Below are 144,179 nucleotides of genomic sequence, written 5' to 3'. Positions count from 1 at the left end.
GAGGTGGTTCATTTTGGCAGGTCAAATAGGATGGTGGAATATAATATTAATGGTAGGACTCTTGGCAGAGTGGAAGATCAGAAGGATCTTGGGGTCCGAGTTCATAGGACACTCAAAGCAGCTATGCAGGTTGAGGCTGTGGTTAAGAAGGCGTATGGTGTACTGGCCTTCATCAATCAAGGAAATGAGTTTAGGAGTCGTGAGATAATGTTGCAGCTATATAAGACCCTGGTCAGACCACACTTGGAGTACTGTGCTCAGTTCTGGTCGCCTCATTACAGGAAGGATGTGGAAGCCATAGAAAGGGTGCAGAGGAGATTTACAAGGGTGTTGCCTGGGTTGAGGAGCATGCCTTATGAGGATAGGTTGAGTGAGCTCGACCTTTTCTCCTTGGAGAGACGAAGAGGGGTGACCTATAGAGGTGTGTAAGATGTTGAGAGGTATTGATCGAGTGCATAGTCAGAGGCTTTTTCCCAGGGCTGAAATGGTTGCCACAAGAGGACACAGGTTTAAGGTACTGGGGAGTAGGTACAGAGGAGATGTCAGGGGTAAGTTTTTCACTCAGAGGGTGGTGGGTGCGTGGAATGGGCTGCCAGCAACGGTGGTGGAGGTGGATTCGATAGGGTCTTTTAAGAGACTTTTAGATAAGTACATGGAACTGAGTAAGATAGAGGGCTATAGGTAAGCCTAGTAATCGCTAAGGTAGGGACATGTTCGGCACAACTTTGTGGGCTGAAGGGCCTGTATTGTGCTGTAGTTTTTCTATGTTTCTATATGCTAAACCTGGTGGCCATGTCCACAAAGTGCAATGGATAGGCGCCTTGGTCCTTATCCCATATCTTTAGATCCACCGCCATTACATATCGAAATCTCATGCTAGTGGTAGACTCATGACTGGCGGGGGCGGGGGGGGAGGGTGTTGGTGGTGTCCTTCTATATTTTATGCAGATTTCACACTGGGCTGATATTTGTTCTATGAGATCATTATATCCTTTGTCCAGCACACCTGCATCCTGCAGCAGTGCTCTCAGTCTCTGTGGTGCTGGATGACCAAACTGCTCATGGAGTTTCAGAATAATCTCCTTTTTGTCCACCAAGCTGTTGTTTGTAAGCAACACTACTGCGTCACGAATCCTTTGGTCCGATAATTTTGGTTCGCTTAAGGGAAGACAATAATGGCCAGATCTTGTAAAGTGTGGGTCCACAGATTTCCCCAAATACCACGGCTTTATCCTGTTTCAAATCGATGGTCATCTGAGCTTTCTTCAATCGCAGACCTGCTTAATGACAAAGGTATATCACTGGAAACGACATCTGTACTTATGAATAAACTGATTCCTGCAATCCTACAGGGAAGTACCACCCTTTTGGAAGACGCTAAAGTGTTGTCATCTCCAAATCTAAAGCAGGTAGAACTGTCATGTTCTTTTTCTTTCTTTCGGTCTTTATGATCAAGAGATCCCAAATAATAATTTAGCCAATCTTGGCAGCAGACAATGGATGTACATCCACTATCTAAAACAGCACAGTTGAAAGAGTCTATCATCAGGACACTCATTATCGGACTCAACTTTTCTGCCACCAAAACAATGCCTTTCTGGTCCTTATTCTGTGTCACATGGAATTTCAAAGATACAATATCTTTTTTTCGGGCAGTTTACTATGTAGTGGTATGGGGAATCGCATTGGAAACAGCGATTCCCCATACCTTTGGCATTCCTTCGATTTATACAGTCTTTTATCAGTTTCCCATGTGCTACTTCTTTCTCCATTATCAAATCAGTTATATCCGGTTTCAACACCAGGTCTATTATTAGCGTAACTCTCTCTGTTTAAGGACCTTCGGATACCATTACTCCTCGGTTCTGGGCGTTATGGCATTCCAGTCTGTATTGGGCAAGGTGGCGGGGAACGATTGTTTCCTGAAAAACGTTTTTAATGATGCTGTCATATGTTCAAAGAGGGGCTCTGTTCCCCTTAATTGTATTCCGGTCATTACTAGAAGGTTATCCATCTGCAACAGACTTACACAGTCCAACAACTTAAAGGCCAATACTGCATCTGGATTTCTGCAAATTAAGGCATGGTGACATGGTGGAGCACTGGGTCCAGTGAGAATGCTGGAAAATTGTGCTGATGCAATTTAAAATAGTGCAGGAGGCAAAGGGTGGGATTTTCCACCCCCACCTCCCCCACCCCCCCGCAACTCATCCTATGACATGTTTTGCGGCGGCGGAGGCAGCCCACTATTGGCCGCCAATGGAATCTTCCTGTCCCGCCAACGTCACTGGCTTTTTCTGCCGCTCGCGCCTTCCGCCACCAGGGAACCCTGGGTTGTGGGGATGGGGGTAAGGCGGGCGGGGGGGGGGGGGGTCCACCATCGTCAGGACTGGAAGTTCCGCTGGCGGGAAGGGCCGGAAAATTTTGATCAGTGGTTCTCACAATCTTTAGCAAAATCCAACCTGATGGCAGCCCATGGGAAGTGACAGGAGAATGGGGATGAGAAAAATATCAGCCATGATTGAATGGTGGAGCAGACTTGATGGGCTGAGTGGCCTAATTCTGCTCCTATGTCTGATGGTTTTATGGTCCCTCGGGAAATTCATGCTGGCGTAAAACCGATTTCTGGACTCCTCCACCTCCCCCGCCCCCCAACAACCTCCGGTGATTGACCACGCTGCTGGGGGTATATACCTCTGGTTTAGCCTGACCTGCTCTCCTCGTTTCTTCCCTTCCTTCTCCAAGGAGATGGAATTCCCATCAGGGGAGCCAATGGAGCTGGAGGGTAATAAAAGTGAAGAGTAGAATGATTGCCATAGAGAATCCTGGAAACATGAAGAGTCACTGGAGAAATATTCAAGAGAACTAATGAAGCAATGTGTCTTTTGACTAGGCCTCAAGTTTACACCTGCATATAGCTCATTCCCGAACAGCACTGGATGCACATTGTTTCTGAGTGTGACAATCATTTAACATCTTGTGTACGGGAATATCGGGAAATAGCGTGTGTCTGGACACCAGGTTCCTTTTACAGTTGTAATAAATCTGCTGCTTGTTTTAGATATTACTTTCCGTTGTTCTGGGACTGGGTGTGAGGCACAAAATGACTAACGTCAATGTTTTGCTTTCTGTGTTGTGTTACGTTGTATGTGAGATAATGGGGGAATTGTAAAGATATGAATAATCCCCTCCCTATCCATCATCTTTAGTGATGCGATATATTATTGTGGATATGAAGCATTATTTTTCAATATAAGATTTTGAGATACGATGTATTTGAATAAAGGATCCAAAGACTTGATAACATCATACATTTCTTGAATACAGAGCTTTTGAGGAGGACAGCCCCAGTGATGCAGTTGAGCAAACTGCTCACGGGAGACAGAGTGTGATAGCTCCCTCGCCAAAGCAGTCCTCAGTCAAAGCCATAACGGTGACAGCAGAGTTTGCTCTGGTCAGTCAGACTGAGAACCTCTTCTCCATCAGCGGAAACAACAACCGCCAGACTTCACACAAGGATTCTTCTAAAGTCGAGCATCAGGTCAGTTCTCTCTCCGATGAAGGTAGTGATCATTTGTGGAAGGAAGAAGGTGTTGGTAAATCTAATCAAAGTGGGGAATGTAAAACAGCCGGGGCCTGAGTTCCACTCAGTGCAACTGGGACCATGAATGAAGTTTTAAAAAGCAGCAGTTCATCTTATAACCGATTAGCCACCATGTTATACCCGATTAGTGATCATGTTATGACTGATTAATCACCATATTATAACCGATTAATCACCATGTTACAATCTATTAATCACCATGTTGTAACCGATTAGTCACCACATTATAACCGACTAGTGATCATGTTATAACCGATTAATCACCATATTATAACCGATTAGTCACCATATTATAACCGATTGATCACCATATTATAACCGATTAATCACCATGTTATAACCTATTAATCACCATGTTGTAACCGATTAGTCACCACATTATAACCGACTAGTGATCATGTTATAACCGATTAGTCACCATATTATAACCGATTAGTGATCATGTTATAACCGATTAATCACCATATTATCACTGATTAATCACCATATTATAACTGATTAATCACCATGTTATAACCTAGTAATCACCATGTTGTAACCGATTAGTCACCATGTTATAACCGATTAGTGATCATGTTATAACCGATTAATCACCATATTATAACCGATTGATCACCATATTATAACTGATTAATCACCATGTTATAACCTATTTACCACCATGTTACAACCGATTAGTCACCATGTTCTTTGCTCTGTAATATCTATCAGCTGGAAAACATGCCCTAGTTAACTCATTCTGTGGTTGTCTTCCTCACAAAGATGTGATTCCCTTTGTGAATTGACAAAGTAATTTAAAGTGCTTACTGCACCTTTTGCTGAGGCAGTGAAAGTGCAGTAAACACAAAGGCTGGTCCCGAGGGCAAGAGTGAGGTTACAGCTGTTCGTGGGGCTGGATTTCTTTAAATGAACAATATTTTTGTTTTCTAAAACACCTAATGTGCTTACACTGTTAAATGATTAATAACACACCGGAAACAGGTTTATCATTTCAATCTGGAAAACATCTGAGGGGGACCAATTAATTTTCCAACACCTCCTTCCTCCCAAAATGATATTTGATTCTGTGAACTCTATCACAACCCAAGCATGCCAAATATGACCCCGATGTGGAGTTGCCGGCATTGGACTGGTGTAGGCACGGTAAGTAGTCTCACAACACCAGGTTAAAGTCCAACACGTCTATTTGGTAGCACAAGCTTTCGGAGCATTGCCCCTTCATCAGGTGAGTCAGGGGCAGCGCTCCGAAAGTGCGTGCTACCAAATAAATCTGTTGGACTTTAACCTGGTGTTGTGAGACTACTAAAATATGACCCCAACCACCAATCATCCTGAGTCAAGGGCCCTCTCACCTATTATCCGAATCCCTGTAACCCCTCTGCACACGACGTCCGCTCCAACTAACTGCCAATTCTGTCAATAACCCCAAATGACAGCTTCCTGCTCTTTGTTGTGTCACATATACACATTACTGTTCCCAATATTCTCAAAGCCCAGCAGCTCCTGGTGCTTCCAGGAGCACCATTACCCATACTCCATTGTTACCAGACTCCTAGAATCATAGAAACCCTACAGTGCAGAAAGAGGCCATTCAGCCCATCGAGTCTGCACCGACCACAATCCCACTCCCCCATATGCCTACATATTTTACCTGCTAATCCCTCTAATCTACGCATCCCAGGACACTAAGGGGCAATTTCAGCATGGCCAATCAACCTAACCCGCACATCTTTGGACCGTGGGAGGAAACCGGAGCACCCGGAGGAAACACACGCAGACACGAGGAGAATGTGCAAACTCGACACAGACAGTGACCCAAGCCGGGAATCGAACCCAGGTCCCTGGAGCTGTGAAGCAGCAATGCTAACCACTGTGCTACCGTGCCGCCCATCTAATCTACTAGTTTGAGTCTTTCCGGATATTACAGACTCTTCCTAGTTTTCCAATGCTGGAATTTCTTTCTCACGACTCCCACACACGTCGACCCTTCTTAAATGCTCATCGACCTCCAAGAATAATATAACATGTATATATATTATAGATTTTTACGGAGAACTGCAGGCTTGCCAACAAAAGTTTTTTAAAAGCCTTTGTTCAGAAAAGGTGTGGACAGACAATATGTCATCTTTCCGTGTTGGTTTAAAGCCTTATCAGACTGCATATCTCAAGAATAATCGCAAAAAGGTTCACCCATTGTTCCACAAATGTTAATGAGCTCCTTTCACTTGCTGGCCTTCTTTCTGAACAAGGATCTTAACTAATAAAGACCTTAATGTGAAAAGCTAAGAATGACCCCAAGTGGGAGAAAGGCTCTTTGGATGGCAAATTCCTATGATGGAAGCATGATTCCACATTTTGGGATAGCAGCCATTTTAAGTTTCAGAACCGTCTATGTTCCAGTTGCATCATTTCCCACCACCACTACTTTGCTGTTCAGTATCTGGAATCCCTTCTCAAGATTCCCAAACCCATGAACCTTTGTGTCCAGTGCACCCAGACCCCAATCCCCATCACTCTTTGCCACTGCACTCAGATATCCAGAAACCTCATGGCCTCCTCCTACTTGACATCTTTCAGATAGTGATTTCTCAAATAGTGGCAACGATTCTCTTAAATGGTGGATAAATAAAGTGTTTTCTGTCCAACAACATTTTAGGGTAGGATTTCCTGGCCACGCTCACCCCAAGGCTGGAACTCCCGCCCGAGGTAAATGGACCTTTGCATGGTCTGTGCCCCCATCCACTATGATTCCCGTGGCGGGCGGGATGGGAAAATTCCACCCTTAATGTCCAATACTTAATGTGCAACAGTATTAAAAATGTATTTTTCTGTCTCTTTAATCATTCTTGTGTTCTCTTTACGTAAGGAGGTCAGAATCCCCATCCTCAGCCGGAGTAGATCATCTCTTTCACAATACGAAGACATGGTAAATAATCCAAACACTTGGAAGCAAAGTGCTTTTCTCCAAGAAAGGCCACTGACGTCTGTGCTGATAGTGGAACAGAACAGGAGTCCTTTCACTGAAGAACGTCAAAAAGTAGAGATGACCCGCTCAAACTCCATCCCCTGCTACGCCAAGAAGACCCCACGCAGAGAGGAACAAGCCCTTTTTAACATTAGCGTGCATCCTGACAGTAAAATACAAGGGGCTTCATATTTCAGTCTGCAGACCATTGAAAGGCAGCCTCGGAATTGTGGAGCGGTGCAGCTTCACACTGAGCCAACGTCAAGCAACTTGTTGAAGAGCCTTCCCAGCGCTGAGAGCCAAAGCATGGAGATCAGATCAGTGGCTGCAGATGTTCTTGTGTACTCCCAAATCCCAACTGTACCATCCCTTCCAACCCCAGCTGCCAACACTGCAGCAGTGCTGCTCACATCTGCTTCACACAAACAGGTATCATTTCCCGCAGGCGAGAGCAGAAACCCCTGTGCATGCCCTGGACAATCCGCAGGTCACAACACAGAACTAACATTCTAGTCTCTGCAGGCAATGCCGTTGCTTAAAGAGGTTTATATTCCAATTAGGCAGCGTAGGTTGGACTCGGGAATTGTGCCAATATCAATGACACGGCAGAAAAGAATAATTTCAAATGCTTTGATTACCTTTAGCCAGTACAAACATTTTATATCAGCCGGCACTGTTACTGATAACTCAGAGTGAAACGGCACAGTTCTGAGTGTGGATAAAGGAGGTTTCTGCTTTTCCTATCACATTGAAAGAGTAATGCGATACCACGCCTGATGGAGAATTAATGTGGAAGGCACAGCTTTAAAAATATAGGGTGGAATTTTCCGGCCACGCTCGTCCCGAATTGGAAAATCCCACCTGAGTTCAACAGACCTTTCTGTGGTCCAACCCTCACCCGCTCCGATTCCTGGAAAATGCCCCCCAAGCTGTGTGCACAGGCATAAATAATGACAACATACAAATACTATGCCATGGAAAGTACGATTCATTATGTGAAAAAGTAGGGCCTTCCCCATGCTTCTTCGCAGTCTTCTCTCACCATGCAGCATCCTGTGGGACCATTAGACACCGGGACTGGAAGATCCTGCTGGGGAATGGCTGGAAAATTCTGACCATCGATAAGCCAATATAAGGAGAGTGTGACGATACGCATCTCTCTTTTGTTCATCGCTCTGAATCTTTGCTATCCTGTTCGTTCTTTGCATCTTCCTCCTTCCCTCCTTTTCCCTTTCTTCCTCTGCAAGAGTTTTATTAAATATCCACATCGCTGGTGCAAAGTGCTGCTGAAACCTACTATCTGGTTTGAACAGCAAATCACCAACTGAAAGGGTGGCACGATGGCACAGTGGTTAGCGCTGCTGCCTCACAGCGCCAGGGATCCGGGTTCAATTCCAGTCTCGGGTGACTGTCTGTGTGGAGTTTGCACATTCTCCCCGTGTCTGCGTGCTTTTCCTCCCACAGTCCAAGTAGGTGGATTGACCATGCATGCTAAGTTGCCCCTTGGTGTCCCAAGATGGGTAGGTAAGGTGGACTAGCTATGATAAATGCGCAGGGTTATGGGGATAGACCTGGGGCTGGACCTGGGTAAGATACTCTTTCACAGTGTTGGTACAGACTCAATGGCCGAATGGCCTCCTTCTGCACTGTAGGGATTCTGGCCGGAATTTTGGCCCCACCTGCCATGGGAATCGGAGCGGGTGAGGAGGCGGACTATAGAAAGGTCTGTTGACCTCGGGCGGGATTTTACAGTTTTGAGAGAGCGAGATCGTAAACTCCCGCCCTCATTGTGAATAATAGCTGTCTCTAAAATACTGCTCCAATACCACAGTGAGCCGCTGCTGTTTGTGTCTGGCTCTAATCTAGAATAAATCACGGATTTGCATAGCGCTTCATTATATTGAAATGTCTCTAAGCTGTTCATGCAATGGAATTTTACAGCACTGTTTATACATAGGGATAGCTAATGTGACCCTATGGACCTTTTTCAGAGTACTGTGCTGGAACCTGATGTCTGGTTATCCACTCAGAGCCAAGAGCCAAATTTTACAATACATAGCTGAAGGTTACAGATCATTTCTAAAAATATACGCTGGCCAATTTTATTCTTTCCATCAGGGGAGAATGGAGAGTTACATCCTCAGAATAACAACACAGCAATTAGCAACTGATTCCAGCCGAGGTCCAAGTTAAAATGAGAAACTAAGTTAGAGCCTCATTAGCCCATGTTAATCATGGTCCAATAACGTCAAAAGGACCCCTGCTGCAATTCTGAAGCACTGTTTAATGAAGTTTGTGCCATACGCACACACCCATTGGTACTTAATGTTGAGGGATCAGCGGCCCTTAAAGGGATTGCTATCTGCAGCTCATCAAAGCAGAAGAAAATTGCCAAGAGGAGCATTAATGCATCCCTTCCCTTTAACTCAACAGCATGGGCTGGGTTCAATGGTGGAGCTATCAGAATTCCTGCCCTACTCTAATTGATCCCAAAGTGCAACAGTTTGCAGGAAGGGCATTAATAGGCGAGGCAGTGGTGTACTGGTGTTATCACTGGACCAGTAATTCAGAGACCCAAGTAATGCACTGGGGACCTGGGTTCAAATCCCACCAAAGAAAAAGGGTGGCACGGTGGCACAGTTGTTAGCACTGCTGCTTCACAGCGCCAGGGACCTGTGTTCAATTCCGGCTTCGGGTGATTGTCTGTGTGGAGTTTGCACATTCTCCCTGTGTCTGTGTGGGTTTCCTCTGGGCGCTCCGGTTTCTTCCCACAGTCCAAAGATGTGCAGGTTAGGTTGATTGGCCATGCTAAATTTCCCCTTAGTGTCAGGGGGATTTGCAGGGTAAATATGTGGGGATAGGGCCTGGGTGGGATTGTTTTCAGTGCAGGCTCGATGGACCGAATGCACTTGTAGGGATTCTATGATTCTATGAATGGTGGAGCAGGCTCAAAGGGCTGAATGTCCCCCTCCAGCTCCTATTCCTTATGTTCATATTATTGAAACCAGTGGTAGGTTCAGTGCATTTATTTGAGCGATATTGATGGTGGGGATTGGAGCACTGGAAACTGGAAAAGTGTGTATTAATATGTGCTGTCAAATACAGAGTAAAGCTCACAATCCTGTGTCCCAGTGCATCCTAATCCTGTCGTGCTGCTCATGTGCCAACTTTTACAGTTCCCTCATGTGGCCATTGTTCAATTGGTCTCATGTGGAGTAGAGATGCTTGCAGGTGCCCTGTGCCCTGCGTGTGGGGGCAGCTCAACACGTGATTTCTCTTCTGGCTTTCATAGATGTGCCCCAACTCAACAAAGATACCACAGCTGGACCTTACTGTGGACTGCACTCCAAGAAATGCTTGTCCTCATCAAATTAACAAAGCAATTGTTGGTCAGATGCACATCTTTAATCTCCCTTCCACCCAATAATTAAACTGCACTGTTGTGGAATTGAGCTCAAATATGTGTGTTCACGTCCCAGTGGTCAGTCTTATATAAGCTTCTGTCTAATTAGTAGATCACGCTCGTCTCTGCTTTTTTTCTTTTGGGGTGACACAGTGGTTAGCACCGCTGCCTCACAGCGCCAGGGACCTGGGTTCGATTCCCTGCTTGGGGTCACTGTCTGTGTGGAGTTTGCACGTTCTCTCCGTGGGTTTCCTCCGGGTGCTCCGGTTTCCTCCCACAGTCTGAAAGATGTGCTGGTTAGGTGCAATTGGCCATGCTAAATTCTCCCTCAGTGTACCTGAACAGGTGCCGAAGTGTGGCGACGAGGGGATTTTCACAGTACCTTCATTGCAGTGTTAATGTAAGCCTACTTGTGACTAATAAATAAATTGTAACTTTTAGAATCCTTATAGTGCAGATAGAGGGCATTCGGCCCATTGAGTCTGCACCGACAACAATCCCACCCAGACCCTATCCCCTTAATCCCGTGTATTTACCCTGCTAACCCACTGACACTAAGTGGTAATTTAGCATAGCTAAGCCACTCGAACCCAAACATCTTTGGAGTGTAGGAGGAAAGATGTGCGGGTTAGGTTGATTGGCCAGGTTAAAAATTGCCCCTTAGAGTCCTGGGATGTGTAGGTTAGAGGGATTAGCGGGTAAATATGTGGGGGTAGGGCCTGGGTGGGATTGTGGTCGGTGCAGACTCGATGGGCCGAATGGCCTCCTTCTGCACTGTAGGGTTTCTATGATCTATGAAACCCATTCAGACAGGGGGAGAATGCAAACTCCAGACAGTGAGCCGAGACCGGAATTGAACCCGGGTCCCTGACGCTGTGAGGCAGCAGAGCTAACCACTCTGCCACTGAACCACTACAGCAATGTTTCACTATCCCCCAAAACCTGTTGGTCCTGCTTGCATAACACACTCATCGTACATATACAAGGACCCAAACAATACTGCTTAAAGACTCAGATTTGGCCTGAGCCTGTATTATAGTTGAGATATTGATTGCTGATCATTCTGTGTTGCATTTTCTCAGGGGAAATTATTAGTTTGCTTAGTTCTTATCCCCTTTTCTTACCTTGATTTTGAATGCAGCTCGTTTTCTCTTTAATGCTTGGGCTCGGTCTCCAGTTTCCTGTTTTCTCTCTGACGGCCGGAAGTGAAATCAGTATTTTGGCTTTCTCTGAAACTCCTGGGATTGTGTGAATGTATTATTTTTGCCAGCAACTTTTTTGCTTGTGAATGGCCGGGAGCTTGCTAAATCCTGAAGCAAAGAATGAAACGCTGGCCTGCCCTGATACTGATAAAATGTTAGGCAGATGTTTAGGAGATTGGATAGTCCTCACTACAACCTCAGATCAGCGGACACGTGGAAGCCATCAAGAAACTTGGTACACTTCAGGCAGCTAATCGCTGTTCTCTATCTTGTCCCCAAACCACCCTGGTTTGGAGATAGGAGGATCCGGTTGACCTCAGCAGGATTTTATGGTTTCAGGATGAGCGAGGCTGTAGAATCCCACTCTCAATGTTTTCAAGGAGTTAGATATAGATCTTGGGGTGAAGGGGATCAAAGGGTACGGGGGGGTGGGTGTGGTGAACCACTGTGACTACATGTATATGCCTGGACACACCCATGCTGCACCTGGCCCGAGACTCCTCCCTTTCCACCTGAGACTTCTCCCTTTCCACCCAGAGTGGGGTATAAAGGAGATGGTCCCTCCTCCTCGCCTCAGTCTGGGCCAGGTCAGCTACAAGGGTGTGCTCCTGTTCTCTGTGAATAAAAGCCTGTTAGTTCCCCTCACTCGCTGGAGTCCTCATATCGTAATTGATAGGGCATCAGTGGGGAAGTGGGATCAGGCTTTTGAGTTGAATGATCAGCCATGATCATAATGAATGACGGAGCAGGCTTGGTGGACTGAATTGCCTCCTCATGTTCCTATTTTCAATGTTTCTAGGATCATTACAATAATGTTGCATTGTCTGTACAGTCTCCCTGAGGGGAGGTTTCAGGGGAGTGCTGCAATTGGAGAAGGCGCTGCACTGTTTTGAATCACAATGCCATTCAACGCAAGGACCAATTTCCCCATTCTACACGTGTTATCATGTGGAAGATCTCTAACTGAAGCAACCTCACCCACACCCAGAATACTGACCTACATTTGACTGAATGGTCAACATTTAAGAGATGAAAGACATCATTCAAAAAGACGTCATTTGTGTGCTAACAGACTTTCTATGGATTTTATATAAATTATATGTAAGTTCGCAATAAATCAACCATTTCTGTGATAACAATGATGAATGGTCTATGCTGGAAAAAAAGTGCCCATTATCTATTGTGACCTGGTGAGGTGGTGGGAATGGGGATACAGCGTCTATGTACTGAAATGTTCAACACAGTGACTGAAGCAATGCTGACACAAATACATGCTGGATATTAAATAGAGATGGCTTTGGTGTACCATAACCCTGCACACTGCATTCATAGCTATCCCACCTCACTTGCATCTGCAGTAATGAATGCTTTTTTTTGGGTTATATGCTAAATGTAAAATAACATGTACTGGTCTCTGCTGTGACTGTCTGTGATAAAGGTACAAGGATGGGGCATTTGGTATAAGACAATCCGAAATCTCCTTTTCAGGCAATGATTGAGACATCCAATGGACTGGTTATCGACACATTGCTACTGTCCTGCCATTAATGACGAGTAGGTGATTCACTTGTTTGTGTCGATTCTATAGAGGGAAGGATTTGCTAATCTGTTCACTTTAATTACTTTTTGTTCTCAATTACTCTGAAGCTGATGTTGAGCACCTGGGTACATTTGCTCACAGCTATTGTTTCGATTAGCTCAGCTGGCTGGATGGCTGGTTTAGTGATGCGGAGTGACTCCATTAGTGTAGGTTCAATTCCAGTACCGGCTGAGGTTAGTTCATGAAGGCCCTTCCCCACTTTGCCCCTTGCCTGAGGTGTGGTGATTGTCAGGTTAAATCACTATCACTCAATCCCCCCTTTGAAGGGGAGAGCAGCCTATGGTCATCTGGGACTATGACAACTTCTCCTTATTGCTTCGATTTGAATCAGTTAGCAAGATTGGTCGGAGAGAAACTGTCACCAGCCTATGTTAAATCCAAATCAAATGATAGGTTCTAATCTGTCAAAATGTAACACGTGCATAGACAGAACTATTGAAAAGGCAAGTTAAAAAAAACCCAGCCTACATGGGACCAAGATTAGTGAAATGAATCTTGGCTTTAAAATAAATATATTCATAAACCAAGCAGCTTCATGCAGTTCTGGTATAGAAGAAATGAAGAGTCCTATTCAATGTAAAATTGAATCTGTTGCTGTGGCACAAGGGGAGGCGATGGCAGTATTATCGCTAGACTATTAATCCAGAAACTCAGCTAATGTTCTGGGGACTCGGGTTGCGAAACCCGACACGGCAGATGGACGAATTTGAATTCAATTTTTAAAAATCTGGAATTAAGAATCTACTGATGACCACGAAACCATTGTCGGAGAAACCCATCTGGTTCACTAATGTCCTTTAGGGAAGGAAATCTGCCTTCCTTACCTAGTCTGGCCTACATGTGATTTCAGAGCCATAGCAATGTGGTTGACTCTCAACTGCCCTCCAAGGGCAACTAGGGATGGGCAATAAATGCTGACCCAGCCAGCGACGCCCACGTCCCATGAATAAAAAAGAACAGAAGACCATGATTCATGCAGCCCAGTTCCATTGATACAGATAATGTCAAAGGTTCACTTATTGCTAGCACAGGTATAAGTGCAGATCAATGCAGGAAATGGCTGGTATGGGCAATTATTCACAACATCTGCAGAGAATTGATCTTACTCCCTAAAGCTGCCATTGATTTTAATATAAGACTGTTATTTTGTACACTTTTTTATGTGTAGTGGAAAGATGCACTCTTGTCTGTAAACAAAATCTGATTTTACTTTGGTTGAACTCACTGTCTGTGGCTGATTTTTATGATCTCTTCCTTTTTCAGATGGTTTGAAAAATAAAATAAACTTAATTTCCACGACCAAGCAGTTTTTTTTTTGAGAAAGCCATGATTCATTTTTTTTAAAGTAGCAGATGAATAAAATGTAAAGAAGGATCCCTAGTCAAACATGCCAACTGAGATTTGACCTAATAGAGGTGTATAAAATTATGAAAGGCATAGATAGGGTGAACGGTGGGAAGCTTTTTCCCAGGTCGGTGCTGACGTTCACGAGGGGTCAGAGGTTCAAGGTGAGGGGGGAGGCGGGGGAGGTTTAACACGGATATCAGAAGGACGTATTTTACACAGAGAGTGGCGGGGGCCTGGAATGCGCTGCCGGGCAAGGTGGTGGAGGCGGACACACTGGGAACGTTTAAGACTTATCTAGATAGCCACATGAACGGAGTGGGAATGGAGGGATACAAAAGAATGGTCTAGTTTGGACCAGGGAGTGGCGCGGGCTTGGAGGGCCGAAGGGCCTGTTCCTGTGCTGTATTGTTCTTTGTTCTTTGTAGATATAAGCTTCAGTGGAAAATTTCCGTGAATAATGAAATGTTCATCTTTTGCTGAAGGAATGAAGGTCCAAGCATTAATTTGGTTGAAATATCGAACCAAAAGCAACAGATGCAGTGTTGTTAGCCCTTGATTTTCACGCTGTTGGCATGAATTCAATTCTTTTCAATTAAAAAAGTCACACTAATGTTAAAATTGCATAGAATTTACAGTATCGAAACAAGACTTGTCTATGCTCAACACAAGCTACTTCCTACCCCTATCAATATATCATTCTATTCCTTCCATTCTCAAGCTCATATAGCTTCTCTGCATCGATTTTATTCATTTCAGCCAATCCTTAAGGCAGTGCATTTACCGCAGAGGGCTAGAGAGGCTGGGTCATTAGGTCTGTTCAAGGCTGAGATAGACTGATTTTTATTCAGTAAGAGGATCAAGGGCTATGGGGATAAGGGGGGAAAGTGCAGTTGAGGATTATCACATCAGATCAGTCATGATCTCATTGAATGGTGGAGAAGGTTCGATGGGCCAAATGGCCGATTTCTGCTCCCACGTTATTAGTGCCACAAGTAGGCTTACATTAACACTGCAATGAAGTTACTGCGAAAATCTCCCAGTCCCCACACTACAGCGTCTATTCGGGTACACTGAGGGAGAATTTAGCGTGGCCAATGCACCTAACCAGCATGCCTTTCTGACTGTGGGAGGAAACTGGAGCACCCGGAGGAAACCCATGCAGACACGGGGAGAACATGCAGACTCTGCACAGACAGTGATCCAAGCTGGGAATTGAATCCGGGTCCCTGGCGCTGTCAGGTAGCAGTGTGCCACCATGCCGTCCCTATGGTCTAGTTCCACAATCCATTCTCTCTTGGTGACCAGGTTTCTCCCGATATCCCCTATTGTATGTTCATTTTAAACCCGTTGCCAGCCTATCACATCTAATGCTGAAGCCTGCCCTTAATTTAGGGTCATGAAGCTTGGCATGATGGATTAGACTGACTTTTTGCAAGAGAAACTCAACTCAGCCAGAACGTAGGCAGGGAGACAATTGAGTTTGCGCCTCAGGATCCCGTTTAGCCCAACAGGTCCTTTTGAAGTTTATTTATTATTCGTCCCAAGTAGGCTTTACATTAACACTGTAATGAAGTTACTGTGAAATTACCCCAGTCGCCACACTCTGGCGCCTGTTTGGGTACACTGAGGAAGAATTTAGCATGGCCAGTTATCATCTTTGGACTGTGGGAGGAAACCGGAGTACCCGGAGGAAACCCACGCAGACATGGGGAGAATGTGCAAACTCCACACAGACAGTGACCCAAGCCGGGGAATCGATCCCGGGTCCCTGGCGCTGTGAGGCAGCAGTGCTAACCACTGTGCCACCGTGCCGCCCCTGGTCCTGGTCACCACTTGGACATCCCAAGGTAACTTTCTGGTAGAGGCTTGACCAATCCCAGCCGGCTCCTCTACTGGTCATATCCTACGTGTGGGAGGATGACAGAGTGGAGGAAGTGGGCCCAGGTTGGCCATTGGCCACAACATTTCTGTGGAGCCAACTCCTGCATCTCCCGGATCCACATAACTGTAACTATGGGAAGATTTCTCACCTGCTAGTGAGCTGTCTTCACACCTCAAAAGCCAGGATATCTCCAGCTGCTTTTTCAATTGGGAATCCTACAATATAGACATATTAAAGAATGTGACAAGGTGTTGCCCCTGGCTGCGGTGTCTAAAACCAGGAGTCAGAGCCTCAGGATGAGTGGGTGGCATTTTAGGATTGAAAAGAAAATTCTTCCCTCTGAAGATGTGAATCTTTGGAAATCTCAACCCCGGAGGACTGCAGATTTTCAGTGGGTAAATATATTCAAGACTGAGATGTGGAGTTAGTGTAGAATTCAGCAATGTTATTATTGCACAGTGGAACAGACTCAAGGGGCCATGTTTTATTTTATTCATTCAAGGGATGTGGGATTCGCCGGTTAGGCCAGCATCCATTTCCCATCCCTAATTGCCCTGGAGAAGGTGGTGGAACAGCTGCAGTCCATGTGGCATAGGCACAGCCATAGTGCTGTTAGGGAGGGAGTTCCGAGATTTTGACCCAGTGACGTTGAAGGAACGGCGACATATTTCCAGGTCAGGATGATGTGTGGCTTAGAGGGGAGCATCCAGGTGCTGACGTATTCATGTATCTGCTGCCCTCGTCCTTCTAGATGACAGCAGTCATGAGTTTGGAAGGTGCCATCAGAGGGGTCCACTCCTGGCCCTATTTTGTATGTTCTTATATTAGAATCCATCTGCAGGATTCCAAATGCCTAATTCAGATGGACACATAGCACACTTAAATATCACATGTTTCCAGTGTGGGATTTGGCTTATCTCAGAGGGTATTTGGATGTGGGAGATTGCAGCCTGAAATTGGTCCTTCCACTGTTGATGGGTGCAATGTTGCTGCCTTAATTCCCCTTTGTGTCAATAATCACTTGTGTTTAATCCTATTCTGAATCACATTAGCTTCATAAATGTTGATACAGTGATTCCTAGAATCATTGCACAATGATTGTGGCATCACTCTGGATGGATGGTAAACCTGTCACACAGTTAAGTAATTATTCTTTAATTAAAGATTTGCACAAAATGCAATTGTGTGTCTCTGCGACGCAGCTTTTATTCTGTGAACGCGATCACAGAGTTTTCTTGAGATCCTCTCACCACAGAATCATTATAGCTACGTCTTCACTTTATGTGATGATAGTCGCGAGTCATTTGTGGGCCGTGTCATGCCATGGCCTAAGTGGCACAGGATGCTGCTCTGGCACTCAGTGCTGACACACCCAGTTCCTCGCCCCTGATGCTGAATCTCTGGGACAAATTGCATAAATCCAACCAGGAAAATGAAGTGAGTTGCCTTAATGAGAGTTCCAGCGCACACCGGGTCAAATTGCTAGTTCGCTTACAGGACTGTTGAACCTTACAGCATGGAAGGATGTCATTCCCAGAACATAGAACAGTACAGCACAGGAACAGACTCTTTGGCCCATAATTTTGTACAGAACACGGTAGCACAGTGGTTAGCACTGCTACTTCACAGCTCCAGGGACCTGGGTTCAATTCCTGGCTTGGGTCACTGTCTGTGTGGAGTTTGCACATTCTCCTCGTGCCTGCATGGGTTTCCTCCGGGTGCTCCGGTTTCCTCCCACAGTCCAAAGATGTGCGGGTTAGGTTGATTGGCCATGCTAAAATTGCCCCTTAGTGTCCTGGGATGCGTAGATTAGAGGGATTAGTGGGTAAAATATGTAGGGATATGGGGGTAGGGCCTGGGTGGGATTGTGGTCGGTGCAGACTCGATGGGCCGAATGGCCTCTTTCTGTACTGTAGGGTTTCTATGATTTCTATGAGAACATGAAGCCAAATTTAACCAATCCCTTCTGCCAGCCCTTGGTCCATATCCCCCTATTCTTTGCATATCTATGTGCTTATCTAAAAGCCCCTTAAGCATCCCTATCATATCTGTCTCCACCACCCCCGGCAGTGTGTTCTAGACACCTACCACACTCTGTGTAAATAAACTTGCCCCTCACACCTCCTTTGAACTTTCCCCCTCTCACCTTAAGTGTGCATGCCCCGAGTATTAGACATTTCAACTCTGGGAAAAAGATTCTGACTGGCACCCCTATCTATGCCTCTCATAATTTTATAGACTTCTATCAGGTCTCCCCTCAGCCTCCGCTGCTTCAGAGAAAACAACCCTAGTTTGTCCAGCCTCTCCTTATAGCTCATAACCTCCAATCCAGGCAGCATCCTAGTAAACCTCTTCTGCATTCTCTCCAAAGCCCCCACATCCTTCCCGTGTGTGTGAAAATAAGTCCAGGCCAGAAAGTTAAGTGGAGTATTTTGGTTTAGTGTGCCTTACTGAAAGATGTGGGAAAAGGGCCTCTTAATATTAACAAAGAATAAAACTGTTTAACTTACACATTGGTTCCAGTGCTTATGATAGTGCATTAGTAAATGTCTGTGTGAGCATCACTCTTATATTTTAACGATGGAATTTAACTGGCCCGCTACAAAACGTCCATCTTGTGTTCCCAACCCAACGCAATTAACCATGTTTCCCTGAAGGGTAATGCCTAATGTATTTCAGTACACTTGAACTTGTCCATTCATTCTAATAAAGTTACACTAATTATATCCAGGCACTCTGACCATAATATTAAAGCAAATATATAAATAATAGTGATTTTAAGTGTACATTTAAATTCTGACAAAGAACATCATCCATTCATACGCTTGAAATGCTTCACCATGCAGACAGCAAGGTCACCAAAACATTAAACCCCCAAGGAATTTGTTTGCTTACAACATTTCAACCCATTGAGTTGATCGCAATGCCAGGGACAGGGAGGTTGGAAATGTCTGCAAACAGCACAACCAGTATGTATCTAAGTCGGCCAGTCAATGATAATCTGATACTCATTCTACATTGTCAGTGCCTGCAGCAATCTACAGTTTGGTGTTTTGATACTGAACGGATTCAGGATACAGCACCGCCCATTCCAAGAGTCAGCAATACGCTGGAATAAAGAGGAACAAGAATCCGATTTCTCTCCAATCCTGCCACTGCCAAATCGAGAAGGACTTTGGATGCTGATGATTTTCTCAGCAAGAAGCCACTCATAAGGACAAAGGACAATACAGCACAGGAACGGGCCCGTCGGCTCACCAAGCCTGCACCGATACACAGATTCTATCCCTCTGTTCGCCTCCTGCTGATGTGTCTATCAAGATACATCTTGAACATTGCTAACGTGCCTACTTCCACCACCTCCACTGGCGTTCCAGGCACCCACCACCCTCTGTGTGAAAAACTTTCCCTGCACATCCCACCGAAACTCACCACCTCTCACCTGTTCCCTCTTGTAGTCGACCCCTCCACCCTGAGGAAAGAGCTTCTGATTATCCACCCTGTCTATGCCTTTATAATTTTGGAGACATCTATCAGGAATTCCAGGAGCCTCACTGATCACATCTTTCTCACTGAGAGAGCCACTCCGCAAACTCCGGACTTGTGGAGTTAGATTCTGCTGAGGGCGTGCAGCTAGGGCCACTGACAGAACGTGCAGGGACGGGGTAACACTAGGGGGCGACTTTTCCCATTCTGCCCGCCATGGGAATCGAAGCGGGCGAGGGGCGGGCCATGGAAAGGTCCGTTGACCTCGGACGGGATTTTCCAGTTTGGGGGTGAGCGCGGCTGGAAAATCCCGCCCTTTGTGAATTGTTCCTACAGAGGGCCAGCACAGACAGTGCAGGCTGAGAGGCCTCTTGCCATGCTGTAACCATGCTGGAAAGCTGAAATACGTTCAGAAAATGCTGGATTTCTCTCCCTGAGCCCCTTTGCCACTCTAGTTCCCCCTCTGACATCAAAAACCTCCACGGCGAAGCAACTGGGCACCTGAACTGCCACCTCCTTCTGCGGTTCACTGCCAAAAATGCGTTTCACCAACAGCACTCTTGTCAAATGCCAAACAGCACATTCTGCTGTGTTAAAGGTGCTATTTAAATGCAGGTTGCTATTGAAATACCCAGCAGGTCAGACCACATGTTCAGGACTTTCCATCCCCCCCCCCCCCCCCCCCCACCCCCCACCTCCCCACCCCTCGGCAGTGGATCTCCCCGTGGTGGAGGCGGCTCGCTATTGGCCGCCAGTAGGATCTTCCAGTCCTGCCGAAGACTACTGTGTTCTTCATGACTCCGCTCCCCACATACACACAAGTGAAACCCGCCACAATAGGGGACCCGCCACAATAGGGAACCCGCCACAATGGGATCACCTTTTGGCGGGACTGGAAGATTCTGCTGGTGGGAAGGGCTGAAAGACAGGAGTTTGTATTTACAGGGACACTATGTGGAATTTTCCACTCTAATTAACTATTTGATCATTTATTTAATCGACGTACTCAGAAGAGTAGAGGAGCGGGGTGAAAGCGCGTTTGTTAATTCGAGGTGGACAATGTGCAGTCAGTCGGACAAATTTTCCAGCCCTTCCCGCCGGCGGGATCTTCCAGTTCTGCCGATGGCGACCCCCTGCAATGGGTTCCCTGGACACAGCCGACAAATGATACAAAGTGCCATCGACATTGTCCACCGGCGAGCTGCCTCCGCCAGCGGAAAGCACGACATGGGCGGGGGGAGTGGAAAATTCCACATAGTGTCCCTGTAAATACAAACTCCTGTCTTTCATCCTTCACTGCCTGGCAAACTGAGTTTAAAAAATAGTAACCTTTTCTCAAATGAAGAAAGCAAAGACTTCGCGGCTATATTACTGTTGCTCTTTTCAGGCCTCAGACTTAAGAACCATTGGCCAACCACAATATTAACTGAAGTGGGCAAGATTAATGAAGGTTTGATTTGATTTATTATTGTCACATGTACTGAGATATAGTGAAAAGTATTGATTTGCGTGCCATCCATACCAATCATACCATACATAGCTTGCAAGAATTGCCACGTTCCAGCGCCATCTTGAAACATGGATGTGGTCAATCCTCATTGAGAGCAGCACCACGTCCCCATTCTCTCTCCACTCCCTGTGTCGGGGGGACTGGCCGCGAGTATTTTAGGGCCTTGTGTCCATTGACCTTGCACACAAAGCACTCTTTGCAAAATGGTTGGTGGAGGGGACAGGCCATACCAGTTGGTTGACAGAATATATAGGTGAGATTTAACCCATTAGAGACTGCCACCGGTCAACGTCCATCAGGGACAGGGTCTAATATAAGTGGTCCTAATTTAGAAAGGATTTGTCATGGTAAAGATATGGATGACTATTTCCAACTTGCCAGTGAAGCAGTAACTAGCAGCAAAACTTTAGGATTAGTCTGGGGGTTATTGCGTAACTCCTCCACCCCATGTGCACCCCTCCCCACCCCCCCCCCCCCCCCCACATACACACGCACACACAAGTAAAAATTAAGGTATGGGGAAGGCATGATCAGACAAGTAACTGTTGAAGCTGTGCCAATCGTAGAGGTGAAGAGTTGACAGCTCAAGAAGGAAACAGGAAGGGTACAGCACAAAAACAAACCCCAGGGAAAGGGAATTAGGTGGAAACATTTGAGTGTCAAGGGAGAAGTGGCTCGGAGACAACGGAGCCACATGTCCCTTTCTGTGCTGGGACTGCTATTGCTGAATGAATGAGTACAAATCATTGATTTAAGACTTTTCAATAACTTCTGAGGAAAGATCCCAGTAAGGCACAGGCCATTCATTCAGTCGGCAAACAAAGGTACAGAATTCAAAACCTGATTTGGGAAAATGCTTTCCTGTAACTTCAGAAATTAGGGAAGAGGAGCCCAACCCCAAAAGTACTTTTATAACCTGCCGTCAATTTTACAATTGATTCAGGATGTTTCTCTCACAACGGGGATAATACACCCACGTTCGCCGTGAGCACAACATCTCGCGAGAGCTGGAAAACGAGATTCTTACTGGTGGGATCTTGCTTTCCGATTTTCCCCTGCCCCCTCGCCGGTGACGTGACGAGGTTCTCACCCTCATTCAAATGCATTTAAAGGGCTTCTCCTCCATATGTTCCCCACCCCCCGCCCCCAGGTAAGGAACCCGCCATAATAGGGAACCCTTGCCAATGTTACAACAGCTATTGAAAAATGGGAAACTGTTGTGGGAAACCCACCGGGTTACAGTATAGCCCCTGGGGGGATGGAGTGCCAACATGGCATTTCCAGGGGGCTGTGTCAGAATGAGCCCTCTGGGTAGGCCCATTGGGGGAGTGGGTTCCCCTTGTGTGTGGGGAAAGGGTATTGGGGGGGGGAGGGGGGTTTGCCCTGGTTCTTTTGGGAGGGTGAGGGGTTGCCCCGGTGGCTTATGTGAAGTGGACAGGGAGGGATGAGTTGCCCAGTGCTCATGTGGGGGTTGCCCCATTACTCATGAGGGGGTCCCCCGTGTCCTTGGCGGGGAGATGGAGTGGGGGTGGAGTTCTTTTTAAAGCTCTTTATAAAGGGTAGCTCTATCAGTCCCCTGCTCCAACACCATGATGGCAGAAACCATGTCCCCAGATTCTGTGATGTGAAGATGCCGGCGTTGGACTGGGGTAAGCACAGTAAGAGTTTTAACAACACCAGGTTAAAGTCCAACAGGTTTATTTGGTAGCAAACACCAATATGGCATTTGCTACCAAATAAACCTGTTGGACTTTAACCTGGTGTTGTTAAAACTCTTACCCAGATTCTGTGCACAGAATACCAGCGAATACGGCGAGAAAACTCGGCTGTGCAGCTGGAAAGCTACATGCCGGGTTTCTCACCTCAGACTGCACAGAGTGCAAAATCCCATCCAGTATGTAGAACCATCGGAGTGGTATCCAAACAGCTTACACAAACTTTATTCAGTGTTAGATTGTGCTTGTGAAAGGGACTTTAACTTCAATGAGAGTTGTGCATCATGCAAAGAGGTGTGAAAACACTGGTAACTGCTTAGTCAGGGACGACAAAGTCCGCTTAAAAATTCTTGTAAATACCTCGATCAGTCTGGAACGGCACGGGGCAGATTAATGTTTCAGACGCTGACCGATCGGTTGGCTGCGTACTGCTAGCATTTTCTGTTCCTATGCCAGAAATGTCTGTCACAGTCAATGTTAAACATCCCACATCCATCTCCGCAATTAACCTGCTCCCCAAATCAGATTTCCCAGCAGATGGAAAGGCTTTCAAAAATTGAGTTACAAGCAAGCGTAAAAGACATAGGGTGGCATTTTCCAGCCGCGCTCACCCCAAAACCAGAAAATCCCACCCGAGATCAATGGACCTTTGCAAGGTGTCCTCACCTTCCCCCTCCCCACCCCACCGCCCTCCCCCCGCCCTTCCCCCCCCCCCCACCCCCCAACCGGCCCACTACGATTCCCATGGCGGGCAGGATGGGACAATTCGTCCCATAGAGCAAGACAAAGAGGCCCTTCAGCCCATCGTGTCTGCGCTGTCCTTGAACTCTAAACCTTTCAGCTTCATCAAGCTGGCTGTTCCTGAAGAGCATTTGCTCTTTATTTAACAGCAATGAACTAAAATAAGAAAAATACTGGTTGCGAGTTTAACTTAACACACCTGATTCACACTTTGCCTAATTTTAATACCTGTTGCATCCAGCGACAAATAAAACTGGGTGGTGGGGAGGGAATGTATTGTAAAACAGCAGCTTAGGATAAAATTAGCAACGTTCATTTAACATTTATAACACAACAGAACTTCCACAAAGCGTTAATTTATAATGTAGAAACATTAGCTTGCTGAGTTTAAAGCTTTGTTAAATCTCCTCATGTTAAGCATAGCATCATCTAAACACAACTTAGTTACCTCACTTACAGTCATATTCTCCATGGGGGGCATCCTTTACAAAAACTTTTTACCACGGCACCAAAATACTAATAATTATTCTTCTTCATCCCTCAGATGAATCAAAATCATCCCCAAAATGCAAGCAGCATGTAGGAGTTGGACGGAATCGAAACCAGGTCTCTGGCGCTGTATAGCCTATTGAGGACTTTGAAAGGCAGATGATTAGCTGGGGCATCAAACTTAGATTCATAGGGTGGAATTTTACCGGCCCGAGATCCGAACGATCCCACCCGAGGCCAACAGAGAATGCCGTTCTCCGAGCCTCGCCTGCCCGGAATCGGAGCGGGCGTGTCAGTAAAATTCTGGCCATAGTGTCCCTACAGTGCAGAAAAAGGCCATTTGGCCTATCGAGCCAGTTTTAAAGTTTATTTATCAGTGTCACAAGTAGGCTTACATTAATACTGCAATGAAGTTACTGTGAAAATCCCCTGGTCGCCACACTCCGGCGCCTGTTCGGGTACAACTGAGGGAGAATTTAGCATGGCCAATGCACCGACTCTCCCACAAAGCATCTTACCCAGGCCCACCCCATTCCCGTAACCCCACAAATTTACCCCGCTAACCCCCTGAACTACACATCTTGGATCACTAAGGGGCAATTTAGCATGGCCAATCCACCTAACCTGCACATCTTTAGACTGTGGGAGGAAACCGGAGCACCCGGAAGAAACTCAGGCAGACATGGAGAGAACATGCAAACTCCACATGGATAGTGACCCAAGGCCGGAATCAAACTCAGGTCCCTGGCGCTGTGAGGCGGCAGTGCTAACCACTGTGCCACCGTGCCATCCAGAATCCCGAGAATCCTAAGAACTAGGAGCAGGCAATTCAGCCCCTTTAGCTCCGCCATTTAATACGAATCACTTGCACCCAATAGAAAGGAGGAAATATAATAACCATTCCCTAAAGGAGTCACTTGGAATCAAAGCTGAGATCACCATCCGGGAACTGAACAAGCCAAAGGTGGCACAAACACATATTGGCCAAGAGGGACTGTGTGGGAGGAGCTCAGATGGCCAAATATAGAAACAACAAGGAGAAAAATAGGCGTGTGCAGGAGTAATCCAGGATGCTCCGTCGATTAACAAAGAACTTGGTCGGTGCTTTAAAATACAACTTAAAACTTAACGAAAGCCACTGCAGCGTGGCAGAGGCAAACCAAAAGAAATCTGCTCCTCTGAATCTCCGAACAGTCAGACATCATCTGATGAATCTTGATCCCATCTTAGACACGTATCAGCAGTGACGGACTAACTGTCTAAGTTATTGAAAAGTGGTTTAAAATTTTAGCCCAGATAAATAGCAGCACTAGGTATTCTTAAAGGCGAATATAAATTCTGCCTTGGTCACAGACTCCAACTCTGCACATTTTCCAATGTGGAAAATACCTAATTTATCGAATGGGCAATGTGATTTATTCCTGGCTCCAGGCTGTGTTTTATTTTCGTTGAAGAAACATTGAATTAATATCCTGTGCAACTTTCATCCACAAGGTCTCCTGACGCTTAAAACATTACTGTTAATCAAAATGGCATTTATTGGAGTGTTAACTGATAGGTTAGCAGTATGATTTCAAACGACGATCCTTTAAAAGGGCCCACGGGGAAGGGAAGGACAACGAACATGATTCCTGCAGCATTGCGGATACACCACTGCTGCTTCCTGGTTCCACAGGAAGGGGTGTTCTTGTCAAAAGGAACAACATTGAAAATCTCGATCTTTGAATGGTGATTGCAGGAGCCTCTGGAGAATCCTGAGGCAGCACAGGCCTAAGCCACTCAATGGGCATGATTTTCTCAAAGGGGTCCACACAACAGCTATTATGTCCCTAATTTGCTTAATTGAGGGACGTAATGTCTGCTTTAGGTGCTCATCCTGCACTCCTTAAAGAATCACGCTTATACATTTGGCAGTGGAACCAATACTAATGCAAAACTGGCAGAGATCATCCCACTGGAACACACAAATTTCTATTCCAATTAGTTTAACAAAAAAATGAAGCACAGTTCTGTATAAAATAAACTATCTGGAGGATAAAAATACATTCTTATCTGGGTAAAACATTCCAAGTGTATTTAGTATCACACCGTTTTTATATTATGCTTCCTAACGTTGGGTATTGTCTTCTTCGTAAGACCTAAAGCAGAATTGGGTATAAAGGATAATTTACTATTGTTACACAGTCAACATGCTCCTTAAAGCCAACTGAATGGGATAGTTCAGAGTTATCAGGAACGTAATTCCATGCAGCATTTTCTAATGTACCCAAAACTTCCACTGCTTTGGCCCAATAATTCCCCTGGCAGATTACAGCTCAGGAGATGGCTTTCTCTTTCCCTCCTCACTATCATTGTCTGCATCACTTGGAACATGGAAAGCCACGTACGGACACTTCTTAACGTTGAGGCAAACCAAATTCTTAAGCGTTGCTGTGTTGACGATATCAAAGCCTCTTTGCCCTCCAAACGTGCTTGGCTTCCAATAGTCTGGAGAACAGATTGGATTCCCCATGAGTCCTTTGAGGGAAAAGGGAGCACCCATTTCCACCATGCTCTCCCCAAAAATGGCATTCTCGTACGGTGCTTCCAGCAGCAGTGCAGGAAAGAATTCCAGAGCATCAATGTGTCCGTACAATTTCTCCAGTCTCGCTGCCACTTCCGTCTCACCTACGATGGAAGAAGATAATCAGATTGAGTTTATTGAGCAAGAAGCCTTAAGTGTTTTATGAATGATAAAAAAATAAACCCTGCGGGCACAATCTTACTGGCCCTTCACGCCACGCTCCTGCTGCAGCGAGGTCGGAGAATTTGGCGGCCGGCCAAATCTCCGTTCACCGCGGCAGGATGGGAAATCCCACCCGGTGTGAACGGTGGTAAGATTCCGGCCTGCATGCTTTGACTGTCAAATTATGCAAGAACAACCCGCATTTATACAGAACCTCTAACGTTGAAAAAAACATCCCGAGGTGTCTCACACAGGAGTGCAAGGAATAAAAATAGACACCACGCGGAAGAGGAGAGTTTGGGTTGAGTGAAAAAATGCTTAATCAAAGAGGTGGAGAAAGTTAACAAAGGATTACTGGAGAGTGGGGGAAAAAGTTTGCACATTCTCCTCGTGTCTGCGTGGGTTTCCTCCGGGTGCTCCGGTTTCCTCCCACAGTCCAAAGATGTGCGGGTTAGGTTGATTGGCCAGGTTAAAAATTGCCCCTTAGAGTCCTGAGATGCGTAGGTTAGAGGGATTAGTGGGTAAAATATGTGGGGGTAGGGCCTGGGTGGGATTGTGGTCGGTGCAGACTCGATGGGCCGAATGGCCTCCTTCTGCACTGTAGGGTTTCTATGATTTCTATGAAACAGAGTTAATGTTTCGAGTCCGTATGACTCTTCTTTGGAATTGAAGAGCAGCTTTTGGGTTTTATGCACAAAACCCGCTGAGGTTTTCCAGTATTTTCTGTTTTTAGGTCAGATCTTCGGCATCCGCAGCATTTTATTTTTATTCCAATAAAGAACGAAGAATTCATTAAGTGTTGGCCTCGTGCTATTATCACTGGACTATTAATCCAGAAACTCAGCTAATGTTCTGGGGACCCGGGTTCGAATCCCGCCATGGCAGTCGGTGGAATTCAAATTCAATAAAACAAAACTGGAATTAAGAATGTACTGATGACCATGAAACCATTGGCCGATTGTCGGAAAACCCCATCTGGTTCACTAATGCCCTTTAGGAAAGGAAATCTGCCATCCTCACCTGGTCTGGCCTACATGTGACTCCAGCAATGTGGTTGACTCTCAACTGCTCTTGGGCAACTAGCGATGGGCAATAAATGCTGGACAGCCAGTGACACCCATGTTCCACGAATGAATAAAAAAAAAATTATAGTGCACTTGTTCCAGTAATTACTTTCCTGTTGCTTTCCCTTTGTTCAGGCTTCAATCTCAATGGATTTTGATCATTTCTGTTCAAAGCAGGCTTATACAATGTGACCACAGAAACATACATGCGTAGAAACTGGAAGCAGGAGGAGGACATTTGTCCCTTTGAGCTTGCTCCGCCATTCATTTTGATCATGGCTGATCATCAAAATCAATATCCTGACCCCCCTTCCCCCCATATTCCTTGATCCCTTTAGTCCCTAGAGCTATATCTAATTTCTTCTTGAAATCAGAACGTTTTGGCTTCAACTACTTTCTGTGGTGGTGACTTCCTCACATTCACCACCCTCTGGGTGAAGAAATTTCTCCTCATCTCAATACCAATAGGTTTACCCCTTATCCTCAAACTATGACCTCTAGCTCTGGATTCCCCCACCATCGGGAACATTCTTTCTGAATCTACCCTGTTAGAATTTTATAAGTTTCTATGAGATCCCCTCTCACTCTTCTAAACTCCAGTGAATATAATCCTAACCGACATAGTCTCTCCTCATTTGACAGACCTGCCATCCCAGGAATCAACCTGGTGAACCTTCGGTGCATTCCCTCTATAGCAAGGACATCCTTCCTCAGATAGAGACACCAAAACTGCTCACAATACTCCAGATGTGGCCTCATCAGTTGTCATACTCTGAGTAAAAGCATCATTTGGTACCCATTCCGGTGCTCCAGTATCCTCCCACAGTCTGAAAGACGTGCTGGTTAGGTACATTGACCCGAACCGGCGCCGGAGTGCGGCGACTAGGGGAATTTCACAGTAACTTCATTGCAGTGTTAATGTAAGCCTTACTTGTGGCTAATAAATAAATAAACTTAAAGTGGGAAATTTGTAACCGTGGCAACAAATTTAACCCCAATTTAAATTACCATTGACTTCAAATCAGTACAACACAGGATTGGATGACTTGTCCGAAGGATAAATTGGAGAGTGTAGCCCAGGCTATTAGAGGGTCAGTGTGAATTTCATTGATACCTCATCACTTACTGAAGCAACAACCAATCAGCTCGATAAATATCAGGTCACTTCTCTAGTCACTGAAATAAAAACAATACAGATGAAAGCCCCAAGCCAAACGTTAAACGAAACTGGCTCCAAAAGTGGATGCGAAAAAAGGCCTGGATTTTCCACTTGAGTCATACTGGCTGTCATCTGTAACTAGGGTACAATTTGGCAGAAGGCTTCTTGGAGCTGTCGGAACGCTCCCTTCCTGTCCAATTCTGGGTGCTTTCCCCCACGGGCGATGGAAAACACGCCCTGCTGAACAAGAGCAGGCACGCTTCAACATTATGCAAATGATTGAAGCACATTACTCTGTGGGAAGGCAAGAATAGATCTGAATCCTGCAGCCAGATTTCCTTTTAGTGAAGCGCTGTCAACTTTCCAATTCTGAGGCATGCGTGATCCTACAAGTTATTTCACAGTGTTGACAGAAAAGTATGGATTTCAATATCCACCTCAGGTCACGTTAACTGTGTACTTGTTTTGATTAAAAAAAACTCACCAAGAGCAACTAATAACCGAATCTATTTACTATTTTAAAGAGAACTGCCGACCATATTGGTGCTAAGGGTGCAATCTCACCAGTTTAGCCTGGGGCCAATTTTAGACTGGGAATCCCAATCCCTGGTTTTCCTGAGCAAACCAATTAGCCGCCTGTCTCTGGGTTCCCCAACCAATCAGGGAGGATGCATGGGAAGACACCAGCAATGCAGGATCTCTATTTGAAGGGATTCCAGTTGAACTCGCAATGTAAGCGGTTCTTGGAGGGCAAAACCACTGTGAGAGAAGAGAGAGCTGCTACATGGATGCCAGAGAAAGCTTCCTCACAGGCACACACTCCTCCCTCATGATTCAACCAGTGAGGAAGTGGAGAGAAATACTCTACAGAGAACAGTCAAGCAGACGTGGTTTAGAAAACAGACGCAGGCACGGTGGCACAGTGGTTAGCACTGTTGCCTCATAGTGCCAGGGACCCGGGTTCAATTCCTGGCTTGGGTCACTGTCTGTGTGGGGTTTGTACATTTTCCCTGTGTCTGCGTGGGTTTCCTTCGGATGCTCTGGTTTCCTCCCACAGTCCAAAGATGTGCAGGTTAGGTGGTTTGGCTTGGGCGGAGAGATGGCAGATGGAGTTTAATCCGGACAAATGTGAGGTAATGCATTTTGGAAGGTCTAATACAGATGGAAAATGTACAGTAAATGGCAGAACCCTTAAGAGTATTGATAGGCAAAGGGATCTGGGTGTACAGGTACACAGGTCACTGAAATTGGCAATGCAGGTGGAGAAGGTAGTCAAGAAGGCATATGGCATGCTTGCCTTCATCGGCCGGGGCATTGAGTTTAAAAATTGGCAAGTCATGTTGCAACTTTATAGAACCCTAGTTAGGCCGCACTTGGAATATAGTGTTCAATTCTGGTCGCCACACTACCAGAAGGATGTGGAGGCTTTGGAGAGGGTACAGAAAAGATTTACCAGGATGTTGCCTGGTATGGAGGGCATTAGCTATGAGGAGAGGTTGGAGAAACTTGGTTTGTTCTCACTGGAGCGACGGAGGTTGAGGGATGACCTGATAGAAGTCTACAAGATTATGAGAGGCATGGACAGAGTGGATAGTCAGAAGCTATTTCCCAGGGTGGAAGAGTCAATTACTAGGGGGCACAGGATTAAGGTGCGAGGGGCAAGATTTAAAGGAGATGTACGAGGCAGATTTTTTACACAGAGAGTAGTGGGTGCCCGGAACTCGTTGCCGGGGGAGATAGTGGAAGCGGATATGGGAGTGACTTTTAAGGGGCGTCTTGACAAGTACATAAATAGGATGGGAATAGAGGGATATGGTCCCCGGAAGGGTGGGGTGTTTTAGTTGAGTCGGGCAGCATGGTCGGTGCAGGTTTGGAGGGCGGAAGGGCCTGTTCCTGTGCTGTAATTTTCTTTGTTCTTTGTTCAATTGCCCCTTAGTGACAGGGGGACTAGCAAGAATAAATACATGGGGTTATGGGAATAGGGCCTGGGTGGAATTGTGGTCGGTGCAGACTTGATGGGCCAAATGGCCTCCTTCTGCACTGTAGGGATTCTATGATTCTATGAGTAGGCCAATCAGCCCTTCAAGCCTGCTCCGCCATTCATTTCTTCAAATTCGATGTCCAGATCCCGCCTTCCTCCCGTATCCCTTGATCCGTTTAGCCCCAAGAGCCATATCTAATTTCTTCATGTTACTGGGGAGGTGGTGTCATGGTATTTATTTATTAGTCACAAGTCGGCTTACATTAACACTGCAATGAAGTTACTATAAAAATCCCCGAGTCGCCACACTCCGGGGCCTGTTCGGGTACACTGAGGGAGAATTTAGCATGGCCAATGCACTTAACCAGCACGTCTTTCAGACTATGGGAGGAAACCGGAGCAACCAGAGGAAACCCACGCAGACACGGGGAGAACGTGCAAACTCCGTGATGCACCATTGATTACGCAAAGACTCGTTGTTGCAAAACAACAGGCTTTTATGAAGAAAGAACTGGAGCACTCCCAAACCGATATCTAATCCGAACTGAGGCAAATGGGGTGGAGAGCAGCCACCTTTATACCCCGAGGAGGGTGGAGCCCCGGATTGAGGCAGCAGGGGCGTGTCCAGGCATATCACATAAACTATCACATAAACAGACAACTACAGTGGTTCACCACACTCCGCACAGACAGTGACCCAAGCCGCGAATTGAACCCGGGTCCCTGGCGCTGTGAGGCAGCAGTGCTAACCACTGTGTCACCGTGCCTGCCTCTGTTTTTTAAACCACGTCTGTTTGACTGCTCTCTGTGCCATCGTGCTGCCCCATTGTCACTGGACTAGCAATCCAGAGAACCAGGGCAATGCTCTGGGGACCTGGGTTTGAATCCCACCATGGTAGATGGTGAAATTTAAATTCAGTTTAAATCTGGTATTAAAAAAGCCTAACAATGACTGTGAAGTGATTGTCAAAAAACCCATCTGGTTCACTAATGTCCTTTAGGGAAGGGAATCTGCCATCCTTACTTGCCCTGGCCTATATCTGACTCCATCTTCCTCTCCCACGACTGTCAACGGGGTTTCCCGCTGTTTGCATTTTCCGTCACCGGATGTGGTCTCACCATTGGCAGAACTGGATAATCCCACCAGTGGGAATGGCCGGAAAAGCCCGCCCTATGTATCACATTAGTAGAAACTGTTTTGAAAAAGGCGTTGATAATGCAAGGAATTTGTTTTATGGTAGGACGTCTGGACGAACCACATTTCATTCAGAGAATTGATGGGAAAGTACTGGATGATGCTACTGATTCTCCCCAGGCCTGTGCTATGAGCTGTACAAACACTTTGACCACTTTCTTTGTGGATCACTGTCCAAAGATTGGTATCAACGTTTTTCACCAAGTATGGCTAGAAAACCGGGGAGCAACAAAGACTGGCGCGGGCTACATTAGCTTCACATTCTGAATGACTGCAGGACAGACACCATCAAACAAGGAACGCCGGAGTATAATGGGATAATGCGGATTAAGGGTTGGAAACAGGACCGGCCCTGATATTCATTAAGGGATGGAAGTGTTTCCTTGCGACAAACCCAGAGGTCAGGGTTTACCAGATGCTGTGCAGGATTTAATCCATGTTTACATTTTTCTTTCAGTAGGTTTCCTGTCTGAGTGGCCGGCTCTCGACTGGGTGGGAAAACAGCCAACAGCAGACGCTGGATGAGTGGGGGTTGGTGGATGTCAGGATGGTGTTGGGGATTGCATGGGTGATAGTGGGGAGGTGATGGGGGCAAGAGATTCTGGGAGGTCGGGGGGGGGGATTGGAAGATTGCAGGAGGTGGGGGGGGAGGAGATTGGGAGATTTCAGGAGGTGGGGGGGAGATTGGGAGATTGCAGGAGGTGGGGGGGAGATTGGGATATTGCAGGGGAGCAGTAAGAGACTAGGGGAGCTGTTAAAGATTAAGGGATGACAATGGGAATTCACAACAGGTACGCATAGGGGTTAGTTTGTTGTGCTTGACTCTTTTTATCCCTGGGGAACCTGGCTGATAAAAAAAATTACAAACATGCTAAAATGGAGCCTCCTCCAAATCAGTGACCAAACCGCCCGCCTGTGAGTGGATGAGTCAGTCGCCTGGCACCTTATCCCCACCTCAACCCCCAACTCTGACCCACATCTACTGAAACCAAAAGTAGGCAAGTAGGCAGCGGGTTGGAAATACTTTACTTCTGACTCAACCCAGACCTATCCACTCTCGAGGGATAAAATTCCTCTCTTTATGTCTATTGCCCAATTCACCTGAAAATATTGGGCTGGATTTTCCGATGTCAGGCCCCAAGTGATGGCCCCAAGCCCCAGTCTTCCTGGTCGGAGCTTCCTCATTGGTGGCCTCCATGCTTGCTGTCTGGCTCCCGAGGTGGTAGGCCCGATCAGAGGGCCTGCAGTGTGATAAGGCCGGGAGCCCCACTGGGAGCTGCTGAGGTCATGATGTGAAGATGCCGGCGTTGGACTGGGGTAAACACAGTAAGAAGTTTAACAACACCAGGTTAAAGTTAATGGACTTCCCTGCAGTGGTACTGTTTTCTACTTTAACCTGGTGTTGTTAAACTTCTAGCTGCTGAGGTAGGCAGACGAGAGTAGAGTCACCCTCAGTTGCCTGTCTAGAAGCTAACAAGAGGCCCAAAGCTGATAAGGCCATCCAGTTGGAGGGAAGTAGCAGCGCTTCTGATGGATGCAGTTGCGGTCTTTTATCTTGGTGGGCATGGAGCCTCCAATCACCCACCCCCAGAATGCTGCTGCCTTGACTGAGCTGGCAGCTTCCTTCACGGTGGGAGGGGCCACTCCTTTGGTCTCAGAATGGCCCTAAGAGGGGCCTTTATTGGACAAATCGCTCACCAATATTGAGCGGGCAACTGACACATTTCCCAGTCGCCTCGAGGCTCCCACCACCCCACCCCCACAGCCAGGGGACTGGGAACATCTGCTTCTTACCAATTCCACACCTCATTCTCTGGAACCTTACCTGTTAGCTCCTGGAAGGATTTATACGGTGTTAGACCAAACCATTTCCGGTACTGATTAAACGGCTGAAGCCTTAACTGTCTCCCGTGTTCAATGGCATCAACTGCCACGGAAAGAACTTTCCTGTGGATATTTTTCCCTCCGCCAATCTGTAATAACAATATTAGCCATTTGTAAACGGATCCATGCTTGTTTTTGACATTATTTAGATACATTATTCAATTCTTGCACATTGACAATTTAGTAATGAACAATTGTACCTTGAGCTGGTCCCCCTGGTGGGAGCCGGGGTGGGGTGGGGGAAGGCGGGGGGGGGGGGTTGGTGGGATCATGCTGTACAGATATTCCACAAATGTATTCCTATTTTGTATTTCTCTTGAGGTGTGTTTTGTCAATGTGTTATAAGGGTGCTGTAGAGATTACACCAATATTTAGCTCTTTTTATTAGGTAAATACAGTGGGGCGAATTTTCCCGTTCCACCCGCCACGGGAATCGGAACAGGTGAGGGACGGACCACGGAAAGGTCCATCGACCTCGGGCCGGTTTCGGGGGTGAGCGCGGCCGGAAAATCCCGCCCAGTGTTTACTTTGGTCAATAGTTATTTACTGTTTCATCACCCGCTTTTTAAAATTTTCTTTTGCTGAAATAAAAAGTGCCGACGCCTTGTTCCGACCAGAAAGTAAAAGAAGTAAAACTTGGATGAAGCTATCTGCACACAGAGTCTGCCAAGTTTCCAAAATTAAGAAGTAAACAAAGGGTCTGACATGTTTCAACTGCTACCACAATGCGCTTGTGAAGAAGGCTTATGTCTTTATTAGCCGAGGCAGAAAACGTAAGAGCAGGGAGGTTATGATGGAGCTGTGTAAAACACTCGTTAGGCCACAGCTAGAGTATTGTGTGCACTTCTGGTGGCCACACTATAGGAAGGATGTGATTGCACTAGGAATGGAGCAAGCGAGATGCATGCCTGGGCTGGAGCGTTTCAGCTATGAAGAGAGGCTGGTTAGGCTGGAGTTGTTTACCTTAGAGCAGAGAAGGCTGCGGAGAGACCTGTTGGAGGTGTAGAAAATTATGAGGGACATAGAGTGGATCGGAAGGAACTTTTCCCCTTAGTAGAGGGCCCAATAACCAGATTTAAGGTAAGGGTCAAGAGATTCAGAGGGAATTTGAGGAAAATCTTTTTCCACCCAGTGGGTGGCGGGAATCTGGAACTCACTGCCAGAAAGGGTGGTAGGGGTGGGAACACTCACAACATTTAAGAAGCATTTAGATGAGCACTTGAAACGCCATAGCATACAAGGCTACGGACCAAGTGCTGGAAAATGGAATGAGAACAGATCGGTGTTTGATGGCTGGCGCAGACTCGGTGGGCAAAAGGGCCTCTCTTTGTGCTGTAAAACGTTATGACTCTATGACAATGCGGATAAGATGAACTAATGAAAGAAGATGGACATGTGTTTGAATCTGGTCAAACTGAGTGTCCTTGGACAAGGTGAGCCTTGTTGACAGCACATTGAAAAACATACATGATTGTTCTGTCAACATTGGAAGGGATAAAGTTATCCATTTGCTCTGTTTTCAGCATAAAACCTGACTTAATTTTGATACTGAATGAAATGGTTGAAAATGTTGTGTTGCCCTGGATAGAAGCATTGTCCCGACAGACATGTGAATAGAATCTTGTGGTTTTGTGATGAAATTGTGCACGGCTCTTCGGAGCAGATTGCTGTGTTCTCATAGTGCTGTTTATCTCTAACCCTCTCAAGGTGACAATTTTAATGATTGATTTCCATTTAATTGCCTAAGGCTGTGTACAACGACACCCCAATATCCAAGTAGCATTGGTGAAGATATGCTGGGACTCACCTCTATAATACTCCCCATCTTTACAGCATTAAATGGAGAATCATGGATACTATAATTAGTAGGCGGGAATCTTATCACCGTTCGGGCCAGCAGGAGTTTCCCAGCCCAGCAGGGAATTGAGATTTGGTTGGCTGCCAAATTCTCCGAAGTAAGAAATCTCACAACGCCAGGTTAAAGTCCAACAGGTTTATTTGGTAGCACAAGCCACAAGCTTTCGGAGCACTGCCCCTTCATCATGATGAAGGGGCAGCGCTCCGAAAGCTTGTGGCTCATGCTACCAAATGAACCTGTTGGACTTTAACCTGGTGTTGTGAGACATCTTACTGTGCTTACCCCAGTCCAACGCCGGCATCTCCACATCAAATTCTCCGAACTCACTGCGGCAGGAGCGTGGCGTGAACGGCAGGTACGATTGCGCCCATAATGTTTCAGCCTCTGTGTTAAATACTTGTATTCATCTGCATGATCAAAGTGTATATCGGGGTGAATTTTACCGCCCTGCCCGCCACGGGAGTCGGAGCGGGTGAGGGGCGGAACATGGAAAGGTCTGTCGACCTTGGGTGGGATTTTCCGGATCCGGGGTGAGCGCAGTGGGAAAATCCCACCCATCCGGCGCACAATATCTGCATATCAAGCGCTTTCAGGTTTTTAATCGTTAAAATTAAAAAGACATTTTTTTACCCGGCCCGCTCTCTGTTTCGAAAATGCTTCGACTAAAGTTTCCAATGTGAAATTCAGGAGGATATCTGAGTTGAAAAGAAATTCGTCATAAGAGAACTCATGATCTTTTACATTGAAGCTGTCGGGCATTAGTGGATGCCAGTGATAGAGGTGGTTGAACTCCACTGAAATCCGGTTTCGATACTGAAAGTGCTCGCTGAACAGAAGCTCAGGATTAAAAGTCATCTTGAAATTATAGCCACTCAGGTGCTGCACGTAGTCTTCAATAACGATTTTGATCGTTTCCCCTGAGAAAGCAGGAAATAGACAAATGTACAAAATTAAAATCAGAATTTTACTTAGGTTCCAGACTGAGACTTCTCATTTATTAGGTTAATAATTCATTACACCTCAATAGCACGGGGCTCAGTAGCTTTCTAATTTGACATGTAAACGCTTTTGAGTTTTACTTTTTGCAGTCAAGTAGATATAACACATTGGAACTCATCTCTCTTCACTGAATTGTTCCAGTGGAGAAGAAGTCCATTTGGCCCATTGGGGTGGAATTTTCCAGCCGCACTCGCCCCAATGCTGGAAAATCCCACCCGGGATCAACGGACCTTTGCATAGCCCGTGTCCCGCCTGCTGTGATTCCTGTAGCGGGCAGGATGGGAAAATTCCGCCCCTTGTGTCTGCACTGGCCCAGCTTTTCTGGATTAGATCTCTTGTTCCAGTGTCCAACACATCATAGTCCACATCTCTGATCTAAAGTTCTTATCCGCTTACTGAGGTCATGACCTTCTCTATCTCTGTAGCTCCCTCCGGCCCTGCAACCTCCCGCATAATCACTGATCCTATGACCGTGGTCTGTTGTGTGGATCCCCTATCCTCCCTGCACCCCCATGTGCCTTCCCCCTCTCATCCCCACACTCTGGAGTCCTCTCCCTATGCTTGCACCTCCCTATACCTCTACCCACCTCCATTGCATGCCCCCCCCGCCCACCCCACCCCCAAGCCCAACCCCTTTGCCCTCATCTTGTGAGACCTTTTCTTTCACTGAGCTTTTTGATACCCCTCCTACTGTTTCGTTCTTGGGTTTGGTGTCTATTTGTTTGATTACAGCTCTGTGAAACACTTTTGGATGTTTTCCTACGTTCAAGGGATGATGTAAATGTGATTGGTCATTACTGGCGTAATAATATTGTTCCCTCTGTTCCCCTGCCCTTGAAATTATTTCCGAACACTGATTATTCGTGCCTTCGCTGAGCGTGTTTGACTTTCTCTTATTAAATGGGTACAGGACTGTGGTCTGTGGAACTAAATCTTGAAGTGTTCCTGTTGGAGGAGGGCACAGTTGTGCAATGTGCCATTCCACTGCGCCATTTCATTTGAAGAAGTCTGACATGGATGGCGAGATCAGGTACGTCTAGTGAGTGAAAACGGGCAATGAAACACTGGTCAAAGGTCAGGGAAGAAAATCTTGTACAAAACAAATGAAGGTCCCTACCTATAAGTATGAGCCTGGTGGTTTGGAAAAGCTGCTCGTCACTCCAAGTCGGATGTTCTTCCTTCAGGATATCGCAGACTCGGTTGTGCTCTCGAAGCCAGATGATGGCGTACATCATCAGTCCAGGCACCAAACCAAATACGTCATGGCCAATGGCAAAACGTTTTTCCTCTGGTAAAGAGCTGGGGTATTTCATTTTGATGGGTACATCCTTCACGGATGGAGGAAGAACTTCTCCTTTAATTACCTTAATGCAAACCAAATATTAATGAAACATTAAGGGTGGCATAGTTGTTGGCACGGCTGTCTCACAGCGTCAGGGACCCTGGTTCGATTCCTGCCTTGGGTAGCTGTCTGTGTTTCCTCCGGGTGCCCTGCTTTCTTCCCACAGTCCAAAGATGTACGGGTTAGTGGATTGGCCATGCTAACTTGACCCTGAGAATCATAGAATCCTACAGTGCAGAAAGAGGCCATTCGGCCCATCGAGTCTGCACCATCCGCAACCCCACCCAGACCCTATCCACATATCCCTACATATTTACCCACTAACCCCTCTAACCTATGCATCCCGGGACACTAAGGAGTAATTTAGAATGGCCAATCAACCCAGCCCGCACACCTTTGGACTGTGGGAGGAAACCGGAGCACCCGGAGGAAACCCACGCAGACACGGGGAGAATTTGCAAACTCCACGCTGACAGCGACCCGAGCCGGGATTCGAACCCAGGTCCCTGGAGCTGTGAAGCAGCAGTGCTAACCACTGTGCTACCGTGCCGTCCCTACCGTACCAAGTGTTCCAAGATGTGTAGGTTAGATGGATTAGCCGTGAGAAATGTGTGGGATTAACGGGGTAGGGTGGAAGAGAGGCTCTAAGATGACTGTCTGAGTGGAGTTCGCACATTCCCCCTGTGTCTGCGTGGGTTTCCTCCAGTGCAGACTCGACGGGCCGAATGGCCTCCTTGCACTGTCGGGATTCTATGATTTCTCAGTTTATTCCTTTACTTTGAAAAGCAGGCTCAAGAGACCTACTCCTGCGTCTGATTTAATTGTCCATATGTACTTAAATTCTTTTCTAGCTTTTCAATGGAAAGCTAAAAGCAAGAAAATAAAGTATTTGAGGCACACTTAATATGCCATACCCACTGCTCAATGAGAAGAAAATAAATCAAAGCAATTTTCAAAGCTCATAGTACATGGCCAGAGAACGTAGTACAAGGAGATTGTGAAGGTTGTTGGGGCTGATAGAATGGCATTGCCTAGTGCATAGTCTGGAGTAAAGTCCAAGTATTGTGTCACCTTGAAGAAATATTTGATGTTTTAACATGTTTTCAGTCAAAGTTTCCTCGTCTTAATGGAAATATTTGATATATTGTAACATTTGTTCAGGAATTCACAGGTGTTGATGGGTTTATTGTTTAATCGCCACTTGATGTGTACAGTAATGCAATGTAACACCAGTACGGTTCAACTTCTGACAATCTATATTTCGCTCCTTTTTGTTAATGGGATTGTATGTTGTAAGTAAACTCATCAACCTCACCAGATCAAATATTGATTCCCGTGTCTTGAGGTCATTGGTGCATGACGCACGATAGCCAGTTCTGCTACTGGCAGCACGGTGGCACAGTGGTTAGCACTGCCGCCTCACAGCGTCAGGGACCCGGGTTCAATTCTGGCCTTGGGGGTCACTGTCTGTGTGGAGTTTGCACGTTCTCCCCGTGTCCGGGTGCTCCGGTTTCCTCCCGCAGTCCAAAGATGTGCAGGTTGGGTGGCTTTGCCATTCTCAATTGCCTCTAAGGTGTGTAGATTAGTGGGATAAATGTGTGGGGTTACGGGGACAGGGCAGGGAGTGGGCCTGGGTAAGATGCTCTGTTGGAGAGTCGGTGCAGACTCGATGGGCCTAATGGCCTCCTTCCGCACTGTAGGGATTCTATGATGACAGGAGTTGGAAATGAACTTCCCTGATGCATTGTGGGACAGGCCACATTTGCAAACATTAGCATCACACAGGCCAATAACGACCACTTATTGATACTGGAATCAACATAACAGTCCGTGGAATTGCTGACTCACTGCTTTAAAGAAAGGGTTCTAGAGGGTCACAGGACAGACTAAAGGACCACTACTACCATCCACATAGTATGTGATGCCAGGGTTGAAAAGGAAATAATTGACGGGGGGGTGGGGGGGGGTGGTGCATGATCCTGGGCCATTCATGCCATCCTCGGGACTGCCAGCGGGGGCTCAAGATCCGGAAGTCGCTGATTTCCCCAGCGAGATCGGGATTTTGGATTGTTCCCGCCCTTTACCAATGATATCATCCTAGGGGGCGTGAACCTGATTTACATACACATACACCTCCCTTGCCAGATAATGCCCCCTCCCCCCTTGAGCTCCAACATTTTGGGGTGGGTTGAAAGGGGCCAAAGATTTGGGGGGGGGGGGGGGCGGGGGGTGTGGGGGGGGTGGTGGGGTGGGGGGAGAACGGGGGTGGCGCAGGAATGAGTGTTGGCTCCAATCGGGTCAGCGGTTGGAGTGGCGTTCCAGAGACTTCCGTGGTGGGCTGGCAGGGTCGGGGTGGGGGTGTAGGGTTATTGCTGTTCTGATCGGGGCGACCTTTAGAGATGGCGCTCCAATCTCAGTGCAGCCAGGCTCTGCCGGCGTGTTTAGGCACCCGCTCCCCTGAACGACGGTGTGGAACACGCTCCCTTGATTTTTTTTTGGGCAGAGTGTTGTAAAGTCTGGAGAGAAAACCAACCGGTTTCTCTGAAGAGAAACACGCCGGTTTTCTCACCTGAAACAACATTCTGCCACTTTTTGGTCAGATTTTGCCCCACATTACCTGTACTCATTGGAATTTAGAAGAATGAGGGATGACCTTACTTAGACTCCTCGGAGAGTCGAGGACCAGAGGGCATAATCTCAGAGCGAGGGGTCGCCCATTTAAGACAGAGATGGTTTGGTGGATTGGCCATGATAAATTGCCCCTTCGCGTCAGGGGGACGAGCTAGGGTAAATACATGGGGTTATGAGGATAGGGACTGGGTCGGTGCAGGCTCGATGGGTCGAATGGCCTCCTTCTGCACTGTAGGGTTCTATGATTCTATGAGGTTGAATTTCTTCTGAGAGTGAATCGGTGGAATTACCACAGAGGGCTGGAGAGGCTGCATCATTAAGGGTGAGACAGACAGGGAATCAAGGGTTATGCGGATAAGATGGGAAAGTGGAGTTGAAAATGATCAGATTAGTCATGACCTCATTGAATGGTGGAGCAGACTCGATGGGCTGAATGGCCAGCTGTTGCTCCGATATCTTATGGTTTTATTATGTAGCCAAACTGTAGAACAAATGGCATCTGTTCCTTTCTCGCTTGTTTAATGTCCCCTTGTTGGATCCAAATATTCAACCAATGTTATTTTGTAATTGAGGAGACATTTAGCATTCCAACACAATGCATCACATTATGTTTGCTTGTGCGTGCTTACATTCTGCTACTGGAATCTGAAACTATACTAAAGGGCCCTTGTCAGTGTTACACATACATATACATGCTCCAAAAAAGCAGCATTTATAACACATTTAATTAGCCTGTAATTGTTACACTCATGGGCATTTTAAGCACCAAGGTCCAATTTATTTTTTGCAATACTTCGCGCTGAACAAAGTCACGGTGGGGATTCTCCCGGCCCACTGCGCTGCTCCAGTACCGCAGCAGCCTGGAGACATCAACGGGGGCCTGTAGCGGGACTCGCAACCGGTGAGTCTCCCAGCCAATGTTTTTGAACGTAATTAGCCCCGCACTGGAAATCGGCGCAAGGCTGATTACCATATTGAAATTCCAATCTCAATCTGATTAGCGAGCCCGGGATAGTAGTCTCCGCGCTCACTAGTGTCTCCCTCCCCGCCGGGAGAGGCTCCCAACGGCACGGATTACAACTGATCCACGTTGACGGGGACCAGGCGTGCTCACCCCACTGATGGAGACAGAGGCCATTGAGGGTTCCCCCAGGAGGTCGGCGACAAGGGGGATGCTCCTTGGGCAATGCCAGCCTGGCAATGCCAGCCTGGTACCCCAACAGTGCCAGCCTAGCACTGCCGACCGGGCACTCTGGCACTGTCCACTAGGCACCAGGCAATGCCAAGGAAGCAAAGCCTACTGGGGGAACGATCGATGGTGGTGGGGACGGCACCTGCTGCGCACTCTCCAAAGGGGTCGGTGGGCGAGGGATGGAAGAGGCAATTGGGGCTGCACATGAGGGGGTGGTTCGGGGCTGGCCATTGGGGGGGTGGTGATTGGGGCTGGCTGGGGCGGGGGAGGGGAGGGTAGGCTGGCACTTGTGGAGGAAGGGGTGTTTGGGAAGCCGGCAACTGGGAGAGGGAGGCCGGAGATGGGCGGGGGAGGAGGCAGTGTTCATGAGCCGATCTCCCCACTGACAGATCGGCGAATGCGCAATGTCCTGTTCAGCACTATGCTGCCAGTCTCCCCCCCACTTACTGGCATTAGTCCCCTTGAGGCACTCGTGGAGCACAGTGCCGGAAATTCGAGAAACTAAACATGCCCAAAAATAATGGGCGGGAAAATCTCCCGTTTTCCCACCTGTTGGGCACTTAGTTTCTTTTTGGGAGAATCCCGGCCATATACCAGGTTCACTGAGGCCAAATCATATTCCAGAGAGGCTAACAGTTCAACTTAATGTCTTTAGGATGGCACAGTGGCACAGGGGTGGGATGAGCGCCTGAAGGGAAGAAATATGGGGAAATGGCAATTGATTGGAACTAAAGAAATTGCTCTTACAGAGATCCAGCATGTGCTCAAAGAATCGAATGACGTCCTTCTGTACTGTGACCAGTCCACAGGCAAAAATAGTGTCGGGGGTTTTAATGGAGTCATCTTAGCCAGGTTTGCATTCATTGGTGAGGCCACCAACTACTTCCCACATGAGCTCTGGCCTCCACTCATCAAAGTCAGCCTGAAACTCAGAACAGGCAGACAACCAATGTTAAAATGGTCACCCTCCACATGCTATTCCCATCTATTTTCTGCCAAAAATTGCCCCCATCATTGATCTTGAAGCTTGCCTTAAAGTTTGTGAGATCGATATGACACGCAGGATTGGGAAAGAGAGTTAATGTGGTGGGCAACAGGGTAATAGCTGCAAACGTGACTGAGTCACCCAGCCTGTGTCCGGTTCCCCCAGTCCCAGCTCCGAGTCTCAGCGCAAGCAGCAACTCTCAACATGCAGTGTCGGATTTAGGCATAAGCTAAACAAGCTACAGCTTAGGGCCTCACAATCCGCAGGGCCTCATTTTAAGTTGTATATGATATCAGTTTTCTGATGTTGCAGACGATTTCATCATTACTTATATTAATAAAAGTGATCCTGATTACTTATTTTGTCAGCATTTTGTATATATATTAATGTATCTTAAAATTATTTTTAAAATTACATTTCAGTATTGTTTCCAGGGTACACTATATTATAATCTGTGAGAGAGATCAAGCCAGACAAATGATAAATAGGTATACAAGATGTTGAGAGGCATAGATCGGGTGGACTCTCAGAGGCTTTTTCCCAGGGTGGAAATGGCTGCTACGAGAGGACACAGGTTTAAGGTGCTGGGGGGTAGGTACAGGGGAAATGTTAGGGGGAAGTTTTTCACACAGAGGGTGGTGGGCGAGTGGAATCGGCTGCCGTCAGTGGTGGTGGAGGCAAACTCAATAGTGTCTTTTAAGAGACTCCTGGATGAGTACATGGGACTTAATAGGATGGAGGGTTATAGGTAGGCCTAAAAGGTAGGGATATGTTCGGCACAACTTGTGGGGCCAAAGGGCCTGTTTTGTGCTGTAGTTTTTCTATGTTTCTATGTAATCTGTAAATGCATTCATTTGAAAATAATTTGTATTTTTCAGTTTAAATACCTCGCTATTAAATAATTAAAAGGGATAATTATGTTTTCAATTTTTTTGTGGCGACCCAAGGTCCTGTTTTGGTATGCACCTTTGTGAGACCTTTTGGTGTAACTTTTTAACAAGGGCCCTCCAAGCTTTATGTAGCTTAGGGCCTCACCAAGTCTAAATCCGGCACTGTCATGTGTAGCCTCTGTAAACAAGACAGTGCAATTGAGATGATTAACAAAGGAGCTGAGATTGGTCCTGCAAGGTAACTATAGCAACCCGAGCATTGTAAATGCTCGATGCCAAAAACGTGATTTCCTTTCCCTGAGACTGATGTTAAAAAACCATTATGAGCAGATGCACAAACATGCCAATCCTTTTTTTTTTGTAATTGAGCAGCATGTTTGGGATCAGCTTCCCTCTTTGCTTTCTGCCAGAATTAACAAACTGCTGGCGAGATGACAGGGTTTTCTGAGGAGGAGGTTTTATTGAGCAGAAAACAGGAAATTAAACACCTGATCCGCTGCTGCAGCATAAAATAATAAAACACATTCACTCCCGCTGTCTGCCTTTCTGTGTGATTCTGTAGATGATAAAACCGCTTTCGCCAAAAGCCAAACTGAATCATAGAAACCCTACAGTACAGAAAGAGGCCATACGGCCCATCGAGTCTGCACCGACCACAATCCCACCCAGGCCCTACCCCCATATCCCTACATATTTTACCCACTAACCCCTCTAACCTACGCATCTCAGGACACTAAGGGGCAATTTTTTAGCATGGCCAGTCAACCTAACCCGCACATCTTTGGACTGCGGGAGGAAACCAGAGCACCCGGAGGAAACCCATGCAGACACAAGGAGAATGTGCAAACTCCACACGGACAGTGACCCAAGCCAGGAATCGAACCCAGGTCCCTGGAGCTGTGAAGCAGCAGTGCTAACCACTGTGCTACCGTGCCGCCGTGCATCTCAGAATGGTTTCTGAGATGCTTGACTGTGGTTCCCGGGAAGGCCTCAACATAAGTTGTTGTATCCCTCCCGATCTTTGCGATCCAAGTTGCAGGCTTCAGTCACAGTTTCCTTGTGAGGTCTGACTATCGGCATGCACAGCCACTCCACCGCACACCTGCAGGGACTGTAGCGGTTCAAGAAGGCAGCTCAACGCCACCTTCTCAAGGGCAATAAATGCTGGCCTCCCAGCGATGCCCACATCTCTGTAAATTATTATTTCTTTTAAATGCTCACTGCTGGCACAGTGGTTAGCGCTGCTACCTCACAGTGCAGGGATCCTGGTTCAATTCCGTCCTCGGTTGACTGTGTGTGGAGTTTGCACATTCTCCCCGTGTCTGCGTGGGTTTTCTCCGGGTGTTCCAGCTTCCTCCCACACTCCACACATGTGCGGGTTTGGTGGATTGACCATGCTAAATTGCCCCTTAGTGTCCAAAGATGTATTGGTTAAGGGGATTAGTCATGGAAAATGTGTGGGGGCTGGAGGGGAAGGCGTGGGTGGGATGCCCTTTCGGAGAGTCGGTGCAGACTCGATGGGCCAAATAGCCTCTTTTTGCTCTGTAAGGATCCTGTCCAATATTTCTCTAGCTCTTGGGGCTAAAGGGATCAAGGGGGAGAAGGCGGGATCAGGATATTAAATTTGATGATCAGCCATGATCAAAATAAATGGCGGAGCGTCTCGAAGGGCATAATGGCCTACTACTGCTTCTAGTTTCGATGTTTCTTAAGTGCTTCCAAAACTGGCAGTGCAGCGGCACCAGAGATTAAAGCTGCTTTTAACTGATGCCACCACCCCAGAACTCGGTGTGCCAATACTTTAGGCCACCAAATTGCACCTAATTAAGAATCTTAGCTGCTGAATCTGCAGCATAAAGTCCCAATAATTGGGACTCTGATCATTTTGTTTACGAAGAGCGTTTCTGGTTGGGTACCTGATATTTGAGTTTCCCGTCCTTGAAGAGTCTCAGGTGATGCTGTCGTTCCAAAGTGCTTCCATAAATATGGCTCAAATCCACCTGGGAAATATTAAAGCACTTTAAGTTTTGGGCAAATGTTTTTTTCCCCACTAATATCCCTCAAACACCCTGAACAAGCTGACACTCATGAACAACGTTTTCGCATTAAATTTGCTTTGCTCCCAAAGGGCAACTTGACCACAAGTTATTGTCTTCAACCGCAGTTAATAGTTATACTCACCCACTGCCAAAGCAATGTATTTATGATAAAGTAATTATGATAAAGGGGTGGATTATTCATGTGGTCTAACTCTCTCAGGATTGTTCTGACGGGAGATGAGGTTGCATGCTTGAACAGCTTAGAATCTTAGAATCCGTACAGTGCAGACGGAGGCCATTCAGCCCATTGAGTCTGCACCGACCACAATCCCACCCAGGCCCTATCCCTGTAACCCCACCTATTTACCTTGCTAGTCCCCCTGACACTAAGGGGAAACTTAGCATGGCCAATCAACCTAACCCGCACGTCTTTGGAGTGTGGGAGGAAACCGGAGCACCCGGAGGAAACCCACACAGACGCGGGGAGAACATGCAAACTCTACACAGACAATGACCTCAGCCGGGAATCGAACCCGAGTCCCTGGCGCTGTGAGGCAGCAGTCTAACCACTGTGCCACCGTGCCATCCTGTGCCACTGTGCCGTCCTGGCTAGGATGGAGATCAATATTGCTCTTCAGCTGATGATCATTGCAAGAACTGTTTGCTTGCTGAATGACCTGTCCATTTGCAATGCTGAACCAAAAAATGCCCAGGAACTTTCAAGGTCACCAGCCTACTTCATGCTGAGTTGGCCAATCTGAGCAAGCACTAAAATGAACGTCAGCACAGCTGGGCGTGAGGGATTGGGAAGAGAAAATCAAGCGACTTATAATTATCTGCCAACTGTTGCTAGGTCCTCAGGGCAGAATTAGACTGAGCACTGTGATATCCCCATGGTTTGAACATATGAGCCGTTGTGCCACAATAAATTTGTACAGGTGCAGTTGTTCTGATGTTGTCATGAGTCTGCCAAACCACCCCACAGCTTAAACCACTGGAAGCGTCACTGCACTATTAATGAGTTTTTACTGTAACCATCATTTTACCTCAGGGTTTGCAAAGATTCACAGCCAACTGCAACCGTCGTTATATGCTTTCATTGAAATTCATAGAATCATAGGATCCCGACAGTGCAGAAGGAGGCCATTTGGCCCATTGAGTCTACACCGACCACAATCCCACCCAGGCCCTATTCCTGTAACGCCACATATTTACTCTGCTAATTCCCCTGACACTAGGGTCAATTTAGCATGGCCAATCCACCTAACCCGCACATTTTTGGACTGTGGGAGGAAACCAGAGCACCCGGAGGAAACCATGCAGGGAGAAAGTGGAAACTCCACACAGATAGTCACCCGAGGTCGGAATTGAATCTTGGTCCCTGGCGCTGTGAGGCAGCAGTGCTAACCACTGTGCCACTGTGTCGCCCTTTCGAATAGGTGATTAATGATTGGAAAGTTGTAAATATAGTAGAAGTTGTATCCAAGTTTTGAATTCATTATCAATCTTTGTGGTAGACTTACATTAACACTGCAGTGAAGTTACTGTGAAAATCCCCAAGTCGCCACAGTCCGGCACCTGTTCGGGTACACTAAGGGAGAATTTAGCATGGCCAATGCACCCAACCAGCACGTCTTTCGGACTGTGGGAGGAAAATGGAGCATCCGGGGGAAACCCATGCAGACACGGGGAGAATGTGCAGACTCCACAAAGTCAGTGGCCCAAGCCGGGAATTGAACCCGGGTCCCTGGCGCTGTAGGGCTGCAGCGCTAACCACTGTGCCACCTAGTCTGGTGAAGATGCAGCAATTAGACTGTCAGACTGGAGCACACTGGTGTCCCTGACCAGTGCAGGGATACAACACGCATTGTATAGATGTTTCTGAACTTTGAAATTCTCTAACCTGGCATGTGCAACGCAAAAAAGGGACTTGCTTGCATTTCAAACCTGAACAAATGTTTAATACATTGAATTTTTAAAAAAAGCAAATTGGCTCAGAGCAGAATGGGTCGCGTCTCAAGACACAAGCGTTCTGTGGGAACATGCCAGGTTCAGTGAATCTCGCTGTGATTGAACAAAACGGATTAATACAAATGTAGAACATTGTGCTCTATTCCACATCTTTCATTTCATGATGCTAATAGCCCTGGCTGCATTTGAAGTGCTGCTCATTATTGTTTATGTTTTTACAGCCATTTATTGAAATGGTGCATGTGATTAGCTTGCAAAACCCCTGTTCAATGAGCTTTCTAATTGCCCGGGCCGTCCGCAGAGATTCTATTTTTATCCTGAAAAATATCCTCAGTGCATGACTGTTAACAGCCCTGGGGAGAGTCACATATTCCTCTCATGCCTCGTTCACTCAGCTCTGAACCCTCAATTCAACCCTCGGTTACATCGGGGTTGTTTGTAATCGAGCACAATGTCAAAAGGGATAGGAGAGATATCCCCGAATCAAGATATAAAGAGAGATATGGGGGTGGCACGGTGGCACAGTGGTTAGCACTGCTGCCTCACAGCGCCAGGGACCCAGGTTCAATTCCAGCCTCGGGTCACTGTCTGTGCGGAGTCTGCACGTTCTCCCTGTGTCTGTGTGGGTTTCCTCCGGGTGCTCCGGTTTCCTCCCACAGTCTAAAGATTAGGTTAGGTGGATTGGCCATGCTAAATTTCCCCTTAGTGTCAGAAGGACTAGCTAGGGTAAATGCATGTGGTTATGGGGATAGGGCCTGGGTGGGATTGTTGTTGGTGCAGACTCGATGGGCCGAATGGCCTCCTTCTGCACTGTAGGATTCTATATCCATTGATGGTTGCTGCATGCATCCAGATTCAAAGCGTAAGGAAGAAAAATGGACGCAATGCTAGGATTCTGGTGAAACCCAGAAAATACCAGGGTAAATTTTCACCTGGCTGCTCCCATCTTGGAGAGGGCACCCATCATCGAAAGGAATCAGGGTGGCATCTGAGCTATTGCAAAAATAGGAAACTTTGCTAACTAAGTATTAAGATGGCTACTGGAGCCCAGTTGCCCAATACGCAAGGGTCAGGTTGTTTGCTTTGTAAGTTAGTCAGGACATTGAGGCTTTGACTCAATTGCCTTTCGGCCGCTCTTGATTTTCCAGTCCAGCTCGCAAAGATGCCCACCTCTGGCAGGGCAGGAAAATCCCTACACTTCAGGTGCTAGTTAAGTTGTACTCTGTTCAATTAGTATGGATAAATAAACATGTTGGACTTTAACCTGGTGTTGTTAAACTTCTTATTGCAATTAGTATGGTCCAGGTTAACAAATAAGGCCCAAATCTCTCTTGGTTCATCATTCTATACAGATGCTCCACTGTGTTTTTTGGTCTTAGTTGATTTGACAGTTTGCCATAGGTCCTTTTGTCTGAAGTACATATTAGAGATTTCTTGCAACATCTTTAGCTCAATTCTGAATCATTCTACTTAATTTGTCGACTTAATTTGTACAGGCACCCATGAATAGCAAGATGGTTTGTGTTAATGTTATGTCTTAAAGAAAATTATCCTGTAATATGTTGTAGATTTTAAAAATCATAGAATGGAATTCCTATAGTGCAGAAGGAGGTCCATCGATCCTGCACTGACAACAATCCCACCTAGGCCCTATCCCAGTAATCACCCGAGCTAGTCCCCCTGATACTAAGGGGCAATTTAGCATGGCCAATCAGTCTAAGCCGCACATCTTTGGACTGTGGGAGGAAACCGGAGCACCCGGAGGAAACCCACGCAGACACGGGGAGAATGTGTGAACTCCGTACAGACAGTCACTGACGCCGGAATTGAACCTGGGTCCCTGGCGCTGTGAGACAGCAGTGCTACTCGCTGTGCCACCGTGCCGACAAACAAAAATAAATGTGAGCGTTTGCCATATGAAGAATGCTGAAAGTTCCACCGACTTTCTTACAAGTCTAAAGATGTGCGGGTTAGGTGGATTGGCCATGCTAAATTGCCTCTTAGTGTCAGGAGGATTAGCGGAGTAAATATGTGGGGTAATGAGGATAGGGCCTGGGTGGGATTGTGGTCAGTTCAGGCTCAATGGGCCGAATGGCCTCCTTCTACACTGTAGGGATTCTATGATTATATAAATGGTGCTTTGGAAAAATCAGAAATCCTCCAAGGAATGTCAGGGAAGATAAAGCTTCCAGATTACAAATGCGAGGGAGCTATCGAAGAAACCAGCATTTCAAAACCTCAGTTCCACACATAGATCTATCCCGTGGTCAGGGCATTATACCTTTAAAAGTCTCCACTTACCCCATGGCCAAGAGCTTTTGTAAACGCTGGACCCCTGTCGAAATCTGTCCTAAAGAACTGGTGAGTGAAGTGCTGGGCAAAGAAAGCAAACATCAAGTTGGTGCCCTGAGGATCTGGGATGAATGTCTTCCTCAACAGAAATTCCTCGGCTAACATTTTTACATCGGGTAATTCCTTGTATCCTGCAAAGTTTCACAGTAAAGTTAGTTATTCATAGAATCATAGAATCCTTACAGGCCATTTGGCCCATCGAGCCTGCACCGACAACAATCCCACTCAGGCCCTATCCCTGTAACCCCATGTATTCACCCTGCTAGCCCTCCTGACACTAAGGGGGCAATTTGACATGGATAATCACCCTAACCCACACATCTTGAGATGTGCCTTGATAAATTGTCCATTTATCTCTTATAGCATGCACAGGTTTGAATCTCTCTGCTGTCAATTGCAAGCTTAAAAAAAATTATTTCATGGGATGCGGGTTGCCCCCTGGCAAGACCAGCTTCTGCTGCCCATCCCTAACTGCCCTTAAACTCAATGACTTGCTGGGCCATCTCAGAGGGCAGTTAAGAGTCGACAACATTGCGGTGAATCTAGAGTCACACATATGGGCCAGACCAGGTAAGGATGGCAGATTTCTCTTGCTAAAGGGTATTAGTGAACCAGATGGCTTTTTACAATAAGTGGCGATAGTTTCATGGTGACCATTACTGAGGCTAGCTTTTCAATTCCAGATTTTATTCAGTGAATTTAAATTTCACCAGCTGCTGTGATGACCACTACGTCACTGTCTCCCCTTCTCTTCTGGGTACGCTCTCAGTGCTGACGGTGCTTTAAGAACCGTGGGGTTATGCTGCAACTGCACAGGACCTTGGTGAGACCACATTTGGAATATTGTGTGCAGTTCTGGTCACCTCACTATAAGAAGGATGTGGAAGCACTGGAAAGAGTGCAAAGGAGATTTACCAGGATGCTGCCTGGTTTGGAGGGTAGGTCTTATGAGGAAAGGTTGAGGGAGCTAGGGCTTTTCTCTTTAGAGCGGAGGAGGTTGAGAGGCGACTTAATAGAGGTTTATAAGATAATGAGGGGGATAGATAGAGTGGACGTTCAGAGACTATTTCCTCGGGTGGATGTAGCTGTTACTAGGGGGCATAACTATAAGGTTTGTGGTGGAAGATATAGGAGGGATGTCCGAGGTAGGTTCTTTACTCAGAGAGTGGTTGGGGTGTGGAATGGACTGCCCGCAGTGATAGTGGAGTTGGACACTTTAGGAACTTTCAAGCGGTTATTGGATAGGCACATGGAGCACACCAGGATGATAGGGAGTGGGGTAGCTTGATCTTGGTTTCGGAAAAGGTTCGGCACAACATCGTGGGCCGAAGGGCCTGTACTGTGCTGTACTGTTCTATGTTCTATGTTCTACCAATATTACTAATTCTTCGATGACAACACAAATCAGAGACATGAGACAAACAGGTAATCATTAGCAACACGTCACGGCAAATCAATGCATCACCAAAGCAAAATATTTCAAATCCTGAAAATCTGGGATGAAAATCTGAGTTTATCCAGCCTAACTGCTGGATAAACTCAGCAGGTCTGGCAGCATCTGAGGAGAGAGAAACAAACTTAACATTTCGAATCCATACGACCCTTCTACAGAACTGAGAAGGGATAGAAATGTGATGAATTATATAGTTGGAGAGGCAGAATGTAAGGTCAGTGATAGGTCGGAGTTAAGGAGTGGTTGATAAAGATGGCATGAACATGAGACAACGGGGCTGGAATGCATGGAGAGTATGGATTATTACAAGCAGAATATACTTGTGAAAATTTCATAGAATCCCTACAGTGCAGAAAGAGGCCATTCGGCCCATTGAGTCTGCACCAACCACAATCCCACCCTATCCCCATAACCCCACATATTTACTCTGCTAATCCCCCGACACTAGGGTCAATTTAACATGGTCAATGAACCTAATCCGCACATCTTTGGACTGTGGGAGGAAACCGGAACACCTGGAGGAAACCCACGCAGACATGGGGAGAATGTGCAAACTCACACAGGCAGTCACTCGAACCGGGAATCGAACCTGGGACCCTGGCGCTATGATGCAGCTGTGCTAACTACTGTGCCACTGTGCTGCCCACTGTGTCGTTTTGAGAAATTGGTTCTAAAGTATCGGTGCCCTACTTCGTATTTTAAATCCTTTCCTTTCCTTTCATTTGTGGCCTCTCAATCAGCAAGCATCCAGTGTTTGCCCTGGGGGCTGGCCAGATGATTCACATGATCTTGTGTGCTTCATTTACAGCAAGTCAAAACCGCATTGTGGAATTCATTCTGCCTCTCCAACTATATAATTCATTCGGGGCGGCACGGTAGCGCAGTGGTTAGCACTGCTGCTTCACAGCTCCAGGGTCCCGGGTTCGATTCCCGGCTCGGGTCACTGTCTGTGTGGAGTTTGCACATTCTCCTCGTGTCTGCGTGGGTTTCCTCCGGGTGCTCCGGTTTCCTCCCACAGTCCAAAAATGTGCGGGTTAGGTTGATTGGCCAGGTTAAAAAAATTGCCCCTTAGAGTCCTGGGATGCGTAGGTTAGAGGGATTAGTGGGTAAAATGTGTGGGGGTAGGGCCTGGGTGGGATTGTGGTCGGTGCAGACTCGATGGGCCGAATGGCCTCCTTCTGCACTGTAGGGTTTCTATGATTCTATGAACTAAGCGTGTCTCACACCAAGGCCAAAGCCATGCAATGGGATCACATGCCAAGCCTCCCATGATGGTGGTTCTTCAGCCACCTACTAGATGATGCACAAAGACAAGCCTGTTCTGTGTACTGTCCCACACGCTCCATAACGAAGTGCCAAGCCTCTGCTCAGACTTTCTCCCAGTGCAAGAGAATCCAAAGGTGAACTGAATAATGGCCAGGCATGCGTGGACAGTGAAACTTCAAACAGTGCCCATAGATCTAACTGAATTTATTTCCAATGCGTTATTTCCTTGACTCAGAAGCGCTTTGTAATGATAACCACACCCTGGGGGAAACAGAGTTTGAATATATGGTTTGTCTCTGCCCTGGAGAATGCACAGGAATAAGGAAAAGGGAATCGGGAACTAAATTTTTCTGGGTTATTGATTTGTTTAATGAGGTTTTGCCTGAAATTTCACTGCTTCCTCATTGACTAAACACGGGATGAAACAGACTGAATGATCACCTGTGACTAGCAACAGGGTAGGAGACAATGGGTGGGACTTTCCAGTCCTTCTCACCAGCGGGATCTTTCGGTCCCACTGAAGGAAACCCCCCCCGCCCCGGGATCCCTGGTAGCAAGGTGGGTAAGTCATATAAAATGCCATAAACCTCGCTAGAACTGGAAGATCCCACTGGTGGCCAATGGTGAGTCGCCTCCACCACCACAAAGTACGCTACAGGCGGGGGGCTGGAGGGGGGAAGTGCCGCCTTTGGTGGGACCGGAAGATTCCGCCGGCCACTCGGGCTGGAAAATCCCGGTTGATGATTTGTACAGTTATTGATGACTATTAATGAATTGGAAACTCTCAAATCACTCGTTTGAGTGTTTTTTTTTAAATGGAGTTACAGAACAAAGCCACATTTGTTCAGTAATACCATTACTAATATCCCGTAGAAGCTTTATTAGTGTCACAAGTAGGCTTACATTAACACTGTAATGAAGTTATTGTGAAAATCCCCTAAAATCGCCCCACTCCGGCGCCTGCTCGGGTACACTGAGGGAGAATTTAGCATGGCCAATGCACCTAACCAGCTAAACTTCCAAAGTGCCTGAACTGCTTTCTGTCTTTGCGGATGGCTTCAATTTATTTATTTTCTCACTCTCTGGTTGGGATTTTCCAGCCCTTCTTGCCAGTGGGATATTCCAGTCCCGCCGACAGTGACCCTACCGCCCGCCCCCGGCCCTCTCCCCCTACCACTGCAGGTTACCCGGCAGTAGGGTGGATAGAATGGGAAACCTCATTGATAGCAGCAGGACCTTCTGTCAATGGTGGGCCCCCTCGGCAAAACACGATGCGGAGGGCACGGAAAACCCCACCCATTATTTGAGACTGTCATCAATGTTTCCTTTGCGACTTTGCTAGGATTGTGACCGGCCTTCCTGTGCTTTCTGTCTGTTGGAGATTCCATTTGAATGTCTTGAGCTTGTATTCGAATTTCATAGCATTTGGTTGCATTATGACTCTCCGCCAATGAATCTTTTACAGGTTGTAAATCAGTTATAAGCGTGGGATGATGTATAGTACCTCAGTGTGATAGTCATGGTGCCACAATTTCTGGAAGCTTTTGGGACTGAGTCATGACTCTGCCAACAATGTCAACTAAGCTGGAAAGATGGAAGGCAAATCATTGAGAAACGTAAGCCGTTCTCCATTCATACTCACATGATCTGGTACCTTGGACAGGAGCCCTAAAATAGATTGTCTCTTTTCTCTCTCAAGGTCTTAAATGGAGAATGCCAAAAGAAAGGTGAGCAAAAATACCCTTTTAACCCTCCAAAGCTGTGACCTTATTTGCTGTCTTGTGTAATCAAAATTATTTTTTAACCGCAGATGTTGCTGTATAAGTTGACCTAAAGCCTCCAAGAAAATCACTCCAAAAACAGGGCCATCTTGTACGCTGGGGAAAGAAGTGAGTCGCCGGGTTCACTTGGATGGCCACCATTTTGAAATGTCATCAGCATGCGACAGGAAGAATGGGGTGTGTGTTGAAGTCCCATGCATCTTTGCAACACAGCCCGTGTCACCTGCTTGATTCCTCGCATCCAGTTATAACAAACCAGTAAAAGCAACCATTTGGAGGGGTGAAATCAGGCTGACAACTAGTGTAAGTATGATGTGTTGTGGCTGAAAATTGGGGGGGGGTTGGAGCTTGTGTAAGACACTGGTCGGGACTTTCTGGACCCCCCCCACCCCCCGCCACATACACACACGCACACACACACACCACCACGGCAGATTCTCCCATGGTGGAGGCAGCTTCTTCTGGTCCCACCAACGTCAATTTGTATTGCTTGCTCACCGTGGCACCTGGTAATCCATGGGGGAGGGGTTGCCTTTGCGTGGACTTTAAGACCTCACCGGTGGGAAGGGCCCACTAGACTGGCCCCAGCTGGAGTGCCGCATCCGGTTCCGGGTGACGTACTTCAGGAAAGAGGTGAAAGCTTTGGAGCAAGTGAAGAAAAGATTCCCGAGAATGGTTCCCAGGATGAGGAATTTGAGTTGCAAAGACAGATTGGAGAAATTGGGACTGTTTTCCTTGGAGAAGAGAAGATTTGACAGAGGTGTTCAAAACCATGAGGGGTTAGGACAGAGGAGATAGGGAGAAAATGGTTCCACTTGTGTAAGGATCGGCAATGAGATTTAGAGGAATCGGCAAAAGAATCAAAAGCGATAGGAGAAAAACCTTTTTCACACAGCGAGTGCTTAAGACCCCTAATGCACTGGCCTGAGTGTGTGGTGACGGCTGCTTCAATCAAGGCTTTCAAAAGGGAATTACACTGTTATTTGAAAAGGAACAATGTGCAGGGTTATGGGAAGAGGGCGAGCGATTGGCACTAAATAGGTTGTTCATTCAGAGAGCCAGTATGGACACAATAGGCCAAATGGCCTCCTTCTGAGCTGTAAAAACTCTGCGATTCTGTGAGGCACAATCTCACGAATAGTGTCGAGCCACGAGAGTGTGAAATCAAGATGTAATTTTCACAGAGAGGGAGTGGAACTCTCTCCCTCAGACTGAACTCTAAAAGCTATATATAATGATCTCTCCTCCTATTCTCCAGTTTTCATTCTAAATGATACCATCGCTGGCCAACGCCTGGCACCTTCAGTGCCTCTCCGTAAATGTTTTGGAAAAACATGAGGCAGGATCAAAAAAAATCATTCCGATTTTACCTCGTTATCTTTTGGAAGAAATGTTGGTTTTGGGCCAATAATAGGCAAGTTCCAATAATCGGACTTGGCACAGTTAATGCTCTCACTAGGAGGATATTATCAGAAGCTTTCAGTCAAGACAAGGGTTCCAGTTGACAGAATAAGGTGCGGAGCGGCAGTTTTACAATGCAAATACAGACAGTTATTTACAAACTACTTTAGGCAAATGGTTCAGGCAGTGAAACTTTGGAAGTGATCGGAGAGTTCATTTGTTACTCAAATCCAACTGGAAAATTGGTAGAAACAGAAAGTGCTGGAAAAACTCAGCCGGTATGGCAATTAACGGATGGGATTTCTGTGTCCCCCTGGTGTGTTTCGCGGAGGCAGCTCGCCGTTGGCTGGCGGTGGGATCTTCCAGACCCGCCTGCTCGGAATCTTCACCGCCGGCAGGCAATGTGATGTCGGAGAGATAATGGACAAAATCTCACCAAAGAATGGCAGGGTGTTGGTTCCGGCAAGAGAAACGGAGTCTTTCCCGCTAACAGGCGCTGACGTGTTTTTGGGAATCTTTTGCCTCATTAGCAATAACTTTTATACCCATGGGTTTCACGCTGCTCCAGCTGTGTGTTCCTTCTGATTCACCCACCCTGCAACAACTTAACTGCTGCAAACACTGGGGAGCTCCGTATAAATGGCTCCCCAGCACTCGTTCCACAACGACTGCAGGGGACGGCAGGCAAGAAGGCAGCACCGCGCTTTTCGGAGGGGCCCTCACATGGATGCTGATGGAGTGGAGCAGAGTGGAGCAGAGGCGAGACACATTCTACCCCCCTGCACCAAGAGGCAGCCTTCCAGCAGGGTTACCTCCCCCGCCTGGGATGCAGTGGCAGCCCTGGTCAGTGCAAGAGCACTCCGGAAGAGGGCAAGGCAGCAGTTTCAGAAGATGAATGATCTTCTTCGCTCATGATGTGGAGATGCCGGCATTGGACTGGGGTAAGTAAGTCTCACAACAGCAGGTTAAAATCCAACAGGTTTATTTGGCAGCCCTACAGACAAGCTCTCCGTATACACAGGACCTGCTCAGATGAGCAGGATCGCAACAGACACCTACAGACGCTGAAAGACGCCCTCATATGAACAGGATATGGCGCTCGACTCATCGATCGACAGTTCCGATGCGCCACAGTGAAAAACCGCACCGACCTCCTCAGAAGACAAACACGGGACACGGCAGACAGAGTACCCTTCGTCGTCCAGTACTTCCCCAGAGCGGAGAAGCTACGACATCTTCTGTGGTGCCTTCAACGATGAAGATGAACATCTCGCCAAGGCCATCCCCACACCCCCACTTCTTGCCTTCAAACAACCACACAACCTCAAACAGACCATTGCCGCAGCAAACTACCCAGCCTTCAGGAGAACAGTGACCACGACACCACACAACCCTGCCACAGCAACCTCTGCAAGACGTTCCAGATCATCGACACGGATGCCATCATCTCACGTGAGAACACCATCCACCAGGTACACGGTACATACTCTTGTGACTCGGCCAACGTTGTCTACCTGATACGCTGCAGGAAAGGATGTCCCGAGGCACGGTACATTGGGGAAGACCATGCAGACGCTACAACAATGGATGAATGAACACCGCTCGACAATCACCAGGCAGGAGTGTTCCCTTCCAGCCGGGGAACACTTCAGCAGTCACGGGCATTCAGCCTCTGATCTTCGGGTAAGCGTTCTCCAAGGCGGCCTTCATGACACACGACAACACAGAATCGCTGAGCAGAAACTGATAGCTAAGTTCCACACACATGAGGACGGCCTAAACCAGGATCTTGTCACACTACCAGGAACCCCCACGACTTGCCTAGGCTTGCAAAATCTCACTAACTGCCCTGGCTGGAGACAATACACATCTCTTTAACCTGTGCTTAACCCTCTCTCCACTCACATTGTCTGTACCTTTAAGACTTGATTACCTGTAAAGACTTGCATTCCAACCATTATTTTGTAAATTGAGTTTGTGTCTTTACATGCCATGTTTGTGAACAGAACTCCCACTCACCTGAAGAAGGAGCAAGACTCCGAAAGCTAGTGCTGCCAAATAAACCTGTTGGACTTTAACCTGGTGTTGTGAGACTTCTTACTCTTCTTCACTCAGCCAGGGTAAATGAACACCCCCAGTCTGTCTATGGGCTCCCTTCAGTCACTCCTCACACCCTAACCCTTACTCTCACTTGGCTATCTCAGCCTATGCTAACACCAGGCACCAGGTTCCCTTCCCTCCTTCCCACAATCACCATGTTCCCCCAGTTGCTGCCATGCTCCTCAGACTCCAGCCCCCACCCAAGCCCCATGCCTGCCACACTCATCACCATCTTAAATGTCAACACTCCCACCTACGCTCCCCCTATCTGTGTCGTAGCAGGACAAACTCAACCACAACAGGCACCAGTGGGCACAGCCACCTGGAGTTGTGTTTCAAGCCACTCCACCGGCAAGGGGCCAGTACGACCGGAACTCGGAAAGTCGACGGTGCGAATTCCGCTGTCCAGATTTCGGGTGCACGCTGCCATTCCCACGGACGGAGGGTGCGGGCTCCTCCAGTTGGCCCCAAGGCAGTAATATCTATTTGGCAGAGTGAGGATTAAATGAGTGAAGAAGTGGTTGAACTTACATGACTGTTCTTACCTAGTGTTCCAGTGGGTGTCGGGCAGTCCTTTGGTACAGGTGGCAGGAGGCGAGTGAAATAACTAACATTGGCATATCCCTCCCAGGAAAGGTAGTTATAGTCAGAGTTATAGGTTGGGGGACTCGGAATCAAATTTGACCGTGCTGTGGAGAGAAGATACATTACTATTAGTTATCTTGGTAAGAGATAGTTAATATATCGAGTTGTAGTTCATCCATCATCCATTAATTTAGGTGCTAGCAAATCAACCATTTTGTATTTAGTTCACATTGAAATAAAAGAGCATTCCTGTTGTCCAAATGCACTAATTTCATTATTTTGTACACAATTTCTTTAACAGCAGCATTTTGTTGTCAGTGAGGAGTTTGCACGTTCTCCTCGTGTCTGCGTGGGTTTCCTCCGGGTGCTCCGGTTTCCTCCCACATTCCAAAGATGTGCGGGTTAGTTGACAGGCCATGCTAAATTGCCCCTTAGTGTCAGGGGGATCAGCAGGGTAAATGTCTGGGGTTACGGGAATGGGCCTGGGAGGGATTGTGGTCGGTACAGCCTCGATGGGCCGAATGGCCTCCTTCTGCACTGTAGGGATTCTATTCTATGATTCTATAATCCGGCTTACACAACGGTGGATCAGAATGGAACCCTGTGTGATAAGCCACGGGTATATCAACTGTCTGCATAGATGTAACACACTGCGGGTGGAATTTTGCACTCTGTGCACAGAGTGCTGACTGAGGCAAGACGGGAAAACCAGCTTGTAGCTCTCCAGCTGCACGGCCGAGTTTTCTCTCCAGAATCTCTGGTGCTCCGTGCGTAGAAATGTTTTTTGTTGGTTTTCATCATCGTGCTGGTGGGACTTGATAGAGTCGGCAATGCTGGCTCCACAGACATCGGAGGATCTACGTTCCCCCCCATTCACATCCCTCCCCTCAAGCACCGTGCAAAACTTCCCACACACCCTGGGCCAACCCCTCCTCCCCCCTCCCCACGGATAAGGGGAACCTCCCCAAACGCAGCTGGGCAGCCCCATCCCTCCACACACATAAGACGACACCCCCACTGGAGCTCCCCAGAGGGCCCAACCCGGCAATGCCACACTGTCAATGCACCACCCAGGCGTGTCCCTTCCCCCGGGGGCTACACTTCCCTGTGTGGCCCTTAGCGCGTTCCCCTCAACTGCTTCATGTTTTTAAATATGTGCTGTAAACCTCGCTGACATGACCTCTATGCAGCGGGGGAGGGGAGCGAAGCCTTTTAGTTGTATTTCAAATTCAATGATGAAAACATATACAATGAGGTTCCCGCAGTGGGAACCTCGTTACGTCCCCGGCGAGGGACAGAGGAAATCGGAAAATGAGATCTCGCCAGCAAGAATCTCCTTTTCCAATTCTCACGTGATTTTGTGCCCACACTGACATTGGCGCTCGTGGCAGTCACAAGCGCAAAATCGCCCCACATATTTTCCAGTTCCAAAGAAGAATTGGACTCAAAACATTGGCTGGATTTTCCAGTCCTGCCGGTTGCGGGAATCATTGCGAGCGGGATGGAAAATCTGACAGTCCCGTGGCACGTGGGACTGTAAAATGTCGCCCATTAACTCTGCTTCTCTCTCCACAGATGCTGCCATGCCTGCTGAGTTCTGTTTTTATTACTATTGCGGTGGGATTTAAATAACAAATGATCTCTCGAACTGTTTTCACTGTGCAATTGTCTGAACAATGACTGAAGCAGTCTTAAAATAACTGTCCATATTTGCATTGAAAAACTGCCACCCCACGCCTTATTCTATCAACTGGAATCTTTGTCGAGACTGAAAGCTTCGGTTAACAATATCCCTTTAACGAGAGCATTAACTGCACCGAGCCAGCTTATTGTAACTTGTCTACTATTGACCCTAAACCACATAAGACCATAAGACATAGGAGCGGAAGTAAGGCCATTCGGCCCATCGAGTCCACTCCACCATTCAATCATGGTTGATTTCAACTCCATTTACCCGCTCTCTCCCCATAGCCCTTAATTCCTCGAGAAATCAAGAATTTATCAATTTCTGTCTTGAAGACGCTCAACGTCTCGGCCTCCACAGCCCTCTGTGGCAATGAATTCCACAGACCCACCACTCTCTGGCTGAAGAAATTTCTCCTCATCTCTGTTCACATGCTAATCTTTTGACAGCAGGTGGAAGTTGTTTAGCAGAGGTATATGCCATTCGGCAGTTAATTCTTTCGGATGCACCACAGTAGGTTTTACTCAGCTCTGTACCTGTGATTTCAGGAAGAAATTGGTTATAGCTCTTGGGGCACAAGGGATCAAGGGATATGGGGGCAGAAGGGGGAATCAGGATATTGAATTCGATGATCAGCCGTGATCAAAATGAATGGTGGCGCAGGCTCGAAGGGCCGAATGGCCTCCTCCTGCTTCTAGTTCCTTTGTTTCTATTTTCTATGCTTCTATTTTTTATGTTTCTATGAATTTGGCTTTGTGGTTGCTTTTTGTCTTGGGGATAGGGGTGAAGCTAAGCCAACATCCACCTGCTCACCCCTCTGCATCCACCACCCAACTCTCCCCCTCAGAGAGCACGCAGAGGGTCTGACTTCATGCACTGGGCATCAATTGGAAATTGCTTGCCATCTTTGCAACCAAAGTGGCAAAGAGGCAATGGCCAACTGTTCAAATCGAGCTGCTTGGATGTGGCAGACTTGGGAGAACACTCTCTGGGAAGGGAATCAGTGTTGGCGCGTGGTAGGGAAGGGTGGAGTGGGAGGAAGGGAGAGGCAGGAAAGCCTGGGTAGGTGAGGCAAGGAATTTCCTTACTGTGCAGGGAGACACTCTTCTTCTCACTGCTGGGTTCTCACCAAGTAAGTCCTTGAGCTTGCTACATAGACATCAAAGCACCACCAGGCATAAGGGATTGGTTAACACGTTATTTGTAGGTTAATTTAAAAAAAGATTTATTTGTTCACAGGATATGGGCGTTGCTGACAAGGTTGGTATTTACTCCTCAACTCAAACTGCTCTTGAGAAAGTGGTGGTGAGACACCTTCTTGAAGCACTGCAGTCCATGTAGAACTTCAGTGTTGCTTGGAAGGCAGTTCCAGGATTGTGACCCGGGGGCAGTTATTTTGGGTCAGATCAATGCTCACAGTCTTACACTGTTGCAGATTTGCAGAGCATTCTGATGACATGTACAGATCTTTTAAAAAGATACCCCCCACCGTTATCTTTTTAAAGATGATTGGACCCAGGATGAGGGATGTGGTAAAAGTAGTTCTTTCTGCTGACTTGCATATTCTCTAGCCATGCCTCAGACGCTTTTTAATGCATTGTCCTATCTGCCTAAAAGCATGTCTTTCTTGCGAGCCTTTCCTGTCTGGTCTACGTCCATGTGTGAGTGATAACGTTGTTGTCAGATCGCAAAGGTTCTTTATCAAGAGACAATGCAGCACAGTGGCACAGAGCTGCCTTCACAGGCCAGGGGGCCAGGTTCGATTCCCGGCTTGGGTCACTGTCTGTGCAGAGTCTGCACATTCTCCCCGTGTCTGCGTGGGTTTCCTCCGGGTGCTCTGGTTTGCTCCCACAGTCCCAAAGATGTGCTGGTCAGGTGCATTGACCATGCTAAATTCTCCCTCAGTGTACCTGAACAGGCACCGGAGTGTGGCGACTAGGGGACTTTCACAATAACTCACTGCAGTGTTAACATAAGCCTACTTGTGACACTAATAAATAAAAAAATACATTGCAACTCGACAATGCACTGGACAATATCTTCCTCCAGTTTCCACCATAAACCTTTTGCCGAGGATGTTGGTGTGAAAACACAATTAAGGTTAATGTTTGTCGCTTGATGTTGGAGTGATTAGGCTGCACCACAGGTAGGTATTTTGATTATAGGTAATGGGTTTACTTTTGTGTAGTATCCATGCCCCTGAACCTTTTCAAGATCCTTTTCCCCCTCAGGTGGGTATCTCCAGTATGATGACCTGCTTGCCTTGACTCCCCAGAAGATGCCTATCCTGAAAAGGCCAAGAGGGTCTTACATGTTCATCAACAGGTTGATTAGTTTTTGCAGAATTTTTTTATTCATTGGTGGGACAGAGGCATCCGCTGGCTGACCAGCATTTTATTGCCCATCCCTAGTTGCCCTTGGGGGGCAATTGAGAGTCAACCACATTGCTGTGGCTCTGGAGTCACATGTAGGTCAGACCGGGTAAGGACGGCTGATTTCCTTCCCTAAAGGACAGTAGTGAACCAGATAGGCTTTTCCAACAATTGACAATGGTTTCATGGTCATTAATAGATTCTTAATTGCAGATTTTTTTTATTGAATTCAAATTCCACCATCTGCCGTGATGGGATTTGAACCCGGGTCTTCAGAACATTAGCTGAGTTTCTCATTAATAGTCTAGCGATAATACCACTAGGCCATTGCCTCCCTTATATAGAATTCCTCTAGCATGGAATCTTCCACTGCCACTTCTAGTAGTTGCTGATTTTTGAGTTGTGCAAAATGCATCAAGTCAATTTGTAGAACATCTTCAAGTTCAATGTCAGTCAGATCAACCTCTAGATCTGAGGATACATCTGGTGTCTTCAGTGGATTAGTCTATCTACTAAACAAATCTGATGCGACAATCACATTTGTACCTAATCTTGCAGTCATTGTCTTTGATCTCTGTGTGGGTATTCTTCTAATTGTGTCAATGGTTGGGGTTGTACATAAGACCTGTAAGCTTTGTCAATCTGCGATGATCACTTTGTACTTTTGTCTATCTTGGGGTACACTCTTCAATGCTGCAGCTTTTGAATTTGTCCAGATCTTTCTGAAATGCTTCCATTGGAGTGGATGCAATCACCAACTCAGTAACTGTCTCTGCCAACTCTGCTTCACAAAAATCACAGTCAGGACCCTTTTTCCACCGACAAAATGACCTGTGGATTTCTTTGGCTTTTGCAGAATGACACAAGTTCTAGCCAATGGATATGAAAATTTAATCTGACCCTGAATCGGTCTTCCAAAGTTGTCCCAGTCTTTTTTGGACCTTTATATTATTTTTCTTTACTCTGGATGAGTTTAGCCTATGCATTTCCAACTCTTAATGGCTTGCTTGCCTGATTCAGACATGCCCAGGTTAAGAAACAGTTCTGTACACCGTTGAAACATTTTGAACTCGGATAGTATTCCAATTTAAGTTTTGGAATTTTGTAGACAGTTTCACGATATTCCCCGAACATTCCTTCTGCTGTACTCACCGGGGCACATTCCACTACTGAGGTACCTGGGATGCGTATCACTGTTAACGCTTTTGTACACTCTTGTAAAACTCCTCCCACCAAGATGAGTTGTGGCAGAAATGCATCATGATGGTTTGCAAAACAAACAATGGTGTATTTGTTCCTTTTTTGCAGCAACTCCTGATTGTGCTTGCTGTTATCACAACCCTATTTGGTGTGTGATCTCCATGACAGTTTTTGGTTCTCCCTTGTCGGCGTTTGATTTGGTCCACACCCAAGGTACTCAGCCCTTTCTGACTCAGCATACCATAGCGCTGGTCCTATCATAGTGTTGCCTTACTTATACAACTGGCAGACTGTGCACTGCAATCCCCTACTGGATATCACACATCCAACATTGACTAAGAATCATAAAATCCCTACAGTGCAGAAGGAGGCCATTTGGCCCATCAAGCCCCGACAACAATCCCACCCAGACCTCATCTCCATGACCACGCCTATTTACCTCATTAATTCCCCTGACACTAAGGGGCAATTTAGCATGGCCAATCCACCTAACCTGCACATCTTTGGAGTGTGGGAGGAAAACAGAGCACCCGGAGTAAACCCACGCAGACATGGGGAGAATGTGCAAACTCCACACAGTCACCCGAGACCAGAATCGAAACCAGGACCCTGGTGCTGTGAAGCAGCAGTGCCAACCACTGTGCCACCGTGCCGCACATTTATAAACTTCAATGCTGTTGTCTCGGCTCTGGTACAACGTTCTGTTTTCAAGTCTTTGCACTGTAGTCAGCATTCTTTAAGAACTCTTTGACACTACGGATGGAATTTTCCCGTCCTGCCCGCCAAGGGAATGGTAGGGGGGGGGGGGGGGGGGGGGCAGACCCATGCAATGGTCCGTTGATCTCAGATGGAATTTTCTGGTCTTAGTGTGAGTGCTGCCAGAAACTCTTACCCCACATCCTCATTGTGGTCTAAACAGAACAGACTCTGATTGCTGCTGCTATGTCGAGAGTATTCTTGAAAAATTCACAACACTGCTACAAGGTAGCACATTTTTAAAAATGCCATCATGTCATGCGGCAGGGTGGCACAGTGGTTAGCATTGCTGCTTCACAGCTCCAGTGGACCTGGGTTCAATTCCCGGCTTGGGTCACTGTCAGTGTGGAGTTTGCATGTTCTTCTCGTGTCTGCGTGGGTTTCCTCCGGGTGCTCCAGTTTCCTCCCACACTCCAAAGATGTGCGAGTTAGGTGGATTGGCCATGCTAAATTGCCCCTTAGTGTCCCGCGATGTGTAGGTTAGAGGAATTAGTCGGGTAAATGTGTGGGGTTACGGGAATAGGGCCTGGGTGGGACTGTTGCCGGTGCAGACTCGATGGGCCGAATGGTCTCCTTCTGCACTGTAGGGAGTCTATGATTTCTGCTTCTATGATTTCTAATAAAATATGTCCTTGAATTTATTTGCTACGTAAACATCAAGGCATCAACCATGCATAAGAGGTTAGTTATCCCTAATTACCAATTTTAATATTGTTCACATTCTTCATAGGTTCAATGTCAGAACTGTTGTGTGCTCAATGCAAACACAGAGTGAGACTAAGGTGGGAATTTACAGCCCCATCGCGGAGGGATTCGCTGTGGGAGAATCAATGGCCCAGCCAAAGGTCCAATGACTGGACGATTGTGGTGGCGGGTGGGGTCGGAAAATCCCGCCCCAAGACTGAATCAGATGATTAATTCCCTTCTGGCCGGTGTCCTCCGCAACCCCGCACCCTCCTCCACTTCCTCACCCATCAGCACTTTGAAAATGGTCCCGGAGGTATCGGGATCCAAAGACAATCTCCAGGCTCACGATTTTCAAATCACGCCAGTATTGGACCCCGGACCCCGCTAGCATTTCTAAATTCGGTCCACCTGCCTTCTGAATAAGACTTTCAATTAAGGTCCTGTGTGTCTGTTTTGGGTGGTTCTCTTTGTTCTATTGAGGAGATGCTGGAGAGAGCAGTGTCCAGGCTAATCTTCCCCTCATGACAAACACCACCAAAAACAGATACACTGGTTATTCCTCTGATTGCAAATTGGCCACAGTGCTTAAGCTAACTGAGTAACTGCAGCTGCAATCCACAGGTAATCCATTGGCTGTAAAGCACTTTGGGAAATCCAGAGGAGGGGACAAACATGGTATCATAGAATCATAGAATCCCCACAGTGCAGAATCCCTACAGTGCAGTGTATGGTTGATGCCTTGATGTTTACGTAGCAAATAAATTCAAGGACTTATTTTATTAGAAATCATAGAAGCGGAAATCATAGAATCCCTACAGTGCAGAAGGAGGCCATTCGGCCCATCGTGTCTGCATCGACCCCAGTCCCGCCCAGGCCCTATCCCCGTAACCCCACATATTTACCCTGCTAATCTCCCTGACACTAGGGTCAATTTAGCGTGGCCAATCAACCTGGCCCACACATCTGGGCTGTGGGAGGAAACCCGCGCAGGCACGGGGAGAATGTGCAGACTCCGCACAGACAGTAACCTGAGGCCGGATTTGAACCCAGGTCCCTGGCACTCTGAGGCAGCAGTGCCAACCACTGTGTCACTGTGCTGCCTCATATCAATGCATCTTTCTAACACAGGAGGTAGCTACACCTATAAGTCCAATTCTGAATCCTTAGTGGGGATGGGTATTTTTTGATGTCACAGCAGATTTCTGTATGATAGTGGATGACACCAATTCCATTAACAGCTCCACACAATTTTTCTTACAACAGTTTCCACCGATTGCTTTGTGATTGGCCCAACGTAGCAACATCTAAGTAGTAACCAGACTCAACTAATAATGGGGGGGTGAATGCAAAATTACTCCTTCTGATCAGTAACTGTGCAGATTTAGTTTGAGGTGATCTGCCACATTGGCCTCTGCTCATTTCTTACTTTCTGCTCAACAGTGTGAGGGAAATGGAAGTCAAACACTCTGTTATTTTTGGCAAGGAGGGTGTGTTTCATAAGGGTCTACTCCTAAATTCTCGAACAATGTTTACTGGGAGCATTTTTTGAATTCCTACATCCGCTCTGCCACTTCCACCTCCAGCATTGGGAACCATGCCAACGGCTGGCCAGTGTACAGTCGATTATTTCTTCAATCTCTCTGCCCAAGTGCTGCAGGAGCAGACTGCACTAGTTATAAAAGAGAGTTGGTGATCGGGAGGCGTGACATCTGCAAGTTTGGGCTGATGCCCCGCATTTATTGAATCTTGTCTCGGTCTGTGACACTCTTGCCTCTGCGAGTAGCAAATGCAATCAGGAATAATGAATATTGGGTTGGGGAGTAACTCTCCTGCGTCAGTTCCTCCGATCTTAATTAAGCAGCAGAGTTTGTGAGACAGTCCCAAAGCGAGTAGGCAGGATGGTAAGGAACCAAAAGAGAAAATGCTGGAAAATCTCAGCAGGTCTGGCAACATCTGTAAGGAGAGAAAAGAGCTGACGTTTCGAGTCCAGATGACCCTTTGTCAAAGCCCTTTGGTAAGGAACCAAGCTGATTGGCTTGCGGGTATAATTTATGAACATGAGAATTAGCAGCAGAAGTAAACCACACGGCCCCTTGAGACTGCTCCGACATTCAATAAGATTGCGGCTGATCTGATTGTAACTTCAACCCCACATTCCTGTCTACCCTCATAACCTTTCACCCCCCTTGGTAATCAACAAAATATCTAGCTCTGCCTTGAGAATATCTAAAGATTCTGCTTCCATTGACTTTTAAGGAAGAGAGTTCCAGAGACTCATGATCCTCAGAGAAAACATTTCTCCTCACCTCTGTCTTAACTGTGTGACCCCTTACTTTTAAACAGTGCCCCCGAGTTCTAGATTCTCCCACCAAAGGAAACATCCTCTCCACATCCACCCTATGTGGATTCAATGACTTGAATTCAGAATCACCCCTCCGCTGCGCTACTGTGCCACCGTATCTTTGTCTTTGGATAGAGAGTTATTGTGTAACAACTCACACCAAGATACTTGAGCACAGTGAAGCTGGGAACTGAGATTCAGGTTCAAACTAAGAGACAAAATATTGCGGTGAGGAATATTAGAATATTAGAACTGTAACAACAGCTGGGCGGTAGGTGAAAGAATTATTATGTCAGGAATAAAATATTCAAGAATTTTCATCCTCAAGCTGAGAGGTTGTGAGAACGGTCATGTTTAATAACAATGGGTGGCACGATGGCACAGTGGTTAGCACTGCTGCCTCACAGCGCCAGGGACCCGGGTTCAATTCCAGCCTCGGGTCACTGTCTGTGTGGAGTTTGCACATTCTCCGTGTCTGCGTGGGTTCCCTCCGGATGCTCCGGTTTCCTCCGGAAGACATGTTAGTTAGGTACATTGCCCATGCTAAATTCTCCCTCAGTGTACCCGAACAGGCGCCGAAGTGTGGCGACTAGGGGATTTTCACAGTAACTTCATTGCAGTGTTAATGTAAGCGTACTTGTGACACCAATAAATAAACTTCACAAGGAAAAAACTCATGCTGGTTTTTCACAATTGTATCTTGCCACCTCAGCTTTAGGTACTGATTTCTGTACATGCTTGGGATGTATTTTGTGTTGAAGTAACTCTGTAATTTCTGTATTAGTTTAAGGCTGTGTGCCACCTTGTAGTCTTTCAATCAACTTTGTCCGAATCACTAGCAACCATCATAAAAACATACACCAGTAAGCAGTTCTGGCTGGCTGTAGAGATTTGCATTCTAATTAGTATTCTGTAACTTGATTTCTGTGTCTCTGTGCACTGTTGGAGAACAGATTTTCACTCCATCTGACGAAGGGGCAGCGCTCCGAAAGCTTATGGTATTTGCTACCAAATAAACCTGTTGGACTTTAACCTGGTGTTGTGAGACTTCTTACTGTGTTTACTAAGTATTGCATTTTTGTACTTATCGGCTGGAATTTTACCGGGAATCGGAGCGGGCGACGAGCGGACCATGGGAAGGTCCGTTGACCACGAGCGGGTGTTCATGGTTTTGGGATGAGCGAGGCCATAAAATCCCACCCTTCATGATTAACATAATAACTGCTGTGAAGCTGGTGACAATGTATCTGTACTCCATGAGCTTGGAAGTGAAAGTCCCTTTTACATCAGTTCTGCCAATTCAGTCTAACAATTCAAACTGATCTGAGTCTTACAGTGAAGTTAAAGAGTAGCCCAGATCTTGCAACAAGGTTCTTGGTTTAAGTCCCGCGCCAACACTTGAGCACAAAAGTCAAGGCTGACACTGCACTGCAGTGCTGCACTGTTACAGCTTCCATCTTTAAGATGAAATGTTCAACCACGTCTGCATGCAGTGGGTGTAAAAGATCCCGCGGCAATCTTGAAGAAAGGTGGGGGGTTATCTCCAGTGTCCTGGCCAATATTCATCCCTCAATCAACATTACTAAAACAGATTATTTAAAGTTAATTTATTAGTGTCACAGGTAGGCTTACATTAACACTGCAATGAAGCTACTGTGAAAATCCCCGAGTCACCACACTCCGGCGCCTGTTCGAGTACACTGAGGGGGAATTTAGCACGGCCAATGCAGCTAACCAGCACATCTTTGGACTGTGGGAGGAAACCGGAGCACCCGGAGGAAACCCATGGAGACATGGGGAGAATGTGCAAACTCCACACAGACAGTGACCCAAGCGGGAATCGAACCTGGATCCCTGGTGCTGTGAGGCAGCAATGCTAACCACTGTGCCACTGTGCCGCCCATTGCCACCGTGTCGTCCATTCTTATTTGTCCATTATCACAGTGCTGCTTGTGGGAAATTGCTACATGCAGATTGGTTGCTGCTTTTCCTGCATTCATAGAATCCCTACAGTGCAGAAGGAGGCCATTCGGCCCATCGAGTCTGTACCGGCTAGAATCCCACCCAGGCCCTATCCTCATAACCCCAAGCATTTACCCTAGCTAGTCCCCGTGACACTAAGTGGCAATTTAGCACAGCCAATCCACCTAACTCTCGCATCTTTGGACTGTGGAAGGAAACCGAAGCACCCGGAGGAAACCCACGCAGGCAGGGGGAGAACTTGCAAACTCCACACAGACAGTGACCCAACCAGAGAATCGAACCCGGGTCCCTGGCGCTGTGAGGCAGCAGTGCTAATTACTGTGCCATCGTGCCTCCCATTCTAACAGCGATTAAATATCTCATTGGCTGTAAAGCGCTTTGGAATGTCTGGTGGTCATGAAATTTTCCAATTCTTCTCCCATACCTAATGAGGCGCAAAGGCAGACTTTTGTCCGTTTCCATAGCTAGTAATTCCTGGAACAGGTCGCTGGTCTGTCGCCAAGGGCTTATAGCTTACGGGGGCACCCTCCACATCAAGCGTGGCGGACCACGAGTCTCTCCTGCTCCTACTACCAGTTATTAGTGAGGATTTGCAGGTTGACACTCAACTTGTTTGTCCGCGTTAGGAACGCACCTTCCTTGGCCATCAAGTCCTGGAGTGGGACTCAAACCTGGAGCTTCTGGCTCAGAGGTAGAGATACTACAACTGCGCCACGAGACCTCCAGCGGTCCGGTAAAGCACGATATAAATGCAAGTCTTCATTCCTTAAATGAAATCCCAATTGTTTAAGGTACTGTTCTAACCAAATCCTCGCATGTTTTTGTATCATCGAACGTTGTGAATCAGTAGTTTTTCATCATTTGTGTCCCTCGCGGTGATTGATGCCTCATTAAATCTAATCTGATTCAATCGAGTTTATTTCTTATCAGCATTGACAGATCAGTATCACTTGGTGCAAACAGATTGAGGATCAACCTCGAAGTTCTTCCCCAAGGCGAGTGGTAAGACGAGGGGGAGATTCTTGGGCAGCCATATGATGGAAAAAAACCTCTAACATCACTATCCCTAGCTCCAGAGTACAACGTGCAGATAAAAGCACATGATGCCATTGCAACTGGAACTTTCCTTGTGAATCAGAGCACGCCGCATTGACATTCATTGGGGTTTATTTCAACTGATCCAGCATCATTTACGTTTTACTATTTCAGACAGTGCACACAATTGCACCATTTTACCACAATCTCATCCACCAGCATTTCTCAATTGCAGAACCATCTCCATGTGCCCTGTGTGTTCCTTCCAATCACTTAACTCACGCCAGGCGAAACTGGTTTTAACAAGTCAGAGACTAAGTCTGTTCGGATTTTATTCTTTGGAGTTTAGAAGGAAGGGGATGTCACAGAAACATAAAGAATTCTAACAGGGTTAGACAGGGAGATATTCAGAAAGAGTGTTCCCGATGGTGGGGGAGTCCAGAACTGGGGGTCATTGTTTGAGGATAAGTTGTAAACCTTTTAAAACTGAGGTGATGAGAAATTTCTTCACTCACAGAGTGATGAATGTGTGGAATTCACTACCACAGAATGTAGTTGAGGCCAAAACGTTGTGTGATTTCAAGAAGAAATTAGATACAGCTCTTGGGGATCAAGGGATATGGAGGGAAGGGGAGATCAGGATATTGGATTCAATGATCAGCCATGATCAAAATGAATGGCGGAGCAAGCTTGAAGGGCCGAATAGCCTACTCCTGCTTCTAGCTTCTATGTTTCTGTATAAATTATACACAATTAAAGCTATGGCTCATTCAAATTCATTAACCAAAATTACACCGTTGGGTGTAGGCTTGGCTGAGAGGTTGGTCAGTGCCAAAAGAGCACCCAGCTATGTTAGGATTCGTGTTTTCAGGACCAGTCCCATGAATGTACTGTGGGTGGGCTCCTGGACAGAAGATGCTTGACTCTAGAAGCTCATTCATTGTAGGCGGGACGTCTGATGCTGCAGCTACATTTAAAGATCCCAGCATTCTGAAGGGATGGGCATGGCAATTTTGCATTTTCTAAAATATGAAAGGAAATTTGGCCAAAAGCATGCAAGGAATATGGGAAAAGAAGGAATGGCTCACTTCTGTAATGTTCCTTTGCCCTGTCTTCAGGGTTTTACTCATACTCAAAATGAATATCAGTCCCCTCCCATATGTAAAAGCTGCTTAGAAGTACCCTAGCGATCCTGGTTCCTCTTCTAGTTCTCTAAGTAACCTACAGGAGGGACACTCTGGCAGAATATACCGTCGCTCACTCTATCTCTCCAACACACCATTTTTATTTTATTGATTTGTGGGACATGGGCATTGCTGGCTGGCCAGCATTTATTGCCCATCCCTAGCTGCCCTTGAGAAGGTGGTGGTTGTTAGGAATGGGTTAACAGACCTTCCAATTAAGTCCGAATTTGATGTCAATTATTCAATAGAAGCCACTGGTATATAAAGGGGCCACAGGTGGCACTAGGTGTTGATGGAGAATTGTATGTGGAGTTGGATCAAAGAACTAAAGGTAGTTTATGAAGAAGCAGAACTTGTGTCTCCTTTACTGAACTGCAACCTGGAGGCTCAAACAGTGGTGAGCTGCCTTCTTGAAACACTGCAGTCCACGTGCTGTGGGTTGACCCACAATGCCGTTAGGGAGGGAATTCCAGGATGTTGATTCAGATACGCCCACTGTGGGATTTAGCGAGCAGGTTATAGGGGAGTGCATTGGGTGAGGTACATTGTACGTGAATAGGAATTGGCGGTGATGGCAGGTGAGGAGCATAAACTAATCAACTCTGTCCCACCCTGAGCCATGAGTCCAAGGATGGGGAGCTCTGCAGACCTGTGGTTGAAAGATGTCTGCTTTCTGAGTGTTTGTTCAAGCATTGAGAAGCAGATGTTCTCCAGGAACTCACCAGCAATGTGTACTGAGCCTCATGTGATAATGTTTCAATTTCCCCATATTGGGGTATTAAAAGCAGCTATTGTATAAAGACTCAAAACTGATACCGTAGAGGCTCGGAGTTTCAGAGTGGAACAGGTTCTCTCTCCTTGGGCTTTTGAAAGGCTTGGGGTTAGATTGGAGAAGAGCATCTTTTTACCAAGTGATTTTACAGCTACGCTTGGCAGCAAGGACATGCATGGATGGAATTTTCCCACCCCACCCGGGACACAGACCATGCAAAGGTCCGCTGACCTCAGGTGGGGATTTTCCAGCTTTGGGGCGAGGGTGGCCGGAAAATCCCACCCATGGTTTCAATGAGTGCAATGACGGTACTCTTCCTCAGAATAGTCACCGTCTGGCCAAGGGCACACAGGAACAAGCCACCTGCACATGTGCAGAAATGGAGTGTGGCAACGGTTGTAGAAGGTAATTAGGACAAGTGCAGCACTGAACTGCATGTGCACATAATCTTGGAACTGATCTCAGCACCAGCTTTATGGTGAGGGAGAGAAAACAAGATGAGTCACAGCAAAGTCAGAGCTAAGCACAGCAATGTAGGTCACTTATGAGATAGCAAAATCAACCCAGATCTAAAACTGCCCTCAGCATCACTGAACAGGGGAGGAGGGAAACTCTGCCTGATCACCACAAGGGAGGCTCGCCTTAGAAAGTAAAGAGAAGTTAAAGTTAAAGTTTATTTATTACTCACAAGTAGGCTTACATTCACACTGCAATGAAGTTACAGTGAAAATCGCCACATTAACCACACTCCAGCGCCTGTTCAGATACACTGAAGGAGAATTTAGCAGAGCCAATGCACTCAACCAGCACATCCTTTTGGATTGTGGGAGGAAACTGGAGCACCCGGAGGAAACCCACACAAACACGGGGAGAATGTGCAAACTCCACACACACACAGTGACCCAAGCTGGGAATTGAACCCGGGTCCCTGGCGCTGTGAGGCAGCAGTGCTAACCACTGTGCCACCTGTGAAAATCCCCTAGACGCCACGCTCCAGTGCCACAGGGAGGTCGGGATTGGCTGCACTGATTGGACTGCTGAATAACCCCTGTTCACACAGCTTCACACAAAGAGAGGCCATTCGGCTAAAGTCCTGAGGCACATTTGAGGCCTGTGGAATCGAGCACAAACCTCAGTCACTGTCTACAGGAAGTCAGTGATTCAGGTTAATGACCTTTCTGCAAACCAGAAGAAGTTAACGATTTTTAAAAATATTTGAGAAAGTACAGAGGCAGGAAAAGGAAGCGGGGAGGGTTGGGGAAAGGAGGAAAGGTAAAGATCTCTGAGAGGGTGAAGAGCAGTATGATGTGCAGGTTCAAAGAGAATGGGGATGGGACAAATTCAACAGTGAAAGATAGGTCTAGCAGAAGCATTGCCAGCGCCTGTTAATGCTTCCATTCCAGTGTTTTCTGTATTATTTCAGACTTCCAGCAGGTACAGCAGTTTGTACATGTTTTGGGTGCTACAAATAATTAGCTGGAGGTCTTGTGATTCAGTGGGTAGTGTCCCTGCCTCTGAACCAGAAGCTCCGGTTTGAGTCCCACTCCACGACTTGATGGCCAAGGAAGTGTGTTTGTAATGCGGTCAAACAGGTTGAGTGTATCAACTTGCAAAATCCTTCCAAACACCCCCGTGGCTGGCGGTAAAAGCGTAGAGACTCCTGGTCAGCCACGCTTGATGTGGAATAGCGTCCCCTCAAACTTAAATCTCTGGCGACAGACCAGCGGCTTGTTCCAGGAATTACTAGCTACTGAAACAGACTAAAGTTTGCCTTAGGAGATGAAAGTCTGCCTTAGTGCACCATTAGGAGTGGGGAGAGAACTGGAATTGAGAAGAATTATCCGCCAGACCACAAAACGGCCAAGGGGCCTGACCAAAGCTCTCAACAAAATGCAGTCATCACCAAATTCCAATGATTACTGATAGGAGACGACTCAGAATCGAGTGCATCTTCAGTCCAACACAAGGATATATCGATAACTCCCACTTACTGTCTCGGTCAATTTAAGTTTCTATTTGGTCTCCAGGAGTAATCCACTGACTGGGGGTGGGGTGGGGGGTGGTGCTGGTGGTGGTGGGGTGGGGGGGGGGGGGGGGGGGGGGGGGGGGGAAGGTGGGGTTGGGGGTTGGGATGGTGAAAACAGGAGAACATGGAATGTTCCTGGGATGCCTGTTGAAGTTGGCTGTGGCAAAGGGCCTCTTCTGTGTATGTACTTTACCACATCCACTAACCTCCCCACCCACAACCACCCTCACTGGCCTCCCACACACACAACCACCCTCACTAACCTCCCCCACCCACAACAACCCCCACTAACCTCCCCCACACACAACCACCCCCACTAACCCCCCCCACACACAACCACCCCCACTAACCTCCCCCACCCACAGCCACCCCCACTAACCTCCCCCTACCCACAACCAACCCCACTAACCTCCCCCACACACAACCACCCCCACTAACCTCCCCTACCCACAACCAACCACCCCCACTAACCTTCCCCCACCCACAACCACCCCCACTAACCTCCCCCCCACCCACAACCACCCCCACTAGCCTCCCCCTACCCACAACCAACGCCACTAACCCCCCCCACCCACAACCACCCTCACTAACCTTCCCCACCCACAACCACCCCCACTAACCTCCCCCTACCCACAACCAACCCCACTAACCCCCCCCCCACCCACAACCACCCCCACTAACCTCCCCTACCCACAACCACCCCCACTAACCTCCCCCACCCACAACCACCCTCACTAACCTTCCCCACCCACAACCACCCTCACTAACCTTCCCCCACCCACAACCACCCCCACTAACCTCCCCCCCACCCACAACCACCCCCACTAACCTCCCCCCCCACCCACAACCACCCCCACTAACCTTCCCCCACCCACAACCACCCCCACTAACCCCCCCACCCACAACCACCCCCACTAACCCCCCCAACCCACAACCACCCTCACTAACCTCCCCCACCCACAACCACCCCTCCCCTGCATCTCAACCGTGCAAAGAACACACACTTAAGAAAGACCCCAAAGTCCATTCACTCAGGCACTCCGACATCCTTTGCAAAGATTTGTTGTTATTTAAATGCCCCTGTGCAGCAACCACGGCGACGCTGGGTGTCACAGAGGTTATCGCAGCGTCGATAATGACAGGCAAAGCATCAAGTGACAAATTACAGATATCTGCACGCAATTAGAATATGTCCAATTGGGCAGGAGTATTACACACCCAGTGCCGCTTCCAACAAAACCTTCCTGCTGTGACAGGAAGCTGGCAGAGTCGCTTCCAGAATCTTCTGCTTCTGCAACTTAGCTGAGGATTGATTCACCTTAACATTTACTTCCATAAAGAGCCCTGTCAGGATGCGGGCAGTAAACACCGTGTCAGACTGGGACTGGCTGCTACATTTTCAAACTGTCTGGGGTCAATTTAAGATTTTAGCCGATCTCTCAGTGGATGAATAATCCACTGACTGGCGAGGGGTGTGTGGGGAGGGGGAGGGGGGGAGGGGGAGGGGGGGGAGGCAGGGGGGTGTGGGGGGGGAACGCGGAAGAACAGGGAATGTTCCTGAGAGCATGTCAAAGTTGGGTGTGGCAAAGGGCCTCTGTGTGTGTGTGAGCTCCACTGCCCCCAATCCCCCTACCCCCACACACAACCCTCCCACCCCCACACACACAACCCCCCCACCCCACCCCCACACACAACCCTCCCACCCCCACACACACAACCCCCCCCACCCCACCCCCACACACAACCCCCCCACCCCACCCCCACACACAACCCTCCCACCCCCACCCCCACACACACAACCCCCCCCACCCCACCCCCACACACAACCCTCCCACCCCAACCCCACACACAACCCCCCCACCCCACCCCCACACACAACTCCCCCACCCCACCCCCACACACAACCCCCCCACCCCACCCCCACACACAACCCCCCCACCCCACCCCATACACAACCCCCCCCATACACAACCCCCCCACCCCACCCCCACACACAACCCCCCCACCCCCCTATACACAACCCCCCCGACCCCACCCCCACACACAACCCTCCCACCCCCACCACACACACAACTCCCCCACCCCAACCCCACACACAACCCCCCCACCCCACCCCATACACAACCCCGCCCAGCCCATACACAATCCCCCCACCCCACCCCCACACACAACCCCCCCACCCCACCCCCACACATAACCCCCCCACCCCACCCCCACACACAACCCCCCCACCCCAACCCCACACACAATCCCCCCCACCCCACCCCCACACACAACCCCCCCATCCCACCCCCACACACAACCCCCCAGCCCACCCCATAGACAACCCCCCCACCCCACACTCAACCCCCCCACCCCCACCCCATACACAACCCCCCACCCCCACCCCATACACAACCCCCCCACCCCACCGCCACACACAACCCCACACCCCACCCACACACAACCCCCCCATCCCCACCCCCACACACAACCCCCCCACCCCAACCCCACACACAACCCCCCCCACCCCACCCCCACACACAACCCCCCCACCCCAACCCCACACACAATCCCCCCCACCCCACCCCCACACACAACCCCCCCATCCCACCCCCACACACAACCCCCCAGCCCACCCCATAGACAACCCCCCCACCCCACACTCAACCCCCCCACCCCCACCCCATACACAACCCCCCACCCCCACCCCATACACAACCCCCCCACCCCACCGCCACACACAACCCCACACCCCACCCACACACAACCCCCCCATCCCCACCCCCACACACAACCCCCCCACCCCAACCCCACACACAACCCCCCCCACCCCAACCCCACACACAATCCCCCCCACCCCAACCCCACACACAACCACCCCCTCCCCTCCAGCCCAACCCCACAAAGGACACGACCTCTTCAAAAAAGCACCACAGTGGATTATTTATAGAGACAGAGAGCAACTAAAAACTTACATTTGCAAAGGCTGAGTGTGATACCTTGCCTTTTGGATTATGCTGCATTTGTTGAAGGTTTAAAAAAAGCATCATGTTTTAGGTGTGAGGCGAAAGTTGGGGTTTGTGGCTGATTCTTAACTGAAAATCTGACAGGTGGGATTGGTGCAGGTCAAAGGAACAGGGTATGGGCTCGCTGAACTGTTGCTGCTGCTTCCTTTGGTTCACTTGCATATCTCCGCCTATCCATAGAATATTCCCCATCTGGGGAGGGAGGCTTTGGCAGTTTATTCCAGCAGAAGGCCTGCTGGGGATTGTGGCAGTGCAGAGATGTGAAATCATGGGTGATTTCCTATTCAGATATTATGCTTTCATGATGCATAGTCTCAGAGTGAGACTTCTTCAATGGTGGCTTCTGGCGGATCCTGCTGTACTGGTGTTGGTTACGGAACATGTCTGTGAGGGAAGTTGTCACAGTCTTCTGTACATTAACAGCAAGACTTTATTAACTACTTGTAACAATACACATATATACACTTCGGGAGACAGGCATGGAGCCATCTCCAACTCTAGGTCTTAACATCTCTCTGGCCAACATCATACCAATGCTAGGTCTGGGTCATGTGCCTACTCACGTCACTGTGTGGGCGCTACTGTACTCAGTCCCAGGTTAACCCTGTATATACCAGATCCTTATACTATTTGGGTGACACGGTGGCACAGTGGTTAGCGCTGATGCCTCACGGCATCAGGGACACGGGTTCGATTCCCGGCTTGGGTCACTGTCTGTGTGCAGTTTGCTCATTCTCCCTGTGTCTGCGTGGGTTTCCTCCGGGTGCTCCGGTGATGTGAGAAGGCACATGACCTTTTCACAGTAACTTCATTGCAGTGTTAATGTAAGCCTACTTCAGATATTCATGGCAGCATGGTGGCACAATGGTTAGCACGGTGGCACAGTGGAAAGGGTGGCATGGTGGCACAGTGTTGGGCACTGCTGCCTCACAGCGCCAGGGACCTGGGTTCATTTCCTGGTTTGGGTCACTACCCCGTGTCTGCGTGGGCTTCCTCCAAGTGCTCCGGTTTCCTCTCACAGTCTGAAAGACGTGCTGGTTAGGTGCATTGTCCATGCTAAATTTTCCCTCAGTGTACCCGAATAGGTGCCAGAGAGTGGTGACTGGGAGATTTTCACAGTAACTTCATTGGAGTGTTAATGTAAGCCTACTTGTGATATTACTAAATAAACTTTACAGATCCCTCTCCATACTTCTCTCTGGTCACAAAAATATCCGTTCAGCCTCCTATCCCTTCGTCGATTATGGGCCCACGTTACCACCGTCCCTTTGATCCCATGTGCTTCTGTTTTCCAAATAAATCTCTTACGCTATACTTCATCAAATGTCTTTTGAAAGTCTATACATACAACATTTACACAGTGCCTTCATCAACTCTTTCTGTAACTTCATCAATTTAGCTATGCTGTACATCCCTTATTAATCTATGCTTCCCCATGTGAGAATTCAGTTTAACTTTGAATGGTTTCTATGGTTTTACCACACTGGTAGTTAAACATTCATTAAGTATTTTAAAACAGCAACGCTAAAGGATGCCCAATTGCAGCCTCGGCTGAACTTGTTATCTGCTGACAAAGCTGACTCATTTCCAAATCTCACTTAGATACTACCCGGCTGCACTTAGCCTAAGCAGAAATGTAATACGAGAGGACAAGATACCATTCAGTCATTGAGTCGGCGCACACACAACTTTTTTCCAACCTTCCCTGGCCACAACTTTAATTTCATAGCAAATGTGGGAAACGTTGTTTAATGACATACCACCAAACCCTCTTCAGATATTCGGGGCGGCATGGTGGCGCAGTGGTTAGCACTGCTGTCTCACAGCACCAGGGACCTGGGTTCAATTCCCGGTTTGGGTCACTGTCTGTGTGGAGTTTGCACATTCTCCCTGTGTCTGCATGGGTTTCCTCCGGGTGCTGCGGCTTCCTCCCACAGTCTGAAAGACGTGCTAGTTAGGTGCACTGGCCATGCTAAATACTCCCTCAGTGTACCCGAACAGGGGCCGGAGTGTGACGACTAGGGGGTTTTCACAATAACTTAGTTGCAGTGTTAATGTAAACCTACTTGTGACTAATAAATAAATTAAACTTAAACATGACAGCCAAATTGTGTGAAGCAAACTCTCACAAATAGTGATAGGATAGTAACCACATGATGTTTATTCCCATGAGCTGTTATATGAGAGATACATATTGGTCAGAACACCCGCCCGGCCATGCTAAGTTTCAGATAAATCTCTTGAAATTGTGCAATGGTTTTTATGCATTCACTTGAGCAGACGTAAGTAAAAGAAGGCATCTCCGATGGTGCGCCACAACCTCAGTGCTTCTCTGGAGTGTCAACGTATAATTTTACACTCAAGGCCTGCAGTAGGACTTGAACTTGGAACCAGTGTGATCAACTCTGGGTTAAATAAATAAGAGACATCTCAGCGTGGAGGGGTGTTGGAGAGGTAGTATTAGGCATTAATTTGAACTGTATGATATACTAATGAGACATATAACATGAAGTGATGGGGTTCCAGGGATAGGTGGGATTACAGGAATAGGCGGGATTGTTGTTGGTGCAGGCTCAATGGGCTGAATGGCCTCCATCTGCACTGTAGGGATTCTCTGATGCAACATCGCATGATATGGGAAATAAATGTTGGACTAGCCAGTGGTGCCCACATCCCATGAATAAATAAAAAACATTTGGGCTGGAAATCTACTGCTCTGTCCGCCATGGGAATCGGAGCGGGCGAGGGGCAGAACATGGAAAGGTCCATTGACCTCGGGCAGGATTTTATGGTTTCAGGATGAATGCGGCCAGAAAATCCTGCCCTTGGAGTGCTGATATCTTAGTAAAGGACAACAAGAGACAGTTTAATTAGACAACTGCACTGGCTTTGGATCCTTCTGATGCTGCACTGCGGTTGGAGAAAAACTCTCTTCAACCATCATACGTCAAACTACTTGAGCCAGGACGTATGGAACTCAGGGTGATAGGACAACTGGGTGCAACCCTGCAATGTAGAGAGAGAAAAATCACTGAAACATTCAATGTGATACTGAAACAGGCCTGTTCATTCCCAAGCAGGAAAGCCTGAATCAGCTTGCATCGGATTTGCGGAGCAGAGGAACTGGAGAGACGGGGTTAGTCTAAAAATGTCACGGCTGAATGTCCACAGCTGTTCACTGCACCTGGAAAGTTGAAGACACCATTGCACATCACGCTACATCCTCAAGTGAAGCCAACGTATCTGTTAACACCTATTGTTCCATCGACATGGAACTGTGACAAACATTACAAAGCACACAACCTGCCAGATGAAGTGGAAATGGTCCACAGCTTAAAGTTTCTAGATCACCAACAACCTGTCCTGGTCCCTCCACGCCGACCTTTAATTAAGAAAGCCCACCAATGCCTCTACTTTCTCAAGAGGCTAATAAAATTCAGCATGTCCGCTACGACTCTCATCAATTTTTACAGGTGCAGTATAGAAAGCATCCTTTCCGGATGTATCACAGCTTGGTATGGCTCCTGCTCTGACCCAGACTGCAAGAAACTTCAATGGATTGTAAACATTGCACAGTCCATCATGCAAACCAGCCTCCCATCCCATTGACTCTGTCTACACTTCCTGCTGCCTCGGAAAAGCAGCCAGCATAATCAAGGACCCCACGCACCCCAAACATACTCTCTTCCACCTTCTTCCATCGGGAAAAAGACACACAAGTCTGAGATCACATACCAACCGACTCAAGAACAGCTTCCACCCTGCTACCATCAGACTTTTGAATGGATCTACCATAAAGTAAGCTGATCTTTCTCTACACCTTAGCTATGACTGTAACACTACATTCTGCACCCTCTCCTTTCCTTCTCCCCGTGTGCTTTATCTGTATAGCACGCAAGAAACAATACTTTTCACTGTTCCCAATACATGTGACAATAATAAATCAAATCAAATCAAACCATTAGAGCCAGTTTGTATCTGAGAACAAGCTTGCTGGGGACAAGTCTTGCATCCAAGGTCCTACCTCATCCAAACAGAGACTGGTTCAGTGAGAGGGAATAAGCGTGTATTAGTTGCCACACAGAAGCAGCTTTCTACACAGATGAAGCATCAATCAATCAAATCTAACAGACCAGATATGCTGCATTAATCTACCAATCCTGATGACAATGAAATTGGTGAACCAGTGTCATCTGTCAATTCTCCCGCCCAGCAAAGTCAGGGAGATCACACACAGGACTCCCAAGATAAACATATGGGGGAGATGTAGTATAACAGGGAGAATCAGAGATCGGGTGGAGGTGTAGTAAAAGGGGTTAATTCTAACAGTGTGAAATGCTAGTGGGATTCACTCTACATCATCACTGGAGGGGATGCAACATCTCATCATCTGGTTCTGTCCTGTACAACCCCCTGGTCAAGATGTGGTCACCATTCGAGATGTTCCAATATAATTAGAGCACAATCTTACTGGCCGTTCACGCCATGCTCCCACTGCAATGAGGTCAGAGAATTTGCCCCACAGCTAAATCTCCATTCACTGCAACGGGATGGGAAAATCCCGCCAGCGTGAAGGCCATAAAGTTCCACCCTTAGTGCTTTCTTACCTCAGCGAACTCAGTAAATATTCGGTGTTAGCACAAGACCAAGAATATATAGTGAGACTGTGGGAGCAGGCAGGAGGGGCTCCGAGAAAGTAGCAAGACCACGGGAATGGTGGTGGAAGTAACACCCACTGGACACCCCGATAAACAAATCACCAACCTGCAGCACAGTCACAAAGCTTGCTGAAATGAAAGAGAGCTGGGAGAGAGCAGGTCCCGGAAAGGCCTGAGCCAGGAGGTCATAGAGGGCAGAGAAGGCCCTTCGGCCCATCAAGTCTGCACCAACAATATCTGCTATATCCATAATGTCAGGAGGTGGAATGAAGGGTTGTGAATCTGTGCAATTCGCTACCCCAAAGTGTGGCTGGGACAGTGAGTAAATTTAAGGAGGAGTTAGACAGATTTTTAATTGGGTTGAAGGGTTATGGGAAGAAGGCAGGAAAATGGGGATGAGAAACATATCAGTCATGACCAAATGACGGAGCGGACTCAATAGGCCGAATGGCCTAATTCTGCTCCTATATCTTATGAACTTATGAAAAGACGCATTATAGGGCAGTCCGTGAGAATCCGGGATGGTTGGTCATTCTACCTGGAACCTTGTGATTCAGAGGTGAGATACCGACAGAGCCATGGCTGCTTTCTGGTGACCTCCATCGTCCAATTTTGCTGTATTGTCCAGGGGTCAGGCTCGCTGACCTCTCCTTTGGAAGGCCACAAGTTACTTAGCATTTATTACAACTGTTCCGGGCCATCTCCCCATTTTTGTTTACAGAAACACAGGACCTTAACCTGACAGGAAATACATGTCCCTCTCTACATTGTGATAATACACTTAATTCGGAGAAGTGTCAGTCTTCAGATTCCGGTAATGCAGACTCACCCTTGCAGAGAACGGAATTCCCGGCCGGCAAGAACATTCCTCGCAGCAAAGTCCTGGGCAGCGGGAAATTCAGTACAAGGAATAAAAATGTCAGGATTTGGAAATTAGGGAGGGAGTTTTTGAGAAAAATAGTGAGTTATTAAAGGTGGCAAAACAGATTTGAATTGCTTTGGAATTTGGACGGTTATTAATGGGGGATGGAGCAGGAGCTGTGGAAGAAGAGGGGTGTAGTGGCTGGAATTGTGGATCCTCCAGAGGCTGCGCTGGGTTGAAAGGCAGCACTTGTTTAAATAAGCCAGCCAGATTAAGACACTGTCAGGCAGATAGGATGGTGCCACCAAACCGCAGCTGGGAAAGACAAGACGGATGAGAGGGTAGGGGACAGGTCAGGGAGGGAGGCTCGGTGAGATTAGTTGGGTGCCAGAGAGATGGGTCCAGGGCTGAGAGATTGCGGGGTCCAAATGCGAGGAGTGGCATGGTGGCACAATGGTTAGCACTGCTGCCTCACAGCACCAGTGACCCGGGTTCAATCCCCAGCTTGGGTCACTGACTGTGTGGGGTTTGCACATTCTGCCCGTGTCTGCGTGTGTTTCTTCCGGATGCTCCAGTTCCTTCCCACACTCCAAAGATGTGCTGGTTAGGTGCATTGGCCATGCTAAATTAGCCCTTAATGTCAGGGGGATTAGCAAGGATAAATACATGGGGTTACGGGGAGAGGGCCTGGTTGGGATTGTGGTCAGTGGAGATTCAATGGGCTTCCTTCTGAACCATAAGGATTCTATGAATTGCCCTCTATTCTATGCTATGAGGGTAGGGACGATCTCTCGAGGATGAGTTGGGGGCTGGAATCAAGGTTAGATTATGGGGCGAGGGGAAAGCAGCCACATTCTTCCCGGCCCATAAGCAGTGCTGAAAAGATACTTAGTTACTGGATCCTGTCATTCTCAATACAAATCAGCGACAGGGTTTCCTGAGCCCCGGGAAACACAACCTGCAAAGATTAAATCTAAAAGCCTTCAGAAATGCGAGACATGATGCATCATTAGGGCAGCACGATGGCACAGTGGTTAGCACTGCTGTCTCACAGCGCCAGGGGCCCAGGTTCAATTCCAGCCCAGGTTATTGTCTGTGTGGAGTTTGCACATTCTCCCTGTGTCTGTGGGGGTAGTTCCTCCGGGTGCTCCAGTTTCTTCCCACAGTTCAAAGATGTGCAGGTTAGGTTGATTGACCATGCTAAATTGCCCCTTGGTGAGCCAAGATGTGCAGATTTGGTTGACTGCCCCTTAGTATCAGAGGAACTAGCAGGGTAAATACCTGGGGTACAGGGATAGGGCCTGGGTGCACTGTATGGATTCTGCATTGTATGGATTCTACGATTAAAATATTTAGATTAGGGGCATACCTCTGGAGTCTGTCTCCATTAACAACAAGAGCCCTTCCCACAACACCACCCATTGTAGACTGAGGAGCTGAAATTGGAATTACCCTGATAATGCCGACTATCAAATCAAAATTAAGGATGGTGGTGAAAGTGTGGGAAGTACACTGAAAGTTATATTCGAGATAACCTGGGAGAGTGTAAAAATAGCTGAAGTCAATTAATTTTTAAGAAGTGTTAAGCAGTTGCAAATGTTGACCTACTTCAGTGCCATTTAGCTCAAGTATCGGTGAGCTAATTGGCACTGAAAACTCAAGGAATGCTTAAACTTAAAGAAAGTTAGATATCATTAGTGATCACCGTTAGTGATTTGAAAAGAGGGCTAGCCTTGCCGACACTTAAAATAAGATACATAAATAGGGATGAGGAGATGAATCTTCATTCGGGGGGTTGAATGTGTTTGGAATTCTCTGCCTCAGGGTTGTAGGTGCTCAGTCGTATTCAAGATGGGGATTGATGGACTTTTGGATTTAAGCAACCAAGGGATATGGGGATAGTGTGGAAAGATCAGGTAGATTGGCCAAAACCTTGTTGAATATCGGTGCAGGCTTAAGGGAATAGAGCTCAATCCGCCTCCTATCCTTTATGTTCTTATGTTGAAATATGCAAACATTAGTAACTAATTCTAGGTTCACTGATATTGCTCCATAAACAGTTTACACTCATTGTAAGATTAATATTCAACAACATATTCTATTTAATTTCCAAAAGGGAATGGATAAATCGTGCTTGCGTGGGTTTCCTCGGGTACTCCAGTTTCCTCCCAAAGATGTAAGGGTTAGGTTGATTGGCCATGCTAAATTGACCCTAGTGTCAGGGGATTAGCTAGGGTAAATATATGGGAACAGGGCCTGAGTGGAATTGTGGTCGGTGTAGACTTGATGGGCCGAATGGCCCTCCTTCTGCACTGTAGGAATTCTACGATGATTGTATGAGGAGGAAAATATACAGGGCTATGGGGAAAGATCAAACGAGTGAGGCTAACTAAATAACTCCACTAAGAGTTGGTATAGCCTGATGGGCCAAAAGCCTCCTTGTGTGCTATATCATTTTGATTATATGATTCTATGTGGTTAACTCAGCTGCCGTTAGAATTTCACACAATTCTCTCTCGCATCCTCTTCTTCTGCAGCTAATAGCAACACTTGAGGCTGAATATTAGTGTTAGGTTGGTTAAGTGAAGGGGCGCCCACAACCTTTATGCTACAGCCAACAGGTCTTGCAATAAAGCAGTAGTTGGGTCTTACCACAGAATAAATGCAGCTGTAACAGTTTGGCATGGGAAGGATTTAGACAAATTTTAAAACATGAGGCTTTAAGGGGTTGGATTCCAATATAATTCAATGAGGAATGGAGTGATGGGGAGGCAATGGCCTAGTGGTATTATCGTGGAGACATATGATTCTGTGAAGACATCTACAGACATTCACTTGGGATTTAGAGTGGAGAGCGTATTTGACCATCATCATCTTGTGCACTTAAAAGGGACTTATGTTAATGAGACTATTGTATCTTACAATGTACTTTGTAATCTGTGTTAATCTTAAATATATGTGTATTTGTTAAGATAAGGGGGGGTAAAGGAGTATTATATAAAGAACAAAGAACAAAGAACAATACAGCACAGGAACAGGCCCTTCGACCCTCCAAGCCTGTGCCGCTCCCTGGTCCAAACTAGACCATTCTTTTGTATCCTTCCATTCCCACTCCGTTCATATGGCTATCTAGATAAATCTTAAACGTTCCCAGTGTCCCCGCCTCCACCACCTTGCCTGGTGGTGGTGGAGGCGGACACACCACCACCCTCTGTGTAAAATATAAAGAACAATATAATATTATAATCCAATTTTTTTCATGTTTACTAATTATTTTTTCTTGTTGTTAAAACTAATTAGTGGTCCTGTGACTCTGTTCCTCCACGTTTTATAAAACAAATGTATAAGTTACGGTCTTTTGAGCCCGGGTTCCATTCTGGGATCTTCCTGTCCGGTTGTGACACCAACTGGGATTGTAACAAAATCCATTACTTTGTATATATCTGAATCTGATGTCAATTAACCTTGTCCAGTTCTGTACGCCACACTTTAGAAGGAAAGCAAGGCTTTGTAGAGGGTGCAGAGAGGATTTACTACCATTCTAGTAAATCCTCTCTGCACCCTCTACAAAGCCTTGGTATCCTTCTAAAGTGTGGCGTACAGAACTAGACAAAGTTAATTGACATCAAATTCAGATATATACAAAGTAGAATGGTATTGAGGATGAAGGGCTTTAGTCAAGCAGAGAGACTAGAGAAGGTTGAATTGAGTCAAAACTGACCACCCTGAGATTGATTGACAATATATATGTAGTGCTATATATAGATGTACTAAACCTGCTCAGACACGTGGAACTGCAGTTGGCTCTGTTCTATCAAGGATCAGAACAATTCAGTCCTGAAATCTCTGTATGCTGCGTCGGTTCTGCAAAATTTAACCAGTAATTGAGAGGCTCCACACTGGGAATTAACCTTGTGCACAAATCAGTGGTTAGCTGGGACCGATAGCTCAGTATATTAATTTGCTTTGAACGGAAATTAAACAACTTCCATCTATCAACTGTGGCACTGTCGGTCAAACTGAAACAAAATAACAAAGCTACATCTGGAAAGGTTTGATAATTGTACGCTGAGGATCAGGAATCCGGCGTCTTTTCCAGCACGCTTTGGGAAAATATGTCCAATTGAACAGCAAAGGCTGATGGGAGTTTGGCGTTGGGTGGGGGAGGCGGGTGGCGTTGGGTGGGGAAGGCGGGTGGAGGAGGCGGGTGGCATTGGGTGGAGGAGGCAGGTGGCATTGGGTCGGGTAAGCGGGTGGCGTTGGGTGGGGGAGGCAGGTGGTGTTGGGTGGGGGAGGCGGGTGGTGTTAGGTGGGGGAGGCTGGTGGCATTGGGTGGGGGAGGCAGGTGGTGTTGGGTGGGGGAGGCGGGTAGTAGTGAGCGGGGAGAGCAGCTTCCACTTAAAACTGCTGGTGCAGCGAATTCAAACCAACATCTTCAGCTTCCCCTGGTGTGCTATCAGATCGAGATCTGCTCTCTCTACTCTTGTGACAAACAGATTGTCTGATTGTCGGGATCCGTTGCTTTGATGGGTGAGATCTTTATTTCTTAGAATCTCAGATAAAATGAGAATTTGAATGATTATCTCCATACTGACGAACATTGTTGTGTATTGGGCTGCAAGTGGTGAGAAATTGGGTCTTCCTACACGTCTTGCACGAGTTAAGAAAAGTGAAACTGTCTACTTAGGCCGAGTTCTCAGGGGCATTTTGCAACATGCCATTAAAAGAGGGAACATTGATCTCCTGAGTGCATGGCCACTGGGCATAGATGAGTGTCAGAGGTTATAAAGTATGGATTATTAGGAATGTTTATGTTCTCATTGCCTTGCTTGTAATTGAAGGTTAGTATTCGAGTCCAGAGAGAAAGAAACTCTTCCATGAAGCAATACCATGTTAACAAATTAGATTAACCAACCTCACTTTTATCAACAGGTTTTCACCAATTTGACAAGAAGGCTAGTTTTATTTTTTAAAAAGTCATTTGAAAGGCGGGGAAGTATGTCCAACCACTTTGATAATGGTCACGTTATCATAAGATGTATGAGTGCTGACTAGGGATGAACTGCCATGAATTGGTGAGATTAGGAATGATAGTGGCTACCAAGTGCAGCTGGGGTTTCAGTGACATTTGATAAAGCTGCTGCATCAGACTTTATCACTGGAGGCTCATCCAGATAATGAAGATAAAAGGCAAATTGCATGAGCAACATTGGGTCACCACTAATAACGGTAAATGTTGACAGAAGTAAGCAACTAGATCATAGGAAAGTAAGGCTTATGAATAAGAAGCACGTAAGATATTTAATAATATATTGATTGCTTTAAGAACACAATGAAAGAGGTATATAAGATCTTGAGAGGCATAGATCGGGTGGACTCTCAGAGGCTTTTTCCCAGGGTGGAAATGGCTGCTACGAGAGGACACAGGTTTAAGGTGCTGGGGGGTAGGTACAGGGGAAATGTTAGGGGGAAGTTTTTCACACAGAGGGTGGTGGGCGAGTGGAATCGGCTGCCGTCAGTGGTGGTGGAGGCAAACTCAATAGGGTCTTTTAAGAGACTCCTGGATGAGTACACGGGACTTAATAGGATGGGGGGTTATAGGTAGGCCTAAAAGGTAGGGATATGTTTGGCACAACTTGTGGGGCCGAAGGGCCTGTTTTGTGCTGTAGTTTTCTATGTCTCTATGTTTCTATAAATAGAAGGAGTCGGTTACCAGGCGCTTCAAGCCTACCCCGCCATTCAATACAATTGTGGCTGATCGATGCCGGTCTCAACTCCTCTTCTGTGCCATTCCCCATAACCCTCTATTCCTCGATCTCTTGTCTTTAAAGACTCTTGGCCGGAATTCTCCAGCTGTTCACACCGGCGGAATTCTCCGGTCCTGCCAGCGGCGCATCCCTATCCACGGGTTTCCCGCAGGCGTGGGGTGACGTCAATGGGAATTCCCATTGACAATGGCGAGATTAGAGAGAACCCTGCCGCTAGCAAACAACAGGCCACCTCCCGCCAGTGGGAAACACACGGCTGGGAGGCCAGAGAATCTTGCCCCTTGCCTTTAATCCATTCCATTGGCTATGAAAACAAACTCCCAGATTACGATGCCCAGGATATGACGGTGCTGACTAGATTTTTAACTGAAATATAACCAGACACAAAAGGAGCATTGACCTCATGTTTCAGGTTTTGAATCCTCACATACAACATATTGGTTCTTCTCACTTTGTTTGTGAGAGATAGCCATGCAATTTACTTCTGAAATTTAGATCACTTATGTGAAAGAATTGACAAGATGCACAAAAGCAGTGGTTCAATGATGGGTAGTATTGCATTGCCCTCAAGCCTGTGTTTAGTGCTCTTATAATTAAAATGGAATTAAATGTAACCCTTACTGACTGTGAACTGAGAAAGATGTATATAGGCATTCAAATATTGTTTCAAACGAAATCCTCTTTTTTTATAAACCCACAATAGGATTTGGAAATAAGAGAATTAAGGCTGACCGAGCAAATATTCCTCACTGCCAGAAAGTACTGAACTTTTGGAACCTCACAAAACAATTAATATACATTTCATTGAATCCCTACAGTGCAGAAGGAGGCCATTCAGCCTATCGAGCCTGCACCGGCGACAATCCCATCCAGGCCTTATCCCCGTAACCCTATGTATTCAATCTCCCTGACACTAAGGAATAATTTAGCTTGGCCAATCCACCTAACCTGCACGTTTTTGGACTGTGGGAGGAAACTGGAGCACCCGGAGGAAACCCATGCAGACATGGGGAGAATGTGCAAACTCCGCACAAGCAGTCACCCAAGGTTGGAATCGAACCTGGGTAGCTGGTGCTGTGAGGCAGCAAGTGACCCGCTGTGTCACCATGCAGTGGCTTGTGAAGCTTTACAGATAAACATCCTGATATGTTAATATGTTTGAACACTGGCAATTTACAGAGAGCTTCTTGCATGTTTGTGTGTTGATGCACATCAACGTGTAACAGGTACCTAGAAAAATGTCAAAGGGTGTTCAATAATTTCAGGCACACTACACCAATATTCAGTGGACAATATTCAATATTCATTGCATTACCATTCAACTAAACAGAAATGACGGCTAAACAACAAAAAAAATCATATTTTTTCCAAGAAACACTCTTTGAATCACATCAAAATGACCAACTCTACTCTCAGTTATTTCCATGGCAGCTGCCAACTCAGCTTGGGGGCTGCTTAGTGATCAATTATTTTGCACAAGTTTGCAGCCAGGATTTCATATGCATGTGAAAAACTAACAGCATACTGAAGGCAGCTCATCATTGCCCAGACAGAAGCTATGTGTAGATGCAGGAGTGATCTTATAGAGGTTTATAAATTAATGAGGGGCATAGATCAGCTAGATAATCAACATCTTTTCCCAAAGGTAAGGGAGTACTAAAATTAGAGGGCATAGGTTTAAGGTGAGAGGGGAGAGATTTTTTCACACAGAGGGTAGTGAGTGTCTGGAACGAGCTGCCAGAGTTCGTAGTAGGGATGGGTACAATTTTGTCTTTTAAAAAGCATTTAGACAGTTACATGGGTAAGATGGGTATAGATGGATATGGGCAAAATGCGGGCAATTGGGACTAGCTTAGTGGTTAAAAAATAAGGGTGGCATGGACATGTTGGGCCGAAGGGCCTGTTTCCATGCTGCATGACTCTGACTCTGCATCTCCATGCAGGAAGGAAGTGGAAGGTCTGGACACTAAAGATGTAAGCTGTCTATGTATAGACCGAAATCCTCCATTTTTATTTTCAAAACTATTGTCCCTGGACCAGTAATTTCCACAAAGGAGTCTAAAGAAATCACCAAGTAGTTATTTTGCGCTGTTTCATTGAAGTCATTGTTTACAACTAAAATATTTATATACAAAATATAACACAATTGTGAAAAATAATCACAAAACCTACCCCATATTATAATGCATGTCATCAGTGTCTGCAAGAAGTTTTTAGCCGTATGATCTTACACAGCTGGAGTGCCTCAAATTGCCAGCTGCTGTAGACAATCTACATTTGTGAGAGAAAGTAGCTGCAATCTGGCTTTAATTTTCACCCTGCTCCTCTGGAGTCACAATACTGAGAAAGTGTGGGAATAGCAGCACTGGAGAAGACATGGAAAAAATTCACACGGATGATACCAGAACTGAGAGGCTACAACCAGCAGGCCGGAGCTTTATTAGTTTCGGTTTCCTCCCACAGTCGGAAAGACGTGCTGGTTAACTGCATTGGTCATGCTAAATTCTCCCTCAGTGTACCTGAACAGGTGCCAGAGCGTGACGACTAGGGGATTTTCACAGTAACTTCACTGCAGTGTTAATGTAAGCCTACTTGTGACACTAATAAATAAACTTAGAAAATAAGGAGAAAACTGAAGGATAATCTAATGGTAGTCATGAGGATAACGAAAAGAAGTTGATAGGCCAGACAATGTTTCCTCTTGTAGAGGGGAGACTAAAACTAGAAGCCGTAAATATAAGATAGTCACTAATAAACCCAATAGGGAACTCGGGGGTAACTCTTTTACCCAAAGAACTACTCCCACAAGGAGCAGTTCAGGCAAATAGCATGGATGCGTTTAAGGGGAATCTCAATAAGCGCATAAGGGAAAGAAAACAGAAAGATGTACTGATAGAATTAGGATTGAAGGAGTGTCATGTGGAGTATAATCACCAGAATAGACCTGATTGTCAAAAAGGCTTGATCCTGAGCTATATGCGCAATGTCACTCAATGAACAAGCCACACCTAGAATCATAGAATCATACAGCACAAAAGAGGCTATTCGGCCCATTGAGTCCTCACCAAAACACCTGAACTCCCACCTAATCCCAACTGCCAGCACTTGGTCCATAGCCCTGAATGTTATAATGTGCTAAATGCTCATCCAGACATTTTTTAAAGGATGCGAGGCAACACACCTCTACCACCCTCCCAGGCAACGCATTCCAGACCGTCACCGCCCTTTGGGTAAAAAGGTTTTTCCTCATATCTGCCCGAAACCCCAGAGGTAGGTTCTTTACGCAGAGAGTGGTTGGGGTGTGGAATGGACTGCCTGCAGTGATAGTGGAGTCAGACACTTTAGGAACATTTAAGCGGTTATTGGATAGGCACATGGAGCACACCAGTATGATAGGGAGTGGGATAGCTTGATCTTGGTTTCAGATAAAGCTCGGCACAACATCGTGGGCCGAAGGGCCTGTTCTGTGCTGTACTGTTCTATGTTCTATGCCCGAAACCCCCTTCCCCTCATCTTGAACCTATGTCGCCTCATGACTGACCCTTCAACTAAGCTGCTCCTTATCCACTCTGTCCCTGTCTCTCATAATCTTGTGCACCTCGATCAGGTCAGACCTCAGTCTTCTCTGCTCCAAGCCTATGCAACCTCTCTTCATAACTTAAATGTTCCATCCCAGGCAGCATCCTGGTGAATCTCCTCTGCACCCCCTCCAATGCAATCACATCCTTCCGATAATGTGGCAACCAGAATTGCACACAGTACTCTAACTGTGGCCTCACTGAAGTTCTACACAACTCCAACATGATTTCCCTGTTTTTGTAAGCTATGGCTCGATTGATAACGGCATGTGTCCCATATGCCTTTTTCACCATCCTACTAACATGCCCTTCCGTTTTCAGAGATCTGTGGACAAACACGCCAAGATTCCTTTGTTCCACAGAACTTCTCAGTGTCCTACTGTTCATTTGGTACTTTCTTGTCAAATTACTCCTTCCAAAGTATATCACCTCACATGGTGGCACAGTGGTTAGCACTGCTGCCTCACAGCGCCAGGGACCCGAGTTCGATTCCCGGCTTGGGTCACTGTCTGTGCGAAGTCTGCACTTTCTCCCCGTGTCTGTGTGGGTTAAATTCCATCTGCCACTTATCTGCCCATTTGACCATTCCGTCTATATCTTCTTGTAGCCCAAGACACTCCGCTTCACTGTTAACCACCTGGCCAATCTTTGTGTCATCCGCAAACTTACTAATCCTATCCCCCCACATAGCCATCAATCTCATTTATGTAAATAACAAATAGTAAAGGGCCCGACACAGATCCCTGTGGTACGCCACTGGACACTGGCTTCCAGTCACTAAAGCAGCCTTCGATCATCACCCTCTGTCTCCTACAGCTGAGCCAATTTTGAATTCAGATAAATAATTAAGAACAAATAGAAAAAGACCAATAGCTCTTCTGGATCGATTATAGGTAATTTTAATTTTAGGTAATAGTGTAAAATGAACGATATTGATGCAGCCACCCACTAGACATCTCCCCTCATAGAATCATAGAATCCCTACAGTACAGAAAGAGGCCATTCGGCCCATCGAGTCTGCACCGACCACAATCCCACCCAGGCCCTACCCCCATATCCCTACATATTTTACCTGTTAATCCCTCTAATCTACGCATCCCAGGACACTAAGGGGCAATTTTAGCACGGCCAATCAACCTAACCCACACATCTTTGGACTGTGGAAGGAAACCGGAGCACCCGGAGGAAACCCACGCAGACACGAGGAGAATGTGCAAACTCCACACAGACAGTGACCCAAGCCGGGAATCGAACCCAGGTCCCTGGAGCTGTGAAGCAGCAGTGCTAACCACTGTGCTACCGTGCCGCCCAACCACTGTGCTACCGTGCCGCCCAACCACTGTGCTACCGTGCCGCCCAACCACTGTGCTACCGTGCCGCCCTGATTTCCATTGAAGTGTTTGTGGTTCAGTTCAGTTGGAGAAGACTTCAGAACTTCAAAACATATGGGATTAATTATCATCCTAGCCCTTTCTCCACTCCCAGTCTCAAGCAGACTTTTCACACACCTTCAACTCATCTTTCACTAAAACTGGCTGTTTCCCTGGTTTCAACTCATCTACGTATGTTAAGTGAGTATTGGAGTGGAAGGGGGTTTAATAGGGTATTTTGAATCCATACAACAGTCTATACTCAGGTATCATTAATACCTACAACCCAGTAACTGCCTGAAGTGAATGTAGACATTCCGGACAAATGTGAGGTAATGCATTTTGGAAAGTCTAATACAGAGAGGAAATATACAATAAATGGCAGAATCCTTAAGAGTATTGATAGGCAAAGGGATCTAGGTGTACAGGTACACAGGTCACTGAAAGTGGCAACGCAGGTGGAGAAGGTAGTCAAGAAGGCATACGACATGCTTGCCTTCATCGGCCAGGGTATTGAGTTTAAAAATTGGCAAGTCATGTTCCAGCTTTATAGAACCTTAGTTAGGCTGCACTTGGAATATAGCGTTCAATTCTGGTCGCCACACTGCCAGAAGGATGTGGAGACTTTAGAGAGAGTACAGAAAATATTTACCAGGATGTTGCCTGGTATGGAGGGCATTAGCTATGAGGAGAGGTTGGAGAAACATAGTTTGTTCTCACTGGAATGACGGAGGTTGAGGGGCGACCTGATAGAAGTCTACAAGATTATGAGAGGCATGGACAGAGTGGATAGTCAGAAGCTTTTTCCCAGGGTGGAAGAGTCAATTATTAGGGGGCACAGGTTTAAGGTGCGAGGGGCAAGGTTTAAAGGAGATGTACGAGGCAGATTTTTTACACAGAGAGTGATGAGTGCCCGGAACTCGTTGCCGGGGGAGGTAGTGGAAGCGGATACGGTAGTGACTTTTAAGGGCATCTTGACAAATACATGAATAGGATGGGAATAGAGGGATATGGTCCCTGGAAGGGTAGGGGGTTTTAGTTAAGTCGGGCAGCATGGTCGGTGCAGGTTTGGAGGGCCGAAGGGCCTGTTCCTGTGCTGTAATTTCCTTTGTTCTTTAGATATATAAGGGGTCTCACACCAGGTCCGGCACTGGAACCTGACTGCATTCACTTGAGGACACTCACAGAAATGGGAGCGATACTCAGTGAGCCAGTGGAAATACAGTTAACGGTGTAAAGGTATTCTTGTGTCATTAGGTGTTATTTTCTTTGTTTCTCTATTTTAATAAATGTTTAAATTTAAACTCTAAATTTTCACTAGTGTTCTGAAATTTACTTCTGACTTCAGATAGCTCCTCATAAAATACAAATTGTAAATTGTTGTGATAGTTTGTTCAATTTTCCCTTTGGGAGTTGGGCAGCCTGGCACTTACCACATGCAGTACCATTGAGAAGATTGTGGTCGGAACCTCTGCCACCTTTACCCTAGTTTCCCTTGGCAGCCTTGGACATATCCCATCTGAATAGAGGACATTGCTAATCTATTCAGCACTTCCTTTTAATCGATTGTTATCCTGTCGAACATCTCTACTCCCTCCTCCTCTACTGTAACTTTAACCATATCCTCTTGTTTTTGTAAAGACAGATGGAGTACTCATGGAATCATAGAAACCCCACAGTACAGAAAGAGGCCATTCGGCCCATCGAGTCTGCACCGACCACAATCCCACCCAGGCCCTACCCCCATATATTTTTACCCACTCATCCCTCGAACCTACACATCCCGGGACACTAAGGGGCAATTTTAGCATCGCCAATCAACCTAACCCGCACATCTTTGGACTGTGGGAGGAAACCGGAGCATGTGGAGGAAACCCACGCAGACACGAGGAGAATGTGCAAACTCCACACAGACAGTGACCCAAGCCGGGAATCGAACCCAGGTCCCTGGAGCTGTGAAGCAGCAGTGCTAACCACTGTGCTACCGTGCCACCCTACTCATTCAGTACTCATTCAGGACTTCAACCCTCTGCCTTGATGCAAACATTTCTTCTTTTTCTTAGGTCCCACCTTTATTTTAACTACCCTTTTACATCTTATACATTGATGAAATATTTTTGAGCTCCTTTCTATGTTACTTGCTAATCATTTCTCATGTATGTTTTCTCACATTTTAAAAAATTTTTTTGTGGGACATGGGCGTCGCTGGCTGGCCAGCATTTATTGCCCATCCCTAGTTGCCTGAGGGCAGTTGAGAGTCAACCACATTGCTGTGGCTCTGGAGTCACATGTGGGTCAGACCAGGTAAGGACGGCAGATTTCATTCCCTAAAGGACATTAGTGAACCAGGTGGGATTTTTCAACAATCAACAAGGGTTTCATGGTTATTAGTAGACTCCAGATTTTTTTTAATTGAATTCAAATTCCACCATCTGCCGAACCCAGATCCCCAGAACATTGGCTGAGTTTCTGGACTAATAGTCTAGCAATAATACCACTAGGCCATTGCCTCGCTTTACTCTTGTATCCTTTCACACTCTGCACTCTGTATTTTGTATGGGTATTGGCTATATTCTGTACTGACGTTTGCCATCTTTGGTTCATTTTAGCCTCTATTCACTTCATCGCCCATGGAGCACTAGCTTTGGATGCCTCACCTTTGCTGCTTTCGGGAATATACTTAGTTTACACCTGACGTATCGCTGCCTGGAAGACGCGCCATTGTTCATGTAAATGGTGAGCAAACTTTCTGAACTTGACAGTGGGAGAAAGGTTATACCAACATGGATGCACAATTTAAACCTCACAGCATCAAACTCACACAGAATATCTTACAGCACAAGCATGGATTATGGCTGGCATTGGACCCGGATATAAGCAAATATCCTTCCCTTCCAACATTTAATTTCCTGCCATTCAAACTCAACGACAATGCGCAAGGGAAGTTCTGCAGCACCATTGCATTAAAACAGTTGTCAGGGCAACACAAGTGACCCTTATTAAAGGAGCACAGAATGTTCTGACTAGAGGAATGTGAAAAACTGACCCAGTCAGAGAGAGGTGGGGTTAGTTTCTTCCCAGTCTCTCTCATTCTTCTCTCGTGCATATATTTCCATCTCTGTCTGGTCAACTGATATCAACGCAATCCTATCCCATAGTCAGTGCAGTTCAGTGATTCTCAGCAGATTGCAATCAAGAATCTGAGAATCCCTACAGTGCAGAAGGCCATTCAGCCCATTGAGTCTGCATCGACTCTCTGACAGAGCATCTTACACAGGCCCATCACCACCCTTCACCACTACCCCCCCCCCCCCACCTCCCTCCCTCCCCAGCCATATTTACCCTGCTAATCCCCTAAGCTACACATCTTTGGACACTAAAGGACAATTTAGCATGGCCAATCCACCTAACCTGTACATCTTTGGATTGTGAGAGAAAACTGAAGGAAACCCACGCAGACACGGGGAGAACGTGCAGACTCCACATAGACAAGTCACCCGAGGCTGGAATCGAACCCAGTTCCCTGGCGCTGTGAGGCAGCAGTGCTAACCACTGTGCCACCATGCCCCTTCAGTCTGGCACAAAGATACAAGTAATCGGATGACAAACATATCTGATACCAATGTGACTCAGAGCTATGAGTTAACAAATAGTGTAGTGTTCATAGAATCATAGAAACCCTACAGTGCAGAAAGAGGCCACTGGGCCCATCGAGTCTGCACCGACCACAATCCCACCCAGGCCCTACCCCCATATCCCTACATATTTACCCGCTAATCCCTCTAACCTACGCATCTCAGGGGCAATTTTTTAGCATGGCCAATCGACCTAACCCGCAATCTTTGGACTGTGGGAGGAAACCGGAGCACCCGGAGGAAACCCACGCAGACATGAGGAGAATGTGCAAACTCCACACAGACAGTGACCCAAGCCGGGAATCGAACCCAGGTCCCTGGAGCTGTGAAGCAGCAGTGCTGACCACTGTGCTACCGTGCCGTCCTGTTGAAGGACAGTGCCCAAGTGACCAGCCCCTGACTGTGCACTTGGTTGCTAAGAAATATATTTGGCGCAGGTTAACGTTGTTCACTGTATAGTTCCCTGGCTGCATACCATTGCTAAACGTTGTTCTGTGATTTTCCAAAACATTTTTGGTATTCTTTATCTAATCTATGCACTCAGACGGACAAGGATTGCCAGTTAAAGCTGTGGACCTTCACTGGGATGTTAGCAGTTTGGTTAAGAGTTGAGGTTTGAGGAAGATGGGATCAAGCCGAGACAAACTGCACCAAATTCAAAACTGAACCCAGGTTTCCCTATTATTTAACTTGTCTGAAGGGATTGACAGCGAAATGTTTCTGTAACCTGCCCACTTTGCCTCTACTTGCACCTAAATGTGGTGGGTGCAATCGTTCCACCCCACTGCTCTGAGCGTAGCAGAGCCAGACAGGGGAAGGGGCGGGGGTGGTGGGGGAAGAGGTCAGTAGGAAGGGAGGGGAGGCGGGAACTCTGCATTCGGGGATGGGGGCCGATTGTGAGGCCAGCAATCAGCGTTCGGGGTCGCTGGTTGGGGGTCGAGGCTGGTGATCGGGGTGGGGGGGGGGGGTGCTGTGGTGTGGTGATTGTTGGGGGGTGGGGTTCTGTTTTGGGGGTTGGTGATCAGGGATGAGAGGGTCCTTGGGGAAGGGGGCGGGGTGATATACCTGTTGGAGGAGGGGGGTGGGGGTCGACAGATCTTTCATAGACAGTATATGGGAGATCAGGGCGCATGCCTAGCAGTCTGCGGTGGGCTTCCCCGGCGAGCTTAGGCCCTGCCCCCCAACCCCACCCACCCTCACTACCCCCACTTTCGATTGCCAAAAGATTTGACAGAATGTGGGAAAATTGCATCGGTTTTCAGACCAATGTGACACTTAGAATTTTGGGGGAAAATTCCGCCCGTTGATTTTCCACCGGGATATGGATTGACAGGTGCAAAGTGCTCTCCTGCTCTTCACCCGGACACTCCAACAGAAACACTACTCAAACACCAATGGCATCACAGTTTAGCCTGACAAAGTCTTCATATTAACACATGTTCATGGTCTGCAAAGAACAAAATCAAGAGCAGGAATCCTGGCTGACTTTCCCCTTCCTAACCCAGGGGCACGGAGCCCAACCAAAATAACCCAAACAATCTCCCCTTTTGACATCAGCTTCACCCAGGGATCGAACCTGGGTCCGTAATGCTCCACGTGACAGCAAACTGGACCAACAGGGGAAAGGCTCGAAGGCTCAATTCAGATTCTCCTTCCTTCCGAGCAGTGAAACGGGCCTGAAATCCTAGAGCAGGAAACAAAACTGGCCAAGTCTGAACAAGCCCGCAGGAGACCAGCAGACAATGCTTCTCCACACATTGCAGGGTTAATAATTCACCAGTTCCTGGAACTCTTCTTAAGTGGTTTAATTTGTGTCTGAATGAATGCTACAGTAATTTCAATTTACCAGACACAATTGGCAGTGGTTCAAAAGCACTCGAGTTTGGTCACTGTTTGTTTGAAAGAAATATTTAGCTTCAGGCACTGCACTATATCCTGCTCAATCCGCTGCTGTACTGTATGTGGAGCATTATGAATGTCTAGAAAGGATCTTTTGCTTTCTTTAATTGAAGCGACATTCTGTAGCATCCAGATTGGTCACGTGATGACTCTGCATTGGAGAACATGTGACAACATGGCGCCTGGGGTGGCGATGGTCTAGTGGTACTATCGCTAAACTGGGCAATAAATGCTGGCCAGCCAGCGATGCCCATGTCCCATGAATGATTTAAAATAAAACTGCGTCTGCTCTGCTGTTTAAGATGATCATGGTGGATCTTCAATTCCACTTTCCCGCCCTAGCTCCCGGTGGCTGACAGATGCAAAGAGTGTCTGGGGCAAAAAATATGCAAGTCGGAAATATAGTCTGCGGGCAACCCATGGACCTTAACGGACAGCCTTCGATGGACAGTGAGGCACTAAACGGATGTAAGAAGGGCGCAACCTGGTTAACTCAGCACAATGTCTGCACAACCAGGGACCAAATGTGGAAATATAGGACAAGAAAAGCACCCTGGGGTGGCTGCTCTGTTCTCCCCTGTAGATAGCTAAAGTATACTTTATAAAGTATATATTTATGAGTCTGAAACTCACTGCCTGAAAGGATGTGGAGGCAGAGACGCTCGTAACATTGAAGTATTTAGATGTTCGCTTGCGATGCCAAACCATAAAAGGCTATGGGGCCAAGTGCTGGAAAATGAGATGAGAATATTTAGATAGTTTGTCTTTGACCGGCACAGACGCGATGGGCCGAAGGGCCTTTTTTCTGTGCTGTAGACAACTATGACTCTATATATAACCTATCCACGTAATGCTTGCTTATGCAACGTTCAAGACTTACTTAACTACGATTAAAATCATTTTGCCAGTGCAAACAAATTAACTGTTGATCTTGAAATCCATCAACAAGTCACAGAAACAGGCCAAGTCTGGATTTATACACGCACTCCCGCAGTTAAATATCTACGCAACAATGTGGCTTGATAGTTCACCGGCCTCTTTGAATTCCTGTTTAGTCGAGTGTTTAAATTTTCTGATGGAATCCAAGCAGCTCTGAATAAGCACCAGACTTTTGCAAAGGATCTGAGGCAATCGTGTAAAACACTTCCTACTTTGACCAACTCTTGTGTTAAAAATGCTGTGGATTTCTTTGATGGTGCTCAACACAAAGGTGGCATTATTAACCCTCTGAGACTGTGCACACTTAAATAAACGTATCTTTGCATCAAATAGCATTAAAGCATGAGAGATCACTTGCTGATTTGATTGTAAACAATGCTTTGCAGAATCAATTGCAATCCAATACCTTAAATTCCAATGTGTTCAGCTCACTGAATCTCCAAAAGCAGAACACTCTGTGACTGGACATTATGTCTGACATGCTGTGTTTGCTCTCTCACTGCTATTTACAATAATTCTCTACAGCTTCAACAGCTGCATTTGTTTCAAGTACTTGGGAGCCAGGAGTCCATAAGACCTCCTATTAAATTCTATTGAAAAGTGTTTAGACATTTACATGGGTAAGATGGGTATAGAGGGATATGGGCCAAACGCGAGCAATTGGGACTAGATTAATGGTTAAAAACTAGGTGGCATGGACAGGTTGGGCCGAAGGGCCTGTTTCCATGCTGTAAACCACTGTGACTCTACTTATAGTTCATTTAGAGATTTACATTCAGCAATGTTGCCGCATAGAGCAGTAGACTGAGGCACAGTCATCCCGTAGGTTCAGTATTTGGGAGACTGTGAGGGCGGCACGGTAGCACAGTGGTTAGCACTGCTGCTTCACAGCTCCAGGGACCTGGGTTCGATTCCCGGCTCGGGTCACTGTCTGTGTGGAGTTTGCACATTCTCCTCGTGTCTGCGTGGGTTTTCTCCGGGTGCTCCGGTTTCCTCCCACAGTCCAAAGATGTGCAGGTTAGGTTGATTGGCCATGCTAAAATTGCCCCTTAGTGTCCTGGGATGCGTGGATTAGCGGGTAAAATATGTGGGGATATGGGGGTGGGGCCTGGGTGGGATTGTAGTCGGTGCAGACTTGATGGGCCGAATGGCCTCTTTCTGTACTGTAGGGTTTCTATGATCTTCTATGAATAAGCAACCCTACACAACACAAAAACAGTCAGAACGACATCTGGGAAACGATTTCAATCCAATTGCTTTTGCCAGTGAATTCTGCAGTCCAGTTATTACCTCAGAGCTTGCTAGGAGCAGATACTGATGTCAAACCAGTTGCTAAAGTGTGGCACTGGCCAGGGAGCACCCAGTTTACAATAGTTACTCACTGGCAGAGTGGCACAGTGGTTAGCACTGCTGCCTCACAGCGCCAGGGACCCGGGTTCAATTGTGACCTCAGGTGACTGTGTGGAGTCTGCACTTTCTCCCCATGTCTGCGTGGGTTTCCTCCGGGTGCTCCAGTTTCCTCCCACACTCCAAAGATGTGCGGATTAGGTTGATTGGCCATGCTAAATTGCCCTTTAGAGTCAGGGGAATTAGCAGGGTAAATATGTGGGGTTACGGGGTTAGGGCCTGGGTGGGATTGTTGCCGGTACAGACTTGATGGGCCAAATGGCTTCCTTCTGCACTGTAGGGATTCTATGATTCTTAGATGTCCAAGTGTGCTGCCCAGAGAAGTTGCAATCCTAAATGTCTGGAGACGATCTTTGTAAACCAGGGTTGACTTTATACTCCGCACCAATTTTGACAAATGCTCATTGACCTTTGCTTCTTTCTCCACTGATGCCATTTCCAACGTCTTACTTGGACTTGCCGCTGTATTTACAATCCACCGACGGTGATGCACTATCAATTATGCGACGACTAGAGAGTACGCGAAAACAAACAGGCTTTTATTCACAAAAGAAAGACTTGGAGCACACCCATGCTGATGAACTGGTTGGAACTGGTCCGGCGACTGAGCAGGGGGGTTGGGAGAAGTCACCTTTATACCAGGGGGGGAGGAGTCTCAGGCAGGGCCGGCAGGGGTGTGTCCAAGCATGTCACACACACACACACAGGCAATAACTTAACAGTCGTTTACCACAGACGGTTAAATACAAGTCTTGTGGGAGACAAGGTTGTCAACTCTGTTTGGACGTAATCCAGGAGGTTTCATCACATGATCCCCCATCTAAAAACCCTACTTCTGCTCCCACACTCCCCCCCCTGCACTGGTCGCCAACATGTCCATTCCCATGGTGCCACCAATGCTTTCCCACCAATTGGAAATCATACGGCAGTGCTTCCCACACCTGGTTCCTGTGCAACACTGTTTTAATGTTTCAGACTTTGTGGACGGGACTTTGCGGGGGGCACCCCGCCATTGGCCGGTGGCGGGATCTTCTGGTCCAGTTGTTGTCAACGGGATTTCCCGTTGTATGCAACCCCTGCCACGGGGAAACCTGGGGCGGGGTGGGGGGAGGTCTGCGTCAGCAGGACCGGAAGATCCTGCCGGAGGGAACGGCCAGAAAATTCCAGCCTATGTTTTTTTCAATTCATTCGTGGGAAGTGAGTGTCATTGTCTCGGCCAGTGATTAATTGCCCATCCCCAATTGCCCTTGAGAAGGGACCCCCAGAGTGAAGATTCGGTTGGGGGGGGGTATAAGGGATATTGAGCAAGGGCGAGAGAGGTTTTCATTGTTGACCAGACATGGAACAGGAGTTGAGCATGGGAGGAATTGATGGAAAGATAGGGTTTCTCCAAAGAACGGCAGCATTAGCTGTGTATATATAGACAGTTGGAAGCCAGGCCACCATTTTGAAAGGGACAGAGTGCAGCTGGGTGCGTGTGGGATCATCATCAGAACCTGGAATTGGAAACACCACTGTGGTAGCAGCATCTAGTTAACCCCTTTCACTAAAGGGAAGCCGTCTTTTTGTAATATTTGCCATTGCGGCCTCCTCACAGTTTCTCCCGATCCTCTTCCGTTTAATCCGGTTCTGCCACCGGGAACGAGACGAGGAGATGGAGATGGAGTCGCGGGCGTTGCCAGGTGGATGGGAAACCTCCCTCCCCTCCCTCCCCATCCCTGAGGGAGGGGAGGCTTCCGACTGCCCACTCGCCTCAGCTAGCGCTCGGTAACTTACTGAATGGCTTCAGGATCCAGCTGGTACTGTGTCTCCTGAAAACAACGCCACTGGCTTCTGCGTCTGCGTGGACAGGCCCACGGCCATCTTGCATGAGCAGGAAGCACACAGTGCCAAACGATGCTAAGCATCTCATTAATATTTAAATCAGCCTAACGCCACTCCTGGGCGCGAGGCTAATTTCGCCAGTAGAACGGGGCCGACAGGATTGCGAGAGTCTCGGGTCACTGTCTGTGTGGAGTTTGCATGTTCTCCCCATGTCTGTGTGGGTTTCCTCCAGGTGCTCCTCCCCACAGTCCAAAGATATGTGGGTTAGGTTCATTGGCCATGCCCCTTAGTGTCAGAGGGATTAGGAGGGTAAATATATGGGGTTACGGGGATAGGACCTGGGTGGCATTGTTGTTGGTGCAGACTCAATGGGCCGAATGGCCTCCTTCTACACTGTAGGGATTCTGTGATTCTATGAGAGGCAAAAGATTGGGTGCGAACCCCGATTTCTTGCCATTCGCCCTATCTTACAGGCTCGCCACACTGATCAACCGGCATGGTGAGCCGGTGAGATCCCGTCTGCTGTGCACATTTACAATAGTCGCAGTGGCTTCCTTTAATTATTCATTGACCCTGGGGTCGGAAAACAAGAAACATATCGGGGGAACAACCTTATCAAGTGTGGACTTTGGAAAAACTGGTTGTTATCTGCTTGCCGCACAGTTTAAAAAAGTATCGACACACGCAAAGCGACTAGCGGCTGTACAAAAAACACTGAACTGTACAAGAAGAAACTGCTTTGACCTGTAGGCAAACTGAGAACATGAATACAGCCGTTACTGTACAGTCCCAGTGAAGGATTGACGATGAATTCTTTCACACAGAGGCCGATGGGTATGTGGACATTGCTGCTAAACCGAATGCCTGAAGCAGATAGACGGCGTGCATTTAAGGGAGGCTTGATGTGAAAAGCAAAAAGAGGAATATGAGGGCAGGGTTCATAGAATCTCTGCAGTGCAGAAGGAGGCCATTCGGCCCATCGAGTCTGCACTGACACCAATCCCACCCCGGTCCGATCCCCGCTTAGCTACCCTGCTAATCCCTCTAACCAATCACATCCTGGGACACTAAGGGTTCATTTAGCATGTCCAATCAACCTTTGGACTGTGGGAGGAAACCGGCGCGCCCGGAGGAAACCCACGCAGACACGGGGAGAATGTGCAAACTCTACACAGACAGTGACCCAAGCCGGGAATCGAACCCCGGGTCCCTGGAGCTGTGAGGCAGCAGTGCTAACCGCTGTGCCACTGTGTCGCCCACGTTAATTGGAGTGGGTTAATTGGAGTGGGAGAAGACTGGGTGGGACTATAAACTCCTGATCAGTTGTGCTAAAAACACTGGGCAGGATTTTAGGACCTCGCTCGGGCGAGGCTCGTAACATCCTGCCCGAGGCCAATGGAGAATTCCATTCCACGAGCCGAGCCTGCCCTGGAAATTCCGGTCCTGTTTGGTGCTGCAGGTCCTGTGTACATACCTGTAAATCCTGTTAGCTACACTGACGATGGACACTGACTAGCCTGAATTTCGTACTCCTTTGCTGACAGGGACTTAGAACCATAGATTCCCTACAGTGCAGAAGGAGGCCATTCAGCCCATCGAGTTTGCACCAACTCACTGAAAAAGCATCTTAACCAGGACCACCTCTCAGCCTAATCCCTGCAAACCCACATATTTACCCTGCTAATCCCCCTAACCTACTCATCTTTGGACACGCAGATGGAATTTACCATGGCCAATCCACCTAACCCACGCATCTTTGGAGTGTGGGAGGAAACCGGAGCACCCAAAGGAAACCCACGCAGACACAGGAAGAATGTGCAAAATCTGCACAGACGGTGGCCTGAGGCTGGAATTGAACCCGAGTTCCTGGCGCTGTGAGGCAGCAGTGCCAACCACTGTGCCACCGTGCCGGGTTCCCGCCTGCTCCAACCTCTCAGCGATCTCACACTGGAGGGGATGAGGCCTCGGATGTGCCGCCTGCATTTGCCCTAATTGAGGCTCTTAAGTGTCCAATTACTGATCACTTTAGGGCCGTTTCGCACCCAGCCTCATATTGGTGGATGGTGGAGAGATTTCCCGGGCTTGCAAGAAGCCCGGAAATGATCGGACTTAGGCCTCAGGAAGGAGTGGGGTGGAGGGAGGGGCGCCTCCAACAGAAGTTCCCCTTCTAACTTTGGACACCATCTCCCACCCCCAGCCACCTAAGGTCCACTGGCCAGTGCACCTTTCTCCTTCACTTCTAGCCTCTCCCCAACACCCCATACCCCCACTATCCACTCCCCCAAGCCTTCACCACCATCCCGCCCAGAGACCCCGAAAACCCATCTCTCCTTCACTCCCAGAACTTAAGCCACGTGGATTTCATAAACTTTCACTTCTGTCACTACGGGGATTAGAGACTGCTGGCCAATCAAATTAACACATCTCTAAGGTGGGACATCCTCCTGAGTGAGGGGCAGAATTCCCACCTGCAGCCAATTAATGCTCATTGGAAATGGTTGCAGGGCTGGCAGTGTCGACGGAGACTGTTCCCGACAACAGATGGGAAACACCAACCTCTGAAAATTCCTGACCTCCATTAATCAATCATACTGTAATTACACCCTCCCACCAGTGGCGGCGATGGTGCACCTCCATTTTGCATCTTTCAGTAATACAAGGAAACTCTGACCAACTTGGTTTCTCAAATTGCCAAAAGTTTTGCCATTTACCTATAGTTGTATGGCCCCTTCAATTACAGGTGTGGCTCCTGAAGAACATGGTGCAAACCTGGAAGAGATCCTGAAGAGAGTTAAGGAAGCTGGCATGGGGCTGAAACAGGAGAAATGTGCTTTCCAAGCTAAGGAGGTTATGTAGCTTGGGTTCAAAGTGGAGGCACAGGTGAAGAGAAGGGGAAAGCTATTAATGGAGTTCCAGTGCCTCGGAAGGTGACAGAACTGTGTCTTTCCTAGGAATGATCAATTACTATGGAAGGTTCTAGCTGAACATATCTGGACCCCTACGCCAGCGTTTAAAAAAGCATCAGAGATGGAAGTGGCGAGACGTGCAGGAAGAAGCTTTTGCCCAAGACAAACAGGCTTAACAGTCGTCGTCATTGCTTGTGCACTTTGACCCGAGGGCGACACGATAGCACAGTGGTTAGCACTGCTGCTTCACAGCTCCAGGGACCTGGGTTCGATTCCCGGCTCGGGTCACTGACTGTGTGGAGTTTGCACATTCTCCTTGTGTCTGCATGGGTTTCCTCTGGGTGTTCCGGTTTCCTCCCACAGTCCAAAGATGTGCGGGTTAGGTTGATTGGCCATGCTAAAATTGCCCCTTAGTGTCCTGGGATGTGTAGGTTAGAGGGATTAGTGGGTAAAATATGTAGGGATATGGGGGTAGGGCCTGGGTGGGATTGTGGTCAGTGCAGACTTGATGGGTCGAATGGCCTCTTTCTGCACTGTAGGGTTTCTATGATTCTATGAAGCCATTAGTAGTCACTTTTGAGGCCTTGCCATGTGGAGTTGTAGCAGTTCTATCCCATAGAACGGCAAATGGGGAGGAGAGGCCCAATTGCATTGGCTTCGAGGACTTTGTCAGACACTGAGAAAAAGTTAGTCACAAATTGACAACAAAAGCCTAACGGTGGCAAAGAAATTTCACCAGCAGCACTGTTAGCACTGCTGCCTCACAGCGCCAGGGACTGGGTTCGATTCCCGGCTTGGGTCACTGTCTGTGTGGAGTTTGCACATTCTCCCCGTGTCTGCGTGAGTTTCCTCCGGGTGCTCCGGTTTCCTCCCACAGTCCGAAGACTGATTAGGTTGATTGGCCAGGCTAAATTGCCCCTTAGTGTCAGGGGGATTTGCAGGGTAAATACATGAGATTACTGGCACAGGGTCTGGGTGGGATTGTTGTCAGTGCAGGCTCGATGGGCCGAATGGCCTCCTTCTGTACTGTAGGATTTCTATGATTCTAGTACATCTATGGTTGACATTTCACTATTGTGTCAGACCATAAGTCATTGTCGGGGCTTTTCCAGGAGGATAAGCCAGTGGCAGCTATTGCCTTGGCCAGGGTGTAGAGATGGGCCTTGTTGCACTTGGGTCACAGGCTAGGAACACAGATATCAAATATGGATGCATTGAGCTGCCTTCCCCTACCACTCACCAGACCATCACTGCTTGTTCCAGAGGAGATACTATTGGCTATGCATTTTTTGGACACCCTACCCATTTCAGCAGCCCACATTACGCCGTGGACGGACTATGACTCTTTGCTGTTGAAGTCCAAGAAAATGGTACTGACAGGATGGCACTTCAACAAGGCAGAGCAAACGAAGCCACATTTGCAACGCACGGATGTGATATGCTGCAAAGATGGAGTGCCATTCGGGGGGCTTGCGTCATCGTACCACCCCCGGGCCAATGCCCCTGCTCCAGTAGTTACATGATGCTCATCCTGGCAAGAGCAGAATGAAAGCACTGGCCAGAAGCTATGTCCAGGGGCCTGGAATTGACAGAGAAATTGAACAAATGGTCGGGTCGTGTGAAAGTCGTCAGACTCAGCAAACATTACCGCCACCGGTGAACATGCACTCTTGGGAATGCCCAAGCTGTCCGTGATTATGGCTTCATATATATTTAGTTGGGTCTTTTTGGGGCACATGTTCCTGATCTTAGTAGATGCCCATTCCAAGTGGTTGGATGTTCAGCTCGTGAGATCCACCACAGCTACATCTACTATTGAAAAACTGAGGCAGATCTTTGTAATCCATGGTCTTCCTGAAGTGTTGGTATTAGACAACACAACAGCATTCACGGCTCACAAATTTCAGACCTTCGTCAAGTCTAATGGCATTTGTGATGTCAGGTCAGCCTCCTACCATCCTGCCTCAAATGGGTTGGTGGAACAAGCCATGCAGATGTTCAAGGCTTCCATGAAGAAGCAGGCTCATAGGTCATTGCCATCGTGATTGTCAAGAACAATATGCCTCAGGCCACCATTGGGATCACGCCAGCAGAATTGCTAATGGATCGGCGCCTACATAACTGTTTGCACTTGTGTCCCCAAATTTATCAGGGTGGGTGGAGACTAGGTAGGCCTCCCTGAAATAGCACCATGACACTCAGAAAGGGGATAAATCATTTAATATTGACAACCTCATTTTGGAAGGAATTTTGGTGGCGGACCTGCCTGGGTGCCAGGGAGAGTCATGGAGAAGAGAGGGCTAGTCTCGCGTGGTGGAGGTACATGGCCGTCGAGTAAGTAATCATGTTGACCACTTACACAAGAGAGTAGAGCCAGTTCCAGGAGACAAGCAAGTGGGCCCCACGTCATGTCCGTATGTACCAGCCTCTAAACTAGAGATTCTGACACCCACAGTGGAGCCAAGACAGCCTCTGGCTTTGGTGGTGGAGGCAGAAGAAAGGCCGACAAGGACCTAGCTCCAGAGGCGGTTAGTACGTCCACTGCATCAGTGGAACCTGTGTCGTCGGCTGCTGGATAACCCCTAACAGAGTTGCAGAATTCCACAAGGATCCGGAAGTCCCTGGTGATATTGTTGCTACTCTGCCTATATGTTCTGCCTATCTGATGAAAGAGCAGCACTCCGAAAGCTCGTGATTCCAAATAAACCTATTGGATTTTAACCTGGTGTTGTGAGGCTTCTTAGTATGTGTTCACTATTTTTCTTTTTGTTCTATTCGTAAGTAGTCCAAGAAGTCAGGGGGGTAAGGAGAATGGGAGCATGGCCCCTTTAAGGGGTAATCCTTCACGGGCCACGTGACTGGGACGGAGCCAATGGAGCGTGAGCACCCAAACCTGGGCCAATCGGGAGCAAGGGTGCGCATTCCTAGGGCTGGAGGGCTTCGGTTGGGGTCAGGGTGTTGTTAGGGGTGGACCTGTATAGCTGTCCTGTTAAACCCTACATTGTATATCGTTCTTATCAACAAATCCTTCTGTTAGTTATTAACCACATCGAGTCGCCTCAAGTTATTTCAAGCTAAGAATGTAAAATCTCAATATAATTTTGAGTGACAGCATAAACTTTAAAATGGGGACTGGATTGTGTGACTCAATCCACTTACCCCTTACCCTGCAGCTCACATAAACTGGAATTTTACCGCTCGCTTAGTCCGCCTGAGGCTGGTAAGATCCCGCCCGAGACCAACGGAGAATGTTGTTCTGCGAACCTTGCCCGCACCGGTTCTGGGGTGGGCGTGCCGGTAAAATTCCAGCCACAGAGTTTTGATGCATAGATAAAATGAATCAACAGACAATGTTGACTTATAATTGCCACTGCTCAGATACAAGATTTAATAAGGGCGACATACCTGTTAAAACATATCGCATGATTGAATCTCTGAGGAATGAAATACTTCCAAGAATATCCCAAAACCACTCATAATGCGTCAGCATATGGTGCATAAAACTGGGCTTTGGCTTCAGAAGTGTGTGAATACGTGACCAAAAAGAAGCTGCAATGAAAAAAAAAGTCCCTCAGATCAAATCAACCATTGCAAACATTGTTAATAAATGCTAACACTCACCCTAGCCTATTCTTATTTGTAATGCCCCCATGCACATATAGTGGCTCCAATATTTTGTAATTCTAGTTGGACAGAAAAGGGTTTTTTTTGCCTTTTTTCAGACAGTCCAGCTTCTTTTTACATTTAGGAAGATATGCTTTCCCCTGTAGATGAGGGAAAACTGACATTCTGTTGACAGCATGGTGGCACAGTGGTTAGCACTGCTGCCTCACAGCGCCAGGGATCCAGGTTCCATTCCCGGTTTCGGCACTGTCTGTGCAGAGTCTGCATGTTCTCCCCGTGTCTGTGTGGGTTTCCTCCGGGTGCTCCGGGGTTTCCTCCCACAGTCTGAAAGACATGCTGGTTAGGTGCATTGGCCACGCTAAATTCTCCCTCAGTGTAGCCCAACAGGTGCTGAAGTGTGGCGACTAGGGGATTTTCCCAAAAACTTCACTGCCCGTGTTAATGTAAGCCGACTTGTGACACTAATAAATAAACTTAAACTTCGGGAAAAAAGAACGCTTAAAAAACATTCCCGTTGAATCACAAAAGATGCTTAAACATTATGAGATTTGCATCGCTGCAGTTTATTGTAGACAACTTCTGAGTATGCTTGCAAACCAGCCATGAAGGAAACCTTATTGTGCTGAGATTTTGCTTTCTAGTGCTACTGTGGCTAAAGTATTAAAACAGACTGACATTTAGAAAGTGCTTTTCGTGACCACTGGATGTACCAAAACCTTCACTGTATCTAGAAGGTGTAGTCACTGTTGTGAAGGAGAAATTCATAGCAAACTCCCACAAACAACAATGTGACTTCGACAGTGCAGCACTCCATCAGTGCGGCAACTGAGTGTCTACCTTGATTTTTGAGCTCAATTCCAAACTGAATTCATTTTATAATTTGTGCACTAGCACCAGAAAATGATCTTAGAGCTTTTTTACCCCCAACATTAAAAAACCCACTGGTTCACTGATGACATGATGTGGAGATGCCGGCGTTGGACTGGGGTAAACACAGTAAGAAGTTTAACAACACCAGGTTAAAGTCCAACAGGTTTATTTGGTAGCAAAAGCCACACAAGCTTTCGGAACTCCAAGCCCCTTCTTCAGGTGAGTGGGAATTCACTGATGACATTCAGAGAGGGAACATTCAGAGAGGAATCTATCCCTCCACCTAATTTGGCACACATATTACTTTCAGTTCCAAATCACCCGTTTGAATCTTAATGCCAACTAGAGGTGGGCGATAAATACTGCTAGTGCTGCCCACATCTCAAGAACAATTAAAAGGGTGGCATGGTGGCACAGTGGTTAGCACCGCTGCCTCACAGCTCCAGGGACCTGGGTTCGATTCCCGGCTTGGGTCACTGTCTGTGCGGAGTTTGCACGTTCTCCCCGTGTCTGCGTGGGTTTCCTCCGAGTGCTTCAGTTTCCTCCCACAGTCCAAAGATGTGTGGGTTAGGTGGATTGGCCATGCTAAATTGCCCTATCGTGGGATAAGGCCTGGGTGGGATTGTGGTCGGTGCAGACTCAATGGGCTGAATGGCCTCCTTCTGCACTATAGGGATTCTATGAAAAGCTAATATTAATTGCCCAACAACATAAGCCACACTGTCCTTAAAGAGTTGGATTGAGTCAGGGAACATATCTCTCCCTTATAATGTTTAGAATTAAGGCGCATCTCAGTTTGAATACACTATTCCACAGTAGCTTATTAATTTAAAAAAATTATTACTCAGAACGAAATGCATGTTCAGTATCACAACTTGTATGTAGTCAACTTGCCAAAGCAGTGTGCTTGGGTTCAGCAATTTAGGGATTAGTGGAATGCTTTGAAATAAATATTGAAAGCAGTGAGGTGCCAGTGGTAATGATGTATTCCAACTGAGCTGCCGAGTCATGAAGGTCAAAACCATAACTCTGATAAAATCTGACTAAAAACGGAGAATTCAAACAACTTACGCACACTGCAGTTAACGCCATAGTAACCAGTGCGTGTGCAGTCACATTCATAATCTTCCTTCCCCACGTTGACACAGATTCCTTTATTCTGGCAAGGGTAGTAACAGCAAGGGTTTACTGCAATAGGAAACAACCACATTTAGAAACATTTCAGGAACAGTTCTTTGGAGAAAACTTTGACTGCATTTTCACTGTTCATAACCTTCTCCCCAAAGGGGCCTCGCTGCGAAATGCATTTGGGGGAGCTAGCTTTCAAATATCGCAATATTTGAGACAAACAGAGAAGAAGCTTTCGCCAAAAGCATTGGTTCAGCACTCAGTGTCAATATGGAAGCAGATTTGACCATCGGTCACCAAAGGTCAGCTTGGAACTGTCCAATCTCATCTCATGGAGGACAGCTACAGCTACACAGAAGACATCCAGCCCTAAGCTGTATTCTTAAACTGTATTAGGGCAGCACGGGTAGCACAATGGTTAGCACTGCTGCCTTGCAGCGCCAGGGACCCCGGTTCGATTCCCGGCTTGGGTCACTGTCTGTGTGGAATCTGCACGTTCTTTGCGTGGGTTTCCTCCAGGTGCTCTGGTTTCTCCCCACAGTCTGAAAGAGGTGCTGGTTAGATGCATTGACTCAAACAGGCGACTGGGGGAATTTCACAGTAACTTCATTGCAGTGTTAATGTAGGCCATCATTGTGACTAATAAATAAACTTTACTTTTATATTCGTAACACAGCATGAAGTGCAGTGGATCAATCAATCAGCCGCATTTTAATAGGTAAAAAAATGTTAATGGCAACAATAATTTGAATGACGGATACATCATTTCATTGTTCACTCCTTTCTAAAGTTTATTTGTTAGCGTCACAAGTAGGCTTACATTAACACTGCAAGGAGTTACTGCGAAAATCCCCTTGTCGCCACACTCTGGTGCCTGTTCGGGTACACTGAGGGAGAATTTAGCATGGCCAATGCACCTAACCAGCACGTCTTTCGGACTGTGGGAGGAAACCAGAGCACCCGGAGGAAACCCGCGCAGACACGGGAAAAACGTGCAGACTCCGCACGGACAGTGACCCAAGCCGGGAATCGAACCCGGGTCCCTGACACTGAGAGGCAGCAGTGCTAACCACTGTGCCGCCCCAGTAAGTTTAATAAAATGATTTGTAAGCAAGTTCAATAAAAAGACCATTGTTGTTTTTAAACAATGTCGGAATATATAATTTTGACCTGAAAAGTGAATATTTCAATAAATACATACAGGAGGCAATGTTTACCGAACATTTGGGGGACTGAGAACATTAAAAAGTACATAGAATGTGTATCATTGTCAAACACCAACTAAAATACAGCATCATAAACATTAAAAGGAACAGAGACAACAACCAAAAAGGTGTCTAGATCTTCCCAAAGCTCGGAACAGCAGCTGAAGTGGGCATCTTCCAATAGTTCGTTATAAAAAAAAGCAAAATCTTTAGGAAAACTAAAAGAATGAAGAAAGAAGTGATCACTTCAGCTAGAATGAAGCGGGGGGCAGAACCATATTAATAAAATAAAGATAAGAATAAGGAAAATAAGCAGCTGGATGGAAAGGACACGCCTCACTCCGAAAGGATAAGATGCAGAACCCGCAACCCGCCCTCAAACTCAAACGAGAAACTGATGAACACCATTGTAATTGGAAGTCGGATAATCACACCAGATGGACTTTAGCCACGTGAGCCAGAGGATAGGCATGGGAGGGAAGGAGTGAGGGGGGGGGGAGCGATTTTTCACACTGGCTCAACCCAATCAAGTCATTCCAGTCAGAATGAAAAGTTTGGCGCGCAGCAATATTTTTCACAGAAAGAGCTGTTGGTGCCCCAGAGATCAGAGTCCTTTCAGCTGTTGGACCCAACATTGAGTGGAGCAAATCAAAATGCGCACTGAAATAATCGCAATCTCCCCAAGATTAGATTCTGGGAAATCTAGATGTGAGCACAGCTGCAGAGATGTGGAATCAGACACCAATCTAGCGGTTCCATTCAATTTGACACAATTCTCCTGAAATCAGCACCACAGACACAAAAGGTGAGGGAATTTTAAATGCAAAGTGCGAGCAGCAAAATCTAGATTTGGGACATCTTCAGTCATACAGTCAGAGTCATAGAGGTTTACAGCATGGAAACAGGCCCTTTGGCCCAACTTGTCCATGCTGCCTTTTTTTTAAACACCTAAGCTAGTCCCAATTGCCCGCATTTGGCTCATATCCCTCTATTCCCATCTTACCCATGTAACTGTCTAAATGCTTTTTAAAAAGCAAAATTGTACCCACCTCTACTACTACCTCTGGCAGCTTGTTCCAGACACTCACCACCCTCTGCGTGAAAAAATTGCCCCTCTGAACCCTTTTGTATTTCTCCCCTCTCACCTTAAACCTATGCCCTCTAGTTTTAGACTCCCCTACCTTTGGAAAAAGGTATTGACTATCTAGCTGATCTGTGCCCCTCATTATTTTATAGACCTCTATAAGGTCACCCCTCAGCCTTCTACGCTCCAGAGAAAAAAGTCCCAGTCTATTCAGCCTCTCCTTATAACTCAAACCATCAAGTCCCGGTAGCATCCTAGTAAATCTTTTCTGCACTCTTTCTAGTTTAATAATATCCTTTCAATAATAGGGTGACCAGAACTGTACACAGTATTCCAAGTGTGGCCTTACCAATGTCTTGTACAACTTCAACAAGACGACCCAACTCCTGTATTCAATGTTCTGACCAATGAAACCCAAGCATGCTGAATGCCTTCTTCACCACCCTGTCCACCTGTGACTCCACTTTCAAGGAGCTATGAACCCGTACCCTTAGATCTCTTTAAAAATCTCATTAAAAATCAATGTACTAACAGGCAGGGGATTGACATGGTGATTTTAAATTTTCTTTAATCATAAGAACATAAGAACTAGGAGCAGTAGGAGGCTTTCTGGCCCCTCGGCCCTGCTCTGCCATTCAATAAGATCATGGCTTACCTTCTCGTGGACTCAGCTCCACTTACCTGCCCACTCACCATAACCCTTAATTCCTTTACTGTTCAAAAATTTATCTATCTTTGCCTTAAAAACATTCAATGAGGTAGCCTCAACTGCTTCACTGGACAAGGAATTCCACAGATTCACAACCCTTTGTGTGAAGAAGTTCCTCCGCAATTCAGTCCTAAATCTGCTCCACCTTATTTTGAGGCCATGCCCCCTAGTTCTAGTTTCATAACTGGGTCACTAACAAGTAGGGATTGACATGGCGATTTTAAATGTTCCTTAATCGAATTACTAACAAGTGGGGGATTGACATGGCGATTTTAAATGTTTATTTTTTGCGATAAAACTCACTTGCAGCTGTGCTATTCAAACTTTATCAAGTTATCAGTCTTAGAAAAATTTGCATTTAAGATATTGCCCAATTGAACAAAGAACAAAGAACAGTACAGCACAGGAAACAGGCCCTTCGGCCCTCCAAGCCTGTGCCGCTCCTTGGTCCAACTAGACCAATCGTTTGTATCCCTCCATTCCCAGGCTGCTCATGTGACTATCCAGGTAAGTCTTAAACGATGTCAGCGTGCCTGCCTCCACCACCCTACTTGGCAGCGCATTCCAGGCCCTCACCACCCTCTGTGCTGTGGTTCCTGGTAGTTTTATGTTCGTCATGATGTGGAGATGCCGGCGTTGGACTGGGGTAAGCGCAGTAAGAAGTCTCACAACACCAGGTTAAAGTCCAACAGGTTTATTTGGTAGCAAATACCATAAGCTTTCGGAGCTTCCACAGATTCACAACCCTTTGTGTGAAGAAGTTCCTCCGCAATTCAGTCCTAAATCTGCTCCCCCTTATTTTGAGGCCATGCCCCCTAGTTCTAGTTTCATAACTGGGTCACTAACAAGTAGGGATTGACATGGTGATTTTAAATGTTCCTTAATCGAATTACTAACAAGTGGGGGATTGACATGGCGATTTTAAATGTTTATTTTTTGCGATAAAACTCACTTGCAGCTGTGCTATTCAAACTTTATCAAGTTATCAGTCTTAGAAAAATTTGCATTTAAGATATTGCCCAATTGAACAAAGAACAAAGAACAAAGAACAGTACAGCACAGGTTTGACAAAGTCCCTCATGGTAGGCTAGTGAAAAAGGTTTGACAAAGTCCCTCATGGTAGGCTAGTGAAAAAGTTTGACAAAGTCCCTCATGGTAGGCTAGTGAAAAAGGTTGGATCCCATGGGATAAAGGGGGAGGTGGCTAGATGGGTGGAGAACTGGCTTGGTCATAGAAGACAGAGGGTGGTAGTGGAAGGGTCTTTTTCCGGCTGGAGACCTGTGACTAGTGGTGTACCGCAGGGCTCTGTATTGGGACCTCTGCTGTTTGTGATTTATATAAATGATCTGGAAGAAGGAGTAACTGGGGTGATCAGTAAGTTTGCGGACGACACAAAACTGGCAGGACTTGCAGATAGTGAGGAACATTGTCAGAGGCTACAGAAGGATATAGATAGGCTGGAAATTTGGGCAAGGAAATGGCAGATGGAGTTCAATCCTGATAAATGCGAAGTGATGCATTTTGGTGGGAATAATGTAGGGAGGAGCTACACGATAAATGGAAGAACCATAAAAGGTGTAGAGACGCAGAGGGACCTGGGTGTGCAAGTCCACAGATCTTTGAAGGTGACGTCACAGGTGGAGAAGGTGGTGAAGAAGGCGTATAGCATGCTTGCCTTTATAGGACGGGGCATAGAGTATAAGAGTTGGGGTCTGATGTTGCAGATGTATAGAACGTTGGTTCGGCCGCATTTGGAATACTGCGTCCAGTTCTGGTCGCCACACTACCAGAAGGACGTGGAGGCTTTGGAGAGAGTACAGAGGAGGTTTACCAGGATGTTGCCTGGTATGGAGGGGCTTGGTTATGAGGAGAGATTGGGGAAACTGGGGTTGTTCTCCTTGGAAAGACGGAGGATGAGGGGAGACTTAATAGAGGTGTATAAAATTATGAAAGGCATAGATAGGGTGAACGGTGGGAAGCTTTTCCCCGGGTCGGTGGTGACGTTCACGAGGGGTCATAGGTTCAAGGTGAAGGGGGGGAGGTTTAACACAGATATCAGAAGGACATATTTCACACAGAGGGTCGTGGGGGCCTGGAATGTGTTGCCGGGCAAGGTGGTGGAGGCGGACACACTGGGAACGTTTAAGACTTATCTAGACAGCTATATGAACGGAGTGGGAATGGAGGGATACAAAAGAGTGGTCTAGTTTGGACCAGGGAGCGGCGCGGGCTAATTGTTCCTTGTTTCTCGTTTCAAGGCTTCATTCTATGATCATCTTGCTGGTGCCAGTACAGAGCGAGACTGCGGATAGTTGGGAACCTGTCTCGGGGGCAGGGAATTCATATGGTGTTCGTGGAAGTGGAAAAGACTAGGATTGGGAAGCATTTTCCGATCAGGGCCATTGTGATCTCCTGGACTCGTTTCGATCGCCTCAGGGGGTCGGAGAGGAATTTCCCAGATTTTTTTCCCCATATTGGCCCTGGGGTTTTTCACTCTGGGTTTTCGCCTCTCCCTGGAGATCACATGGTCTGGAATGGGGGGGTGGAGGTGAGTTAATAGGTTGTAATGAACAAAGCATCGTAGCTGTGAGGGACAGCTCGGTGGATAGGATATTGGTATGTAGATAGGCTGGTAAATTGGGCGGGGATCCTGGATTCAGGATTCAATCCTGGACCGGGGAGCGGCGCGGGCTTGGAGGGCCGAAGGGCCTGTTCCTGTGCTGTATTGTTCTTTGTTCTTTGTTCTTTGTTCTTGAAACAGGCCCTTCGGCCCTCCAAGCCTGTGCCGCTCCTTGGTCCAACTAGACCAATCGTTTGTATCCCTCCATTCCCAGGCTGCTCATGTGACTATCCAGGTAAGTCTTAAACGATGTCAGCGTGCCTGCCTCCACCACCCTACTTGGCAGCGCATTCCAGGCCCCCACCACCCTCTGTGCTGTGGTTCCTGGTAGTTTTATGTTCGTCATGATGTGGAGATGCCGGCGTTGGACTGGGGTAAGCGCAGTAAGAAGTCTCACAACACCAGGTTAAAGTCCAACAGGTTTATTTGGTAGCAAATACCATAAGCTTTCGGAGCGCTGCCCCTTCGTCAGATCTAACGAAGGGGCAGCGCGCCGAAAGCTTATGATATTTGCTACCAAATAAACCTGTTGGACTTTAACCTGGTGTTGTGAGACTTCTTACTGAGTTTTATGTTCGGCATTAGGTTTGAGCATAAACTCAGGAGGGGGAAAAAGGTGGTACGATTTTCTCCAGAATTGACTAAGTGAAAACTCTACCCCATCACACCGCCTCTGACAGAGGTTTCAGAATGTCCTCTTCGAAGAAGGGGGAAGCGTGTTTTTAGTACGATACAAAATCTCACACTGGAAGTCCCACATCCTATCAGAAAGTTTTGGAACTGAGTACCCCTCCATTCCCCCCTCCTACCCCCACCCGCTGTTTCGATACTGAATTCAGCCACACAGCAGCCACGCAAACCAGATGGACACATACACGTGTTCACAGAACGCACAGACACACTGTGACATGTGGATCCTCAGCAGCAGGAGCTGTCACTGAACATGGGAGTCATTGATGAACATGGATAGCTCCCACCAGTGAGACATACAACACAAACCCAAGTCCACCATAAAATGTCACCTCCTAAAGGAGAGAAGTATGGTGCTCCGGTTTCCCCCCCGTAGTCCAAAGATGTGCGGCTTAGGTTGATTGGCCACACTAAAATTGCCCCTTAGTGTCCTGGGATGTGTAGGTTAGAGCGATTAGCGGGGTAAATGTATGGATTTGTGGGGATTGGGCCTGGTGGGATTGTTGTCGGTGCAGACCCGATGGGCCGGATGGCCTCCTTCTGACTGTAGGGTTTCTAAGATTCTGTGTCTCTTATACAAAGTTCCTCCTCCTTTGCTCAGGATAGAAATGGGATTTTCCATGCCCCCGCCCTCCCCTCCCATGGCATGTTTCACGATGGCGGAGTCATCCCACCATTGGCTGGCGGTGTAATCTTCTGATCCTGTCATTGTTAACGGGGTTTCCCGTTCTCTGCAACCCCCCCCACACCTCACTACCGGGAAACCCACAGCGGGTCCCAGCCATCGGAAAATTCTGGCCAATCTCTCACTACTTCCTGGATGAATTTAATCAGAGTCAGTCATGAAGCATATCAAAAATGCACATTTTTAAAAATCCGCACCGAAATGGCAAGCCTCAACTGGCCATTTATTTATGAATGTGCTCAAAGCTGTTTTCATAGCTGTACATTAGATCATCTAGTTGATGCAAATGAAGGACAGATCAGTTGACAGGATTCAAAACTTGTATCTGCCAGATTGCAAAGCTATACAATCCATGTCCAGACAAGAAAACTGCAGCTTGAGGAAGAATTCATGTCCTTTGGCATTTTGACTAACATCTTTCAAGCATTTTTTTAACTTCATTCACGGGGATATTGGCGTTGCTGGCTACACCAGCAATCAAATCCCGTCCCTAATTGCCCTTGATAAGGTGGTGGTGAGCTGCCTTCTTGAACCGCTGCAGTCCCATGTGGTCTAAGTACACCCACAGTGCTGTTAGGGAGGCATTTTGACCCAGCGACAGTTTCAAGTTTATATAAGTGAGAGGAAATACAGTACCTATCCCTCCACTGTCAGGATTGAGGTTGTGGTACACGTCAATATGAAAATACTTTGGTTGCCTTACTTCAGGCCGTTTCCATGGCAGCTGGTGGCCATGAGCTGGCCAGCTATCAGGAGGCCGGCAGACAGGGGCCACTGCGCATGCGCCGATCTCAGCATTGACAGATTGGCGCATGTGCGATGGCCCGCTCAGCGCTATGCTGCCGGCCTCCTGAGCGGGATTAGCTCCTGCCCCCTGATTTTTTACGTGATTCACGTTAGTGCACTCTGCAATGCACAAAGTATGGGAGATTCTTCTCTGAACTCCCACTGGAAAAACCAGCATGAATTACTCCAGTTTTCATATGAATTCGACACTTACAATTTTTTGAGGAGAATCATCCCCACAGTGTTGCACCTGCCAATAGGGTGAAGAGAAAGATCAACTTAATATAAGGTAGGTCTATTAAAAAGTCTGATGGCAGCAGGGAAGAAGCTGTACTTGACCTGGTTGGTAGGCATTTTCAGATTTTTGTATCTTTTTCCTGACAGAAAAAGGTGGAAGAGAGAATGTCCGGGGTGTGTGGAGTCCTTAATTATGCTGGCCACTTTCCCAAGGCAGTGGGAAGTGTAGACAGAGTCAATGGATGGGAGGCTGTGTGATGGACTGGGCTTCGTTCACAACCCTTTGTAGTTTCTTAAAGTTTATTTATTAGTCACAAGTAGGCTTACATTAACACTGCAATGAAGTTACTGTGAAAATCCCCCAGTCACCACACCCCGGTGCCTGTTCAGGTACACTGAGGAAGGACTTAGTATAACCAATACACCTAAACAGCATGTCTTGGTACATCTCCGGATATGCCGCATGGCTGTCTTTCGGACTTTGGGGGAAACCGGGGCACCCGAAGGAAACCCACACAGACACGGGGAGAATGTACAAACTCCACACAGACAGTGACCCGAGGCTGGGAATCGAACCCGGGTCCCTGGTGCTGTGAGGCAGCAGTGCTGACCACTGAGCCACCATTGCAGTCTTGGTCAGAGCTGGAGCCATACCAAGCTGTGATACAGCTGGAAAGGATGTTTTCTATGGAGCATCTGTAAAAACTGGTGAGTAGTGGACATGCCGAATTTCCTTAGCATCCTGAGAAGGTAGAGGTGTTGGTAGGCTTTCTTAACTATAGCGTAGTGTACATGCTGAATTAGGATGGACGCTGAATCCTGGCCTAGCCAGTGACACCCACATCCTATTAATGAATAAAAAGAAACATTATATGATCATTAATTCTTTATACTGATATCCCCTTTCTCAGGAACCAATGCTGATTATTTTTTTTAAATCTAGGTAACAACAGTTACCTAGTTCTGGTTTCCTCACTGTGCTCAGTTCTGGTCGCCTCACTATAGGAAGGATGTGGAAAAGATTGAAAGGGTGCAGAAGAGATTTACAAGGATGTTGCCTGGATTGAGTGGCATGCCTTATGAGGATAGGCTGAGGGAGCTCGGTCTTTCCTCCTTGGAGAGACGAAGGATGAGGGGAGACCTAATAGAGGAGTATAAGATGTTGAGAGGCATAGATCGGGTGGACTCTCAGAGGCTTTTTCCAAGGGTGGAAATGTCTGCTACGAGAGGACACAGGTTTAAGGTGCTGGGGGGCAGGTACAGGGGAGATGCTAGGGGTACGTTTTTCACACAGAGGGTGGTGGGAGAGTGGAATTGGCTGCCGTCAGTGGTGGTGGAGGCGAACTCAATAGGGTCTTTTAAGAGTCTCCTGGATGAGTACCTGGAGCTTAATAGGATGGAGAGATATAGGTAGGTCTAGAAGGTAGGGATGTGTTCGGCACAACTTGTGGGCCGAAGGGCCTGTTTGTGCTATAGTTTTTCTATGTTTCTATGTAACAGCAACTGGATATATCTTCAATGAAAAACAAAGCGACCAGATCTTAAAAATGTATCTATATCTTTTTAAACATCTTGACCAAAAAGTCAGATTGCTCCTAGTTTTTGGGTGTTCGAGTCATAATTCACAATGAGCCCACCTGCAGTCTCAGGGAGAATGCCACATCATGCTGCATCCTCATTTGAATGTTGACACCATTCAGCTACTGACTGGCTAATTGAACACTCAATGAGGTGGCTGACTGTGTGTGTGGCTAGGACATGTCTCCAATAGCCTGTACCTTTTAAAAGGCTGTCTGTCCTTCTTAAAGGGGAATTGCACTGATTACACAGAGGTAACTGCTGGCTATCTGCAGTCCAAGTAGCAGTTAAGGAGGACACCAAATGCAGCAACAGGCAAGAGAGAGGACTCCCCTGTTCTTAGATGAGCTGGGGGGCCTTAATCCAAGAGGTCTACAGGATGAAGGATGCCCTGTTGCCATGGAGACCCTGAATGGAATGGGAGCAGGTGGCCAAGGAGGCCAATTCCTGCAATTCTGTCCTGGGGACCTGGCAACAATGCTGGAAGAAGTTCAGTCACCTCACACAAGTGATCAAGTTCAGTGAGTGCATCTTCCCACTGCGCTACCAATCCCTCATAGTGTTCAAAGCACCACAGCCCCCAGTCACTCACCCAGCAGCAGGCCCTGGCCATCGGGAGCCATGCCTAACCTCCAGATGCTCCTCCTCGTCCTGACACAGCCCACCAATGTTGGCAGACTCACTCCCACCTCTCAGAGCTTCTGCCTATTCAGCTATGGCAGGCACAACACCAGAACACATTGCAACACACTCGCTGATGTTCCCCCCTCTCTCCTGTAGGACAGGGTAAGCCAACACAAGGAGCACAGCGGAACCGGCGGGGGGGGGGGGGGGGGGCAATCCTGCATCATCCACACCCACTGGGGAAACTGTGCTTAGCATTCTCAAATCCTCTCAGTCATCCTCATCTTCCTGTCTGGTATGAAAGCTGCAGGTCGTGTGACCCTAGACCCCCCCACTCTCCATACATATGGGGGAGATCCATTGTGTCCAAACAGCCAACCTCTGGCCTGAAGATGGTGGAAACAGCTGACTGGGAAGACAGTGTGGTGGCTGCTGGCAGGATAGTGGATATTAACCAACCTAATGACCTGGGCACAGCCACACACCGACTGTATGTTAATGAATTGCAATCCTTTGTGACTCCCATACATCATATTAAATACATACGAGGCCTGCAGAGCCACATTACTGCAGTCAATGGTACCCCCCACCATTGGAAATCCTGTACCTTGGGACAGGCAGCTTTCCACTCATTCTGCTTCTCTCCGGTTACAGAGAAGATGCTAAAGTGGGAACAAGATTTCCATCACCTCAGAAGGAGTGATGGGTGGTGAACTGACAATCGTTGGCCATTTTGCCTGCTGGACCTGGAAGAAATCCAGTTGCATCAAAGTTTAGAGCAACGATGACTTTTGACAGCAACTGGCAGTGCCATCCATGCCCTTGTGTATTTGTCTATGTCCTGTTGAAGGAGGTGGCATAGGCCAGTAACCACCTGGCTGGTGAATCGCAGGCACCTCAGCCATTACTCCAGGTGGAGGTAGGAGATGTGCTTCCTGAAACCCCACCGTGGATATGGGACCTTGTGAAGCCAGTCCTCTTCCTTCTCCCTCTCTGCTGCCTCAGCTCCGTTTTCCTGTCATGTTGCAGACCCAGAGGTGCGGCAGCTTTGGCCCCCGTGACTGTGGCAACTTTCCTCCGTACAGATCACAAAACCCCTCCGAACACCCCATCAGGACACTGTAACACTTCCTTCCAAATCTAGCAAGTTGCCAAGACCTGTCCAAGAACACAACCCAGAACTTCCACAAACCTTCCCTTGTGCAGCTGAATGCAAGTTCAGCTATGAGCGATTAGGAGAGAACATTAACTTGACCTGCCTGGTCCAAGTTTGTGGAACATGCGTCAGTTTGATCTGAGGGGCTGTTTGATGTCACAATCTGCCCAGTGTACAGATTGTGGGCACATGCGCGGTACATATACGCCAGCATCTTTCCAAATACGGCACCCATGCATAGGGCACCCGTGCCAGCATCTTTCCAAGCACGGTGCACCATGCAGGCTGTGCTGTAAGTGATCCGTCCACCATTTTAGGCCCTCAGATTTCCATAGCACCAGCTCCAGCAGGAATATTATGGAGCTGAATTGTTCACTCTGTGATGATTGTCCCTTTAAGGGCAACACAGCCGAGTAAGGGTCACATGGCCTGTGTGGTAAAGTGGCAATACCCTTAAAGGGACAATCACCAACACCCCTTGTGTCAACATAAACCTGTATTGTATGAAATATAAACGCCGGAACTCTACCGCCTCGTCTGCCACGGGAATCGGAGCGGATGAGGGGCCGACAAGGGAAATGTCCGTTGACCTTGGGCGGGACTTTCCGGTCTCACTCGAGCAAGGCTGTAAAATCCTGCCCGAGATCCTATTGTCACTCTTCACACTCGAATCACTGGTTGATGCTGCATTATTTTTCCCAAAAAAACACTCAATTTTTTCCCTGAAAACTTGTGATTGTTCAGTTACGTAGCTTCCTAATGTCTGAAATAAGGTTTAAACTAAAAATGAAATTTAAAAATACATAGGAACATCGGAGGAGGAGTTGGCCATTGAACCCCCATGAGCCTGTTCCATCATTTAAAGAGATCATGACTAATCTGAGACCAAACACCATTTACTCACCTTTGCATTAGAACCATTAATACCATTGGTTAGCAACAGCCTATTAAATTAGATTTAAAATTAACAATTGACCTCACATCACTGACATTGACTCTGATTGGCTAAGGCGTTGCCATGGAGAAAGCAAAAGGGACCTGTCGGCTTCCCAAGCTCCTAAGTAATTCAGAAAAGCCACAGGGCGCAATCTTACTGGCTGTTCACGCCACGATCCCGCTGCGGTGGAGTTGGAAAATTTGGCGTCCAGTCAAGTCTCCGTTCACTGCAGCGGGATAGGAAAATCCTGCCAGCATGAATAGCCATAACATTCCAGCCACAAGGTTTAAACATATTCCATTCAGAACCATAGAAAAGGTACAAAGAACAAAGAACAATACAGCACAGGAACAGGCCCTTTGGCCCTCCAAGCCTGTGCCGATCATGTTGCCCTAACTAAACAAAACAAAAAACCTTCTGCCCTTACTCAGTCTGTACCCCTTTATTCCCTCCCAATTCATGTACCCATCCAGATACCTCTTAAATGTTGCCAGTGTGCCTGCTTCCACCATCTCCTCTGGCAGCGCGTTCCAGGCACCCATCGCTCTCTGCATGAAAAGCTTCCCCCGCACATCTCCCTTAAACTTTCCCCCTCTCACCTTGAACCTGTGCCCCCTTATAATTGACATTTCCACACTGAGAAAAAGTCTCTGACTATCCACCCTCACGGCACAGAAGAAGGCCATTCGGCCCATCTTGTTCATGCCAGCCCAAGGACACCCTCGTGCCCTTTCTAATCCCAGCTTCCTGCACCCGGCCCATAGCCCTGTAGCTTACAGCACCTAAGGTGCAGATCCAGGTACTTTTTAAAAGAGTTTAGGGTCTCTGCCTCCACCACCAACTCGGGCAGCGAATTCCAGACACCCACCGGCCTTGGCATAAAAAACGTCTTCCTCACGTTCCCTCTGCACCTACTGCCACTTACCTTGAATCCACATCCACTGGTTCTAGAATCTTCCACCAAGGGAAACAATTTTATCCAGTCCACTCTATCTCTTCCCCTCATAATTTTGTGCACCTCGATCAAGTTACCCCTCAATCTCCTCTGTTCCAAGGAAAATAGCCTCAACCTATCAAATCTCTCTTCATGGCTACATTTGTCTGCAGAGAATGAATCTGACCAATCCGTATGGCACTTCTAGCAAGCCTTCTCCAATGGCAACGCCTCAGACAGAGTCCACTTGCCAGCCAATCAGCACCCTATTCCCCTGCAATGGGAATTGTTGTGATGTTTGAAATTTGGCATTCTTGGGCGAATGTTCGGGAATCGGAGCGGGAATCGGAGCGGGTGAGTGGCGGACCATGGAAAGGTCCATTGACCTCGCGGTGGATTTTCCGGTTTCGGGGCTAGCATGGCCAGAAAATCCCGCCCCTTGCGCTTTTCCTGATGAATGCAAGATGAAAAGCTTCAACAACATGATGGTCTTTTCAGCAGCATTCAGCAGCAATGTTCTACCAAGCGATAAGTTTAGAATGAAAATTGATCAAGAAGATAATATAACCTTAAGATGGGGACTGAATTATGTCTACTTGGTTAGACCTTCCCCATCAATTTTCTGTGATGTTGCACATGGGGACCTGGTGTGGGGGGGGGGGGGGGTTTCTGTGATGTTGCACATGGGGACCGGGGGGGGGGGGGGGGGGGATGGGAGCGAAGGGTTAAACAGACGACTTCTTCAATAAGGGCACTTCTACAATGGAAAAGGTAGGCAGAAGGTCTCGGACACATACACAAAATAAAATCCCAAGAGTTATAATAATAACACTGAAACTACGTTTTTTACAGCTTCCAGATCATTGAAATCTGACAGCAATTTGAATTTATATAGCACCTTGTAGGTAATAAATCATCCCAGAATTTGGCACTGGAGCAGATAAGATGTCCAGGAGAGTCAATTTCACAGACTCATAGAATCTCTACAGTGCAGCAAGTGGCCATTCGGCCCATTGAACCTGCACCGCCCAGGCCCTATCCCTGTAACCCCACCTTGCCAGCCCCCCTGACACGAAGGGGCAATTTAGCATGGCCAGTCCACCTAACCCGCACAGAACATAGAACATAGAACAGTACAGCACAGAACAGGCCCTTCGGCCCACGATGCTGTGCCGAGCTTTGTCTGAAACCCAGATCAAGCTATTTCCTCCCTATCATCCCGAAGTACTCCATGTGCCTATCCAATAGCTTCTTAAATGTTCCTAAAGTTTCTGACTCCACTATCCCTGCAGGCAGTCCATTCCACACCCCAACCACTCTCTGAGTAAAGAACCTACCTCAGACATCCTTCCTATATCTCCCACCATGAACCTTATAGTTATGCCCCCTAGTTACCGCTCCATTCACCCGAGGAAATAGTCTTTGAACGTTCACTCTATCTATCCCCCTCATCATCTTATAAACCTCTATCAAGTCTCCTCTCAACCTCCTCCGCTCCAAAGAGAAAAGCCCAAGTTCCCGCAACCTTTCCTCATAAGACCTACCCTCCAAACCAGGCAGCATCCTGGTAAATCTCCTTTGCACTCTTTCCAGTGTCTCCACATCCTTCTTATAGTGAGGTGACCAGAACTGCGCACAATATTCCAAATGTGGTCTCACCAAGGTCCTGTACAGTTGCAGCATAACCCCACGGCTCTTAAACTCAAACCCCCTGTTAATGAACGCCAACACACTCTAGGCCTTCTTCACGGCTCTATCCACTTGAGTGGCAACCTTCAGAGATCTATGGATATGAACCCCAAGATCTCTCTGTTCCTCCACATTCTTCAGAACCCTACCTTTGACCCTGTAATCCACATTTAAATTTGTCCTACCAAAATGAATCACCTCGCATTTGTCAGGGTTAAACTCCATTTGCCATTTTTCAGCCCAGCTCTGCATCCTATCTATATCTCTTTGCAGCCTACAACAGCCCTCCACCTCATTCACTACTCCACCAATCTTGGTGTCATCAGCAAATTTACTGATCCACCCTTCAGCCCCCTCCTCCAAGTCATTTATAAAAATTACAAAGAGCAGAGGACCAAGCACTGATCCCTGTGGTACTCCGCTGGTAACTGGTTTCCAGTCCGAAAATTTTCCATCCACCACCACCCTCTGTCTTCTGTTAGATATGATGTGGAGATGCCGGCGTTGGACTGGGGTAAGCACAGTAAGAAGTCTCACAACACCAAGTTAAAGTCCAACAGGTTTATTTGGTAGCAAATACCATAAGCTTTCGGAGCACAGCTCCTTCGTCAGATGGAGTGGATATCTGTTCAAGTTACAGAATACTAATTAGAATGCAAATCTCTACAGCCATGGCTGTCGAGATTTGCATTCTAATTAGTATTCTGTAACTTGATTTCTGTGTCTGTGCACTGTTGGAGAACAGAGACCACTCCATCTGATGAAGGAGCTGTGCTCCGAAAGCTTATGGTATTTGCTACCAAATAAACCTGTTGGACTTTAACCTGGTGTTGTGAGACTTCTTATTCTGTTAGATAGCCAGTTACCTATCCAATCGGCCAAACTTCCCTCTATCCCACACATCCTTACTTTCTTCATAAGCCGACCGTGGGGGACTTTATCAAACGCCTTACTAAAATCCATGTATATGACATCAACTGCATTACCTTCATCTACACACTTAGTTACCTCCTCAAAAAGTTCTATCAAATTTGTGAGGCAAGACTTGCCCTTCACAAATCCGTGCTGACTATCCCGGATTAAGCTGCATCTTTCTAAATGGTCGTAAATCCTATCCCTAAGGACCTTTTCCATCAACTTACCGACCACCGAAGTAAGACGAACCGGCCTATAATTACCAGGATCATTTCTATTCCCTTTCTTAAACAGAGGAACCACATTTGCCATCTTTGAACTATGGGAGGAAACCAGAGCACCCGGAGGAAATTTCTAATGAAAATGTTAAAATCTGCTGCTAAACCAGGAGCCAGTGTGGGTCAGTGTTGATGTCTGGGTGGGTAACTCGAACAGCCCTGGAAAAGTAACTATCCTTCAGGGCGCAAACTTTGGCGAGGGGCGCGATTCCTCCCTGAGGATGTTCTCTAACATGGAAGATCTGGGAACACCACATGACCTGACACTCAGCAATACCACATCGACAACTACATGCAAAAACATTTTTAATATTTAAAGTGTTTTATAAATAAAATGTCAGTCGCAATTGACTGCAGCAATCCCTAAATAGAGGAAAATAGAAGCAAAGAAACAGAGAACTTTGCCTATTGTGGCAAACTTACTCCCTCAGATTCAATTCACCTCTAGCCGCGCTCCTGATCCAGATCTCTGAGAATATTAAAGTTTATTCATTAGTCACAAGTAGGCTTACATTAACACTGCAATGAAGTTACTGTGAAAATCCCCTAGTCGCCACACTCTGGCGCCTGTTCGGGTACACTGAGGGAGAATTTGGCATGGCCAATGCACCTAACCAGCACATCTTTCGGACTGCTGGAGGAAACCGTCCACCCAGAGGAAACACAGGGAGAACATGCAGACTCCACACAGACATTGACCTAAGCCAGGAATCGAACCCTGGATCCTGGGGCTGTGAGACAGTAGTGCTAACCACTGTGCCACCGTGCCGGCCAAAAGTTAGAAAACATTTTTTAATAACAGAAGCTATTGCACAAAAGTTCCCACGGGTCCCTCAATACAGCAGCTGATTCCAGAAGCCCCAGCTTACCAGACTAGCCCCGTTTGTTTGGTGAAAGACAACACATGACTGATAGATATATATTTTTAAAAACGCACACACACTTACTGGCTGTGGTATCTGCCACCTTCAGGAAACAGAACGGGGCCAGAAGTAAGATAATCCTGGTAGCTGCGAGGAAGAAAGCACAGATACGCGAAATAAACTTTGGAATTAAAATAGATCTCTTGTGAATACATGAATCGAGAGGGTTGAGAGAGAGGCAGATGCGTTAGCGTTCACTATTTACCTTTCATCGCACGTTCACTGGTACAAAAGTTTCAGTTTTTCAATGGATAAAGCCCTTCTGAGCAGGAGTGTTGCTACAGTCTGTTAGCAGGCACTGCAGACATGTAAATGTAACCAACTGCTGCTACCCCTCCGGCTGTGGCTGTCAAGACTTCTTGAAAGACGACACGAAGTTGGGAGTCTGTCTGACTTGCAACAAGTACCACTGAAATTCTGGGCGGAGACTTGTGTGGATCTGGGTCTTACTCATTTGCAAGTACATTTCCCGCGACCCACTGAAGCGACCTATTTAATATCCCAACGCCCCCCCCCCCCCCCCCCCGCCCCCCCAACCCTCACCACAAAGGCTGACAACTCAGAGTTCACTACACAGATAGCAATGAAATATCAGGTTAGCCTGAGGGCACACTCAACATCCCAGCAATGGTAATGCAGAAGAGCTAAGGGAAAAGGCAGCACCTTTAGATTTCTGAAGGGAGGTTTGATCACCTGGAAAGCAGTCGTTCTGATAATTTGCTTCCCGCCAGCCCCATTGGAAAATTCTGATTCCCTAAGCTTTTACGTTTATTTATTAGTGTCACAAGTCGGCTTACATTAACACTGCAGTGAAGTTACTGTAAAAATCCCCTAGTCGCCACACTCCGGCGCCTGTTTGGGTTACACTGAGGGAGAATTTAAGCATGGCCAATGCACCCTAACCAGCACGTCTTTCAGACTGTGGAAGGAAACCGGAGCACCCGGAGGAAACCCACGCAGACACGGGGAGAACATGCAGACTCTGCACAGACAGTGATCTGGCAGTTTATGAAGTACATTTTTCAGCGTTTTGGGTCTGATTAGAATCGCAAGTCAGATACGCTTTATCCTGGTTCGGGAGGTTTTAAATACAAAAACAAAGTAGTTGCGTAAGTGCCAATATAACTTTACAGAGCCCAGTTCCTGCCATTGAGAATTTAGCCCCAGGGACACCATACTGATGTGGAAACTGAAACCATTTGCTGTGCCCCTTTCGCTCTGCGGGTTGGAGTACAATTGAAATAGTTCACATTTTGAAACCGAGGTGAATGTGGCCAGTTATGAGATCCTTGATTGCCTGAAACACAAATACACTTCCTGAGGCCACACGGGTCCCACACGACAGTCTGAGGCTTTTTCTGTGTTCAATTCCATTGTCATTGCACAGGGCCCTCACAGCAAATGCTCACAAGGCTGATTTAGGTTCAGCCTCCAATTCAAATGAAGTCTTCTACCATCATAGAATCCCTACAGTGCAGAAGAAGGCCATTCAGCCCATCAAGCCTGCACCGACAACAATACCACCCAGGCCCTATCCCTGTAACCCCACATACTTACTCTGCTAATCCCCCTGACACTAAGGGGCAATTTACCATGGCCAATCAACCAACCCGCACATCTTTCAAACTTTGGACTGTGGGAGGAAACCGGAGCACCCGGAGGAAACCCACGCAGACATGGGGAGAACGTGCAGACTCCGCACAGTAAGTCACCTAAGGCTGGAATTGAACCCAGGTCCCTGGCGCTGTGGGGCAGCAGTGCTAACCACTGTGCCACCATGCCGCCCAACCTACCTATAATGCAATTGGAATTATTGAGAAGTTCTGCAGCCACAAAGCAGATTATGACTCTGTGCTGTATGTGAGGGCCCTGTGACAAACTCAGCATGGTTTCCAGGGTGATCCTGACCTACTGAGAGAGTGGATGGACTTACCTGGAGCTGGACCATTCCACCTTTGAGAGTTGTTGTTACCATCCCCCATCTCCCTGGAAAAAGGAGGGCCTTGCTGTGCCGAGTACTCCAGCAGACCTTTACATGCCGCTGATACGGGAAACCCCATTCTAGTGAGCCAACCACCCACCCATCCCTCCATAAACAAAGCACTGGGAGCAACATTAATATCTTCACATTTACTGACATCACATTATTGTGACACAGAAATTTACAATGTGTGTCATATGTGCTCTGAGTTTCTAGAGGTTTGAGGTCAGTCAGTGCACATTATCGATGGCAGAAGGAGAAGTGGAGTTGTACTGGGGACTCGAACCCTTTCTACACAGCTGCAAATGAATACCCTCTTTGATGTACGGTGGCACAGTGGTTAGCACTGCTGCCTCACAGCACCAGGGACCCAGGTTCGATTCCCGACTTGGGTCACTGTCTGTGTGGAGTTTGCACATTCTCCCCGTGTCTGCGTGGGTTTCCTCCAGGTGCTCCAGTTTCCTCCCACAGCCCAAAATGTGCGGATTAGGTGGATTGGCCATGATAAATTGCCCCTTGGTGTCAGGGGGGCTAGGTAAGGTAAATGCATGGGGTTATGGGGATAGAGACTGGGTGGGATTGTGGTCAGTGCAGACTCGGCGGGCCGAATTGCCACATTCTGCACTGTGGGGATTCTATGTTCTTAACTGGACAAGCAGCAGGAGGATTACCGTTGTGATCCATTGGTAAGCAATATCAGTTTAGAGAGTTGTACTGGGAAATGGTGGCATAATCTTAATGTTAGTGATCCAGAACATACAAACAAACATGTAAATTAGGAGCAGAAGTTGGCCATTTAACCCTTGAGCCTTCTCCACCATTCAATAAGATCACGCCTGATCCATTTGTGTTTTAAATTCCACATTCCCATCTACCCCGATAATATTTGATTCTCTTGCCTAACAAGAATCTATATACCTTTGCCTTTACCAAGGAGGTAGGTGCTACCCAGGCCATGATGATTGACGAGGAAATGAAATTAAGTGAAATGTCACCACAGTCCCAGATGGCCATAGACTGCTCTCCCCTTTGAGTGGGAGTGCTGACTGGTGGTGATTTAACCTGAGGATCGCCACACCTCAGGCAACGGGCAAGGTTGAAAAGGCAGGACCTTCATGAATACTCTTAGCTGGTATGGGAATTGAACCCGCGCTGCTGGCATTGCTGAAATTCTGTCCCTAGAAGGGTTCAAAATTGATAAGGAGGAAGTGTTGAACTAACTATCCGTACTTGAAGTTGACAAGGCACTGGGACCGGATGAGATCCATCCAAGGATATTGAAGGAAGTGAGAATGGAAATTGCAGGGTTGCTGGCCATAATCTTCCAGTCTCCTCTCGACTCAGGGGAGGTGCCGGAGGACTGGAGAATTGCAAATGTTATGCCCTTGCTCAAAAAACATTGCCAGGATAGTTCCAGCAATTATGGATCCGTCAGTTTAAAATCAGTAGTGGGCAAGCTTCTCGAAACAATTATTTGGGATAGAATTAGTTACATTGAAAAACGCAGGTTGATTAGGAAGAACCAGAATAGTTTTCTAAAGGGAAAATTGTGTTTAACTATCTTGCTGGAGATCTCTGAAGAGGTAACAGAGAGGGTGGATGAGCTGTTGATGTGGTGTACATGGACTTTCAGAAGGCATTCTAGACTTGTCAGAAAAGTTGTAGCTCATGGAATAAGAAGGACAGTAGCAATGTGGATACAAAACTGGCTGAATAATAGTAAGCAGAGAGTAATGGTCAATGGATATTTTTCAGGCTGGAGGAAGGTTTGTAGTCGGGTTCCCCTGGGGTCAGTATTGGGACCCTTGATTTTCCTGATATATATGAATGGCCTAGATCTTGGTGTGTGGGGGACAATTTCAAAGTTTGCCGATGGGAGGACAGTGGAGAACTTCAAAAGGATATAGACAAGTTGGTGGAGCGGGCAAATAGGTGGCAGATGCAGTTCAGGACGGAGAAGTGTGGTTGGGGGTCAAAGGTCTGTGGTTGGGGCATTAGGGGTCAGTGGTAGAGTAGGTGGGGAGTTCAGATCAAGGCAGGGGTTTGGGTCAGGGTAGGTCTGACTAGATTGTAGGGGTCCGGTTGAGTCGGGTGGGGTAGCTGGGTCGGGTAGGGTTGGGATGAGAATCGGGCCTGTGGGTTAGTGGGGGAGGAGCGGGGTACCATGTGGGTGGGAGTCGGGAATGAGGAACACCCTGGGGAGGTGCTGATTAGTCAGGGTAATTCCCTTACGGGGTCTGGGGGTGTCTCGTGCAGGGATTGGTCTCTATGTTTAAGATAGTTACACAGAAGTTAGAAGAGGCTTTATTTCTTCTAACTTTTACTGAGTAACTATTAGTGTAACAGAACTATCTGAAGGTGGCAATTCAAATCGCTTTATCAGATGGTCCCCAGGGCACGAGTTCTGGATCACTAACAACAATTTTCCAGGGGGAGTTAGCGCTTCTGGCCAATTGCCAGGTAAACCTTTACCTGCAAATCTCTGAGGGGGATTCCCAGTGCATCTTTGGGGTACCCTCCAAATCCAACGCTGGAGGACCAGGAGGTTACAGGGTCCCTATCTTGTACACTAGTAACCTGTTGTCCTTACTTGGCCTGCCCTGCATGTGACCCTAGACCCACATCAATGTGGTTGGACCTTAAATGCCTTCAAGAATGGCCCAGCAAGCCACTTGGAAATGACGTTTAGAAATGGGAAATAAGCAGCCATGCCCCCATCCTGAGGATGAATATTGAAAAGAACCCGTATGTAGCATCATTGTGGCATTGAACCTGCCTCCACGTTTTGTGTTAATGGGGTCATATGCAGCACACAAATAGAATTAAAGCTTTAATTCTGTGCACTTCTCAGTAGTTTAGTTTGGAAACTCACTGTATGGCAATAGGCTTCCAGGTTTCATTTGCCCAGCTGATAAAAATATAGTGAGGTGCATTGCGAGGTAATGCCAAGAGCGTAATTTACAAACAAAAAAATGAGGAAGACATATCGCAAACTTACTGTGAGAAAAGAATCCAGTGTCTTTTTCCCCCATACTTTGGGGAAATAGGCCAGTTAAAAGAGTAAAAGTTATAGGGTTTGATAGCAAACTGCTCAAGAACCTATCTCTGTCATTCAACTCCATAAACATATTTTGTAATAAGCAGACCTTGTGCTTGTGAGGATTCATTGTCCTGGGAATCTCCAGACCTGGTACACAGAATTCCAGATAACACAAGAATGAGGCTGAATATCTCCAAACTAAAGCATATTTCCTAAGGCTGAAAATGGGTGGAAAATTGTGCTGACAAAACATTGGACCCCAGTGTAACAAGAGCCAAGTATCCCAGTGAAGTTGAATTCTCAGGGAAACATGACTCCAGTGCCATTGATACACGGAAGGTGGATCACCTCTTCATGATGGGTCCAGATGACTAATTGAGGTTGAAATTTATGCCATTGATAGTAACATGGTGATAGCAGCATGGTGACACAGTGGTTAGCACTGTTGCTTCACAGCGCCAGGGACCCGGGTTCGATTCCCGGCTTGGGTCACTTACTGCGCGGAGTCCGCATGTTCTCCCCATGTCTGCGTGGGTTTCCTCCAGGTGCTCCGGTTTCCTTCCACAGTTTGAAAGATGTGCTGGGGTTAGGTGCATTGGCCATGCTAAATTCTCCCTTAGTGTACCCAAACAGGCGGCGGAGTATGGTGACTGGGGGATTTTCACAGTAACTTCATTGCAGTGTTAATGTAAGCCTACTTGCAACACTAATAAATAAACTTTATAAGAACATAAGAACATAAGAAATAGGAGCAGGAGTAGGCCATCTAGCCCCTCGAGCCTGCCCTGCGATTCAATAAGATCATGGCTGATCTGAAGTGGATCAGTTCCACTTACCCGCCTGATCCCTATAACTCCTAATTCCCTTACCGATCAGGAATCCATCTATCCGTGATTTAAACATATTCAACGAGGTAGCCTCCACCACTTCAGTGGGCAGAGAATTCCGGAGATTCACCACCCTCTGAGAGAAGAAGTTCCTCCTCAACTCTGTCCTAAACTGACCCCCCTTTATTTTGAGGCTGTGCCCTCTAGTTCTAGCTTCTTTTCTAAGTGGAAAGAATCTCTCCACCTCTACCCTATCCAGCCCCTTCATTATCTTATAGGTCTCTATAAGATCCCCCCTCAGCCTTCTAAATTCCAATGAATACAAACCCAATCTGCTCAGTCTCTCCTCATAATCAACACCCCTCATCTCTGGTATCAACTTGGTGAACCTTCTCTGCACTCCCTCCAAGGCCAATATATCCTTCCGCAAATAAGGGGACCAATACTGCACACAGTATTCCAGCTGCGGCCTCACCAATGCCCTGTACAGATGCAGCAAGACATCTCTGCTTTTATATTCTATCTTGCGATATAGGCCAACATCCCATTTGCCTTCTTTATCACCTGTTGCACCTGCAGACTGGGTTTTTGCGTCTCATGCACAAGGACCCCCAGGTCCCTTTGCACAGTAGCATGTTGTAATTTTTTTCCATTTAGATAATAATCCAATTTGCTATTATTTCCTCCAAAGTGAATAACCTCGCATTTGTCAACGTTATACTCCATCTGCCAGATCCTCGCCCACTCACTCAGCCTGTCCAAATCTCTCTGCAGACCTTCTACGCCCTCCACACAATTCACTTTTCCACTTATCTTTGTGTCGTCTGCAAACTTTGTTACCCTACACTCAGTCCCCTCCTCCAGATCATCTATATAAATGGTAAATAGTTGAGGCCCCAGTACTGATCCCTGCGGCACGCCACTAGTTACTATCTGCCAACTAGAAAAGCACCCATTTATTCTGACTCTCTGCTTCCTGTCAGATAGCCAATCCCCAATCCACGCTAACACCCTACCCCCAACTCCGTGTGACCCAATCTTCTTCAGCAACCTTTTGTGAGGCACCTTATCAAACGCCTTTTGGAAATCCAAAAACACCGCATCCACCGGTTCCCCTCCGTCAACCGCACTAGTCACATCTTCATAAAAATCCAACAAGTTCGTCAAGCACGACTTTCCCCTCATGAATCCATGCTGCGTCTGCTTAATTGAACCATTCTTATCCAGATGGCCTGCTATTTCTTCTTTAATGATGGATTCCAGCATTTTCCCAACTACAGACGTTAAGCTAACCGGCCTGTAGTTACCCGCCTTTTGTCTATTTCCTTTTTTAAACAGCGGCGTAACATTAGCCGTTTTCCAATCCGCCGGCACTACCCCAGAATCCAACGAATTTTGATAAATAATTTAAAACTTTGTGTTTAAGTAAGTCAATGAAACTACCTCTATAAATACTCCATTTAGTCTATTAGTCAATATGAAGTCAATCATATACACACACACTGGCCCATAATGTCAATTGTGTGAACTGTTTCTTTGATGGTTTCTCAGAGATTATTATAATATATGGTTGTTCTAACCCTCTGTCTTTCTGTGAAGCAACTGCAGGGCAAGATTTCTGAACCAGAGTTTTAATTCAAGTTTAATACTGTGTATCTTGTGTTATCTGCTGTTTGATTCTCAGTGTGTTGTACAGTCTTGGTTCAATCATGGACACACAAGATGAATTCTCGAGGTGAGCTGAGAGTGACTGCCCTTGGCATCAAGGCAGCATTTGACACTGGCAAAACTGGCACCAAAGAGACCTCCCAAAACTGGAGTCAGTGGGAATCAGAAGGAAAATCATCTGCTGATTGGAGTCGTTCTTGGCACAAAGGGAAATGGTTGGAAATCAATCATTTTAGTTCCAGGTCATCACTGCAGGAGTTCCTCAGGGCAGTACCCTAAGGCATAAACTTCAGCTACTTCATCAATGACCTTCCTTCCATTATAAGGTCAGACGTAGGGATATTCGCTGATGATTGCACAATGTTCAGCACCATTCACAACTCCTCAGATACTGAAGCAGTCGATGTCCGATTACAGCAAGACCTGGCCGATGTCCAGGTTTGGGTTGACAAGTGGCAAATAACATTCACAGCACACAAGTGCTAGGCAATGGTTATCTCCAGCAAGAGAAAATCTAACCCTTGACATCCATTGGCATCAGCACCGCTGAACCCCCACTGTCAACATCCTGGCGTTTACTATTGATCAGAAACTGAACAGGACCAGCTATATAAATACTGTGGCTACAAGAGCAAGTCAGAGGCTAGGATTTTTGCAGCAAGTAACTCCCCTCCGGACTCCCCAAAGCCTGTCCACCATCTCCAAGGTATGAGTCAGGAGTGTGATGGAATACTCTCCACTTGCCTGGATGAGTGCAGATCCAACAACACCCAGGAACCTCAATGCCATGCAGGACAAAGCAGCCCGCTTGATTGGTGCCCCTTCACTTCCTCCACCAGCAAAGAACAGTGGCAGCAGTGAACACCATCTACAAGATGCACTGCAGGAATTCACCAAGGCTCCTTAAGGCAGCACCTTCCAAACCCACAACTACTTCCATCTAGAAGGACAAGGGCAGTAGATACCTGGAAACACCACCATCTGGAACTCCCCCTCCAATCCATCCAGTCACCATTCTGACTCGGAAATATATTACCGTCCCTTCACCGTCGCTGGGTCTAAATCCTGGAACGCTGTCCCTAACAGCACCGTGGGTGTACCTACACCTCAGAAACTGTAGAGATTCAAGAAGGCAGCTCACCACCATTTTCTGAGGGGCAACAGGGGATGGGCAATAGAGGCTGGCCCAGCCAGTGACGCCCACATCCTGTAAATTAATTTTAAACATTACATCCTATGATAAATTAAATGACAATTTTAGTCCTGAACAATATAATCAGTTGGGATGACTCTTTCGGCAGATTTCAGGAGTTTCGGCGAGTAGGCCATATCTAACTCCTGATGGAAACATTCATTGCTTGTTCTGCCACAAGTTTTTAATGTAATGTAAGGGGCGGCACGGTGGCACAGTGGTTAGCACTGCTGCCTCACAGCGCCAGGGACCCAGGTACGATTTCCGGCTTGGGTCACTGTCTGTGCGGGGTTTGCACATTCCCCCCGTGTCTGCGTGGGTTTCCTCCGGGTGCTCCGGTTTCCTCCCACATTCCAAAGATGTGCAAGTTAGGTGGATTGGCCATGTTAAACTGTCCCTTGGTTTCAGGGGGACTAGCTAGGGTAAATACGCGAGGCTATGGGGATTGGGGTCTGGGTGCGATTGTGATCAGTGCGCACTCGATGGGCTGAATGGCCTCCTTCTGCGCTGTATGATTCTATGGTAATTTGGCACTTGTTTAAGTTTTGATTCATTGGAAACGCACATTCACTGATGGAAGCCAACAGTTTCTGCACTGAGGTAGAAATAAAATGCAATGATAGTAATCTTGAACATCCCACAACCTGAACACTTCTGTCCACTGAGATTGAATAGCGAGATTATCCATCCAGCTCCGACATGCTCTGCATCTTCACCATTCCAAACAATTGATAAAAAACAATGGCAAGTTCGGAAATCTTTCCCCAAAATGGTTGGTATTCCTTTTGTTTGAAAGTGAAAAATACCACCTCAGCTTCTCAAGATTAAGTGTAATTTTTGTTAGTACAGGCAGTCCGCGGGTTACAAACGCCCGACTTACGAACGCCCGTACTTACGTACCGACCTCCGTAAAGCCTATTATTTTAAAAAATCGAGTTACATGCAATGGTTCGTACTAACGAACGAGCGGACTACATTGCGCGACGCTCAAAACACTGCACGTTTTCAGCGGTTCGTCGGCCCGAGGGAGAACAACGTCACGCCGTCGTTGCCATTTTAAGTCGGATCGCGTAAACACTGTTGTGTTTCCGCGATTATTATTATTACTGTATTATTATATTTAAGATGTTTTAGGTAAAATATATACTATATACTAAGACAAACATTTGACTAATTGATGCTAGATGTGAACCATACGTAACTGTTCCGACTTACATACAAATTCAACTAACAGACAGACTTAAAAACGGAACTCGTTCATAACCCGGGGACTGCCTGTACTGAATTCCACTTAAGTTGATGTTGCAAATGATCCATAAACCTGATACGCTGGTAACTTTAACCAAACCCTCCCGAGAAGATTGGATCAACTATTCCTTTATACAGCCCGCTCAATTTTCCTTTAATGCCAGGTTCACTCGGGCAACAGCAAGAAGCTGGTAGCTGAGTTAAAAGGGACTACGCAGAGTTTCTCTTGAATTAGCTGTGCAAGTGAGTGCATTGATGATACTTCCCAACTCCTGACCGCGAACATCAGTGTGTAACTTTCATATCAAAGCGTATTAGGAAAAAGAGCCACTGCTATAACAAAGCAAGCCCACCAATGCCTCTACTATCTCAGGAGGCTAAGGAAATTCGGCATGTCCGCTACGACTGTCACCAATTTTTACAGATCCACCACAGAAAGCATCCTTTCCAGATGTATCACAGCTTGGTATGGCTCCTGCTCTGATCAAGATCGCAAGAGACTGCAAAGGGTTGTGAACATAGCCCAGTCCGTCACGTAAACCAGCCTCCCATCCATTGACTCTGTCTGCACTTCCCGCTGCCTCGGCAAAGCAGCCAGCACCCCGGACATTCTCTCTTCTTCCGTCGGGAAAAAGATACAAAATTCTGAGGTCATGTATCAACCGACTCAAGAACAGCTTCCTCCCTGCTGCCATCAGACTTTTGAATGGACTTTACTTTACTTTACCTCAGGGGAGGCAGTGACCTAGTGGTATTGTCACTGGACTAATAATCCAGAGACCCAGGGTAATGTTCTGGGGACCTGGGTTCAAATCCCACCACGGCAGATGGTGAAATTTGAATCCAATAAAAATCTGGAATTAAAAGTTGAATCATGACCATGAAACCATTGTTGATTGTCGTAAAAACCCATCTGATTCACTAATGCCCTTTCGGAAAGGAAATCTGCCATCCTTACCCAGTCCGGCCTACATGTGACTCCAGACCCATAGAAATGTGGTTGACTCTCAAATGCCCTCAGCAATGGAGGGCAGTTAGGGATAGGCAGTAAATGCTGGCCTAGCCAGTGGTGCCCACATCCCGTGAAAGAATAAAAAAAAACATTAAGTTGATCTTTCTCTATACCCTATCTGTAACTGCAAAACTACATTCTGCACCCTCTCCTTTTCTTCTCCCCTGCATACTCTATGAACGGTATGCTTTGTCTGTAACATGTGCAAGAAACAATACATTTCACTGCATCCCAATACACGTGACAATAATAAGTCAAATCAAATCAAATCAAGATGTTGTAGACCTTGATGAGGTCACAGAGATTGGGAGGGGAAAGGCAGTGGAGAGAATTGAAAACAAGGATGAGAATTTGAAAATTGAGGCATAACCTCTGGAAGAATCGAAGCAGGTAGACTTTCCAAATGATTACCCTTAATAAACAGGCACAGAATGGATTTAAATCATTGGATCTGCGATTGGACAGAGATTGGCTATCCCAGGCCTCTATCCATTTGGCACTCTGCTTCAATCTCCGATTAAGTTTTCTATTGGCACTTGGAATGTCTGCCACACTCTCAGTTACAGTGTTTAACTGATGCTGGCACTTAGATATGTTTATAACCTGGGGAATAATATACCTGAGTTATAAACCTGCTGACATAAGGTAGGTATAAAGGTAGGCATCCAGGTAGCTCGGGCTATTTGCACGTACTCATGCTTTTGAAGAGAAGTGTAAGAACATGCATTGCTGTCATTTTAGACTCTTTTTCCAGTTTCTTTCATTCCATAGATTTGTTTTTTCACCTGCTGGCATTTAATTTTCCAGGAGCATTTGAAACAAATGTCTTGACATCTCTTTCTTTTCTTTACAAAATGAAGCAACATTGGTGCAATGAGCTACCTGGTGGAAATTGTGATATATTTGGGGTTGTTGTTTTGCTGTCACTTTAACAGTCTAGTCACGTGGATAGTTCATGATGTTATCAGCTGCCTTGCGGGATTTTGCCTTACTCTAGACCAGGCCTTTGTAGAGTTAACAGCTATTCAATAAACTTGCATTGTTGTTTGCATCCAACCCCACGTGCTATTACTTCAAGTTCTCTTATCCTCAGTGCAGCATTTAACCGAAAGCCACGTTTTTGGGGGAGAGGCCACTGGTCGAAGTCCCCAACCAGCTGGAAGATCCTACCCTTGGCTTAATGTGTGACAACTTCCTCATCTCAGTACTAAATGGCCTGCCTCTTATTCTGAGAGCGGGTTTCCTGGTTCTAGGCGCCCACTCTCCCCCTCCACCCCCCAAACCAGGGAAAACATCTTTCCTGCATCTAGCCTGTCGAGTCCTGTAAGAATTTTGTACACTTCAATGAGATCACCTCATTCTTCTAAACTCTAAAAAAAGTACAGGCGCAGTCTCCTCAATCTTTCCTCAGAGGACAATCCCACCATCTCAGGGATCAGTCTGGTGAACATTTGGGCGGAATCTCCCCACGCTGCCCACGGCGGGTTCAATGGCAGACGGGATGGCAAGAATGTGGCGGGGGGGGGGGTCCAAAAATCAGTTTCAAATCTTCTATTCCTGCCTGCCAGGGGGGTGGCAATTCCCGCCAGAGGTCGGTGTGAAACCAACTTGTATTCCGCTAATGGAATGCAGATGAAGGCCCAACCAGAATTCCAGCCACCCCCTTCCCCCCACGATCTTCCATGATGCTCGAGGGAACTCACACTGGTCAAGAATATATCTGGACAAATGTGGTGTGTAAAAAAAGTTTATTTATTTATTAGTAACAAGTAAGGCTTACATTAACACTGTAATGAACTTACTGTGAAAATCCCCCAGTTGCCACATTCCGGCGCCTGTTCGGGTACACTGAGGGCGAATTTTGCATGGCCAATTCACCTAACTGCACGTCTTTGGACTGTGGAAGCAAACCGGAGCATCCGGAGGAAACCCACACAGACACGGGGAGAATGTGCAAACTCCACACAGACAGTGACCCGCGCCGGGAATTGAACCCGGGCCCCTGGCGCCGTGAGGCAGCAGTGCCAACCACTGTGCCACCGGGCTGCCACGGTAAGTCAGGACTTACCTGAAGAAAGCCAGGGGCTGCTGATGGAACTGAGGCCTCTAGCGACTGGACCCTGGGGCACCGCATGCAGCACTGGATGGATGGAGCATCAACCACGTAGATCTTTTCTGCACAGGAGCAGCTAAGAAATTATTGTTCTCGACCCCTGAAGACTGTGGAGGCTCAATCATAGAGTGTGTTCAAAGCAGAGTTTGATAGATTTCTAGACACCGATTACATCAAGGGATATAGAGTGGGAAGATGGAGTTGAGGGAGAAGATGAGCCATGTTCTCGTTAAATGGTGGACCAGGCTCGAGGGGCTGAATGGCCTACTCCTGCTTCTATGTTCCTATGTTTAGTCGGACATGAAGCATCACTTTGAGCTTTGAACCTTGCTATCCTTTGGGCTTTGATTTTCAACAGGATTTTCCCACCTTTCCTGTCCTTGATTTCCCAATTCATGCCAAACGCTGTGTTTCTGAGCCAGCTTTTGTTACTGAACAAATTTAAAGAGAAAGGAGTCTGTAATATATTTAAAAATGAATGTTTGCACATCCTTCCTAGGTCAGTTCCTCTTTCCTATGTCCACCTTTATCATGGAAACTGCGTGTCTAAATTTGTAACACTGTATTTACACCTCCTCATCAGTAACGCCATCCAGCTCCTCAGCCTCCTTCCACCCCAACCAACTCTACTCCTCTACTCTTAAGCCCCTGCATATTCTTTTCCTACTTAATTATAAGCTATCACATAAAAATCGAGGAACTTAAGAGTGTTTTATTTTGAAATCAATTATCATTGTCCATGCATCTCCTGCCCACTAATTCCATTTCAGAGAATCATAGAATCCCTACAGTGCAGAAGGAGGCCATTCAGCCCATCGAGCCTGCACCAACAACAATCCCACCCAGGCCCTATCCCCATAACCCCACCGATTACCTTGCTAATCCCCTTGACACTAAGGGACAATTTAACATGGCCAATCAACCTAACCTGCACACCTTTGGACTGTGGGCGGAAACACAGGGGAGAATGTGCAAACTCCACACAGGCAGTGACCCGAGGCCGGAATTGAACTCAGGTCTCTGACGCTATGAGGCAGCAGTGCTAACTGTTTCCTCAAAAGGAACTCTTTAAAATTGCAGATACAAAAATACAACAAAACGTACTCCAACTTATAAATCAAAGAAAAGGTTTAATAAAGAAACATCATTACTCCAAACTTGGGGCCTCACCCTGGGCCATTCCAAGCTCTCCACAATTCTACACAGGCTCCTATTTATAGTTAATCAGCTGGTCAGCTGACTATTACATCCCTCTGTGATTGGTTCCATGATTTACTGTGCCAGCTGACCCTTACATCTTGTTCCCATTGGTCACATTACATCCAATACAAAGTTGTCACCGGTTACATACTAACACTAACCACTTTGCCACCGTGAACTCAAATTCTTTGTTAATTTCTCTGCTGTTTGTGAGAACTTGAAGGGTGAATTATAACATCATAACATCATTGTCTTTAAAGCGCTTTGACAAATCTCGCAGATGTGAAAGGTCTGAATTCCTGCTTTCCTTAATGTTAAAGCTGGAAAACATCACTCTCCTCTGTGTCAGATTAAACCCAAGGTCTCTATTTAGAATAAGCAAAATACTGCGGATACCGGAATCTGAAACAAGGGCAAAGGATGCTGGGAAAACTCGGCAGGTTTGGACTGGCAGCATCTGTTCAGAGAGAGAAAGGAGAGTTAACGTTTCGAGTCCTCTTGACTCTTCCTCAGAACTGAAGTGGGGGAGAACATG

The 144,179-nt window shown here is 47.0% G+C and overlaps 1 protein-coding gene across 2 annotated transcripts; it reads right to left on the bottom strand.

Annotated features, from left to right (window-relative positions):
* Nucleotides 1–23,660: 23,660 nt before the first annotated feature.
* On the bottom strand, nucleotides 23,661–129,784 carry LOC144502519 (prostaglandin G/H synthase 1-like). 2 transcript variants are annotated; one of them, XM_078226573.1, is made up of 11 exons: nucleotides 129,569–129,784; nucleotides 129,388–129,450; nucleotides 112,257–112,373; nucleotides 110,097–110,240; nucleotides 58,758–58,901; nucleotides 50,161–50,342; nucleotides 45,766–45,849; nucleotides 37,927–38,173; nucleotides 36,441–36,727; nucleotides 33,894–34,041; nucleotides 23,661–26,611 (listed from the first exon to the last, which is right to left on the bottom strand). In XM_078226573.1, exons 1-11 carry the CDS (start codon nucleotides 129,573–129,575, stop codon nucleotides 26,253–26,255), a joined length of 1,782 nt encoding a protein of 593 aa, XP_078082699.1. In that variant the 5' UTR covers nucleotides 129,576–129,784; the 3' UTR covers nucleotides 23,661–26,252. The 2 variants fall into 2 exon arrangements, with proteins under 2 accessions (XP_078082699.1, XP_078082700.1); XM_078226574.1 differs by lacking the exon at nucleotides 58,758–58,901 and having other exon boundaries at nucleotides 129,569–129,782.
* Nucleotides 129,785–144,179: the final 14,395 nt, after the last annotated feature.

Source organism: Mustelus asterias, chromosome 13 (genome assembly GCF_964213995.1).
Source record: "Mustelus asterias chromosome 13, sMusAst1.hap1.1, whole genome shotgun sequence".
NCBI classification, from domain to species: domain Eukaryota; kingdom Metazoa; phylum Chordata; class Chondrichthyes; order Carcharhiniformes; family Triakidae; genus Mustelus; species Mustelus asterias.
Note: the sequence above shows the minus strand (reverse complement) of the source record. Positions and strands in the feature narration are given on the sequence as shown.

Excerpts from the sequence above, each read along its gene's own strand:
- LOC144502519 (XM_078226573.1), bottom strand. Across the intron at positions 112,374-129,387 it reads GGTGGCAGATACCACAGCCA|TAAACCCTTGCTGTTACTAC; the intron begins GTAAGTGTGTGT and ends TTCCTATTGCAG. Across the intron at positions 110,241-112,256 it reads TGGCGTTAACTGCAGTGTGC|CTTCTTTTTGGTCACGTATT; the intron begins GTAAGTTGTTTG and ends TTTTCATTGCAG.